We start from the raw sequence: 122,435 nt of genomic DNA on the forward strand, positions 1-122,435 counted from the left end.
CATGTCTTTGGGAGGAAACCCAGGCAGCCAGGAGGAGAACATGCAAACTCCACACAGACTGAGCAGGGATCAAACCCACATCCTCTGCTGTTACCCAGGCACTTTGAGACAGCAGTGCTACTTGCTGTGCCACCATGCCACCCCATGGTATGAAGAATATAGCCAACTTAATGTGTGCATCTAATTTGTTACATAGCAATTACCCCTACAGTACGTTTGGACCTGTACACCTTAAAGACAGCAATATGAACATGCATTTTCTTTTCAGGTTATGCTGCAAATAACAAAGCTCGAATTAATATCAAACATCCCATCATGGGTGTCTTGTTAACATGCCACCAGGTAGTGTTGCACCTTTAGCACAAACGGCATGTCACAAGTTCTAGCAAGTTCTCCACCCAGCTTTAGTGTCAACATTTGGAGTACCTGGGCAGTGCTTGACAACTTGTCGTGTTTCTTTATTTGATAAGTACACACCCTACAGGTGAAGGAGGCCATCGTTCCCTTAGGCACTCAGCCCTTGTTTCTATGGCCTGCGCTGTGTGCATAGATAGGTCAGGACTGATTTCACAGTCAGAAAACTATGGCACATCACTGCAATAATATTTTAAACTTCAGAAAAAAACTGAATGCATTCATTTGTAATGACAAAGTTATATGAATAAGGGGTAGGTGTGGTTTTATTTTTGATACTTGATTTTAAGATCTGTGTGAATTAAGAGCATTCGGAGATGATGACAAAGGCTTGAACAAATGTCTGCATACACCAGCAGCCAGAATGGGAGTTGAGCAGACCTGCCCAGGGGATTAGAAGCCCAAGGTAGAAGTCATAAGCAAGACTGAGATACTGCACCAGGTACTGTACATGTGAAGTATGGGCTATGTTCCTTGACCCCAGCCAGAAACATCAGCAGAAGAGGAACTTCCAGTAGGTCTGCTGCAGGCATACCTGGGATATTTAAAATAATCAAGGAATTAAAATCTCAGTATGGTTATTTAGAGGGGTGTGGTGGTGCAGTGGGTTTGACCGTCTCCTGCTCTTTGGTGGGTTTGGGGTTTGAGTCCTGCTTGGGGTACCTTCTGATGGACTAGCATCCTGTCCTGGGTGTGTTCCCTCCCCCTCCAGCCTTACACCCTGTGCTGCTGGGTTAGGCTCTGGCTCCCTGCAGCCCTGCATGGGTCAAGTTGTTTTAGATGGTGTGTGTGTATGCATGCATGGTCATTTACTATTATTTTCTACAGAAGTGAACAAAAGACATGGCTATAGCTTTATGACCAGATCTTAGTTGCAACTCAAGGCCATGAGTGTTAAAAGGTCTGTGGTTTTCATACTTTAATTCACAAGAAATTTCATGAGGAAACCGTTTTTTTCTGTTTGTGCAGCAGAAACACATTTACTGTTAATGTGAAGTATGTGAATTTTTTTGCATGTGTCTTGATAGGTGTTTACGGTCATTTCCTGTTTTGAAAAATTTATGCTTTCCTTTAACTGTGCACTCCAGCAGACCGTGTAGCCGGTAAACCTGGGTTCAAGTCATAATGTCTGTTGTAGTGCTTCAGATTAACTTACTTAACTGACCCTGAGTTGTTGCAGTAAAATATACCCTGCGATAAAAATGGTTAAATAATTGTAATAGCTCAATATGCAAGCCAAAAAATGGTATGCTGCTTGGGCAAAAAGCTCTGTTTTGAGAACAGTGGGTGCTAGGAGTTAGAGCCACTGCTTTGCAATTGAAAAACTGTCGTTTGAATTCCCCCTCCTTCTGTGGTACCCTTAAGCAAGGTAATTATTCTTCCAGTAAATATTGCCCAGGTGCATAAATGGGCGTATAACTGTCACTTTGAAAAAAGTGTCAGCTAAATGAATTAATAAAATCAATAGTCTATGAAATCTGCTTCGTGGAAACAATTTTACAGTTGCATATTGGACTGAAAATTATACTGGTGCACCTTTCCACCAAGAGTGGCCTTCTACGGTATGCAAGAGCAAGAGGTTTTTTTTGTCATGTAATGTTGTAGCTGATGTCAAACACACAAACTGCTGTACGTAAGTGAGTGTGTCAACAAGTTTGTGCCTGTCTTGCTGAAGTGAATTTACAAAAAAGTGTTTTTGCATGCCTGAGCACTAAACGCATTCCTTTTCCTCGGAACTATCACACCCCCATAGCGGCATCCAGCAGCCCTGCTGTTTCCTGCTGACAATTATTATGGTGTTGACAAGCACCTTTTAAGATGGGTCTAGATGGAGCAGGTGACTGGGTGAACTTTCCTCAGTTGATAACCCAGCCCTGGTCTCTTTCCAGCTCTTTGAATGTATGCAATGACTTAATATGAATGTTAAATAAATAAGACATCTGGAGGTAAAATTACGGTAATTCCGTTTGACCTAGTGTTTCCTTCGTATCAGCTGTATGAATGAAAGCCTTTGTGGGGATCATACGAAATTGAGCTTCTTGGGCATACAGCCTGTTGCAGTGTGGTCTAGAAGGATGAATACCATTTTCCCTCATATTTACAGTTTCAATCATTCGTTTGCTATGCTTAACCACCTGGCAAAGTCAGGGTCGCAGCAGTCCGGAGCCTATCCTGGAAGCAAATGATCTAAGGCTAAGTAGGATACACCCTGAACGGGATGACAGTCCATCGCCGGGTAACCGCACACACAGTCATTCACCCATTCACAGACCATAGGCAACTCAACAGCATCAGTCCACCTTAACTGTATATCTTTGGACTCTGGGAGAAACGGGAGGAACCGGAGGAAACCCACACAGATATGGAGAGAAAATTCAGAGATTAGTTTTTAAATAAATATTTATGTTGTTATGTTGCATGGTATGTATGATATATTTGAATAGCCCAAAACATCAAGGAGGTCAATGCTCTATATATTACCAAAAAGGCACATGAAGACTGCATACTGAAAGTAGAGGTTTGTATTATCCCTTTTTAGCCACTTCATGTACTGTAGATGTGCTCAGGTCTGTTCAGGTCTCAGGTATTTGTCATCACCTAACCAGACAGCATAAACAACGGTCTTCCAGGAAATACAGACATTTTTGAGAAATTAAGCGCAGGTCCCACAATGACGAGTTGTGTAGGAAGTAGTGTGAAAAGGACTAAATTAATTAAGTTAAATGAGTCACTATGAGGATTTAGCCTTTCCCATTAAAGTTATTTCTCAACACAACTGACCCTTTCTCACCATTATCTGTTTATGTTACTTTGCTCATTTATGGTAGTCAGCCAGCTTCCTTCCGCTTTTCCTTGTGAAGGTTGTAGTTATGTTCATTTATGTGTTTATTTATTTCATTTATGTTTCTCAGAATGCTTTATTTTTTAGGACTAGGCTAAAGGACAACACAGCCATACTCCTCTCAACGGTAAGACCCATGTACTGGCATTACGGGGTGAACCAATTGAGACCCTTCATGGACAAGACTCAGTGATGGGGGTGTAAGTGTATGGATACCTCCAGACCATTTATTGACAAGACAGCCTCATGGAGACTTCGGTGGCTGGACGCTAAAGGCTTGATATCAACTGACGGAGCCATTGTTGGATGCGAATAGATGACCCGATCTAAGCTTGAAGTGTAGGTCTTCCGGACCCCAATAAGTGAGAGTGAGGACAGTGGTAGTGGCAGATGCAGGACTCGATCATCATGACCGGATGTTGTATCAGATGGCCCAGCTGACAGCGAAAGGTCACCAGGATGGTGCTGGTACGGTGGGGGTGGCAGCAGCGCTGGTCTGAGCACAGACTGCAGTACCTGAGCCTGTAGGCTAACATGCTGCGGCAGCCCTGATGCTCTAGATGTACCGGTAGTGGTGCCATGTAGCTGGACTCACACCGACTGGTTCCCTGAAAGACACAATTGCACTCTCAATTTGTATGAAATCATATTTGTAACTTTCATTGTCTAGCTGCATTGCTTGATGCTTTAAAGATGTACCATTTTTTTCACTATTAGATAATCAGCATAAACCAAAAATAAACCAAGCATAAACCAAAAATAAATACATACGAAGGGATTTGCTTAGTGTGTGAAAAAAAGTTATTTTTTCTACACAAATACATTTACATATACATATACAGAACCAAACATTACAGCAATCATCATTTAGGGGGTAGGGCGTGGGGGTGCGGGGGTGCAGTGGTGCAGTGGGTTGGACCGCAGTCCTGCTCTCCGGTGGGTCTGGGGTTTGAGTCCTGCTTGGGGTGCCTTGCGGCAGACTGGCGTCCCATCCTGGGTGTGTGCCTTACGCCCTGTGTTACCGGGTAGGCTCCGGTTCCCTGCGACCCCGTATGGGACGAGCGGTTCTGAAGATGGATGGATCATTTAGGGGCATTTTAAAGAATTATACAATTTAAGTTGTACATTGTCATTGAAACTGTAATCAGGGATGTTTAAAAACATTTTAAGTGTTTCTCAAGGCAGGGGGTGTGACGGCGCAGTGGGTTGGACTGGGTCCTTCTCTCCGGTGGGTCTGCGGTTTGAGTCCCACTTGGGGTGCCTTGCGATAGACTGGCGTCCCATCCTGGGTGCGTCCTCTCCCCCTCCAGCCTTACACCCTGAGTTGCCGGGTTAGGCTCCGGTTCTCTGTGACCCCGTATGGGACAAGCGGTTCAGAAAATGTGTGTGTGTGTGTTTCTCAAGGCAAAGGTTGTAAATAAACCTCTTGGTTTCCATGAGGTGGTCTCTGGTCTTGTGTGCTTGATGTGATAGGTGACATGCGGGATGCAGCAAAGATGCTATTCACCATTGCAGGTCTGTATGGAGATGCCTGGCAGGGCCGGACCAGGCAGAGCCGCGTCTGCGTCTCCAGGCGACAGGCCCAGTTTGTGTTTGACATCCGTGCGGAGACACCTGGGCCACAGGTTCTGGAACAGGAGCTCCACTCAGTGCTTTGCTCCACGCAGTTAGAACTTGGGCTCTGTTTCAGAGCCAAGAGGTCCAAACGAACTGCATGAGGCCTGGGAACTGACACTAATCAGAAATGAGGGCACAGTTACAGAATGTCAGTGACAAAGTATGACTTTACCAGTCAATTTCCCAGACCAGAGTATTGTTACCTCAATGATTAAAGTAGATATTATCACTGCATAAGTAAATAGGTCACTGCCAGTCAAAGAACACATTAGGCATTCTGTCACCATACTTGTCTTCTTATACAGATACATAGAGATTTCACAGTTTCAACAGAAGTTTCCCATTTTTTTAAATGAAATCATCATCACATTTAACCTTAGCATAATATAAGTAAAGGCTTTTTGATCTGTCACTTCATGGGTCTTTGGTGTTGGTGACTGAGATGTGCTGACTAACAAATGTCTACAAAAGTATGTTGTTTGACTTAGTGTGGCAGAAATTAATTAGCATTATTACTTCATTCATTTAGCTCGCATTTTCCCAAAAGTGACTTTAAAAGTTTTTTCTATGGTCAACCATGCTATTTACAGTCACTCTATTATACAGCAGTTATTTAGTCAGTGGAGAAATTCATGTTAAGTACCTGGCTCAAAGATACTACATGAGGAGCAGTATTTAAATCAGGGTCTTTGGGTGTAAAGCAAAGGCTCTAGGCAGGTCTGGGGTTCGAGCCCCGCTTGGGGTGCTTTGTGGCAGACTGGTGTCCCGTCCAGGGTGTGTCCCCTCCCCCTCCAATCTTACGCCCTGTGTTGCTGGGTTAGGCTCCGGCTGCCGAAACCCCGCTGGAGACATTGTTGTGTGTGTGTGTGTGTGTGTGTGTGTGTGTGTGTGTGTGTGTGTGTGTATGCAAAGGCTCTAACAACTACGCTTCTTGCCTGCCACTGAAAGGAACTCTCAGGAGGAAACATGTCGGACAGGACTGTGGCCCACCCTACTGGTCAACAAGGACCATTACAAGGTTTTACCCCAGTAAAACGAGGTCCCTGTGGAAGTGCTCACCATAATGATGTAGCTGGTTTCTGTTCTAGGAAATCACGAAACAGTTCATGAATATGTCAGTCACTAAAAAATTAAAAAACAAAGCTGTAAAGTATTGCTTTCTGCACTGATCCCTGCTATTGCTGAAATTGTCAGATATTGATTTTGTTTATACCGTATCTTGCTCCTGTATTAGTCCTTTGTGTTTTGATCATGAATTATTTGAGGTACCAGCTCATTTTCATGATCAGTAATGACAAACAGTATTACATTGAACATAGCTGTTGTTTTGTCTTAAAAGAGCAAATTTTGATAGTAAGTTCAGGAGTAATCTATTCTCAGAGTGACAAATGTCTGGAGTCGAACTTGAGGAAAGCTTAATTGCTGTGAAATTAAATAAAGGCCTGTGAGACATTACTAATATGTAACACACACTTGGGTGCTTAAAACGTTCATATGAATTACAACATCAGGTTTTAAAATCAAATATGATAAGATGCACAACGCTATAAGAAATACATAACACCTTGTATTATTTACATTTACATTTATTCATTTAGCAGACGCTTTTGTCCAAAGCGACATACATCTCAGCAAAATTATATTATAAATATAATAGATAAATATATATATATATATTATATTTTATAATTACAAGTACTTATATATTAATTATTTATGCCTGGCAGCAGGATTGATTATATAAATTATTCTCTGCAGCACATCATAAAATAAACCCATACCACCTGATTTGTTCATGCAGTATTTCTTTCAGAATAAAAAGACAGAAACTACCAAATAATTAAACAACCATCAATTATATTTGGTTGTGCTTCTTGTTTTATTTCAAACAAATTCTGTCTCTTAGACGGAGGAACATTCTTTACAAAATATTCCCTTAATATTGCCATAATTGGACAAATTCTCCAACACAGCCACTGGCAAAACTGGCATCCTGGCTCTGCTGCCCTTTACATAAAATGTCATGTTGTACAAAGTACAAAACAATAATGGGACACAAAGTAGTATGTGAAATTATTATAATTATTTATATTTATTTGTGTGAAAAAAGGGAGGGAAGCGAGCAGTGTAAATTAATTTGCATTTGCCACACATTTCCAACACTACACTGTGTATTTTCATGGCACTAATAGATAATTCATTAGTGTAGCCTAGTCTACCATAAATAAGACTATGTGTTGTTCAGACCTTGTGACAGTCAAACAGAGATTAAAAAAGAGAAACAAACCTTTCACCTACACTCCACCCATTTTGCTGATCCCCCTCCCCATCAGTGTCACGATGCTGTACCTGTCAGTGCATCCAGGAAAACTGTGTTTTCCAAGGTTTCACAGAGCCATTCCCGGCAGCACCTTCCTGGCAGCTGAACAAGCTGGGGGTGCAGGCAGTCAGGCCCTGGCAGGCGCAGTTCCTCATTGCACAGGCGCAGGCACGTCACCCCCCCACCCTCACAGCGGCACCGCAAGTCGCAGGATGGCTGAAACACCTGGCCTTCCTGGTAAGCCACACCGTTGATCTCACAGCCCAGCTCTTCCTGATCTGAAGGGCAAGGGGGCAACAAGGTGAACCCCTGCCTGCTGTCTCTGGCAAAGTGAGTCTCAAATGTCTTAACTAATTTCTGAATTACTCATCAATACCTTAGCCATTCTACCTTTGTTTTTTTTTAAATTTCAAATTCATCTTCAGAATTTATGTGTCAAGCACAAGATCCTAAACTGGTACACCATCTGCTGGCCTTATGGTGCAATGTTTGCTTTTCTGAAGCAGTGCTACTCACTGACACACTCTCCTGGGCCCCCTGGGTAGCTGGCGCTGTAGTCGCACTGCAGCCCACGCTGGTTGTCACACATATACTTTTCATTGCAGGATTCCCCCATCTGCCGGGCGCACACCTGGCAACAGCGGCATCCATCCAGGATCAGGGGCACCCCGGTTGGGCAGAGGGGTGGAGGACTGGGGCAATGGCAGGATCCTCCACAAAGCTGGCAGTAAACCTGTGTTGGGGAAAATGTGATTGTGATCAAACCTCCTATGTTGTAATGTTCCAACAATATTAGTTCTGTTCTTGATGAAGGGGGGCACAGTGGTGCAGCAGGCTTTGCTGGGTCCTGTTCTCTGGTGGGTCTGGGGTTCGAGTCCTGCTTGGGGTGCCTTGTGGCGGACTGGTGTCCCATCCTGGGTGTGTCACCTCCCCCTCCAGCCTTGTGCCCTGCGTTGCCGGGTTAGGCTCCGGTTTGCTGCAACCCTGATTGGGATGAGTGGTTTCAGCCAGTGCGTGCGTGCGTGTGTGTGTGTGTGTGTGTGTGTGTGTGTGTGTGTGTGTGTGTGTGTTCTTGATTAATAGGCTAATAGCCTTTTTTTGATCCACTACACATGTTAGGAAATCAGTTTTTGTGAAAACTGGGTTCTTTCTAGGGTACATAATACAGTCCAGTGGACTGAATGTGGACAGCATCGAATGTCCAGATGTATATTGCAGCTCCTAACACATCTCAACATCAGAACATTTTCTTTCAGAAATTCAATTTTTCTTCATTATTGTTTTTGTGCTTGAAACTTCTCACGTGAACCTCAGGTACTGAAAATGTCAGTAAACTCTAGGCAATGCACACACACACATTTTCGGAACCGTTTGTCCCGTACAGGGTCGCGGGAAACCAGAGCCTACCCGGCAACACAGGGCGTAAGGCCAGAGGGGAGGGGACACACCCAGGACGGAACACCAGTCCATCGCAAGGCACCCCATGCGGGACTCAAACCCCAGACCCACTGGAGAGCAGGACCCGCTCCAACCCACTGCACTACCGCGCCCCCATGCAATGCACACAATAAACCACACACACACACACACACACATTTTCAGAACCGCTCATCCCATACGGGGTCACGGGGGAACCGGAGCCTACCCGGTAACAGAGGGCGTAAGGCCGGAGGGGCAGGGGACACACCCAGGACGGGACGCCAGTCCGTCGCAAGGCACCCCAAGCGGGACTCGAACCCCAGACCCACCGGAGAGCGGGACTGCGGTCCAACCCACTGCGCCACCGCACCCCTTCATAATAAACCAATATCTAAGAAAATACATATTAATTTCTCAAGAACAGAAAAAAAAATCATTCTTAAGGAAAATACATTTGACACTGAAATCAGTTAAATTATTGTCAAAATTCTTAATAACACCTACATCTCAAGTTCCTTACAACTTCATCACTATATTTTTAATTCCAACGGTACCATGAAAATGAATCATCTTTCAGTCTCTTGCAAGTTTTGTGCTGAATTTTTAAATGCTGAAACGTCAGAGCAGTTCAACAGTACTGAAGACATTCACGATTTGACAAAATTTGCAAACAGTTGTTTATCTTGCTGATAGACTAATTGCCAAGAAAAGAAGTAGTGGGACTTCACCTGTGTGAAGATACACATTAGCAGGAAGCAGGTGAAAGCACTGTCTCCAGTGTATCGTTCCATTGGGCTCGCTGACTGGATGGATGTCTGGCTGCAAGATCTCCCTTCTAGAACTTGGCTGTTCTCGGGGGATGTTCGCGCTGGTGTTCGTAAACTGCTTGGAAGGTCAATTCACTTATAAAGTCTGACTTCTGATGTCACTGACAGACTGCTGTGGAAACAGCAACTGGGCAGAGATCAGAGATGTTTCTAATACTATGGTTCTGCTGCCTGCCTCCACTGACTTTTTTCCTTTTTGTTATCCAGGCTTTCAGAAAATGTGTGTGTAAGGAATGTTTCATTTCAGTTCTGACACTGTGGTCCAAACTGGGAACTTTAAAAATGAGGGAAGGTTTTAAACACAAAACATAATGGCTTCAGGGTGACAGTGGGTATTTAATACAATAAATTAATAGATAATAACAATATAGTCAAAAGCATCATTTTACACAGTGTAATTTTCATCAGTTTGGCTGCTTTCCTGCATCCTAAAACAGGTGGGAAAACTGAAACAAACAGTGCACAGAAACAGGAAAACAAAAGTGAACAGTAATGCAGTGTTATTAGATAATTTATATATTTTCACTCAACACTGACTATGTCTTTCAAAACCAATTTTAAAAAACTGAACATGTGTATAATAAGATGGTATTTGTCTTAAACACTGTGCTATGATCCTTATTTTTTAAAAGCACCAAATGTATTTCTCAACTAATTAATAGAATTATGTTAACTAATTAAAGCATATCAACTACTGTTCATGCCAGGTGACTAAATAATTTAACCTGATGCTAACCCTATGCACAAAAATCTGAGAAAAACTATAAAGAGAACTGAAATGGCAAAATAGAAAGTGTGTGCAAATGTGTTAAAGTGAGGTTCCAGCCTTTACTGACTGAAGATTAGATACTTTTGCCTATAAATAAAGAGAAATCTGTGAAATAACACACAAAATATAAAGCTAAAAATGGGTCTGACAGAGGACATCAGAAGGCTGTGTAAACATGCACTTGTTAAACAGGTGGAGCCCATGTGCTGCATCTGGTAGAGTAAAGAACTGGGTGTGTTCTCTGTATTCTCTCATGCAAGTCTTATTTATTTATGGTTTTCATAGTCACAGCTATGGAATCTTAAAACAAAAGTATTATTGTTGAATATGTGCACTGGTTCATACTTGCAGGTCCATCTGTCCTCAATAAGCTTTATAACATTAAGCTTCTGGTCACTGTCGTGAGACATACACACAGTATTAGCATATAGTACATAAAGGACAGAACAATGGTCCATCAAATGCCATAGAATTACACAAACAGTAATATACTAAACACTGTTTAGAATTACCATTTTTCAGTTTTTACCATTTCATGTTTTGGGAACATGCAAAAAAAAAAAAAAACATACTAACCAGAGAAAACGTGTGGCAAACTAAGAAGATGCAAACCCCACACACCACTTTTTCTTTAAGTTCTTATATATTTTTTAAATATAAAAAACCGACAAATTTATGTTTTGAGGTATTGTCCATAAATGTTACAAACAAGCACCTTAAAGGATCTTGGTAGTCACCTCAAAAGAATAGAACTAGAGATTAAAATAATAAATAAGTTGATAAGAAAGAGCTGAAAATTTTTTATTTTCAACATTATTTTAAACGGTCACTCCAATCAAATGTAAAAGTGAATGGCTTCCTTTACAGCATGTTCAACATGCTTAAGGTTTTTCTGACTTTTGGCTTATAGAATAGTCTTGCTAGTTCGATCTGGGCAAGATATAAAAGTTAAAATCAAATACGGTACGTCTGAAGTACGCTCAATACAATTATTATTAATAGTAAAAACTAATCATAATATTATTGTACATATCTGATTGCTCATTGAGCAGCACAGTGGCACAGTGGATAACAATGGCTCCACACAGTTCCTGGGCTGTGCATTCGGACATGGTTTATATCTAGCACAGTCTGCGTAGAATCTGCATGTTCTCCATGTTCTCCATGTAAGCAAGGATTTCCTCTAGGTACTCCAGTTTCCTTGCCAAACAGTCCAAAGATAAGATTAGAATTTAGGATTTAAAATATAATCACATTTAACAACAATAACACTGGTTCTCTCCAGTAGACTGATGTAACATTTATTTTTGCTATTACCTATATTAATATAAAATTTCATGTCTGAGATGTGAAAGAATAAATTGCAACTAACAACTGACAGGAACAGTAAGTATGAGGACTGAGAACTGGATTGTTTCCTTGTGCTATGTATCGCACATTTTAAAAACATAATAAGTGATAAAGGGGGGGGGGGGGAGGAGTAGAGGATTTTCTGGGGAAAAAAAAAAAAGGGTTTTCACGGGTTTTACAACAGTGGTCAATGTTGTGGCCTTACAGCACCTTGGCTGTTCAGGTTTAGGATGGATTCCTGCTCAATCAGAGTTTGTACATTCTCCCCGTGTCTGTGTGGGTTTCCTCCCACATTCCAAAGACATGTGGTTCAGGTGAATTGGCAACCCTAAATTTCCAGTATTGTACGTGTGCGTGTGTGTTAATGGATGGGTGTACCCTCCAGAGTGTACGCCCTCGTCTTGTGCCCAGTGATTCTGGGATGAGCTCCAGAACTCAATGAATGGAACAAGCAGTTAGCAAAAATGAAACAATAAATGCTTTCCTTTGCACAAGACCATAATTATTTAAAGAAAAGCTAACATTTGACTCATGATTTCAGTAAGACACAACAAATTACAACACGTTATTCCGCATGCCATGGTTCGTCTGCCAGTTTTTAAACTGTCTAGGTCTTTGATATCACAGAGGCAGAAGGAATTTTGTGAAACGTGAAACAGAAGTGTTTCATTGAGGCTATACAGAAATTAAAGAAGTTGAGTGTTATTTCAGTTTTACCACATTCTTTCTGAGGAAGAGTTACTATACGTACCATTAATGAAAATTTTTTATAAGCTTCTGTTATACCATTGTGTTTGACCTATAGTAAAATAGGCATTAAATGCAGTGCCATACAAATTTGTTCCTACTTTATTGCCACTGTCAATAGGAAAGTACATCAAAGTAAGCATTAAAACTGGCATAAAACAGTATATTGTAATATTTATTGGTTTTGTCAAGTTGAAAACACAAATGTCTGCAGAAACATGACATTATTATGTACTGAAGAGAAAAAGTGTGAATCTTGGTTTAGTCTATGTTTTCACACTTAGCTGACCCATATTAATTTTTTCCACCCTGTTTCACCCTGAACTTTGTTTCTGCAAATAAAAAAAAACTGCTAGCATTCATAGTGAATTATTTGCATGAAAACCTTTCTTACTGATGTAAACTGAAAAGTAGAAAACCAGGAGGGACATTGTTAATAGAATTTTATGCTGTCAAGTAACATCTGAAAATTTTTGTTACTCCATCTTTAAACTAAAAGTCTTTCTTTTAACAAATTGTTTTATGCACGTGGCAAGAAAAAGGGGTGAATGATACGATTCAGTTTTCAGTCTTGTAAATACACTATATATTTACATCTCACATATCTAATATTCTTATACTGCCACTGTCAGGCTTGTACACTGTATTCTGAAGAAAGCGAATAACTAAACAGAGAGCAGTACATACAACATTTCATTCTTAATAGAAAGGGCATTTTTGTTCTTATGGCATGTGCTCGTTTCCCTGAATTCTTTTTATTTTTTTTATTCACATCTTTTGCCCAGATGTGTGGCGTCATGTAGGCTCCACCTTCAAGCATTACAAAATCCAACTGGCAAAATTACAGGCACAGAAGAACACACACACACACACACACACACACACACACACACACACACACACACACACATCGTCTGAAACTGCTTGTCCCTAGCAGGGTCGCGGCAAACCGGAGCCCAACCTGACAACACAGGGTGTACCTGGCGATACAGGCTGGAGGGGGAGGGGATGCACCCAGGACAGGATGCCAGTCCATTGCAAGGCACCCCAAGTGGGACTCAAACCCCAGACCCACCGGAAAGCAGGACCTGGTCAAACCCACTGTGCCACCACACCCCCTGGCAGAGAAGAAGTGACAATTAATTCCATTCATTCTGTCTGCGGGGGGCGTGGTGGCGCAGTGGGTTGGACCGGGTCCTGCTCTCCAGTGGGTCTGGGGTTCGAGTCCCGCTTGGGGTGCCTTGCGACGGACTGGCGTCCCGTCCTGGGTGTGTCCCCTCCCCCTCCGGCCTTACGCCCTGTGTTACTGGGTAGGCTCCGGTTCCCCGTGACCCTGTATGGGACAAGCGGTTCCGAAAATGTGTGTGTGTGCATTCTGTCTGCATGGGTGAAATTCCAGTGAACCTGTGCTGCAAAGCCAGGGCGCTGGGTAAAGACACTCCTGTAAAGATGATTACTTTTCATGATATGGGAAGGAGACACACTGTGCAAAAGCTTGCTGATGAATGATAAGCATTGCAAAGATAATAGTGAACAGTGATTGCATTTAATTCCATCAGTTTACTGGATGACCAAGAGGTGCAAGGACAGGGCCAGGACTACTGAGGTGTGCCATTACGGCCAGTGGCCATATTTTGATGGCTATAAAACAACGCAACAGCAGAATTCCATCAGTTGCTGTTCATACACGTACTAGTGTACCCATTTCATAAGCATTTTCTTCCACTTTTAAACTGCACAGGTCAAATAACTAATGTACCAAATCACTTCAGAGGACAGCATGAATTTCCAAAAGAAGTCAAATTAGGTTACCACCTTCATATTTCAGTAACTTAATGTAAGTCATCAGCTGTCCCCCTGCAGATTTCTCAAATCTGGCAAACTTCCTATTACAGGGGTTTCCTTTCAGTGGGAGTTCCCAATAGCATTAAGAGATTAATATTATTTTACATTTCCATAGTACTAAATTTCACCTAAACGGGATTATGTAATACATGACTGATTTCTTATTATGCCTCTATTGTAAATAACAATAAAACAGATTTCCATTCTGCATTATAGGGGCATATCATGGGAGCAAGGTTAATTTGATAAATAACCAGGTGGAAAGGGGGAAAGAGACTCCGGTAGAGCTTTGCCTGGTTTAATTTGAGGTTTAAATGCTTCCCTGTCCCGAAAAGATAACAACTCTGTTGTTCGTCGGACGCCTCAGTCACCTGCAACAATGACATGGCGGTGCCCCCACCCGGCCGGCGGGGGTCTCAATTCACATGCTAAACTTCGCACATTTTTACTTAATTAATGACGTAGAAAATCCTCCTGCTTTTTAAAAGCCAGGTGTGGTGAAAGAGCCGTGTGTTCTGTTTAGCGCTGCCACGTCTCCGCGTATGTTTGTGAGTCTGTGTGAGGTGTCCGAGGACGGCAACATGGCGTCGGCTGCGCTGCATACAGTTGGCGGGAAGACCTTGTTCACCATCGACAGGATACTGGGACTGGACCGCAAAGACACTAGCGCGTCACCGACAAACACACACCGATCGTGCACCGGTACTATGCACACAGTCGTTTACATTTCTTCCTTTATCTGACGCTTTTCGCCTAAGCGACTTGCACGTTAATTATTCCTGTTTATAGTTAGGTAATGTTAATGGAGCCATGGCATTATGGAAAGTAGCTTTCTCGAAGGTACCACAGCCAGAGGTGGGGATCGAACCTGCAACTTTTGGGTTTGAAGGCAGCAGCTCTAACCACTGTACTTTTTGGGTGGATACAATAAGAATAATCTGCTGTGTAATAATTAGGTATGTTCTTGGACCGTGTATTACCTACTGGCATTTTAAGTTACTTTGTAAAAAGGTGTGAACTAAATTTTTTTTAATGAATAGCATCACTGGGTCGCAGGAACACAAAGACTGAAGGAGGACATTTGGAAAGAGAAAATACACTTTGGTCATCCATGTACGGACTATATGGAATGAACTTGAGGACCAGGCCGTAACATAGGTGTCGTCTAAAGAAGGCTCCGTAGCAATTATACGTTTAACTATTGTTTGGTGATTGTTGGTGAATGTTTAATTTATACATCTTTACTTTAGGTTCAGTAAGGAAGCAGGAGTATGTGTGCAGCTCAGCTGAAACACAACACAAGAGTCCAGAAATGAAATCCAAGGAGGTGGAGATGAAGTTCAGCCCGGCTGCTACGGAGTCCTACAGGCAAGCGTTGAGCTGGTACGTGGGACGGAGGCCACGTACAGCCTTCACTGGAGCTCAGGTAAAAAAAAAATCATCACATCTACTCACTAAACGGTTTCCTAATCAAGATACAGACTGTCGACACAGTTGCTTACAGTTTGTAACTTGTGCTCTACTATACATTTCCCTGAACAGAGTGATTAAAAACCCACAAAATAATAGGAAATAATAATATAAGGGATTATTGGACTTTTAGACCTTTAATGCTCTTCTTTTTTTGCTTCATTTCCAACTGATTATTGCCAAGTACACTGGATACTGTTAGGGTTGGTTCACATTTCACTCCAAGCCTAACATTGTAAATTGCCTTGGAGAGAGGAGTTAGCTAAATAAATAAAAAAATAATAAAAATGTGTTTTTTTTTTTTTCCCCATCTGGTTTCCACCAAGATTGAGGTCCTCGAGAGCGTATTTCAGGTGAATTCTTACCCTGGGATTGATGTGAGAGAAGAGTTAGCCAAAAGGCTGGAACTGGAAGAAGACAGAATCCAGGTAAATGCGTACAAACCTGCACAAGTTCCTCTTGTTTATAAATTATATTTGCGTTTACATTGATTCATTTTTAAGCCACTTTTCTCCAAAGCAACATACAACTCAGCAGAGGCAAAATTACATTGCACCAGTGGACAAAGAGATATAGTTGTATTAGGTTACTGAGATTCAGATAAGATGGGTTTTTTTAAGACTCAGTACAGTGATGCTCCCCATTTTGTTTCTTTTTGTCCGAGGCATATACATGTCTGCGTTGCTGCAATAAACAGAACCATTATTTAGAGAAAGTAGTCAAGACTTTTCATATCCTTTGTTAATCTACTGCACTGAATGTTGAAAAATGTCTTCAGTCATTTGTAAAATTGCTCCTTATTTATATTTTCCTCTGTAGATCTGGTTCCAGAACCGCCGAGCGAAACTGAAGAGATCCCACAGGGAATCTCAGTTTCTCATAGTAAAAAAGGCCTTTTCTGATATGCACGGTGGAGCAGAGCCCTAATGTCAATGTGGTTTCATATGGACTTGTGCACTATATACACAGACACTTCAAAAGTCTCCGTTTGCTCTCCTTGTAAGTGTTCAGCTTTTTGTTCAATAACTTTTGTGTCCTCTTCTGTTACACCTGTCATTTTATGCCATTCATTATAAATGGTCATGTATATATCCATGTATTGATGGTTCCTTTTTTTGTCAAATTTTTTTCCCCACAGTATTGGGATTTTTGTAAAAAAAAGTTTAAAATTTTCATTAAATGACACTAAATGTGCTCTTGATCTACATTTGCCTCTGGTACTGTTAGTCTCCTGTGGAGGAGTGGCTGATGGGGAATTAGCATGTAAGTTCGGTAAATACAGACATGCAGGTAAAGCACCCTATTGTCATGCCTACAATGGGATTTAGTGGGGGAGCATCACTGCTTTGTATGGCTTCCACAAAGCCTTGAACACTGTGTTAAGCTCCCCTTCTGGCCCTGTTTACCCTAAGACTAAAGCTGATTTACGAAAGTAATTTGTCCCTCCTTAATAGGGTTGCTATTGTATTTGGTATGGTAAATTTTATAGGGCACTGGTAAATACTAAATTTTTTTTAGAAACATATTCAAGATTATCAGGTCATTAAAATTAATCCCATGCATATATAGTAGCTATCAGTGTATTTGCAAAAGAAAATGTCAGAAACAAATATAATAGTTGTATTTTTTACATACAATATGTAATGTAAATAGTTTTACATTTGTTTTTTACATTACATTAGTAAAAAATAGTTTTTAATGTATTTTTTACATAGGTAATGTAAATAGTTGGGTGGCACAGCAAGGAGTGCTGTTGTGCTGCGAGAGAACGTGGGTTTGATCCTTGCTCAGTCTGTGTGGAGTTTGCATGTTCTCCCTGTGTCTTTGTGGGTTTCCTCCCACAGTCAAAAGACATGCTGTTCAGGTTCCCCCCATAGTGTGTGAGTGACAGAGAGAGTGTCTTCCACTGATACATCCATGAGTGACCCAGTATAAGTAGTGTATCTAGCAGTGTAAGTCACCTTGATGAATAAGGTATGTGCTGGTAACAGTAGACAGAGTTTGTTGGAAGTCACTTTGGAGAAAAGTGTCTGCTAAATGTAACTATTTTGACATACATAATAAAATAGTTGCACCTTATACCTTGTGTAACCATCAATATATAGCTGATAGTGTAAGTTTCAGAAGGTTAAAGCAAAAGCTGGGGTTGTACTGGGAAAGCAGCTCCAGCCATCTGTTATGTTATAGGTTCAGCCATACATAATTTTAGCAAAAAATCTTTCAGTACTGCTGCAAAATTTCAGTAAATTAGAAACATTATAATTCACTTTGCTGGCATTACCTGGCTCAGTACATCTCAGTTTGAACATAGAGACAGTATCATCACTTCCATCAAAAAACTCCTGGCATAGATAGAATAACGTATGCATAAGTGTAGGCAAAAAGTATGAATACTGTTCATATAAGGTTTAATAAGGGGTGCTAAAGACAGCTGCATTTAGAGCCTGGCAGTGCAACTCTTCTCACTGCTTCCAGAGGCACTAGTGCCCTCTGCTGATTCACTGAAAATACCTTCAGTACAGTCGTGTGTCCATCAGCTCATACAATGCAGTATTCTACTGGACATGTATTAATTAGACACTAACGAATGTCCTCCATCCATATACGATATAATGTGTGCATTCAGCAGTGTAATGTGATTGTTGTTGGCTGGAAATGTCTGAAATGTTTTGAATTTATTTAAGATAAAAAAAATCTACTTTTTTCAGGTTTATATTGTAAGTGTGTTCTGTTTAGTCTCAGAGGGGAATTTATCCTAGTTAAAATGGTTAAACCTAATAACAAGTTATGCATTGTAATTCAGACCAAATTTATTAGAACAGTCTTCCAAAGAATTTACACAGTTACCATGGAAGTCCCTTATTTTAAAGCCAGAAAGCACTCTCTTCAGACTTCTGTTAGACTTCTATAAAAGCATGTATTTTTCCAAATTTCATTTGTTTAAAAATATAAATCGTGATGGAAGCATTTAATGGGGGCAGCATGGTGGCACAGCAAGTAGCACTGCCACCTCACAGTCCCAGGGTGGTGCGAGAGAACGTGGGTTTGATCCGCAGCCAGTCTGTACGAAGCTTGCATATTCTCCCCGTGTCTGTGCGGGTTTCCTCCCACGGTCCAAATATATGCAGTTCAGGTAAGGTGGTGACTCTAAATTGCCCTTACTGTGTGTATGAGTGAGTAACTGTGTGTGGTTACACTGTAATGGATTGTTCTCTTGTCCAGGGTGTACCCCTTTATCCTTTCGGCCAATGTTTTTGGAATAGGCTCCAGTTCCCCACCACCCAGCTCAGGATAAGTGTTAGTCGAAATTTGATTAATGAAAATTTAAAAAAAACTTGTATAGCTTTCTCGGTAGCATGTCATTCTGTTCACGGTTAGCTAACTGTTTAACTATTTGAAAGGACTTTTTGGAGGGACTGACCTGTTAGATAAACAAGAGCAACACAATGACATATGTAGATCAGTACAACATGGACTTTGATAACATACATTAAATTGCATAGAAAGACCTTCCCATAGATTTGTGTATTAATATAATTTTCCTTATTTTACAATGCATCACTTTCATAAAATACAATGAGAACACACACACTGACTGAAGCTGCTTGTCCCAAGCGGGGTCATGGTGAACCGGAGCCTAACCCGGCAACACAGGGCGCAAGGTTGGGGGGGGAGGGGACACACCCAGGACGGGATGCCGCTCCGTCAGAAGGCACCCCACGCAGGACTCAAACCCCGGACCTGCCAGAGAGCAGGACCCGGCCAAACCTGCTGCGCCACTGCACCCCCACGCCCCCCATATAAAATAGTAATAAAAGTAATAAAAAGCAATTCATTACCATCTTCCCCAGCAAGAGTTTTCCCATTTACTCCCAAATGAGCATGTGCCACACTGAAACAGGCAATATTTAAGGCCATTTAAAACCTTTAATTGGTCTATTGCCAGGCCTAAAAGTAACCTAACATGCACATAACTGCGGGAGTTGAGTGTTTTTGTGTGACATGAAAATACAGCCAACTCAGTGTGTGCACCCAACAAGTTAGTTTAACGACATGGAATGAACAAGTGAATTTCCAGCTGACCCTTAACTGGGATCAGCTTGCTCTGTCACACCTGTGTATGCAAAAGAGATTACTAATAATATCACCTCCTTAGAGTGTTTGTGACGTTCAGAGCATCTTTTTAGATTGCAAGGCCCAGTATATGTGGTGCATTTATATTTTGGGTGAGGACTGCATGATGCCATCCTCATTTCATGGTCTTTCCAGACAATGTATATGAACCTCAACAAGCATTCATGACTCCTAGAGCATCATTTCCCACCACCAGGACCGTGCTGATTGAGGAATGGTGCAGCAATCCAGGCGGTCACATGCATGTAAGTGTCGCCACATGGTTGATTCCTTTTGTTCGCCCTACCTGTGTGATACTCCTACTGTGGTTATTCACATCTTGCCATGCCCATACCACCAAGCCAATGCGGAACACCTGGGGCATGGTGCAGACTGGGGCATAAAAGGTAGTGTCAGAGCAGGAGTTGATGCAGAACCTTGTTCAGTCTTGTTGTTTGGGGCCTCCTAGTAGTTGCTCTACTCCTTCCCGTGCCCCTGATTCTTAGTTCTCGTGCCTCCTTATGATCATCGACCTTTTACCTGTTTACCGACCTTGCTTTTTGGATTGTCCTTGTAACATTTGCACCTTGAAGACCGATTGCCTGTCCTTTGACCACGTCTCTTGGGTTTCCTCGAATAAACCATGAATTCCATTCTGTGCTTAGGTCTGTCGCTTCCTTCCGGAACCAGCCCTGACACAGCTGGCCACTAAACACTAGTTCCTGTCATCTGGGTTTTGTACCCAACTTTCGGCTACCTGATCTGAGATCAGACCCATGAACGGCCTCATAACGAATGTAGTATATTGCCAATGTTGTAGTTGTCAGACACGTGCAGTGTCAGCCATTTAATTAAATGGAGATTGTCCACATCTTTGAAAACGTCCCCAGAAGTAAACAAGCAGTTCCTTTAGCACCTTTGATCACTTTTCTCATCCTTTCAGTTTTGTGTCATTAATTTGAAAGATCACATCCAGTTCAAAATACAGCTGTGGGTGAATGATAGTGAAGAGGTGTGCTTCAAAGGGCTTTTACGCAAGGAAAAGGACTGTAAAGAATTACTGAGAACCACCCATCCAGCCCGTAACCTCGGAGGCTGTTTTGTGTGCTGCGCTGGGAAAAATCCCTGGTTGGCTGGCCCTGAATCGGGGCCCAGCGAGTTGTCGTTTTATTCAATGCGGAGCCTCCAGCCTTTCAGACGCGCTGCCTTTGACTGACGGGCCGTCCCGTGGCTCGAGAATAAAACCTGTGCATCGCCGGTCAGCAAAGGTTTGTAAAAAGTGAATTAAAGTAGAGCCTGGCAGTCGACTTGAGATGCATGCAGAGACTATAAAACTACAAACTCTTTGGAAGTATTTAAGCCCCACAGGACTCAAGGACAGCTTCAAATGCCAAACGATAAGGCTACTCAACACTCTTCCACTGTGACAGCTGCAAAAAAAGACTTGACCTGATGTTTTTTTTTATATATTGCCTTGATGTTGTATATTAGCGAAATTATCACTTTATCCAAATTTCACATAATCTGCATAACTACAACTGCTAATAATTCACATTAAATGAGTATAGTGTCAAAAAAGTTGAGTTACTGCGAGATACAGATTTTCTGTAGAGGATAATTACTGTAAAACAAAGTATCGGTGTCATATTTGTCTGCTTATTAGCGTTGCATTTAATGCCTGTAGTTATCGTCTGGTTCGTCTTCTTTTACAGTCTGGGGGGAGACGGGCCACAAAGAATCTGATTGTACGATGGACACGTACTATGTACACATGAAAATAAACTTGAATTTTTAAATGATCATCCGGCAGTTTTTTACAAGAGCAGTGCTGTTTGCTTGAAGCTGTTGGGTAGTTTTGCAGAAGGGGACCCATCGGGCCCACGCATTTCCACCCTATGGCTCACATGTGAAATTTGTGTTTGTACGGGTCAGCCTGAAGCTGCAGACAATTCTAAATATTGCCTTCTTATTCTTATGAACGAATCAGCTGTTTACTAGGGGAAGTAACCATTTATTCTGATACATTTAGAATGAAATGTTTAGATTCAAAAACATACCCAGACTGGAAGAAAACACGCATGACCACATGGTATGGTGCACAAAAGTATAGATTATAGTTTATATAGAGAGAACAGATACGGTATATGCCACGACCCTGAATAAAAAAAGCTTATGTTTAGCTTTAAGCGATTTTCTTTATGTTGACCTCTCTGCATCCGCCATTCATCAGAAGTTCAGGTTATAAGGAATTGTCCTTCGCATCTGTTTCTTCTTCTGATGACACAGTATTCTTGGAATGGAAGTTAGGTTACTGCTGCCAAGGGGGACAGATGTGGAAATTCTGCTGCCAGCACAGTTTCTAATGACAGACTGCAGCTGTTCTATTGTGTTTGTGTGCACATGGTGGTGAATTCAGCTGGAGCCGAAGGTATTTTGATAGCGTATTTCCAAAAACAGTAGTGGTCATGCTGTTAATGTACCGTTTAGTGTGATGAATAATCAGCATTTTCTGGGAAACAATGCTGCTCAGTGTTTTTCAAGCAGAAGCAAGAGGGAATGTAATGATTAAAAGTGCAGAAGAGCTCACAGGAGGAGTCCTGAAGCTGCACCTAAAATATGCGCAATATGAATTGCTTACATGAAATTATCACTTCATCCAAATTTCACATAATCTGCATAACTTCAACTACTAATAATTCACGTTGAATGAGTAGTGTCAAAAAAAGATGAGTTAATTTGAGATACTTTTTTTTCTGTAGAGAATAATTACTGTAAAATGTAGTTTATGTCATTTTACATGTGAAATTCACCATCTGTTTGAATGTGTAAAAAAAAAAAAAAAAAAATAATGAGTGAATCAAAAAAAACTGTTGGATAGTTCAGTGCTGTGTCGTATTTTCACATAGAAATCCTTAAAAATTATTCTTTGCTCTCTGTCTCCAGTAATTTAATTTAATTAAGTCTGGGACAACTTAACATGCCTACAAGTAATGAAGACCCAACCTAACATTACAGCGAGTTATATGGGATGCAGCTGGTTTACATGCCGCACAACCCCACCCCATCCCACCCCTTCCAGCTTTTTATTTGAGTTGGTTCAAAGATCAGAACTGACCTGGGGCTAACAGAAACACTGAACTTGTGTTCCATAAAGAGTAACAAGTATTTCTCCAGCCAGAGTCTCATCAGCAGGATGAACATCTTTGTGGGACAAAGAGTAGTCGTCTCACAGGGCTGTGAAGGGAACGTCTTTATGGTGTTGCATGTGACAAGAGCTTGTTAAGAAGGTGTTGGCTTGAGCCCCCACTACTCACAGCAGAGGTGTGAGGCCATGGTTGGTGACAGGGTCCCCATGATGACTTTCAGGTGTGCAGTGGAACCCCCCTGCAGCTTTCTGTCTGCTTTGAGCAGCTGGGGGCTGCTGTGTGATCACACTTAAAATCCCCAAGATCTTTGTCCTGCACTTCAGACCCAAATTAGACAGCTGCCCCTTCCTGCTCATGGCAGTAAACTTCATCTTTAAACAACCTCAGGCCTGAAGCAAATTTTCAACATCAATATAAACCACAAGGTAAACAGTGTAATTTTTTCACTTAGGGTGGAATACCAGTGTATTAGGTTAAATGCGAGAAAAATCCCACTATAAGGGTGTCCAGCCTGGTTGTGATCGTCCAACTTTGTGCTTAGTTAGACGTGAATTTTGCACAGGGCAGGGGAAAGAAAAAGGTTTACAGAAGTTTGAGGTTTGGCGGTGTTGCTGGCAGCAAAAAATGTCAGGTGGATGCTTTTAGTTTTTGTCTTTTGTTAAATCTGAGTACTTGGTATGGCAGCTTTTCCATGCTTATTTGCAGACCAATGGAACATACAAGTTCATGACAAATTACATCAAAATGTAATTCCTCTCCAGTCAGGCATCCTGTGACTCTTTAGTGCCTTCTTCATAACCGATTTCATGAATAAACTTGGACAGAAAAATGTCTTTCAGTCTTCTAAAATCAGTTCTGAGTGGCGCAGGAAGCTTCTCCCTCATCGGATTACACCAGAAGTCAAATTTTCTCTGGACGCTAATCCTGATTTTCCCAGCAGTCAGTCCCCATTGTTTGAGATTGTCAGAGGGAGCTGATCTGCTCAATAGCCCTTAGTTTAGCATCACAAAAGCTGCCGTTCAGAACTGAGGGTCCACTATGTACCCGCTGGCTGCTCCTCATCATCAGTCTCTCCACACTTTGTGAAGAGACATATGAACGTGTCGCTGCGTAGGGAGGCGCACACACACACACACACATGTACCGGGATCTCTGTGTAGATGTGTACTGTGATAAAACCCTTGTGCTCCTCTCTCTCCGCTCCACCAGACTGTACACAGAACTGCTGGAGAAGCGTGATGTCCACAAAGTGAGCATCCGGCATTTGTTGCGTCATGCTTGATCCACGCCGTTGGACTCAATCTTGTTTTTTTAGCTCTGCCTGTACACTGCAGTGGTCCAGGAGACCACAGCCAGCTGTGTTATTATTTTTGTAATATCCACATTCGGGTGCAGTGCTTTACAAAGGAAAACATTATTGGCAAGTTACTACTTTTCATTAGTAACCAAGAATTATCACGCATTACTTCGGTAACAAAAGCGATCATTTCACAGTTTTCTATAAATTTTTAACATTATCTGCTTTGGATTATTTCACACTTCTTTTACGGGTGTGCCAGAAAAAGGCCAATTTTTTCTCTGTGCATATGCTAGGCTATACTATAAAATGACACGGCCGAATAATAGTGCATGTGTGCTGGTTTACAGCGCTCTGCTTGCACATGGGAAACGGTTATTATAACATGTACAGGCTGGGCAAGCTGGTTGATCGCTAAATACAACTTGCACATATCTGACATACTGGTCATGGAGAGACTGCTAATGAACTGACATTTCTTACGTTGTACTTTCAACTCTGGAAACTGTTTAAGTGCTTTCATTACCTTATTGTTTAAAATATACTGGTATAATGTATAACTAAGTCAAATAAAAATTCTACCTTGTGCCTTCTCTAGTTCTCTTGTAAAGTAAATTAATAAGCAATACAACACTTCTCATGCAAAGTAATTGCACTATTTTTAAAGAAAGAACTAATATGACAACATGATATTTTTTATGGATAGTGACACCTGAAGCAGAGCCCAGAAGGTACAGGATGTTTAATAAGCAAATCACAGAGGCTCTATTTTGAATTTTTTTAGAAGGTATTTAGTGATGTCACTTTGGGAAAAACCTTTCTTGGCAAAAGGAACACCCTTTCCATAAGATTATCTCAACGGTATTACAGGATTATTATTTTAAATTTCCATACTACCAAAATTCTCCTAATACTTCACTGATTTTTCATTATACTGGTACCAGCACTATAGAGAATGAAAGGATTTAAATCATGCACCAAATGGAAGGTGATCATTTTCTGCAAAGAAAGCATCTAAAGGAGGTGTATTCCATCCATTCATCCAGTTTCCATAACAGTCTGTCCTGAGCAGGGTTGCAGTGAACCGGAGCATATCCCAGAAATATTGGGTGCAATGCTGAGGAGGAGTATTCAAGCACTGATTTATTTTTGTTTCATTGTGAGGTCTTTAAACTATTCCCTCGTTTGCAGCGTTCAGTTTGGAGGCCTGATTTATCTTCAGCAAACCATTTGCACTGGCATTTATAGCTTTTCTACGCACTATTGTTAAATAAAGTGAGCCCATTAACAGCTACACAACCTACTTCCCGGAGAGAATATTATTAAGTATTATTATTACATACAAGACTTTCTTGTTTTGGAAAAGATTGCTTGGTAAACATTCAGGTAGATCTTTTTTCAGAGCTCTAGTCATGACAGGAAATGCTATTTACAGACTGAATGGAGAAGGATCAGATCTGGATACTGTACATTTTTTTTAAATGAATTTAATTTATTCTAATTATGAGATCTGAGATATTGAATTCCATGTTGGTGTGAAGATATGTAAGCAGAATACATTTCCAATACATTTAGTGTTCTTCTAAGAATTAAAAGGATTTTACACTTGTATGAACACATCGGGGATGGCTGAGGACACGGACACACACACACACACACACACACACACAAGCCGCTTGTCCCAAGCGGGGTTGCGGCAAGTCGGAGCCTAACTCAACAACACAGGGCACAAGGCTGGAGGGGGAGGGGACACACCCAGGACAGGATGTCAGTCCGTCACAAGGCACCCCAAGCGGGACTCGAACCCCGGACCCGCCAGAGAGTAGGACCTAGCCAAGGCTGCTGCACCACTGTGCCCCCCTGGCTGAGGATATATATCTATTAGACAATAATATGTCTGCAATCATATTGTCTCATGCAAAAGATTATGAGATAACCTATTATAAGAGGAAAACGTTAGAGACATGAATCATATTTATATATAGGTAGGATATTGGCATCATCAGCCAAGCAGGACTGGCTGCTTTGTGAAAATTAAAAGCGTGAACTTTCTAATTCTAGAAAGTTCTAGAATTCAAGAATTTCTAGAGTTTTACCTGCATGAACAAATTAGCTTGTCCTAATAACTGATGGAGGTGTATGTCAATTTAAAGTTAACTGCAAACAAGCTAATGTTCACTGTTTCAAAAAACGGGCCAATATCTGCGTGTTTTACTGCTCTCTTACCACTTCAGACCGCACGTGTGGTTCACATGTTTACCACAAGAGGGCGCTACAAATGTATCTCAATGTTTTCAATGCAGGGGCGCGGTGGCGCAGTGGGTTGGACCGCAGTCCTGCTCTCCGGTGGGTCTGGGGTTCAAGTCCCGCTGGGGGTGCCTTGCGACGGACTGGCGTCCCGTCCTGGGTGTGTCCCCTCCCTCTCTCCCGCCTTACGCCCTGTGTTGCCGGGTAGGCTCCGGTTCCCCGTGACCCCGTATGGGACAAGCGGTTCTGAAAGTGTGTGTGTGTGTGTGTGTGTGTGTGTGTGTGTGTGTGTGTGTGTGTGTGTGTGTGTGTGTGTGTGTGTGTGTGTGTGTGTGTGTGTGTGTGTGTGTGTGTGTGTGTGTGTGTGTGTGTGTGTGTGTGTGTGTGTGTGTGTGTGTGTGTGTGTGTGTGTGTGTGTGTGTGTGTGTTCAATGCTAAGGGGGTGCAGTGGCGCAGTGGGTTGGACCACAGTCCTGCTCTCCAGTGGGTCTGGGGTTCGAGTCCCGCTTGGGGTGCCTTGCGACGGACCGGCGTCCCGTCCTGGGTGTGTCCCCTCCCCCTCCGGCCTTACACCCTATGTTGCCGGGTTAGGCTCCGGCTCCCCGTGACCCCGTATGGGACAAGCGGTTCAGAAAGTGTGTGTGTGTGTGTTATTTTATAACTTTACCTTCAAAATTATAAACAGCTAGGGGTAGAAATCCTAGTGTAGTGTCTAATTTCATCTGTTGCTGTTCACTTACAACCTTCAACCTGGAAAGCACTAACCAGTTATTAAGCAATAACACTTCCTTTATTTCTTCTGCGTCGGGTATAATTATACACACTCGTGTCTTTGTTGCCAAGCCACTCAAGCATATTGCCTGTTAAAATAGATTTTTATTTAATTTTTTTTTCAAGTTGAAAACCATTCAAAAATTGCATTGCAAATACTTAAGTCATTTGTACATCCTGTCTAGGTAAATCGTGACAGAGGCAATCCTGACGGATTCCTCGTGACCAATGACTTCATTTGACATGGACAACCAGGTTTTGTTTCAGCTTTCCAAATTGGTTTTTCGGTGACACCAGAAGCTTGTAACTACTCTGTCTCAGAAACTTTTCCGATCAGGTTTCCCAAAACAGAGTCCCGGTCTGGCCTTTAAGACTTGATCCTTGCTTTCCCGTTTCTGTTTCTCTTGGACACCTGTTAGACGGTCACAGATTTATGTGCCATTGTTACACATCAGGGAAGGGGTGCGGTGGCGCAGTGGGTTGGACCGCAGTCCTGCTCTCCGGTGGGTCTGGGGTTCAAGTCCCGCTTGGGGTGCCTTGCGGCGGACTGGCGTCCCGTCCTGGGTGTGTTCCCTCCCCCTCCGGCCTTACGCCCTGTGTTGCCGGGTAGGCTCCGGTTCCCCGTGACCCCGTAAGGGACAAGCGGTTCTGAAAATGTGTGTGTGTGTGTGTGTGTTACACATCATTATGAGAACTCTTATTTAGAAAGCCATCACATTGAAGGGCCCAAGTCCATTCACTCTCTCTGTGTGTATGTGTGTGTGTGTGTGTGTGTGTGTGTGATTCTGAAACTTTTCGCACTGCATTTGTCTGCCACAATTAAGTTCAAATAGAATGTATCGCTCAGGATGCAAAAACATTCAAATTATTTACCATCAAATAATAGTTTTGAGGAAGAATGCCTGGCAAGAAAAGCAATGACGGAATGAAAGCAGGGACAACAAATGAAAGGAATGGTTTGTTCTAGGAAAAAAGTATTCACTAACAGGGGCTTTAGGTTATTTTTCTTATAAGAATGTCCTCAAAGTCCACAATCAAGATCCAATACCTGTGTCAGGACACAGAAGCTCTGATGTGGTTTGTGTCTGTGTAGGCCAGACAGTCCAAGTCTTTTATACTTCAGGAGGTGTGCAGTGGTCAGCTTTCAAATACCCAACAAAGACTGTCCCTTCTCATCCCAACCTCAGCTGTAACATAATAACCCCTGAAAGAGGCGAAGAGCCGCTGGGTGTTATTATAGAGCTCAGACACCAGCTCCAGATGCATCCCCCCCCACGGGTTAAAGTCTGTTTTAACTTTGATCTTTGCATCAAGTTGTTTAAGTGGTGCGTATTAGAGCCAAATGGCATTAGAAGAAAATCTTTTTTTTTTTTTTTTTTTTACTGGAAAACATGGGGACAGCCTGAGGCGTAAAGCCAGCCCAACCTCACTCATCCATCATTAGCAGCCATGCTGAGCCTTTATGGTTCAGCAGAACCCCGGTACACAGGTTCAGGAGGACGGAGCAGAAACGGAGCACTGAGACACCGCCGGCATCACACACAAACATGACTTTTTTTTTTTTTTTCTCCATATCTGGCTGTCGCCCCCGGATTTTAGCATAGCGGTTGTACGCTTTAGTATCAGCAAAAGTTTTTAGTGAGCTGTTTTTAGCGAATATGGGCTCATGTAGTTTTGCAGTTATACACCAGCGTACTTGCAATGCTTTCAGACAACGGTCATGTTTCAGTTGGTGCAGCAGTACCAAATGTTGGTTTCTTCCTGGGTGGGATTTCTTTACTGCCTTTCCCCCCCCCAAAAAAAAGGAGTTACAGAGTTACAGAAAACACAACCGGAAGCTGTCTTGAGTTTACTGACTTTAATTCCGTTTCATGGGGTTAAACCACGACATGCAGCCTTGGGTTTCACTTGGACACACTGACTGAACAGTCAAGTTTCTATTAACTACTTCACTTCGCATTTGAAAACACCTGTGTGCTGAACCATGTAACTCATTTTAATTGCGAAATGCCAGTAAGTGAGTACAAGTTTCTTCGTTTAAGGCCCAGTTAAACTATGAAATAGCCGAATAGGTAAATTAATAAAAGTAATAAAATGATCTCGTAGGTGAACATGATGAAGTGGCGGAACTAGTAGTTCTGGTGAGACGGTTGGTAAATATATAACGTCACACCGGAGAGTGAGAATAAATACATAAAAAAAGAGGGTACGGACTAAAAATTCGGTAACTACTAGTATAACAAAGAAGATGAAATAAAAATTATGAAATAAAACGTGAGCCCGAAAGAAGCAGGTCCTGTGTCTGTGCCTGAGCCTGAGGTAGATTTTCTCTGACTGAACGCGATTCGAATTTTATTTAAGTCCCTGAAGCACAGCATATGATGATTACAGTTTTTATTAAACCTAAATGCGTACTACAAGTCGTGTACGGTGTATGAACACTGAAAAGGAAGGACAGACGACGAAAAGCCTCGGTGTTTTTCGCTTTTTTTTTTTTTTGATGGGTAATTTTCGCTGTTAGGGGAGGAGAGTGTGTTCGGCGCCCCCTTGCGGACACCTTGAACACGCGCGCGCACACGCTGCCAGCTGATTGAAGTGTTGAAGGCGGCAGAGCCGTCAGTCGGGATCAGTGTGTGTCCGCGTGCGCTCGTGCGTCTTCATGGACTGACCTACGATGGCTGCGAGAGCGCGACTCCTCACGCTGTGTCCAGCTCTGCTTGTGCTCCTGAGCCTCAGCAAAGCGGCCGAGGCCACGGCCTCCAAGAAGGGCAACTCGGACAAATGCAGCTCCAAGGTAAAATATATGATTATGATATCCCCTTCTTCTTGTTTCTGTTTTCTCGCGACTTTCGGCGCGGGGAAAACTTTTTCGCCTGACGACCACTGTTGCACTGTTCTCCACTCCTCTCCTCCACGGACTGTGTGTGTATAACTTAACTGTACTTACGAACACGCGGCTGTCGGGTTGATAACACACAGAAACTGAAACAAAACAAACGCACTTAAGCATTTGCCTTTCGCGTTTGACGTGGAATTATTGTCAATATCGGACAACAGGAGGAGGTGAAGAACTTAGTCCTACTAGTCGTGCGTGGTAAACTCACTGCCGTCAGTTCAGACTCTCTTAGGGCTCTCTTGACTTGTGGATGTGCGCTTTTACGTTTAGTCTCCTAAATTCGCCCCTAGTGCAGGTGGTGGTGTGTGAGTGACTGTTTCTCCCGCTGTCCGCGTTGTGGACAGTGAGTAATCGCGTACTCCGGCGTGGCTGTGGCGGCGAGCGGCTCGGTCCCGGCGTTGAAAGTCGGCGGGCGGTGCGCTCGAGAGCGGCGTGTTTGCTTTGTGGGTCACAGGAGGGTCCCGCTCGCGCGGGCGCGTCCCTGATGGCCGATCTGCCCCTTTGTTCCGCGCGACCTCGAGGGGCCGGGAAGGACAATTTGTAGGATAATAGCGTTCATCTCAGTGACTTCACTCAGCGCGCGGTGCGTGTGCATGATGAACTTTAACTTTAAGCAGAACTTTAAGCAGGGTTCCGTAGGGTCAGCCGGCAGGCAGTGTAGGACTGCCGAGCATGGGTTTGAGTCCCAGTCCTGCTGTACTACAGTATCGATACGTTATACTAATTCAGAGAGCACTGTGACTGTGCCAGTTGGATAAAGATTAGTAATAACGGGGATAATGATAATGTACATACGAACTAACCTGATAATCCCTGATAAATCCTTGATACACATGTACATAAGATTTCTCCAAATCGACTTGCAAGTATTTATCATTTTTTGATTAAAAACACTTTCTAGTTTTCTGGTGTTGCGATTTTAATGAATATAATATTTCCCGTGGATGCCAGTTCCTTTACTTTTCATTTGTGAAATTGTTGCTTTTCTATTCAGTGTATAATGGCGTTATGGTTAAAACCCTTTTCCGGGGAAATCCCTGTGTGTGTGTGTGTGTGTGTGTGTGTTTGTGTTTGGGGGGGGGGGGGTTTGCCCTTGCTTGTTAATGTGAATGACTGGCTCTTTGGTGAATGATTGCCCCCTAATGCATTGTCTGTCCTGTTGAACAGGGCTGCCTTTGAAGTCATTTCCCATAGGAAGTGAGGGACTGTTTGCTCTATTAAAATTCTTTTGGCATTTCCTCCCCCCCACACAAAACCACAGGCCACTTCCCCCCACTGGCCACTTCAAACACTGTGGGTTTGCTGCTCTTTCAGCCAGCTAGCTGTTAGAAGAAACACTTCAGGGTTACAGGTGCCAGGTAGTTAGTTTAAACAGTGATTTTGAATCAAGTTCTTCAACTTCCTTATCATATGGAAGTTCATGCAATCACTGTTGCTCCATCTCCTCAGACAGTAGCTGCTTCTATTCGGTCATTTGTTATTTGAAAATAACTTCATATGAGCATTACTCTTTTTTTTTTCTTTTCAGGAATGTTACTTCATTGTCTGTATTCAGAGATTTTGCATGGCTAAAATATGACTTTCGCTATGGTAATCTCAATTTCACAGAACAGTTTGGTTTTTCATGTTGTAAGACCCTTATGCCTCAGGATAATTGCAAGAAATTTTTATGATATTTTAACATAAGTGCAGTTATATATCTGGTATTCAGCTCATTGTTGATTTGTTTGTTATAGCAGGATGCTGAAATATGTGTAACTTGCCCCAAAAGCCAGCATTGCCTTTAAACCATAAAAAAAAAAAAAAAAAAGCTAAATCAGTCCAAACATGCAGGTTAAGAAAGGCTTTCTGAGTTGCATCTACACAGTGAAGGTACATGAACAGTTATCAAATCAGTTAGTATTGTGAAGAGCAGTTTTTAGTGGATTTGTGCTGTAAAAGGTGTGAAGTTTCCATCCTGGGATTTCCCAGGATCTTTGGTGTGATTTGGTCCCTTTTACATTTGCCTGTAGGGCCAATTTGTAGACCGTGTGAAGTTTCCTGTTTTTTTTTTTTTTCCTCTTTCATTGTAACTTTTAGCCACATAAAAGAAGCTACCATATGGAAAGTACAGTATGTTGGAGCAGGGAAAGGTAGACTTGAGAAAACAGAATTTCTGCGACTTTTGATATCTATCCTGGACTATTGAATAGCCATACGTACTTTGATTTGTCTGAGTGACATTATAAACAGCTGTTTCTGTGACGGTTTTCTAATAATACAACAGTTTTACCTTGTTGCCACTGATATGACTAGTGCTCAATTACTTTTGAATGTTTTTGCAGGTCTGAGCATGCAGGTTAAAGTATGTGACAAAGATGTGTCACCATGTGCTACCTTGCTTTTCAGTTATTTTTGGCCAAACGTGGCATGTTTTTGTCATGAAAATATTGCATGGGAGACGTATGTGCCTTTAATGATATTATTTCCCCTGTGGAGATGTTGCATATGAATTAAAGACCCCACAACATGATGTTGTGCAGTGCAAAGCATTGTCTGTCACTGAAATGGCTTTTTCTAGAAAGGGAATGAAGCAATTTCTTGATAAGGGAATTATTTCAGCTTTTATGAGTTTCTAGCAGAGTTTGGGTTGAGGATAGCGCTGTGTTCATTGTTTTAGACTGAACGTTTCCCTGTCCACCTGACTGAACACCCTAGGGAACAGATGTAATCAAAACACAGACCCAGCAACTAATCACAGATTCCTAACTTGCTTCTGATTAGGTTTCCTCTTGGGCAGAACTCAAATGACCAAAAAAAGCCATGATTGCCTTGTTTTTTTTCTACGTAACGTTGCAGAGAAAATTAGAGAACGTAATTAAGGTTTTACTTTAATCCAAGCTTGGAAATATATCGCCAAACATAGTCACTGCATCAAAATAGCTTCAAGCCTGAGACCTTAATTCTGTTTCAGTCTCACTTGAAAGGCATAGTCAGATGGGTGTGAGAGAACTTTGAGTTATGGCCCTTTTTATCTTTTGATTTCCCCTTTTAAATATAAATATTGTAGACACAGGTAATGTGAATGCACTGCTGTTCCTATGCAAGAGTCTGGTAACCCTGGCAAGTATGAAAAAGCATTCAAGATCATTAGTGTTTTCTCACTGGTTGATCTGCAGTCATGTGGTGTCAACTAGGGGGAAAAAAGGAAAATGTTTTACAGTTTCTCCAGACACACACAAACACAGAGAGGTCCAAGTCTTTTGTCAAGGTGGAATTGGTACAAGATTTGGCTTGAGCTCACATGTGGGACACCTTTCTCAGCTTGTCCAATTTAAATCATTCATTTAAAAGAGCCCTTAGGTTTTTCACCCTCTTCTTTAATTTTTGCAACATCTGGCTGAAGATGAATGATATTGAGGAGGCTCATTTCATAGTATTCACAGTCCGGAAAGGGAAGAAAATGGGGGTTGTTGCCAAGTCATTTCTGCAGCGTCTTAAGGGAGCATTGAGAACCACCCAACCAGCCCGTAACCTCGGAGGCTGTTTTGTGTGCTGCGGTGGGAAAATCCCTGGTTGGCTGGCCCTGAATCGGGGCCCAGCGCTTTGCTGTTTTATTCAATGCGGAGCCTCTAGCCTTTCAGACATGCTGCCTGTGACTGACAGGGTGTCATGCGGCTTGTGAATAAAAGCCGAGCAATTGCTGGTCAGCGAAGGTATGTTAAAAGTGAATTAAAGTGCAGCCTGGTCCTCCAATTGAGCTGGGTGGGCTCTGATCACGGCAAGTGAGCTGCTTAAGTGGTGTATTAATTCGGGTTTCCAAGCTCTTAGCCATTTTTGAAAATATAGGTTTGTTGTATTGAGGGAATGCTCTTTTTAGTGAAACGTTTCTGGTTTTAAGTGAAGTGTGTATATGTATTAAACAATATTTGGATTCTGCAGTAAGCCCTTATTGTTTGGTTTAAACAAAAATATTTTTCCAGAAGCAAATAAATGAGTATTTAGAAAAGATCAGCTTTCTGTCTTGCCTTAATTGACCAACAGCAAATCTTTGAAGAGGATCATTTCCGCCCTGCATCCTTAAGCGTTGTGTTGATAACGCAAGGGCCAGACACCGGCCAGGCGAACTGATCCCTGAGGGAACTCCCTGCATCCCAACAGATTGAAGCCATTACAATCACTTAGGCACTCTTTCCTCCTTACTTAATTAAGGGTCCTGTTCTGAAGCTGCCCTCGGCAACATTTTACTCAAAGGATGAGATTACACAGCGACCCCCTGCTCAAAGTTTAGCCTGGAACCAACTCCAAAGTATTCCTTCCTTAATTTGGGGCTATTTGATGGCAGTCCTTTAAAACTGTTTCAGCCTACCTTCTCACGTCGTTACATCCTTCTGGGTTTTTCTACTTTCCCGTCTTGAACTGAGATATGGAAATATTTTGACTCCTGGGTTCCTAAGTCCCGGGCATGGGATGACAAAGGCCTGTGTGTGTCAGTCTCTCATCCCTTTCTGCCACCCAGGACAGCCCCGTGCCTCCCAGTCCACAGCTGTTCCTTCAGCTGGAGTGGGGATGTGGAGTTGGCCAGCTAGCCTTTGTTCATCCGGGGAAGCACTTTGTTAGCCCAGATTCTTTGTAGTTGTTGTTGAATCATGAAAGCCAGAGGATAATTAGAATGGCCCATGTCCAGGCACAGGACCAGAGCAAGTGAGTCAACATTTGTTCCCTTTTTTGTAGTTTGTATGTTTAAGCAAAGGACAGAGTACTGTAGTTGAATGCATGTCTGTCACAGAATAGGTAAGTGTGCGTTTGCAAAAGCAAGTCTAGGGTCTGAGAGTATGTATCGGTTGGTGAGTGTGTGACAGCCAACTTCATCTGGGGGGGAGAGGGATAGCTCACTGGGGTCTCGATTAACGGCCCTGTTCTACTTTCTGCAGCCTCTCAGAGGCTCTTGGCAGTAGCGCATTCTTACAGCATGAAATACAACACTTTAAATCCCAGAGGCCCCTTCCTCCTCATGAAGAAATGTATTGTTCTCTAATGTCATCTGGCGGATCCCTCCCTCAGTTAAACCTGGTTGGCAGAGAGTGGACAGGATGTCTAACAGCCCTCCAAAAACATCTGAATGTTGCATTCAGGGCCTGAGTGATACAGCAGATCTCTCAGTATATTTATTTCTGCTTTTGGAGAAGACATCAGATCTTACAGGGTTTACTCAGCCAGCAGAAAAAATGAGAAATGCAAATTTTAACTGTTGACATCAAAATATACAGTTTTATAGCCATTCAGTAAAAAATAAATTGGCCGGTGACAGTGCCTCTACAAATCTCAGCATTCCCTTTAGGTCGGTGTGAGTGAAGTGACAAAATGCAGTGATAGTGCGGTCATTTTACCATAGAAAACTTCTGTTTTGTGCAGCAGGTGAGCTTTGGTTGTAGATTCAGAAGTCCTGTAACTTGAAATATGCTTATCAGAAAAATGACTACCTGAGTATAAACAAATGATATTTAAGGGATTTCAGCATCATGCAGCATTGCACTTAATTCATTTGTCATTAATAAAATGTTCAAGTTGTTTTTGTCATTCCTCTATATAGCTTGTATACAGTAGTTACTGTGTTAAACAGTAGAAATAAGTCCAAGAAATAAAAAATTAAGCATTAAAATCCTTAAAAAAAACTAAACAGGGTTTGTGGTCCATTTTCTTTTGAAGAAACTTCCCATACATGAAGTTAAATGCTAGCCTAAGTATAGGCATTGATGTGACTAATAAATACCCACTGCATATTTTGGGAATGGATTTGCATACTTTCATCTGTGTTCTGAACAATTTCACTTTATAGAACTGAATTTTCACTTGTGTCTGTTACCCTGGATATTATAGGGAATATTTGTTTGGTGACTTGCTGATGTTGATCACAATTTCTGATGCAAGATGGGCCCACCTGTGAGCATTTTTGGAGACAGCATGCAGATTTCCTATACCCATGTGTTTTGGGACAGTGTGGGTCAAGGATGCAGAGGCTCTGAAATCTATTTTGAACAGCTTTTGTGGGAGGTGTGGGCGTGCAGTTGTGGTTCACTGATGTTTAGGATGTTGTAGAGATGGCACCAGGGTCTGAGGCTGGTAAAGCCATTACTTGCAGGGGTGTCCATTGTGGAAATCCATTTCTCATGAGTGGAGAACACTCCATCTGTTAAGTTCATGCTTTTGCGCTCAGCAGCGCCTCTCTAGAGTGCCGTTAGAGCATTCTTCAGCAATGTGGTGATTTGTGTCCTGCTGAAATTCAGCATAGTTCTGAGAGAAGAGAGGCAGTGCTCTGAAGGTCTGTGTTGTGTCTTTTCTGTACTACCAGTGAGCATATAGTCATGTTTCTGTGGGGGACATGTAGGACAGATGTTGATGGCAGGAAGATAGGAAAAGGGCAGATTTTTAAAAAAAAAAAAAAAAAAAAAGTAAAATGGTAGGTCTGATTTCCCTGAGAGTTTGGATTATGAACCGACTATGCATTTCCGTTGCATCAATTTGCATGCTTTGTACTTGTCGGTGGATCCTGTACCCATGTGTGTATGTAGTCCATAAGTGTTGTAGAGGATATCTTTAGAAAACAGGAAGGTTGGTAGATAGGGGTGATCGAGGAGTCTACAGTATGGCACATCTAACAGTCCACAGACCAAAAACAACTTGCTTTGCACATACTGTCAATTTAGAGCCTGTTAGGTATAGAGTTTTGCCGGACTTTCTTATTTGTTTCACTGTTCTTAAATTTACTTCCTTTTTATATTAATGACAGGGAACTGTCTTGGATGGTTTTCAGTGACATGATTTTACTTGATCCCAGAAAGATGTACTACTTGTGTTGGGGAATTTTTTTATTAAATGCCTAATGTGGTTTTTGGCATTTGTATGGAACTGTTGTTTTTAATCACCAGCAACTTAAAATGATTGTGTGTCAGAAGTACTGCAAACATGAGTTCTACATTAACAGCTATCTGACTGCCTTCTTGAAGTCATCAAAGTCTGTTTTAAGCATTCTTGTTTTAAATTACGTCTGAATATCAGGACATCTGGCATTGCCAGTGCATTAAAGATTGTACTTTTAGTCACAAGTAATTCCTTAGATTCCTGAGGCTTTTTATCTAAAAACCACTAAAATCTGTCATGTGAGGAAATTCAATGTAGTGTGTGTGTTTTTTTTTTTTTTTTTTGCTGTTTTGTCTACAAAGCATTTTTTTGTATAGACTTTGCCACCTGTCTGTGACATGGGAAATGGTGGGTTACATTTTGGTGACATTAAGCATAAGGTCTTTTTTGTAATCAGAAATTCTTGGTCCTTTTTATACAAAAAATTACAGGGGGGACTGAAGAGAGATTATACTGTCATCACAAGATATGCAAATTTGGCCTGCTGAGAAGTATATGTGGGAGGCAATGGCACACCAAACCCCCACTCTAAATAAATAATTAAAATAATAAACAAACAAACACACAGTGGAAAGCAGTGATTAATTAGCATGACTGAACCTTGACAAAAGATACAAAGCCGATTGTCCCAGAAAGTCTCCCTGCGGGGATGTGAAATGGGAGCCACATGTTGGGTAAGGAGAAACGCATGTGGGGTGACTCTGGAGCACAGTCAAGGTTTGACTGGCCTAGCCGCTTTCATAAAGGTGCTCATTTCCTCCAGCGTGGGCCAGACAGAGCCAATGACCGTGGGCGTTGACCTCAGCATATTGTCGTGAGTTCTGGGAAGCCTGTCCTCTCTTCCACTAAACGGGTCATGGAGAAAACGGGGAACTTCCTGACCTGCATGCTTCTTCAGGGTATACCGCATCTATGTTCAGAAGTAGGGCTGATGACCTTAGAGAAGGAAACAAACTCTTCCTAGGCTCTTGTTTTTGGATCTTAGATTTGCTGATATCGTGGATGCCCACTTTCTTGCTCTTGGCTGGGTATTGCTTGGTGGCAGTTTCTCCACTTGGTAAGATTCCCATCTGCATGCCTACGGACATGCCAAAGGTGCAGTGCATTTGGAAATGGAAGTTTAAACAGGGGCGCACACATAGATGACTGGATTAACAAAGAGTACAGATGTGGGAACTGCTTGCCCAGCTGAGGTTCTGTTTGCAAACTGTACGTGGTTACAGCCAAAGCATGGTGTCAGATGTCATAACTGCCCTGTGCTGGCAAGGGTACAGTTCCCAGCCCATTTAATCACAGAATGGTTTTTTTCTCCCCCAATTTTTATATATAATGCTGTTTGGCTTTTTCATACTTGGACCTTTTGACAATCTAACAATATGGTCTAATATGTCTGGAATGTCGGGAAGAATTATAATGGCAACCTGTTGGAGCAGTTGACTGGAAATGGAGAATAAACTCTTCTGCATAGTGATACCAAAGGAAAACTGCTATTGCACAGGTCCAGGTTGCAGACACACCCAGCTTAGCCAAACACCTGTCTATCAGCCCGTGTTCTAACCAGTAATCAGGCATCCCTTGGAAACTTTCCCATTTTGCCACTGCTGGAATACTGTCCAGGGTACACTGTCAAGCCAAGCATCCTGTGGTTCTGGGATAGGCTCTAGACTACCACTACCTTAGTTTGTTAGTATCATGGATATTGACCAAAAGGACATTCTGTTGAGTGTAGGTGTGGCAAAGATTAGTCATTAAATATGCTGAATAAGGTAGTGTAGTGGTTAGAGCTGTCGCCTTTGTACTTTAGAGGTCAAGGTTTTGAATCTCACCACCTGCTGTAGTACCCTTGAGCAAGGTACTTATCCTGAATTGCTTCAGTAAAAAAGATTAGCTGTGAAAATGGGTAATTGTAGGTTGTTTAACTGTAAGTCACTTTGGAGAAATTCATCAGCTAAATGGATAAATGTAAATGTATTTTTCTGTCCAACATGGCATACAATTTGAAAAAGATATTTATACAGCTGTTTTTCTTAATTTCAAGTTAAGTATCTCTCAAAAGTACAGTGGCAAAGTCCATCCCAGCTCTTGAATCAGTAACTCAAAAACCAGTCTCCTTAACCACTGGGCTTCCTGCTCTTTATATTTATAATGCTTTGTCAATGTTATTGTTGGTGTCTACAGGGAAATTGCACCATATTCTTGATTCACAATATAATTTATTTTGCTTCATTAAAAGTAAATCTTCATTTGTTTTCATTTTTTGAGCATGTATTTGAAAACTATTAAATCTATTGCATTAATTTCCCCTGAAGTGCTGAACAGGCCAAGTTGGTGGTGCTTAACTCAGTCTGCAGAATTTACCTTTTCATGTTGCATAGACACAAGTGCATAATGGATTGCAATCTTTTAAACCTTTTTCCTTGGCCTTCATGAAAATGTTCACTGTCATTTGTAACTTCCTCACAGTGTCTTCTTTTTAAATGAATTGTGTATTAAGTTTTGCGGTCCAAAAATGTGTAAGTCTTGAAATGTAGAGCTGAGGTGATGGTGTTTTATTACAAAGATTTTCTATATATTTATTTATGAGAGAGAGATGTTGCACTGTAGTATGTCTGAGGAAGTGGTGTGTGAATTTCTGCAAGTAGGGGTAAGGAAGGATGGTAAATTGGACTGCACATAAGCCCAACAAATGTTCCTGGCTAATTAAGCTGGTTTTACCCCTCAGGCACCCCCTCTTCCCCCAGATGGCCCCTTCCTACCCTCATCCTGCTCCTTCTCTCCCATGCTGCAAGCGACTATAATTGTGCTTCAGTTAATCAACGCTGCTAAACTATCCCAATAAGGTTAAAAAAATAAATGACGGCATGTACACGTATTTTCTTTTGTTAGACAAATTTCCGGAGTTTTTTCCTTCCCATTTCTTTCTGAGAGTTCAAGGGGCAGGGGGAGCAGGGTTTGGAGGGGTTGGAGATCAAACAAATAGTTTTTCTTTACCACCACCCCCCCCTGCCAGTTTGTTTAGAGTTGTCTCCATATGGGTTGCAGCTAATAAGGTATTTAAAGGCAACCATCTCCACTTGTAACATTGCTGGCAGTGCTCTCATTAAATGAATTTCATGTGTGGGTTTGGATGCCAGAAAGAGGGGGGGGGAGAGACTTGAATCCAAAATACCTTGGAATGCCTCTGGAAGGGTCTAGCCATAAGAAGTTTTCTTCCCTCTTTTGACTCTGTAACAAAGTACTGTACAGTGGTAGAATGGACAAGATATAGTGATGTTTTTGAGGAGGGAGCTAAATGCCCCTGTGCTAAAGGGCTGAATTATACTTTACTTTGCTAGACCAAGAAGCTGAAAGCCTGGGAGGTGCTCTGAGAGAAAGAAAGCCTCTGAAGCCATGCACTCCCCCTGTGATTCTCTAATTATTGTTATTATTATGGAACACCTGGTGGATGGCTGCTTTACTCTATTCTGAATGAAGAACAGTCAGATCCGCCCTCACCTGCTGTCGAACTTTGCTGGGACATGTCTGTTTTCGTTACGCTTCCTGGTTTTTCCATCTAGATACACTTCCCAAGTCTACCAGCTATTTCTGTTTGTCTCACGGGTGCAAGAGCCTGATATTCACTGTACTTAGTGGAAACAAACATGCAAGGCCAGCAGCTGGTTCTGAACATAAAAAGATATCATTAACTTCTTACCGGTCTTGCAGTAGCGACTGCACTGTGGCATTAGCCAGCACACCTTGGTTACACCTGAAGACATGCAAAGGATATTCCGTAGTATCTTGGGGGGGGGGGGGGCTGTTAACCTGTGAAGGTGAGCAGCGTGATTCCCCCCCCCTCCCCTCTGTAGTCGACCTGGAACTGACCTTCAGTTTTCTGTCCTAGGACAGCATTTCAGCCTATTTAGTATGGGACATAATGCTAGTTTTAAGTGTCCTACACTCCCTCTGTACTTTTAGCATTTTCTTTGAAATTGAAGGACCAATGTTCAAGAGAGGCTCTGACATATGCTGATATCACAAGTATTTCTCCAGCCAGAGTCTCATCAGCAGGATGAACACCTTTGTGGGAGAAAGAGTAGTTGTCTCACAGGGCTGTGAAGGGAACGTCTTTATGGTGTTGCATGTGACAAGAGCTTGTTAAGAAGGTGTTGGCTTGAGCCCCCACTACTCACAGCAGAGGTGTGAGGCCATGGTTGGTGACAGGGTCCCCATGATGACTTTCAGGTGTGCAGTGGAACCCCCCTGCAGCTTTCTGTCTGCTTTGAGCAGCTGGGGGCTGCTGTGTGATCACACTTAAAATCCCCAAGATCTTTGTCCTGCACTTCAGACCCAAATTAGACAGCTGCCCCTTCCTGCTCATGGCAGTAAACTTCATCTTTAAACAACCTCAGGCCTGAAGCAAATTTTCAACATCAATATAAACCCCAAGGTAAAATTAAATTTTGCTGGTGAAAAGGAATACAACTCCATACCTCTAGCAAATTTTGATTCTCTGTAAATGGCACAAAGTGAGTGTTTCTACCTAAAGATTTAGGTAGAAATGTTAATATATGCAGGGGTGCAGTGGCACAGCAGGTTTGGCTGGGGCCTGCTGTGTGGTGGGTCTGGGGTTCGAGTCCTGCTTGGGGTGCCTTGTGGCAGACTGACGTCCCATCCGGGGTGTTTCTTTCCCCCTCCAGCCTTGTGTCCTGCGTTGCCGGGTTAGGCTCTGGTTTGCTGCAGCCCCACTCGGGACAAGTTGGTGTGTGTGTGTGTGTGTGTGTGTGTGTGTGTGTGTGTGTGTGTGTATATGCTGTAAAATGTGTGAAAATGAAGGGCACCTCAAGTAAAAAATGTGAACAGACACACCTCCAGGTGTGGTGCTCTTCCCCTCTTGTCGTAGAACATCTGGCACAGGGCTGTGGGTGGAATGTATGTTTGTGTCAGGGCAGGCAGGTGTATAAGAGGTTTTATCAACAAACATTCTGAGAGAGAGAAGGTGCCTGTTCCTCTAAATGGCACCATGTTTTCTTTTAATAGATGAGCAAGACTGCCAGAACATTTCATGGATTTCCACTACAGTTATGTGATTTTTCAAGAAAAAAAAACACCCAGCAGTAGTATTTCTTCAGACAGAATACCCCACTGAGTCATTGTTTGTGTTTTGTTTGGCAGACCACATTTCCAGTGAAATGCAGCGTGCACAGTAGTAAATGCAGCTGAACAGAGACTACACAACGCTATACAAATATACATTGAGTGCTAACTTAATTCTGATAATATAATACTGCCTTTGCAGTTACAGCATAGCTGTCAATGTGAGTGATGTAGACAGAACTAGTAGGATTTTAAATGAATTTTTTTCTGTGATTATTCCATGTGCCTAAGGATTGCATTTTTATGTAGTTTATAGCCCTAGTAAAAATGCTTACAAGTGAGTGAACTTTTAGTTTGTTCATTTCAGACAGTGACTAGTAAGAACAGCCCTAATCTTATGCTCTTCATTCTTGTCCCCTCAGCTGCCTGTCTGAGATCACCTGTGTCAAACCACCCACCAACATTTACTTTGCTTTCAGTTTTGTGTAGAATGTGCTTGTTATGTTGAGTTCTAACAGTTGTAATGCATCCTTCCTTACCCCCGTTCATTCGCGTGTGGCTGTGTTTATGATGCTGATATGGAGTATTGAATGGGAATGTGTTGTTGGGAGTTTTCAGTCACCTCAATAGAGGATTTTATAACCTGTGACCACATTTAAATAGCAGCACTTCTGTGTTCATTATAAACATGTTAGCACTGAATTTTTCTCACAATTAGTTGTTCTGGAAAAGTAATGCACATCCTTCCTTTTTTTCCCCTCCCTCTTTCTCTTTAGGAACTCCTGTCAAATTCTGATGACAATGGGAGAAAGAATGGAGTCACGTTCCGAAATGACAGTAAGCCTTTCCTGGATTTTTGAGAAAGCAGTATGGTTAATGTCCCTTTTGTAGCAATTACTTGATGAATGGGCTTTGCCAGGCATGACAAAAATATATTGCCTTTTTTAGATACCGTTGAATAGCATATTACACTCCAGTGTATCCCCACCCTGTGGATTTCACCAGAAGTCAAATTTTCTCTGGACGCTAATCCTGATTTTCCCAGCAGTCAGTCCCCATTGTTTGAGATTGTCAGAGGGAGCTGATCTGCTCAATAGCCCTTAGTTTAGCATCACAAAAGCTGCCGTTCAGAACTGAGGGTCCACTATGTACCCACTGGCTGCTCCTCATCATCAGTCTCTCCACACATTTCAGCATTATGAACAGACAATGTGTAGTCGTGAGCAGGGTGAAACAACCTGCATACACCCAGACCTCTGCGTAGATGTGCACTGCAGTGAAGCTCATTTCCTCCTCTCTTCACCAGACTGCACGCTAAACTGGAACCAGATAGGAAAGCATGCCATCCATGAAGTCAGCAACATCACCTTCAGCCAGCTCTCCTGTGACCAGCAGGCTGCTGTGGTGGTACACTGGCTGCCTAGCCCACTCGGTATGTAGTCCACACACCCATTCCTCACCTGTCACAAAAGGCCACATGCAAACAGGCAGATGTCATCCAGATGTGTGGTGCATTTTCAACAAGGGCAAAAGCCTCCCTGGGGCCATATACGTTGGAGTAAGCCATAGTTCTTGTTAGTAACTTAAAAAAACATTAAAAAGACTTTGCTTTGTGCATTTGTTATGCATGAGTGCTTAGTGAAGCGCTTTCAGTATTTCAAAACTGTACTGCACTGGGGGGATAAGAAGCGGGGGGGAGTTTAAAAAGACAGAGGAACAAACAAAGGCAGCTGGTCTTCAAAGGCACACCAGAGCCTGGCGTGATGAAAGACACAGCCCCTGTACGCTCTGTTAGGTTACTCCTCTCTGCTCTGCTCCACTGGAGGAGGCAAGCAGGTTCCGCGTCACAGCACTGTGATGCGGTGCGCCTGTAGAGGAATGTGTCGGGATGAGGGAGAAAGAAGAGCGTAACGCCCCCCTCTTGCTCACCAGCTTCCGTTGGACTGGGGCTCTATTGAGCTCAGTAATCCAAAGCCGCCGCTTGAGCGGCGGGACAATGAACCCTGTTGTTTGTGGGAGCTGGGGGTTAATCCTTTTTACTGGGGCAGGACTCAACACAGCTCAGGTAAAAGGGTTATATATAAAGAATGTTTTCCCCCCTCAAGAATAGAAGGAAGAGAGGTTCTATCCATGCAAGTGATGCAGTGGTTATGGCTGCAGAAGAGACAGAAAAACGACATGGAAGCACAACCAGTCAGGCAGCTTTTTTTTTTTTTTTTCCCCCCTTTTGCCTCTGTGAAGGGGTGGCTTGATGGTATCTCCAGAGAAGTGGAGGTGTGGAGTTACACCCACCACAAAGAAGCAGTTCTTTCAGGACTGTGTCCCACCTTGGTAACAGGAACCCAGGTGGAATGTGTTTTCTTGTGCCGCAGGGACTGATAAGGCTGAAATGTAATTAAATCTGGGGGTGGGTTGGCACTTTGTGAAGGGCAGGGGAATGCTCTCTTGGCACCAGTGTTTGGCTCCTGTCCTCTGGTGTAAACTGGCTTCTCTTATAGGTGTAATGGTTAGTGATAGTGCAGAGATTTGGACCGGAAGAATATGGAAGTGTTTTAGGACATCTTTGCTTTGATCTGGGATATTTGCTGCAAAATGCCTTTGGGTAATTCCGTTTTGGGCTCGAAGAACAGTGGTGACATAAAAACAAACAAAGCCACAAACTGCCAGCCCAAACAAAGTTTGAGAAATATGATGCAGTAAATTGGAATTACTTTTACACCAAAACATAATGTACAGCACTTGATGTGAGTCATGCTGCTTAACATATAAACTCACCACTGAACCACAGCACTGTGTTCCAACACAACATATTTGATTGATTTAGGACACAAGTCATGTTTACCAGATAGCTAAAGGAGAGGATGAGTTGTAACAGGGCTGCATTTTTCTGTGTAGGGATTGAACATGTAAAAGGATTCCGAGTTTACCTAGAAGACAAGAACCCAGAAGGGAAGCAGTGCCAACACATGGTCCTCAAGGATCCTCGGCAGCTCAACTTCTCCTTCAAGAATGTCGTAAGTCCTACTACCCCTTCCAAGCCAGCCATAATTAACCCATTACAAATACTATCCATTTCATCGAATGCTATTTTAGTTTCATTGCTTTTAGTCAACTTGGTTTATTCCATTAGTTGTCAACACCACTGAAAATTGGCTCCAATGTGTTCCTCCCCAGTTCTCTTTAAACCATTGAATCTTAGTACAGACAGGTAACGTGGAATTAGTTCAATTGGGGTAGTAATTAGGTCAGTAAAAGGTCATTTTTGGCACTCAGGTGAAGACTTTTCCCAGTAAAACAGCATTGTGTCAGGACCATGGTAGCAACTTCTAGATTCCCGATTTAACAATTTTTTCAAGGATAACCGCATGACAGCAGCTAATTCAAGGAGGTAATGGTTGAAAGCTTTGCTTAACACCACACACAAGCAAACCATTATTTGTTTTTCTTCTACTTGTATGTTACTGTGTTTTCGTACACCTGCTCTGACAATGTCTCCCTGATTTCAACAGAGGATGAGTTCGCTGCCGTTCTCTGGTCTGGCCTTTGAGACAGACTACATGGTCAGGATTGTGCCTTTCCCCACCTTCATGAACGAAAGCTATTTCCCTCCATCATTCCTGCGCACTAACAGTAAGCAATTTTCCATTTTGATGTATTTTCAATAAAAGTATTTCGCTTGATTGTCAACTGCTGTTGAAAATGGATGGATGCATGTCAGTGTGTGGCATGTTTTTAGGGTGCACTGGATTGAGGGGAGGGTAGACCTATTTTTGGAATGGTGTTCACATTTGCAAGACAGAAACTATGGTTCCTGCAGTCCATGTGCACCTGCATCAGTTTGCTGTAATAATTTTGTATAAATAGATGACAAATTTTAGTGGAACAATTTCCATAGCTTCTCTGGTACATGAACAGGGCTACCAGCCGACCACAGTATATTTAACTGTTAGCCGCGGCTGTTTGTTGTGCGTAGCGGAAGAGAAGAATATGACTGTCTTTATTTTCACAGCTTGCGAAGTGCTTTTAGGGTCTGACAATCTGGTCTGCAAACCATGTAAGTAGTGCTGTGAGATGCAACCTCATTTTGTCTATATGTGTAGGAGAGCTGTTGTGTTAAGTTGAACAGCTCAAGTTTGCAGTACTTATAGGTATGTCTGCAGTGTATTGGTGTTAAGGTGTTGTGAAGTTCTGGTGAACTTAATTGAATTGCTCTATTTTCATGTTTTCTTCATGAGTACATGTCCGAGTACATGCCTTTGTCCTTCACCCCTGATCACTGAACATCTCTGTGGACAGATTGGAAACCTGGAAGTCTGAGTGTTTCTCAGCTGGGCACCAGCTTACACGTAGTATTTGACCATGCACCCGCCACCTTTGGGTTCAGCACCTACTACCTGTACTACAAGTTGAGACAGGAGGGATCCTTCCGGCTCAAGCGCTGCAAACCGGTGAGGGCAGCAGCAGGCATGCAGCACAAGGCGTCTATTTCAGATCCTGCATGGCACAAGTGTTGGCCTGTTTCCTGTGTCTCACACATGATTTAAAATTCTCACCTGCCTTTGCATCATTGAGACTGTCCTATGAGACATGACATGGTCTTTGGGCAGTCATTCAGGTCCAGCTTGGCAGCAGTACAGTGATGTGCTTCCCAGAAGTTCAGTAAAGTAGGTGTTCACTAGTTTTGGCCAGCAGAGCTGTGGTCCACCAGATCTCTCTGGCTACATATGCCATATGGGAGATTTGCTGTCCAACTCTCTTCCTCATCAGGGTCCTGTCCGCAGGACCAAACTTGAGTACTTTCCCAGCGACAGCTTGGCTCTAAAGACGTTGCTGGAAACTCTGCTGTATCATCTTAAAGGAAGTTATTCCAGGCACAAGTTCAGTTCTTTCAACTCTGGAAATATCAGTTGTAGTTATGCAGTTCATTTTTGGCTTTCTTGCCAGGTGTGTGTTTCCTCCCCACTCGCACTATAACTGACATTATGAAGGTGCGTTTAAGAGAAAAGTGGACCAAAGCCTAAAAGCCCATGATTTGACAAAAAGATATATCATTTGATCAAGTCTGTTGTATTGTCACAGCAGTGCCTTCACATCAGATTTCCAGACATACAACATTTTGGTTAGTGGTCCTACTGTTTGGAATGCCTCACTGATTTCTTATTTGAAAATGGCAGAGACTATTCCCCCCCCATTTTGAGATTGGTTTTATTGGACATGACCTTTCCTGTTCTGTTTCCCCCCCAAAATTTTTGGTTTTAAGGTTCAAGTTTCACAACTTTGTCATGGGACAAGATGTATGGAAAAATAAGTTTTTATTCCTCCATGCCATAACTGAGTTAAAGTAGCAGATCTATTCTCTACAGGATTCCAGTTCAGACAGAACCACTTGTGTCCTTCAGGATGTGTCCCCAGGCACTTACACAATTGAGGTAACCCTTCCTTCTGGTCCAAGTACTTTATTAGTAATTTTTTTGTAAGAATGGCAAAACTGCATGTAGTATACATGGAATATTAACACAGTTGAGATATATTTCAATAATATAGTCCTGGAAGTTAGTTGAAGTATTGGGAAGATTAATAAGAATGAATGAGAATTCCTGACAGTCAGGCAATAGAGTATTTGTAATGAGTGCTTTTTGGGCCACTACAGTTTTCTGAAAGGTGATAAGCATCAGGGAAGCTTCTGCTCAATTTCCTGTGGTGCCCCCCCTCCCCTTCCCCCTTCCCCCCCATGCTTCAGCTACGTGATGACAACAACTCCACCAGGAGACAAACACAGTACCACGTAAGCCAAGGTAACACAGCCTGTTTGAATAACAGTACAATTGATCATGCTACTTTTGTCACATTTAAACCTAAAATTGCTTATGATAAAAGTATGGAATGTAGCTGTCATTCAGTAAATTGTTAGACTGGGAATATTGAATTTGAAAGTGCACTCTGTGCCTATTGTCTTTTTTTCAGTGTTTCTGCTTTGACCTTTACAGTGCACTCCCCCTGGGCTGGTCCCATCCGTGCCATGGCCATCACCGTGCCGCTGGTCATACTGTCTGCCTTTGCCACGCTCTTCACCGTGATGTGCCGCAAAAAACAGCAAGGTGAGACTTGCCGCCCCCTCCTCCAGCACAGGGTTCTTATTTCATTACCTCTGTAGTTGAACAAAGGCAGTAAAAGGATACAACTAATGTCTCTGTACAGGTCTGCGATTCCCACAATGTTAGGTGCTTCAAAAGAGCATATTTAATAAGAGCCATGTGAAACTTGATGATAAATACATGTGTTCTTTGATTTAGTCCTTTGAAGTTATTTTTCTTTTTGGACTCATTGTCTCTGTCTATATCACACATGCACTAAAACAGTCCTAGAAGTGTTAAAAATGAATGAGTCCAACTTTTTGGTCTTCTGTGGTTTGTTGCACAGAGAACATATATTCTCACCTGGATGAGGAGAGCTCCGAGTCATCTGGCCACACCACTGCCCTCCACACAGAGAGACCGTGGCCCCGGCCCAAGGTGTTCCTCTGCTATTCCAGCAAGGACTGCCCCAAACACCTTGCAGTCATTCAGAGCTTTGCCTTCTTTTTGCAAGACTTCTGCGGGTGTGAGGTATGAACAGAGCCATTAGCAGAAAACAAACATCGCTTAAAGCTAATGCTGACCTCTGCTGGTGTGTGGAATAAATAATGTTCTTACTAATAAATAAATGTTCCTACTGTGACATAAAGGTTCCAGTGCATGTCTTTGGAAATGGGCAAATGAATGACATGTTTATTAATCCCAGAAGAAAATTCACTTTGTATTGTTCGATTGACTGAGGATCTTTTTCATTTTGTTACAAAAACCAGAAATCATATACACAAAAATGAGTACATGAAACAATAATGGTAAAGCATGAACATAAGCATTCACCTTTAGTATTATTTTAGCGGACACTATTCCTAAATTACTTGCGTTAGACTAACTTCATAATGATTTAGCCATTTGTACATTAGTGTATTCTTACTGTGTCAAACTTAGGGTGAATACCTTCATCAAGGGTTCTGCAGCAAGAACCTTCAGATTAAAAGCCAGCAGCCCTAAGCATTACACTGCCTGCTGTAATTAGATATTTCTGTGAGTGCTCTAATCAGTAGTGTGAGAAGACACTTATGCTGTAGCACTGTTCTGTGGTAGGAATGAATGGGTGTGAAGAGATTTGTCAACACCTGATCGTCTTCCTTATGTTCTTTGCTCTAGGTGTCTTTAGATCTGTGGGAGCACCTGAAGATCTGCAAAGAGGGGCAAATGGCCTGGTTAAGCAGGAGGCTGGAGGAAGCACACTTCATCATTGTAGTCTGCTCCAAAGGCATGAAGTACTATGTAGAAAAAAAGAATCGCAAGAGTAGAGGTGTGCCTGGTCGGGGGGCCGGGAGCGGGGAGCTGTTTGTAGTAGCCGTGGCCATGATCGCAGAGAAGCTGCGGCAGACACGGCAGAACTCTGCTGACCTATCACGTTTCATGGCTGTGTACTTTGACTATTCGCGTGAGAGTGATGTGCCAGCACTGCTGGACCTTGCACCCAAGTTCAAGTTGATGGAGCAGCTGCCCCAGTTGTTTGCCCGGTTGCACTCCCGCCAGCTCCACTTGCCCGAGCGGGAGCCACAGCCATCCAGCGTCAGCAAGCGCAATTACTTCCGCAGTAAGTCAGGCCGATCACTCTACGTGGCCATCAGCAACATGCACCAGCATATCGCCCAGGAGCCTGACTGGTTTGAGAAACAGCTGGCGTCGGCACAGGGGCCTTCCTCCCAGGAGCAACTGTCCCGTGTGGAGAAGTTTGACTCCGGCCTTGTGCTAAACGAGGTGGCGCTCAAGTCACCCCCTGATGGTGACTGTCCCCTCAAGAACAGCCTGCTCCTCCTGCCACCAGCTACAGCAACGAGGCACACCTCTGTGTCAGGTCTGTGCTCCAGCTTGTCACGGGGGGATATGGAGGGCTCTGTCTCCCAGGAGGGTGGTGCTCAGCTCAGACCCCTGCTACATGCGGATGGTTCCGCTAGCCCCCCCGAAATGCCCAGGGACTCTGGCATCTATGACTCATCAGTGCCTTCCTCTGAGCTCTCCATTCCCTTGATGGAAGGCCTGTCCCCAGACCAGGCGGACTCCTCCTCCTTGGCCGACAGCGTGTCCTCCTCATCCGGACTGGGTTAGTGTGTCACGCCTCCTGCAAATAGACATAAAATCAAACTACTTCAGTATTTGTTGAAATAAATCTTGCCAAATATTTTACATATATATTAAAAGTATATGCTGCTTTTCTAGGTGTCACCCTTGTCTTCATTTACATTTGGAGCATTTAATTTTGTTGCAAGTACTGTCAGTATCACAAAGTCCAAATTTTATTTAGCGGTCTGCTGTTTTTGTTCTGAATATTGTTGTGATGATGTTTGATACTGAAGAACCAATGATTAACAAATGATAAAGTGCAGAAATGCCTTGGTGTACTGTTCATTGTAAGTAAAGTGGAACCTTCTCTGTTTACAGGAGACGAGGAACCCCCTGCTGTCAACTCTCTGCACTGCGCTGTGCCCACAGTCTGTAAAGCAGAGCTGCACCACAGCTTTGAGCAGAGTGATGGACTTAGAGCCGCGGCACCTTTATAGTGCCCATAGACTGGACGTGCATTGCCACTTTACTGCCTCGTTTTCTCACATATGTGCACAATCGTGACTCGTCATGTGCCACGTGGTCATATTTTTTGGGGTGAAAAATGACTGTCCTTCTGCAGCACAGACTTTTCTCACCGATAAGGGAATTGCACCACAGTTTTTCAATGTAATTTAGGGGCCACCATCTGTTGGATTGTGTGAAAAGCTGACGCTATATGACCAAAGAGGTTACAGTTTTATAAAACCAGGTTCCTTGTAGATTTTGTGATAAAAATATTTTATATATGTACTAAATCACCTGTATACAATCTTTCTGGTTGCCATTACATCAGCTTGTTGACTAGTGTTTTTTTAAAAACATTTTAAATGCTCTATATTGGGTGAAAACCTACACCAGTGACATTTACCAAGATGCGTTAGTGGCTGAGTGAACTGTCTATATCAATTTAATTTATTTTTTCAAGTCACTCTTTACGATGAACAATGAGATTGTCACCTCGTGCAAAGGTACTCCATTGGCATTACTTGCTGATGCTAGACACAGTTTGTGTAAAAGCACTTTTGTACAATTTTTGTGCTTAGAATATTTGTGCCTAGTATTTATTTATTTTTTTTAATTTGACATCTTGTTTACCGTTTTGAGATCTGCTCCCTGGAATATAGAATTTAACAGTTCAAAGTGTATCCATACAATTTGTTTTTCAGTTGTTAAATATAAAGTGCTGGTTTTGTGGTAAAAGACACAAATCTGTCTGCATGAAAGTGGCATTAGTTCAGAATGACAGTTCAAGTGCTGTTTTATGCCCCCATTAATGGCTTCTTGTTGAAAAGCTACATCATCACCTCTGTGACGACACTGGACACACATGGCTGTCCGTAACTGGTGTTGCTAGGAAATCATCCATCTGTTTAACCTGATGCTTTGACTGTTCCCCATGAAATTAATTTTGCAGCTTGCTTAAGGAACACTTCATGCTGGTTTAGAATGTTTGATTCCTAATTATCTTCCTAATTTTACATTAATGGCTGCAATGTTATAAAATTGCTATTTTTAGTTTTTAGACCTCAAGATGAATTAGGTATATTCTTTATACTCCATACATTTACCCTCCTGTAATGATTTTGCCTTTGAGTTAGAAGAAAAAAGTGACTGGGTCCACCTTGGTGTTTTTTTTTTTTTTTTTTTTTTTTTTTTTTTTTTTTAAAACCACACTTGGTTCATTTTTCCGTAGGTTTAGGATATTAGCAGTTATTTCTACATTACATACTCTGTACTGATTTATAGTACTTTAATGTAGGAAACGAGCATCAAATAAAGCTCATGTTTTAAGGAGGGTCGGTTTCGAAGCAGTTGTCATTTCTCCCAAAAATGTCATTAGGTGTCATTCCAAAGGGATCCATGAGGGGGCAGCAGAAGTACTTCCAGTCATGAAGCGGCCACCTTGCTCTTCCTCCGTGACTGTCTTTCGATATAGAATCCTAAAGGTTACCAAAGTCACTTAGTCTGCAGCGGGATCAATTTAAATCTCACACTAGAAAGTTATGCAGAGGACCAAGTATCTTATTCGAAAATTGCCTAACCAAAAGGCGTTTAAGAAAACAGTCTATAAACTAGCAACGAGCCCTGAATTTAAAGTGACAGTACACCCTAATACGTACATTACAAACGCATTTATTGCTCCCCATGAATAAGGCACTGTTCTATTTATCTTACGAATAGTCATTATATAAAGTAAGTTCTCAAAACGAGAATGGTTCGATGAGAAAGATTGGCCAAAGATAAAATGTAGCTGATGCTTGTTCTCAGGGCATCCCCACCAAAGAAAGTCCCCCAGAAAAAGATAAAAAGCAGAATAATAAATGAATTTACGCATCGCTCCACATATCTAACGGGAAGAAATGTCCTACTGTTCCTTATACGCATTGTTTCTTAGTCTGTATTTACAGTCTCATACGCCCGCCGTATAACTCATCATGTGATCATGGGAAACCAGAAGTTTGGTAAAGTCCCGTAAAATCAAGTAAAAGTCCCGAAAAGTCCCACCTTTTAAAATGTGTGACACCTGTTCCGGAGAAAGTTACATTGTGCCCATACAGAAAAAAAAAAGACTATTCAGTGTAATCGTGTACAGTGGTTACATGTATAAAGTGTATGTGAAGGTTAACTCGCATATTGTTGGAATGAACAGAATTATTTCACATCAGCTGGACTGTTTTTTAGGGAAATAACGTTCCATCGGGTTATGCATTCTAACATTAAAGACATACCGCTTGAATTAATATTTTCAGATGGAATTTGGAATTTTTTTTTTTTTTTTTGCTGAAATGTTTAGAGAGCGGAACATAGTTCGACAGCCCTATAGGATTTTAGATGTTGCAAAGCAACTGACAGAAAATGGCTTTGGATATAATTATTAAAAATATAGTTTCTGCCTTAAACAACATCAGGGCTACAGGTCAATCCATCACAAGCATGCCAAGCATTGTGATTTTGTATGATTGTACTCTAATATTACTATTATTCATAGTGTTCTAACTTCCATGTTATACATTATTAAGTATGAAGACTTGTCCCCATCAGGACTGCAACATTTGTCTCTGGCTGTTTTTGGGTCCTCATTTGGTTTTTGACATCAAATGAGACTTGACAGCAATGTATACTTTTGAAACATACATGTTGCATTCTGAAATTTTGTCATGGTAGTTCACTCATTTAGTTTATATTCAATGAGCATATGTTACAGTAGTCATTTTTAAATCTTGTACAATATACCCTTATAAGACTCAAAAAATGTTCATGACTTCAGCCTCTCATTTGAATAACTTTGCAAAGAAGCAACCTTTTCCTTTAATGTAGGATGTAGGGTGCAGAATATTTACACTTTTTTACTTGACAAAAAGTTTTATCCAACGACAGCTGAACTGGGTTAGTACTGCTCTCTTTGGACCCTAAGGTCACAGGTTCAAATCTCAGTCTTTAGCTATAATACACTTGAGCAAGGTACTTACCCTAAAACTGCTCCATAAAAAAGTTACCCACCTATATAAATGGGCAAATAATTGTAAATTGCTTAACACTGTAAGTTACTTTGGAAAAAAGTATTGGATGTATCCTTCTGCTCCCACTCATGAACTCTTTCAAAATAAGGTTTTAATTTTATTTGAACTCTTTGGGTATGGGAAGCACAAAGAAATGTGACAATGATCAAAATGTACTATTAGCTGATGCCTGTGCAATATGCATGTATAGGGGTTTATTTACATTTATTTTAACTGATCTTTCTAAAATCTTATGGTATTCAGTAGTGCAACACCTTTGGAGTGTCCACAAATAGTAGCAACAGTTGTCAGGGAAGTTGTTCACAGGTACTGGGGGCCACACCCAAGTTTGTTATGCTTATGATGGCATGGTAGTTATGAGAAACTCAAATAGTACATTATCTTAGCTATGCTCTCATTCAACAATGGGTACTGTACATTTTACAGTGGATACTCATTTGAGGAGTCTTGGCACAAACTGACTTTTCCAGTCACCTGTGTCACTGAGGTACATGACAAATGTATGACTGCTTAACCTAAAAGCACTAAACAAAATAATTGAATCAAACATGGTACATTGCTTTGGAGAAAAGCATCAGCTAAATTAATAAAATCGAATTTAAACTTTTGAGACATTAGGCCCAAATGATTTCGTTATTTTCTAAATGAATGCATTTTAATGTCTGCCTTTATAAACTATTGTATTACTTCTCTTGGTATATTTAACCAATTTCTTTAGTTTTTACTCCTGATAGACTCCAATCAGACGTAGACCGACCATAGCCAAGACTGCTGTGATTACTGCAGTTGACCAGCAGGTGGCGCGACAGCTGGAGTTGAATTTTTACAACCCTGCTGTTCATATTTCGAATCCCACCTCTTTGTAGCACCTTCTGTCCATCTGGTTCTTACCCTGAACTAATACTGTTAGAATGCAGTGTTGTTCTATAAATGGCTAAATCATTGTAAAGCTGATCCTCTCACATTGCAAGTAACCTTGAACAAAGGCGTCATCTTAATAATACTAGAAAAATCGAACGGAATGTATTATTTATCAGTCATCTCCACAGCGGGCACAGCAACTTGAACTTCCTGCTCCGCGAGAGGCCCAGCAGCGTTGGGGTTTATGCCAGTATTTTAAATTATACGATTCATTTGCAGTTACGGTGCCAAGACGAGCGGGCGACTCAGCGTAGCCGCACCGTACAGAGTAGAGAAGTTTAAGAAACAGAACTGTGTCTGTGTGGGCGGCGCTGAGCGAGCGCGCAGAAACGGAGTGAAACACGGTAAAAATACACGGAGACACAGCGTTGTCGGTGGGTCGGAGGCTGGAACCGCGGAGAATGCGAGAAGAGAACGGTAGATAATCGATGATCCGTACGTCATTATTATATTACATATACTGTGTACAAACTAGTGTGTAAGAGCGGGAAGAGCTCGCATCGGCGAGCGAGAGGAATGTGCTGGACGGATGGAGCGGGATACCACGCTCTCGTCTCGTGCAGCCGCGTGACCGCGTGAAGACCGTGGAGCGAACGCGGATCGTGAGCCCGAGTGTTTCCTCGCGCAGCGCCGCTCACACATGCAGAGAGGAGCGGAGAGCCGCGGGCTTTCGGGGTAAGACCGGCGTCTGCTGTCCCGTCCACCGACACACACAGGGACGCGGGCGGCTCCGTGCGTGAATCGCACGATGATACGCATGATTAAATTATTCAATGATATGATATGATATAATAAATTCTGACGAGACTGAGGAGAGAAACCTTCGGCTTTGATTTACTAACTAAATGCACGAACTAAGCCGGCACGGCGTTTGTTTCCAAACTAAGCCTTAGGCTAAGCGGACCAGTTCTGCTGTACGGCTGAACGCCGCGGCAGTTTTTGTCACCAAGTGTCCGTAGTGTCTGGAATATTACACTGACTTTCTCGAGTTGTTGTGCCGAGGGAGGGGCCCTGCGGCACACCTGGCTGAACCGGCGGCATCGCATCGGTGAGAATACACACACACACACACAAACACACTCTGTGTTACACAGCAGGGACGGAAAAGCGCCGCATGTCATTTTCGAAGCAAACGAAACTGCCGGGCACCTCTCTTAAGTTAGGGGGTGTCTTTACGCACGTTTCACTACCTCGGCTGCGGAACGTGCGCTCGAACGCAAACACATTAATCATGTTTCTCGCGCGAATATTATTTGCCCCCCCGTCTGTCTCTCGAGGAAGTCCTCGCTCGCGAGCTGCTGTGACGAAGCGGAAGGTACGAGGAAACCACCTATCATTTTACAGGGCTGGGAGCCGCAATTTGGAAACGTGCGTTTCTTCCCCCACCCCCCGTTGAACAAGGGAACCCCATTTCTTCATTGTTTGAAATAATACGTCGGAAGTGAAGTTAATGCGGCAGATATTACGCGGTCGAGCGGGTAGCGCTGGTGCCTCACGCACACACACGAACGAAGCGCCCAGGCTGGGCGACTGGGGTTCGAGTTACGTGTTCTCGGGTCTCATGATGATGATTACTACAATCCAAAGTAATGTAAAACTTGCCAAGTATATTTGTGTGGTTCATTTCTATAACGAAGGTTTTTCATGGCGGCTGTCCCGTTCGGACGGTTCGCCTCAGCCCAGGACCCAGGCAGGTCTGAGAGAGACTCGTACTTGATAAAACAGGAGAGGCGAAGAAGAGTAACTTTAGACAGTTCACTTCAGAAGGGAAGAATTAATTTATTAAAAGTGCTGACAGGACATGAGTGAAAAGCAGTGAAGTCCACAGGCTGCTCTTCTTCAGCTGCTTCGGCCGAGGGGAGGACAGCTGTCGGGCCGCCCGAGGGTCCCCAGGGCCACGCCGCGGAGGTCCCGCCACAAATATACTCTCTCTTCTCTCATCTCTTCAAGTTCTCCTTCCACGACTTCGCATGTCCTAACGTGGCACTCTTGTAGATTTCTTCTTGGCAGGAGGAGGAACTCTTTGGGTCCCGCCGATAGGTCCCTTGCAAGGTTTTCAGGGACCTAACTTGTCCGTCTGGTTCAGCAAACTGGACACGTGGCTTCCTTTTCATAGATATTTGTTAATTTTCCAAACAAATTCAAGCTCATGCATATCTCAGACATAGAGCTTCTTTTGCATTAGGCAAGTCCTCTTGTCAGCATGGTCGACACATCAGGAGCAGTGTATACCGGGAAGGGTTCCCCGACTTTCCGAAGGACATCGAGCTTTGAATGTAACGGACACTGTATAGTAATCCTTTGCCTCCTTTCTACAGTAGGTAACTTATTTGAGATCCGCAGCAAAAGGATAAGTTTCCATGCAAAGCATGTTAACGAGTTGTAAAACCATTCCCAGCATTGTTGTTTATAAAATTACTTGAAAGGAAGCAAGAGAGAAACTGAGCCCATGTTTGTGGCTTCTTTGTAGTGTCAGTTGTGAAAGAACCGCATGTGGGAAATGTAGCGTTTGGGAAACTGCTATGTGAACCGTTGCATGTAAATGTCTCCACAAAGGCCGGCTCTACGTAAAGCTACAACATCCAAAAACTAGTTGAATGTTCTAGGCAACCCGAGCATTACGCTGTGGGGTGGGCTGTTTATGCGAAAAACGGCAAAATTTGAGCAGAGGATGCTCCGGGTGGCATCTTCATAGATTGTAGCTTCCGTTGTACTCAACAAATTGACCAATTAAAAATTTTTATGATTAATTCTGGTACCGTGCTTGTTGGGTAGTTGACAGGTAGACACACTGCTGGCTACAAAATGCAATTTCTGAGACGACATCTTCGTGTTTTCTGGAGCCACTTCCTATCTGAAACGGCAGATAATACTCGGTCATTTTGCAGATTATTGCAAACCACGGCGACACCTTGGGTGACGTAGAAAGCTATGTGGTCTGACCTGTTAAGGTTTTTTGACTGGCATCACACTGTCTTCATATACAAAGACTAGAACTTCGCGTAGAACGTCATTTCCGTGTTTTGTTATCTGATCAACAGGTGTTGCTGTGCTCTGGAAACCTTGGGGAACTTGCCCTCTGGCTGTATCACAGGCCAATACACACCGGGATTTGTCTGGTATTCAGGAGCTGCAAGGTTCTGGGTTGTGGGTGTTGGGAAGGGGCTGTTCTAGTGCGGGGCAGAGGGGCATCAAAGCATGCATGGCCATAATCCCCTAGCTAATCTTCTCTTGCTATGTCAGAAATAATCCTCTCCCATGGCCTGACTGCAGTTCTGCCTCTCCGTGCTGTTTGTCGGCATCTCCGCGTTTTGGTTCTCGGTGGTGTTGGCTGCATCTCTCTGGCCGTGTCATTAAGTGATCATCTTTTCCATTTATTTTGCAGATACTTTTCTCCAAAGTGTAGAAAAACGTCAGCATTAATTAATGGAAACGAGTGAATTTCTCAAAAGAAGAGTTATACGTAGAGCCACACAATCGCTGAAGAGTAATCATGTTCCCCAAGTCCACTGTTTTGTCAGAACTCATTGCATATGTAGCTGCCTATAGAGTTGATAGGACATACGGTGGCAACTTATGAGCTTTAGAGTAACAAACTTCTTGCTGTTATAAACGTTTGGAGAAGCATTTATAATTTTCTCATAAATAGAGCTTGCATGCAAATTCATATTGTAAAGCTTCATATGACCCACCAACAGATAGTGACCATGAATAGTCAGCCTTCTCTAGCTTTCTGGCCAGTGTTCTTTACTGTGCTTTGTTGTTTACAATGGCTCATAAATACCCTCACCAGGGGACTGAGAATGTACAGGCACATGCACTTGCGTCCTGCCACACCAGAGGAAGAGGTGCTCTACCACCCTGGTGTCCACGAGCTGGTTAGCGTGAGACGGAGAGAGACGGATTCCGCAGCGCAGCTCTGTTACTGTTCGAAAAGCAGCACCGATGCCTCCCAGCCCGCAGAGCTCTCGTTTTGCCAACATTTACATTTACTGATTTAGCAGATGCTTTTCTCCTAAGAGAATTACAGCAGAGAGCAAACACGAGTGCATTTCACAACAGAAAGGTTGAGTTACAGGTTCAGACACGTGATTCTTGTGGTAGTTCTTTCTGGTGCACATCAAGCCCATAGTTGCATATAGAACTGATGACAAGCCCCCGGCTCGCTTCTTGTTGCATTCGCCCAACGAACCCGCCTCTCGGCCCTAATTCAGGTAATAAGTAGAGGACCCGCTGTATAAATGTGATGGTGGTGGTGGTGCCAATTTTTGGAGCTTTTAGGAGATCAGGAGAGAAGTGGGTCCAGAAGAGGTGCATTTTGAAACCACTCTTGAATGTTGGATTGATGAAGATCCTAGATATTTAGTGCCTGTCATGGTCTCGCTCCTTCTGTCTCCCATCCATTGTTCTGCACCCAATAGGCTGGGCTCGAAAAAAAAGGCTATGGCAGGTTTTGGCTAAACTTGCCGGCTTGATCGCGAGGCGCTTGAGGGCAGGTATCGTTGGAAACGTGCCGTTGAACGTGTTTGAGTTCTGCATGTGTGCGCAATCGTCTTAGTCACTGCCACGGGGGGAGGGGCAGACATCTGAGTGTTTTGGGGGACTGTGGGAACTTCTCTGTCCCTTTGCAGTCTCAGCACGTCACTTACTTACATTGTAGCTGTGTTTTTCCTTATATTGTGTCTCTTGTTCCACAACAGCGCGGATGTCCAGACTTGTTTTCATAGCGTTAGCGAGAACGCTGTCAGAGACCGATGTGACGTAACCATTTTTCATGCCAGTCTTGCTGTCTATTTAAGGTGATCTGAGGCCACTCAGCGTAGGTGCCCAGCCTGTCCCAGCCCTAGTTCAGTTCAGTTTGATGTTTATGTTCAGCTGTATTTAGCAATGCCTTTGGGCTTGGTTATGAAGTTAGGCGTGTCCGGATCCTCTCTATGCCTCTTCCATTACACATCGGACTAGAACTGTAAGCTGGCAGGCAGCCAGATAAATCAAATGCATTTCAAAGAAGCCTGGCGAGTGTTACTGTCTTGTTGGTACCAATAACCTGTGATTGTGTGTACGTGACAAGGGGGACGTGAGACTTGAGTCAAGATCCTCCGCAGGCGCAGCAGCTGAGGTATTCGCATTCTGGGCTCTCGGATTATTCTCTGCATTTGACAGTGACGAATGCGGGATGTGTACTGAGATTATTCTCCTTTTTTGGATGTTGATAGTGTTCATCGGACATTTGACTTATTTTCTGGTCATTATTGATTTTTTTCACGGTGCGGAGATTGGTTCCTTTTTCTTTTTTTTCTGCTGTTGAGGTGCCATTGGGAGCTCAGTCAAGGCAGAAGTAAGGCATGCAGGACAGAATGAGCTCGGATCTCAGATACGCGATCATTGTATTGGTTCACTTCAGCTACGAACCAGGGGGCATCGTTGTCCTGTCCAGCCTTTCCCAGGCCTTTTGCCGAGGTAGTTGGTGAAACTAAGCAGCACTCAAACCTGTATTTTCATTATACTGTTCTATGTGATTATTTTACTTGTACAGATTTGAATAAATAAATACATTTAAGTAAAGTGTGGAATGGACTATACGGAATATGTAAATTGTGCCAAAGCTTAGAACGGTCCAAATCCTTGCATTTTCTATAGGCCAGATATTTTTGTTGCTTTTTTTCCCCCCCATTTCATTTGATTTTAATTTCTTTACCTCTGTAATAAAGAAATTTAAATGCATAAATGGTCTTTAATGCAGTAAAATAATTAAATGCATCCTGTGTTCCACTTTAGCGCTCACATAGTTATTGGACATCAGAAGTGACTCCTTTCTAAAATGAAATGGTTGCTTCTCAACCAACTTTTAAAGCTGTTTCCGTATGCGTGCATGTGCGTGAGACAGCGTGTATATACGTGTGAAACAGAGCAACAGACTCAACAGGAGGCCTTTTTATAGAGTAATAGCTGTAGTTCACGTGTAGCCAAGAGCTACAGTAGAGAAGGATCTCCTACTGTGGCCTAAAACCCAGAATTCTCCTGAAGAGCTATTTGATCCAGTGCAGGAAAGCTGCATATACACACACAGGAACTGTTAAACCCATATCAACTCATGCCTCAAGACTACAATAATTTTCTAGTCAAACATTCCCCTCCATTCTCCAGTGACAATTTGACTACTAGCTTTTGTTTAACATTTTAAAGCAAATTCATGCAAATCATATTAACAGTCATACCAGCGTTACATCTGCTTTGTGCTTCTTGCTGCCGTTTTTTGTACTTTGGTATATTCATGGTCATATTCCTTTCAACGCCACTTGTGACCGTGGTCAACACGTTACATAGCCAGGGAAGACTGGAAGTCTGGTCAGGCACACTAGTTTGTGACCATGCTGGTCTCCTTTACATGTGGGGTATCATATGACCATGAGTTCTATCTGCTGGCGACTGCCCTGACAAATCGGGAACCCAGAGCTGCTGGGGGTTACCATGGTTACCCACATGACACATGCTGTTACGCTGTGAGGAAGAATTCACAGCAGCATAGTGGTGGTTTCCCTGATGGGAGAAGGAAAAGTCCACTATGATGCCAATCCAGTCGTGGTCCAGCAAGACAAATGTGCGAGGCTTTGCTTGCTTCAGACCACCTGTTTGGGCAGAACTGGTGCCATGGGCTTTTGGTACATTAATGTCAGCCAAAATCAACAACTGAAACAGGCGAACATTTGTTCACTTGCACCTGGTTGTAGCCCTGCATCAGCAAGATCTCCTGCATCTGTCATTATATCAGTCGCTTATGTGAAAGTACATTGCTGTTGAAAGTAAGGGGTTCTTCCGTGACACGGAAAGTGCCTTCAAATAATGAACTTGGATTGTGAAGCAGTTCTGCAACCGTGAGTACAATATAAGCACGCTTAAGCAACATTTGCTCTTCCACGATTGCAGTTAATACAGGCTTTTAACCTTTTGTGGTAAGTGGTGGTGGACACGATTTATCTGAACCATGACATCTGGTTTATTAGTATTTATTTTTAAACCTTTTTTTTAAGCATTGTAGAGCTGCACAGTCATGTTACACTATGTACAGACATGAATACTGCGTTGGAGCTCGTAGCTGCTGCCCGTAACTATACAGCTATGCAAAACAGTTGCTGTGGGGAGTGTTGCAAATTATTTTTAGGCTTTTGGCACCTGTTTACTGAATAGTTTTGGTTAAATTGCTAAATATATCTAATATGGCTTATGGATTGCCCCTGGTAGATATTGGGTTGAGCCGGCCATCTGAAGGTTGTTTGATTAACTTTTCATTTGTTAGTTACTTTTAGGATACTGTTACTTTTTGTCTGTCATCTTGTTGTGGCCCAGTCACTAACATGTAACTTAGGGATGATGAATTGTAACCGAAATGTTTTCTGTTCGAATCCCAGTCCTCTCACTGCTTTATTGTGTTTGAGAAAGGCATCTATCCTGAACTTGTCTAGTAGAAATACCTTGCTGTTGAAATTGGGAGGGGGTGTGGTGGTTCAGCAGGTTTGGCCAGGTCCTACTCTCTGGTGGGTCTGGGGTTCGAGTCCCGCTTGGGGTGCCTTGTGATGGACTGGCATCCTGTCCTGGGTGTGTCTCCTCTCCCCTCCAGCCTCATGCCCTGTGTTGCTGGGTTAGGCTCCGGTTTTCCGTGACCACGCTTGGGACAAGCGACTTCAGCAAATGTTTGTGTATGTGTTGAAATTTGTAAGTAACTTTGGTTAAATGTGTCAGCTAAATAACAAATGAATGATATAACTTCTTCCAAGGCAGCTGGTAGCGTAATGGTAGAGCTGTCTCCTTGCAATGGAAGGACACATGTTTGAATCCCCGGTCAACTGTACAATCCCAAAATTATAAGTCGGTGTGGACAAAGGGGTTGGATAAATCATGGTTAATAATAGTACCAAGCAGACTGCATTCATTTATTTGCTTTGCGTTTATCTGATTAGTCTAATGGATAGTATCTTATTTTATTGGCACAGCAGATTTCCTTTATTGTAAATATTATTTGAAAGTGCGTATTGTAGATGTTAACATTGCTTGCTGCTTCATAATATGAAGAAAAAAAAACTTAATTTGAATCAAAGTAACTTTAGTACTTGTGGTTTTTTGTCTCGATGCTCTTTACTTTTACTGAACTATATTTTTGGATGAGAATCCGAAACTTTTACTTAAGTAATTGTTGTTTGAAAGTACAAGTCGTTTTACTTGAGTACTGTGTTTGACTGACTCTGTTGATTTCATATGGCAGACTTGTTGTTTGAAACCATGAGAATGAAATCTTTTTATTAGGAGTTTTGGTGGCTTTTGCATTAGATTATACAAAATAAGAGATTCCATCGAAACTGGGATGGTCCGGATGTCGAAGTTTTCCGACAACTCCTCTTTGTATTTCCGTTTTAGGTCAGACACATAGTCCGTGTATGAAAGATTTGTATCGCTGGAAAGTTTGAGAGAGACTCCCTGAGGTCTGGGCAGGAGGGAAGATGATTCACTGGCATACAATTCCCTGTGTGTGTGTGCGTGCATGCGCATTCTGAAGTATTTAATTGGTATTACTGATTCTAAAAAAATATTCTATTTAGACTTTTAAGAAGAGGAACAACGGCATCGCCTTTTCCTAAATTATGGTGCAGAGGAGTATTAAGCTTCAGCTGTGATGTGACGTTGGATTGGAAGCATGTAGTCATTTTGCGATCTTCAGTTGCTTCTGTTGGTCTTCTCCTCCTAAACCAGCTTTCTATAAGCGGTGATATTTCCTTTTCCTGGCGAGAACGAGACTGTTCCAGTGGCTCTCAAATTCCTCTAATGGAAAAAGCAGCGGAAACTGGTGAAATCAGCTTTTTGTGTCATTTTATTTTACAAACCACCAACCATCTTGAGATCTCCGTCTCTTGAGGCTGTAATTTGTGGAGAAATCTAACTTTAAATATGGTGACGATCGCCTCTCGCACATTTTTTTCAGCCTGGTACGAAATCTTACCCTCCTTGCAGATATAATCAACGGAATTGAGATGTACAACAACTAAAGGTCTGAAAACACTTGATTTTTATGTTTACCTTTTTATTTGACTGATGCTCGGTTTTCACCGTAAATGCAAAGCACATATTTATGGACTTGCTTTCTGGATAAAAAAAATTCTATAGAGCGGTTGCAAATTTCTGCGATAGACTGACATGCCGTTCAGGGTGTTCCCCACTTGGCCTTGTGCCTTGTGCTTCAGGGATTGTCTCCAGATCAATGCTGCCCTGACTTGGACAAGCGGTTAAGGATAGTGAGTGAGTGAGTTGTCAGTTTCTTTAGAATGATTGTGTAACTTAAAAAATGTCCAAGATCAGGTGCACCACGGTGCTCAGTTCTTGGGGCGGTAACGTATGTGGTAATGTTTTAGATGGCTAGTAGTGTACATTTATATGGTAATAAGTCACGGTTCAGCTCCAGTTGTAAAGGAGGACCGGTTCTTACAAAAGGCACATTCTATTAAAAGGTTATGCAGGTTATGATTTCCTGGTTTCAAGTATACTGCAGATTTTTAACACTGAATGTTTTCATATCTTTAACCAAAACCTAATATTAGATAAAGGGCACCTGGGTGAATAAATTACACTTTTTACTTCTTTCATTTATCTAATGAACAAAGTTATCCAACACCAACTGGCGCTGTAAGAAAATGTTGCTTTACGCTGTAATCGGTTGTGCCAGTATTGCAGTGACCGGGTCCAGTGCACCTTAAGACGTCCTTTAGTTCAATACCAGTGTAATATTGTCACTGTAGAGGTATTTGAGCCCACTCTTCAGAATTCAGAAACCTTAAGCCCACTGGGACAAGCAGTTGCTGATGATGGATGGGCGGATGGATGGATGGATGGATGGACGGATGGATGGTATGTTTTCAGTCATTACCTGCAGAAGCTGGTAGCATAGTGGTTAGAGCTGTTGCCTTTGGACCCAAAGGTCACAGGTTTAAGTTTTGCATTTGGTTGTAGTACCCTTAAGCAAGGTACTTAACCAGAATTGCTCCAGTGAAATTACCCAGCAGTGTAAATGGATATATCATTTTGAATAGATTAACATTATAAATTGCTTTGGAGAAAAGCATCAGCTAAATGAATAAATGTAAAGGGCTCATTTCAGGTCCTGCCCCAGCATCTCTGTTGGATTTAAACCTGAACTTAAACTTTTAGGGAGACCCCGTTAAATTGAGCTTCTTTTCAGCCATTCTGATGTGGACTTGCTTTTGTCTTTTGGATCATTACCTTGTCGCATGACCCAGCTGTGATTCTGCTTTGGTTCGCAGACAGAAGAGCGGACATTCTCCTTAAGAATTTTCTGATACGGAGAAGAATTCCCGCTTCCCTCAGTTATGGCGTGGCACCCTGGATTGCTGGTGGGCTGGGCAGGTGGACATTGGGGGGGGGGCATGCAGAGTTCAGAGTCATCAGCTGCCTCGTGGCTTATATGCCCTGTTTCTCTGCTGCACGTGTATCTGTGAGTCCACAAGTGTGTGTGTGTGTGTGTGTGCGTGTGTGTGTGTGCGCGCGCGTGCGCGCACCCCTTGGTACAGACCCAGCCGGCTTGCTGTAAACACAGCCAATGACGAGTCACAAATTCACCTCGGCGGTCTCTTTGGCAAGGGCCCGTAATCCTGCAGCTCCCCGAGATGAGGACGCTGCCGTTTCCTGACGCACCGGCTGGAAAACATGTACTGGGCTCCCCTGCCGCTTTACGAGTCTTTCTGAAGCGCTATCCGATTTCTTGGTTTTCCACGGTAATCCTTGAAGGCTTCGTTTGAGAGGCGCCTCGCAGAGATGGCGCGAAAAGAGCCGAGCTGGAGACGGGGCCGCTAGAGGGCGGTCGCCGCCGCTCTTCCCTTTGCGTTTCACGTGAGAAACCGTTGTTTTGTCGAAAGCTCCGTACAAGGGTTCACTTACTGACGTGCTTTCCACCCAGCCGATGTGGTTAAAATCATTGCCTCGGAGGATGGACCAATATGAGAATGGGGTAGTTTTTTCAGAAACTTTTCGGCTGCGCGTGTGTGTGTGTGTGTGTGTGTGAGACGGAGGGAGACAGACGGACACACGCGACCGTCGCTGTTGACTTTCTCTGGTTGATCCTTCAGGTTCAGATGCTTCGGTGCCGACAGTCAGCTGTTGGGGAAAATAAAGGATTAACAAATTTGTCATGTGGAAAAAGGAAGTGCCAAAGAAAAACGAGGACCAAGCCTGTGTCGTCTTGCGCTGGAAGCCGTTGACGTGCAGCGTCGGTGAAGATCGACTTCCATTTCCAGCTTGGAACCGAGCTTTTTTTTTTTTTCTCCTCCTCCTTATTTGCGAATCAGTTTACTGTTATGCTCAGAAGGCGATCGCGGACAATTGTGGTAATTGGGCCTGGCCGACGCGGATAAGAGATGGGGTGCAATTACGGCTCGGTTTCCCGACGACAGCTGTGTCCCAGCGACAAAGCAATGACGGTCTGAAGCGATGTCCTTGATGCGTTCCAAGGCCGGAGATACGTAAACGAGCCCGGCGGCCGCTTCGGTGGAAGGGAGCCTTTCCTCCCGGCTTTACTGCCGCCGACGGCAGGTGCCCGTCGGATCCCGGCTGTCGATCTCGCGCGTCCAGGTTTTCCCGTGGCGCTTTTTCGCGATCCTGCCGACCGCCGTGTCCTTAAGCTGCGGAAGCATGATCCGGATGGAAGCCTGAGCCTCGGAAAGGCCCCGCGCCCCCATGCTGCTCTCACATGTGGCAGTGTTTACAGTGCGTTTATAGGCCGCGCCTTTTTTTGATGGAGAGCCTGTATAATTAAAGGGAAAAAGCCACTAACCAGTTTTTTGCTGTTCTCACTGAACTTAAACTTAAGTGCAGCACTGAGCACCGCCCCCACGCACGCAAGGGGTATGTTCCTTTCTCTCACATTCTTCTCCTCTGCCGGTGGTTTTTCCGGCCTCCGTTAGAGCCGTCGTTAGGCCTTTTCTGCCGGCTGTGTCTCGCGGCCTTGTAAGATTCTCGACTGGCACCGCCGCGATGTCCGCTCTGGTCACGGATAATGTACCAGTGTGGCAGTTCAGATTTAGTGCCCAGTTTGTACTGCTCTTAGCGTCAGACATCCTCCGTATTAAAGTCGCTCTCAGATATTGGTGTTTTTTATTCCATGGAATCAGGTGAGGCTGTAAAGGCTTCCTCTGTAACTGTATGAAAAGTAAAATGTGGGGGGTCACCAGTTCAAATAGGCCTCCTGATGATTAGTATCTGCTGCAAAAAAGCTGCTCGGATGGTTGGAGTCAACAGCCAACTGTTATTATAGTCATACCTCAACTGAGGAGCGCAGCTGGCAACGGAAGTCGGTTTGTAACTCAGATTTGTTCGTAAGTGCTTAGTAATATAACTGAATCCCTTGATTAATTCACAGGTTAGGTTCTGTTAAAAACATCACATAAAGCTAAAAGCAACTTTAAAGGCTCACTCTTGCGTTCTGTTCTCATCGACATCTCATGCAATGCAGGGCCTCGGTGGAAGTACAGGGTATGAGACGGGATGTAACATGTACGGGGTGCCAGTTCATTACCTTTTGTTAACATGAAGCAACATTAAAGTTAAGTCTACTTTAAAATAGATGAAAATAAAACGAATACTTAATGGTGACCATTTCCCATTCACTGTGGTGTGCTTGAGGGAGGCACAGTGGGTTTGACCTATGCCTGCTCTCTGGTTGGTCTGGGGTTCGAGTCCTGCTTGCAGTGCCCTGTGATGGACTGGTATCCTGTCCTGGGTGCGTCCCCTCCTCCTCCAGCCCTCTGTCCTGTGTTGCCGGGTTGGGCTCTGGCTCGCCGCGAACCCACTTGGGACGAGCGATTTCGGTCTGTCGGTGCGCGTTGTGCTTTACGCAGCAAGATGGTGGTGTGTGAGGCTCCGCAGGACAATGAAACTTTGGGACGGACAAAGTGAGGAGACTTGTGGAGTACTGCAATGAATTATTGTGTGGGGAGAACATATTACAAAGTGTTTGACCTTAAAATCCTGACTGTGTTTTATTGGCCAGGAGGAAGCAACCAGTTCACCACAGAAACATGTTTGTCAGAACCTGGTCCCCTCACCCTAACCATTAAAAAACACAATAGTCTCAGGTGTAATGAATAAAATAGATGTGATGGATGAAATCACCCCTGTACAGCTCTGAGACACTGACCTCTCCCCACCCCCCCCCACCAGCACCATTTCAGTTTTGCTACCCGCAAATAGCAGAAAATTAAGGCTATTTTCACAGCAACACAGACATTTTTGAAAATAGAAGGGCAAAGAAATTTCAGGCAAAAATAAATGTACTCTGTAATGGCAGCATCTTCAAATATGTAACATGAGGTACAAATGCACTATGTAGGTACTTTGTTTTTGCAAAACTACCTGCTGTTCCTCGCCCGGCCACTAGATGGCACTAGGAACTGAAAATATTCTCAAAGTGCCCACAATGTCTTCACTGCTCCCTCCTTCAGCTGGACTTGCAAAATCCTGTTGCTGTTGTTCTCCCTGGAGGTTTTTTCTTTTTTTTTTTTTTTTTTTTTCTCCTGTATTCTTCACACCTTACCTTTTTAGCATTGTATATTAAATCCACTAAAGACAAAAGATGGTAAATCGGAACCGCCGTCCGTAATTCTCCAAATACGTACGATTTAGAAAGAGCAGCCTGTAGAAGGGAGCCGCGGGACGTGAATAAACGGCACGGGCCATTTCAATAACAACCGGTCAAGATGAATTAAGACTGGACAATGTGGTGCATGAGCACTGTAGAAGTGTCCCAAGGGTCTGAGTCATCGTGGCCGTGCAGAAAGCTCATTAGGGCCCACCCATATATGGCTGTTTCCTGCACGATGGCCTCCTGGGACTCCGCTGGCTGCGTCACGTAGGTCCGATCCCCGCTGCGGGATCCCGTTGGTCTCGGCTCCACCCGATTATTAAGATGCTTCTCTCGAGCGTTATCCCAAGAGCATTGTCCAGCTGGGCTTTTTAAAAGGCAGTCCCCAATTAAGATGTCACAGAAACCTTCCAGATTGTGGCCATCTTTTATCCTTGAGCGAAGCTACATGACAGCGGAGGGAAGGAGACGGCCACCTCGAGCTTGTTAAAAGGCAGGAAACGGAACGGGGAGATCGATCACAAAGCGAGGCTCCTCCAAAAAAAACGTAGTGACGACAGTTAAGATTGTCCAAGACGGCTCCGGTCGTCGTCGTCTTCCACCTGTTGGGCGGCTCCGACGTTTGCCGGAAGTTCTCTTTGGTTATCAACATGAGCGAGGGATTTCACTGTGTGAAACACTCTCTAGTGCTTTGGATATTACTCATACCCAGGGTCTGCCTTCGACTCTTCGCGTTGGTGTGTAAAACGTGGTCATTTTCAATGCCGTCGCTGTGATGTCACCTTGTCTTTCTGGTGAGTGGTTTTTTTCCCCCCCCCACGTGACCTTTGTGTGTCGTCACCCCGGGAGCAGACGATCCTCTGGGTGTTGCTCTTCATCTCCTTGTTGGTTCAGAGCAAAGTCCCCTTGAACCCCGACCTCCTGTCGCTTCCCCAGCTGCTGGGTGGGATGGGTACTTTTAGCTGCACGGTGCAGTGCGGTGAAACGCGGTACAGTGTGGCACGATCCTCCACACGGTCAGCTGGTGGCATAGTGGTCAGAGCTGCTGCTTTTGCACCCAAAGGTTGCAGGTTTGAGCCTCACCTCCAGCTGTAGTACCCTTGGGCAAATAATTGTAAGCTTAACAAGCTAAATAAGTAAATGTAAATATAACGTCTCCAGCTTTGTCTGTGTCTGGTCATTGTTCAGACCCCACCAACAGAAGTGGGAGCTGACAGAACGGTCCAGCAAACCCAGAGGAGGTGAATTTGTTTGAGGTACAACGTTAACAGGGTTCTGACCTTCAGTTCTGTGAAGTTGCAGTCGGGGAAGGGGGTGCCAACTAAGGGCTTCGGCGACAAGCAGGGTGTTTGGGATCAATATTTCAGGTTTAGGGTCGCGGGTTGGTTGGGCGGTGCGATGGTGCACGGGATGAAAGCGGATTACTGTGCATGTCGAAAGCGATAATGTTGTGACTGTTGTATTTTTCGTGTCTCCTCCGAGGGTTCGCTTCTGACCCTTTGTGCTGGGATGGAACGTGAATTGAAGGGCACGCGCGGCGTAACGGAACCGAAACCCTGCATATAGCGGAGGATTTCTCATCTCATCTACCGTGCTTTTATTATACAGCTGGGTATTCCGGTAGAGCTTCTCAGCTTGGGTACGTACTCAGGGGTACAACAGCAGGCCCCCTCCTGTGATTCACAGCAGCAGACCCCAGGTTACAGTCCAAGCGCTTATGCGGTTTGCTGCCTGCTCCGTATTGGTGCAGGGAGTGTTCGGCGACGGCATTCCAACCCTCCTTTGTGTGTGGCCTAGGTGATGCAGCAGTACAAAATGCAAAGCTCGCACCGGGGATTTAAAATATGCGGAATCGATCGTTTAATTGTAGACGCGGGCAATTAAATGATGTATTTGGAGCTGCTTCTGACTTTGACTGAATAACCCCTAAGGTGTTCCGTGTAAGTGAACGCCTTTGGTCCGTGCTGCGCGCGCTGTACATTCCTGCAGGTTCGCAGGCCCACGGAAAGATGGGCTGGAATGTAAAAGATGCAAAGCGCTCAGAAACGACGTGCATTTTCTTCTCGGTGTCCTCCCGATGAGAACGTTGACTCAAATAAGCCGGGCGTGTCAAATACCCGACTTAACAAGTCATCTTCCGTACCGCAGCACCAAGACCAAATATCTTGAAATCGAGTATTACTTTTTTTTAATTTCACCATGATAGTCATATCTGACTTCCAGTTACATTTAGGACATGTGACTATTCCAGCTGGTATCTGAAGACCATATCGATCGAGGGTCTTTGAATATCTGATGTCTCGGTTTCTGAGATTCTCCTTCCTTCGGGACAGCTTTTCCTCAGCAATTCCTGATGGCTGCGACTCCGGGCTGGATAAATACGCCGAGCGTTTCCTCATCAGCAGACCACGACGACGTGTAATTATGCGGCTACTCTTCTCCAGCATCCAAGGGGCAGATACGCGTCGAGATTGTTGGTGTCGCCCTTCGAACCAATGCAGGAAGGAGTCCTGCTCACGGTGGACGTATCTTTTTAGCGAGGGCACGGTTTCACGCGGCAACATTTTAAGCGCTTCTCTCCTCTCCTCCTTTCCTTCTAGGCCGGAGCTGCAAAAAAAAAGTTCCTTCTCCCTCTTCCCGCTGACAAATGGCTGGCCTTTGCAGGGGGTAAGTTTTTAAACATTTGGCCATTTCTGATAATTGATGGTGACACTTTTTATTCCTTTGATGGCTTATACACATTTGTTTAAGTTCAAGTACACATTTTGCAGTAAAATAATGGGCTGGAATATAATGTTTAGTTTCCCTACTGTTTTCTGTTTTTTTTTTTTTTTTTTTTTTAAGTTTCTCATCAGGAATAACCCTTAATCACCACAGAGAGTATCGTGCGGTTGTTTTACTTGGCTGATTTCTTTCTAAACCTGCGAACGCATTGATTTCATTTTTTTTTTTTTTTTTTTTTTAAAATTCACAACAGGTGTTCAATAGAACCGACTAGAGATGCGTGGAACGGAAATTAAATTAGACGGAAACAAACAAAGGAGAAGCTGATCCGAAAGGACGCAGCATTCCGAGATGCGGGCAGGGCTCCAAATTGGCATTGTCGCAGCATATTTGTCATCGAACGAACGTGAGGCGCTGGCGCTCGGTCGGCTCCCTCTGCCGTCTCTCCAGCACGGAGGCGGAAGGGCATCTGCGCATCGTCAAACCGGGCTCGGCACCGACCCGGGATGCTGCCGGAGCGCCGGAGTCAGGTTCCTGCTGGGTTACCACGCCAACAGGCCCCCGCTGGCTTGGGCGTAATTAGGTTGCAGGGTCCTAGGAGGGAGTAGTATTTACTGTAAACAGAGTCCTCCTGCTGTGCTTCATTTCTGCCACCCGTTCCTCATTAATTTCATTCGGAGAGCCGGCTCGGTTCGGATGTGCTCGTGGGCTCTCCGCATTCCTTGCTTGCATGCGGCCCTCTTTAATAGTCTCTGAAGGCTATTAAGGCTGCATTACAGTAGAAGGTCCCCTTTTCATTTTTTGTCCTTTACGTCTTGTAGCTTTTTCAGAAATAACACCCGTTCAAAGGTTAAAAATAGCAAGCGCTTCATTCGGCTCATTACCGCGAACGACAGAATTTTGTTTCTGCGACTAGTTTCCCCGGCGACACCCGAGCAGGTACTCCGATTCTCGGCTCCCGGTTTGGAACGTGTCGCCCCGTTACCCGGGAGAGGCGCCGCGCGCCGTCCCGTTCCGCTTCCCGTACGTCGGACGCGGTTATTCTGTAAGTCGGCTTGACGTCGGTGCGGTTTTGTTCAAAAACGGCTTCGCTGCTTTCATTTTTCTGCGGAGGGGTGCGAACTAAGAAGGATGACGTGAGCAGAGCAAGTAGCTCTCGTTGGATCCCGGGGAAACGAGTGTTGGCTTGACTGAGGGAGTCACTACTACCGCTGTGTGGACTGGACGTCTGACGTGTCCCCTAACTTCCTCGTCTCCGGGGTACCGTAGCCAATACCGCTCCGTGAGAGACGGGACTCGGCTGTTTTCGTGTCCTCTACCTGAGACCTTGTGACATACCAGCGCAGGGCGCTTCGCATTTCTGTCCCGTCTCAGCCTTTGTGTTGAGTGCATGCCACTTTGTTGTTGTTTTTCTTGTTTTTAAAATGTAAGGAATGTATCGCCATTGTTCGTACTCCAGATGTCCCCGTCTGGACTGGCGAGGGAAGTACGATAACATCCTCTGTGCGCGTGTTTTGATTTTGCGTGAGGTGACTACAATGAGCGGTCAACAGAGGCCATTAGAACGTGAACTGAAGTGTTTCGAGGGCCTCGTCGCCAGAGCGTCCCGGGGAAAAGGGCCGAAGCGCCGAGTAACGCTGCCGTTTTGTCCGTGCCGTTGCTCGTCCCGGACGGCTTGCGTCGCGCCTCCCGCGTGGCGCGTGGAAGCACCTTGGGGAGCAGTGCCACATGTAGCTCAAAAATCTTTTCTTACCGCAGAAATTTAATGCGCCTAAAGCTTCAAAATTACATTCAAGAATAAAATTCTAGCATTTCTAGGCATTTCCTAAGAACGTTTCTTTCTTCAGCTTCTTCATCAATCACAAAGTTCAGCGTTAGAGTAGTTTAAAGTGCATCGCGTCAATCGGCCCTCGTAATTCAGTTGGCGTAGACGCCGTTTTCGGGGCCCGCGAACACCTAAATCTGGCCCAGCTTGTGGAGATGGTCACGCGGAACAGAGGACGTGGGGACGGCCGGACCCAACCGCAGGGTCGTTCGGCAGGAACCGAAGGGCCAGGCGAGTTCTCGTCGTAGGGGACGGGCGAAGAGTCGGTCGATTGGCGGTCGGAGTGGGAACGGGGATCCGTGGACGCTGTCGGGAGACGAGGCGAACGGTCCGAAACTGGGGAACGAAGGAGATCGGGACACGAGCACAAAGGGGGACGGGAGCGAAGGGGCTGAGGGGGATCTCGTAAAGGCGAGCGCTCCGATTGTTGTCCGGTGCACGATCGGCGTTGTCTGGTGCCGTTGATTGCGGTGCGAGCGCGGACGTGACAGAGGCACGACGGCACGACGAAGGACTTCAGCCGGGCAGATGGGTCCGTAGGCCTTCGCCTTCGGCTCGTTCTCGCTAAATCTGCCGGAGGAAACGGCCGACGAAGGCGAGTAGAGCAGAGCATCCCGCACGAGGAGGGCCAGCGAAGAGCTGCCGGACAGCATGTTGAACAAGTCTGCGAAGACAGCTAGACAGACAGGAAATGGAGCCTTCCTGCTCTGCTCTTAAAAGCTCGCTGCCTCTCAGTGTTTATTAACGAAAGAACTTTACTTAAACATCTGCATTTACTTTAGGCAATCTGGTGTCCTTATGGCTGTATATTAATAACTCTTAAAAAAGAAGGGAACTTCTTTTATAGTGTTGCATTCCCTGCAAATATGTAATGTTTTGGTAAATTATGATGAAATATCTCCAGGGATGTAACAACTGTTCTGGAATCCTTGTGTAATAATCTTGCCATTTTGCAGCATGCTTTTGTTCTCTGTATTTGTCCTTGCTTGAGTAACACACACACACACACACACACACACACCACCCGAAACCACTTATCCCAGGCAGGGTCGCGGGGAGCCAGAGCCTAACCCAGCAGCACAGGGCACAAGGCCGGAGGGGGAGGGGATGCACCCAGGATGGGACGCCAGTCCATCGCAAGGCACCCCAAGCGGGACTCGAACCCTAGACCCACTGGAGAGCAGGACCTGGTCAAACCTATTGCACCACTGCGCCCCCTCTGTTTAAGTAACACGCAAGTTCAATATATAGTGTCCGCCCTGAAGGATTTGACAAAGAGAATGTTAAGCAGTTAATTCGAATCCTTCTTGACCTGCTCTCGTTTTTTGCACTTTGCGTTGAAGTAATAGTAAGTAGCCTACTTCAGTACTCTGCTGGGCCCAAGATGCGTAGATGCTGAGCTGAAAAGTTCTTGTTACCTGTGACATAGTGACAGCTGTCACGTGTTTGTTTCTAACAGTGAGCCCTGAAATCGGTAAAGGCCCGGCCTGTCCCTCCTACCTATAATCAAATTGGGTTCATTACGGTACGTTTCCTTACAATATTCCCCAGAGTAATCTTGAGTCATACCGCATTTAAATACTGTAAACCCTGGGAAAAGCCTTGTGTTGTGAGTAATTTGTTTTGTGGGCTGATTTTGAAATGAACATGATAGCGAAGAGTGTGGAGTGTAATTTTTTGTTGTTTTTTTTAAATTGCTATTTAATTGTTACTTTTCCCGGGGGGGGTTCGGTGGCATGGTGGTGCAGTGGGTTGGACCGGGTCCTGCTCTCCGGTGTGTCTGAGGTTTGAGTCCCACTTGGGGTGCCTTGTGATGGACTGGTGTCCCGTCCCGGGTATGTCCCCTCCCCCTTCAGCCTCATGCCCTGAGTTGCTGGGTTAGGCTGTGGTTCCCTGCGACCCTGTATGGGACAAGTGGTTTGGAAAGTGTGTGTGTGTGTGTTTTCAAATTTGTACTCAAGGGTGTAATAGCAGTGTCACTTTAAAGAGATTTGAAAGTTTTTGAAATATGCGTCCCTCGTGTTTCGGAGCACCGCATCTCGGGTCTCCGTTCTGACGTGGATAGGATGGCCTCCTTTAACCTTCCCGGCAGCTTATCCGCGATCGCAAGCCGAGCCGCCTCGGCCAGGAACAGGCGCGCGGCGTTTCCGCCAGCTGACTGCTGGGTGGGCAGGCTGGAGGTTCCCCACTGGTGCGACCCACAGCAGAGGGCACAGCGCTGCACAGCCACCAGCGACATTTCTGGCTTTTTTTTTTTTTTTAAATCCAGGCTGCTGATTGATTGCGTGTTCTGTGTTATTGTTGTGTGGTTTTTTTTTTTTATTATTATTTTGCTTTGCTTGATTTAGATCGTTGCGGGGACTTTGTTTGGTGCTGGTTTACGTTGGCAGCAGAAGCCGATGATATCGGGGCCTATTGTACGCGGATCTTGGACCGAGTTCAGTGACTGGCAACTCTGCTCGCGGTGTCCGCACCTGGTAATCTAATAAATTTACTTATGACCCCTTGGAAAACAAATCATTCAATTATTGTATGCAGTCCCTGCCCTTCATTGTTTTTAAATAAACGAAGCTGACGCGCGAAAGCTCTCCGCGAGTGGCTTTTCACCTGCGGTATTTGTCCGTCCCGAGTTGTTTCTAAGTGGACAGGAAAGAGAAGCAAAGATTTAATATGAATATGTTCTCAGAAGAACACGTCAGGTAGAAACTGTGAAATGCGTTCCATGTGGATTATGAATATTTTTAAACGTTGTCCCGTTTTGAAAATGTGGTAAGATGCCCTGGATTTTCAACGTTACGACATGAAGTTCTTTTATTTTAAGAAATCGTGCTGTTTAAACATATCACAGAGGTTTCCTTTATCTGTGTAAAATGTAATTACACTTAAGCAGACAAAAAAGCTTAAGCATTTGGCAGCCATCGAAGACCATCGCAGGGTCTCATGTTGCTTCTTCCACATTTAGGTTGACCAACAACAGGCCGCGTGACCCATACTTGTGACCGACTTCCCATCGTGTTCTTTGTTTAATCGAGCTGTAGACCACTTTCTGCTTGTTTAAGTCATTCTGTAAAGAAAAAAAAAAAAGGCACCCATATTGGTGTGGAAAGAAAAGCGACGAGTCTCCGTGAAGGTGACCGTATGTTTGCCAAGTCGCTAAACTGCTAAACCCTCAGAGCATGTAATCATCGAAACGACGAAAGCAGAAAGGCCCTCCTGACTTGACATTAACATAATGAAATAAGGTAAAAAGAAAATGTATTTTGGAGCAAGTCTTCTAAATTTTCTCTCTTAGCAGGAAAGTAAAATAAAACGATGAAATATTGTGTAGTTTGAAAACCCTTCTTTAATTCACGGTGTAAAAAGAATTGGTACTGTATAACATCTATAAAATTTTAGCTGCGGCAGTCTAAAAATAATTTTGTTACAACTTGTTATACAATCAAGAGATGTGAATAAATAAATTGTGATAGGTCTCTGTATAATCCATTTATCAACTTACACCCTGGTAATGAAATGTAAATGTAAAGAATTTGACAGTGAAATAAATCACAGCACCTTTAAACAAGGTGGTTGCTTGAACCATCTGGCAGAAATTGTCAAATTATATAATGAGCATCTGTATTTATTGGTTACATCTCCTGCTACGCAAATGTTATCTCAGAAAACTTAAAGCATATAGAACTAATACACCATAGTACATGGACTGCTTCAAAGTTTAGACTGGTTTTCTAGATTTTCTCGATTTTATTGGCTGTTTGAAAGCTAAACATGAGACAAGAGGAAAGCCTTTTTTTAAACCCACTCTTGCGTTTCTCGCCTGTTATTGATTGAGCCAACATGAGCAATTATGTTTTCATCTGATTTATGTTCTAAAGGAAACAAACGCTGGTTTATAAGTAGTCATTTCCCTAGATACCATAGTGAGAAATATGAGTTTTTTCCAGTAACCACATCACAACATTGGCTCCATCGACTGTTCTCTTTCAAGGGGTGCGGTCCCATCCGATCCTTACATTGTTCTCTGCATGCAGCTGTGAAAGGAAGGTCTTCTTTAAAGCTTGACTTTAACTAGTCATGTTGTACTGGAAGTGAAATCAGTGATCAAAATAGTATGTTATTATTACATTACTAACGGTGTAATTCCATTAGAAGATTCCACGGAAGCTCCTAACGTGATTATCTAACCATGTGACAGGCGAGACCAAAGTCATCTTTTTTCCCCCTCGCTTAATTATCAATAAAGTGTTAGTCAAGCAAGTATAATAGCAACACACCTATGGGTGCTGTATTTTTGTTTTTAGACAGAAATCACATTTACATTCCACCAAGCTTAGCAAGACGTCTTAAAATGCTTTTCACAGACTCGCGGCGCTCTGCTTCGTTTTCTTGGAAACGGTAAGTTTAGGAGGGCCATCGTTTGTTTCCCCCCCAGTGTGTGTGTGTGTGTGTGTGTGTGTGTGTGTGTGTGTGTGTGTGTGTGTGTGTGCGCGCGCTCGCACTTTCTTCTGAGTGCCACAGAGAGGCACCAGTGGAAGCTGTTTACTTCAGCATGTGGAGACACTTCCGATACCTTAACTGTAAAGGACTGTAACGGATACAGAACAACTGCAGGTTTTTACCGTGGCTGTTATTACAGTGGGTCGGCTCGAGACGTCATGGTTGGAGCGGCTGCTTTTGGCTCCGGAGGTTGCCGGTTCGATCCCCGCCTCTGGCTATAGTGCCCTGGAGCGATGTGCCGGCCCTGCAATTGCTCCAGTACCTTCGGCCGGCTGCGTGCCTGGGTACCTAGTTGCGGCCTTGCAATGGACTGGCGTCCTATCCAGGGTGTGCCCCCCACCCCTTCAGCCTTGCGCCCAGTGTCTCCGGGATAGGATCCGGCTCAACGCGACCCCTGGCGGCGTTATTGCACTGGTTTACAAATGTCTGAGTTACGAATTTTTAAAGAAACAAAACGTTTTCCGATATATTTTTGATGACATTTTCTTAGCCGTTCCGTTCTGTTGTGAAACAAACGTGAGCCGCATTTCTGCAATCAGCCATTAGTTGTCAGTGGAAACGGAGCCAAACAAATGAGAAGCGTAGGGTCGACTCGATTTAAACGGCTACCTCGGCGTTTACGGATCACGTGTGCGTTCGTGAGCAATAAAAAGACGAGGAATGTTTTTTGGAATGAATAGTCAAGAATCAGCATTGAATAGGAGTTTGTGGAGGCGAGGTATTTTTTCATTTTCAGTTGTTTTAAATCAGTGCCTTTCAAAGTGGAAGGTATAATAAAGAGGTCATTATAAGACCTCCTATAGCTCTTTTTATTTGTTGGCGCTATATCCGAGATTTTACCGAACGTAACCCGTAAATAAAATGATTTACCCGTATTATTAAGCTTTTATTGATTGTTTTGGTAATAAAGCAAGTTAAATGTTGTCAGACGCTGATGAATATTGCACAAGCTTATTGGAAGAATAGAAGGACATGGAAATTATGTGCTTTTTTGTTTCCGGTAACCGCGGAACGGTTTCGTTTTCTGACGTCGTTTGAAGTTAATCAAAGAATAAAAAGTGTTACATTTCCACTGTGCCCGTAGGACGGGCCTCTGGACCACCACAACCCTTAAGCGTCATGAATGGATGGATGGGTGGAGGTGTGACAGAGTATTTTACACTCCTCATTGCTTTTTCAGAGGTTTTTACTGAACCTAATCTCTGAACCATTGGAGAGGTTTTGCTTCATCTGGCAGTGTTAAACTTTTGGAGGTAATGGCAGTCAGAGATTATAATTTAATGCCTGCATTTTTATTACGCAGACGTTCTTCTGCAGCTACAGGCCTGACTTTGATTACGTTTAAAAATTATGACACTGGGAAGTAGATGCACAGCTGGACTACAGAGTAGACTTGAAAGTAATATAAATTCTATGGATCTTTAAACGGGATGTGTCATTTTGTGCCGAGTGAGTCATGATTCACAAAGTGCAGCGGATTATTAGTCAAACAGCAAAAAGAAGAGGCAGAAAATAAAGAAAGGCCTAAAAGTTGAAATGGCTCTTAACCGTGGAGCCGTTTTTACGCTCTTCCATCGAGTGTTACTTACCGCGTGGTGTGTTACTTCCAGAGCCAAAAAAAATCTCGGTTAATGTCAGTGGCGTCTGTTACATAACATCCTGCGTTGTACTGTTTGTTTAGGGAAAGTGTCTCATCGGTGTCATGAGGAACAATGGCCAAACTGCGCAAGGACCCTCCGAACACCTTCAAAAATACCCCACAGCCTTTCTTTGAAGGGTTTCATTCGGTGAAACATATAGACAGATGCCAGCTTTATTAATCCCGACGGAAATTGCACGAGGTGACATCGTACCGCAGATGTACGGTGAGAGGGACACTAGAACGTGAGAAATAAAGTAGCACAGGCAGCTTGGTACCACTTATATGTCCTGGTACTGGCTCATTTCTTATTGTTTACTAGAGTCTCTCTCACACACACATACCTCATTGTTAAAAGATTACACATTGACCTGTGTTGTGTCTCCTGCTACATTCTTGTGAGGAGTTGTGATTTTTCGGGGACATCGGTGCTTCTGTAGGTCACCGAGGAAGTTTTCGATTTGGAGAAACGGTCTGTTAACGGCCCGCGTTCGCGACTTTTCCCTGGCTTGGGTTTACGCTCAGTTGGAAAGAAGGTGTTCTGCGGGGCAGATTTGCATTTGACTCGTATCCAGGAAATATCTCACGGATGTCCCTTGGTTTCCAGGAAGCGTGATTCGGTGGGGCTTCCTTGCCTCCAGCCTTCTGATGTTAAAAAAATATATATATATCTTTCTGGTAGTTACACAGCTAACAAAGAAAGAAAGTAGTCCCAATGCTTTATGCACATCTATTCTCTGGTAAATAATGGACTGCTTCATTTGTACAGAAAGTATTGTAATTTCTGTAGGTTTTTTTTTATGTCTTTGGCATCGAATGGCCTTCACACACTTGACCGAATTTTTTAACAGGATACAAAGACACACTTTCCTTGTTTTGAAATAACAAATATGTTGTTCCAAGAACCCGGCAAAATGTCTCGTCTCCGAAATATGAAATGTGTCCATCAGCTGTGCCAGCCGCAAAGAATCGTATTTTATGCGAGCTTGCGCTCGGCGATAAACGCTCCGATCGCTTGTAAATCGAATTGCGTAAACGTTTTCTCGTGGAGCTGAGCGTTTGGAAAAGCCTGCCAGGTGATGTCGAAGCAGACGTCACGCGCGGGCCAGGCCGCGCGCTGGGGAGTCTCTTGTGACCGACGTGCGATGTGCAGTCGCGGTGTCTTGGCTCCCTGCGAAGGGGAACGCCTCCGGCGCGAGCGACAAAGCAGCGAGCGGCGGACGGCGAGAAGCACGGCTGTTTGAGAGCGGTGGCCCCTCGACCTGCAGCGCAGCCACCGCGCAGCTTCCCCCCCCCTCCACATCCTGTTGTGGACGCAGGACGGCAGCACGCCGGCCTCCCCGCGCCGCCCGCCCCCTCGTCCTCCCGCGCGGCTCCGCTCGAACCGGGCTGGCTCGTACCTTCTCCGTCCAGGGCGTACCGGGTGTCGGACGGACTCCGCACGTAGCCGATCTGCCCCCGCTGTCCCGATGGTGGGCTGCTGTCTCTTCGTTCAGCACAGGGTGAGTGAGGCGCGGTCCCGGCTCACCGAAGCGGAGGGGTTAAAAAAAAAAAAAAAGGATGCGTGTGCAGCGGCTCTGTCACGCTATGCTTGTCTCTTACGGGAGACGAGAACTTTTGGTTTCCCGGGTAACTGATCGATGTCTTCATCCGAGACATTACATGTGAACGGTAGCATTAACTGTATCCGGCGAGTCTTCTGCGTTTGGCAATGCTCGTTTTTTAACCCTCGGAATTGGTCTTGCGAAGCTGAGGAAGGAGAAGATGCATTTTGATACTAATGCGCTGGTTACTGAAGTTGCGCTGAAGTTTTGTGCACGTTTAAGTAGCTATCTCATATTCCCTGAATGCAGTCATCATATTGACATGTGGTTTTTTTTTTTTGTGCCATCATAACATTTCTGGATTAGTAGAAGGAAGGGAACCATGTGCAGACCATCTCTGCATAAAGGCTGTGAAAACTGTGTGTTTCAAACAGACAGGGCTGTTGTGGCAATACACATTTTCCAGCTGTATTGTTATACAGGAGTAAACATGGTATTTTGGTTGGAGGAGAACACGTGCTTTGAAATATTTTGGCAAATTTCGAAATGCTAATGTCTATGTAAAGTTCAGTGTGTGTTTTTATATATATATATATATATATATATATGTGTGTGTGTGTGTGTGTGTGTGTGTGTGTGTAGGAATATGAATCACTATATATATAATATATATACTGATACCCATAGCCCCATGGTGCAGTTTGAGAATGATCGTATCATGACATCGAGTAGATGAAGCGGTGGCCGATGAAGTCACGTGGGAAACTCAGCAGAGCGGTCTGTGATCTTCCTGCAACCACCGCCACTGAATACAGCTGGAAGAGGTTGCATTTCTGTAAAAGGAGCTCGATTGTTATACTTGGTGTTTGAGCTCTTGCGTGCCGTAAACACCTGCCCTGGTTAGAGCGAGCGACATCCGTCGGTTAGAGCCCAGAACGCATTCCGGACATCTTACCGTGTCGGGTCGGAGCGTTGGCGATATCGTCCTGTGGTATTCGAACGAGGAGGGGCAAACGATAAGGAGTCTCGCTGTCGCCTTCTGGGTTTCGGTGGATGTCTCAAAGGGTCGCGCACTAGTTCACCTGCGCTCTGATGTGGTGGGCCGAGAAGACTTAAGAGCCACTTTCACTGCAACAAGTTGCAGATTTCTCCGAAACGGCCTGCGTGTGAGAGCGACCTTTCTCCGAATTAACGGCGCCAACCGAAATGTGCCTGATGAGTCAGCCCTGTACCTGTGCGCGGTTTCGCTTTGAATGGATCGCCGTTACTTTCCGCGTGCTTAAAATAGGGAAGGCATAAACTGCAGGATGCGCAAGTGTGCGGCGTGGTGTCGTAAACACTCGGACGGCAAAACAAGGAGCGAAAAATAACTTTACAGAAAAGCCACAGGAGCTGTGAGCAAATACACGACACCTTTTAAAGGAAACAACAGGTTAAACGCAGTTGAGCCTCTACTGTATGTCTCTGTGCCGTTTTAACCCTGTGCTGTGAAACCAATAAAATAAATAAAACTAGTTCAGATTTACACATAATTAATAAATAAGGGGTATCGAGCGGCAGTTTTTACCGATATGTCCGACGTTCATCGATCAAGTTAGGTGCGCAAAACGCAGGATAGATGAATCCTGATGACCTCCTACCAATTTTTTTCTTTGTTTTTTTAAGAATAAGGTACACAAACAAACAATGACATACAATGCCGGAGCAGCGGCTGCGTAAAGGCCTATCTGGGGAAGATCATGGAGTTACGGTGCGTGAACTTTTACCCCACGCATGAGCTGGGGAGATCTTGGGCAAAGTGAGTCTGGAAAAGGTGAGTTTTCAGACCCTCCTTGAAAGTAGACAGAGTTTCAGCAGTTCTGAGTGAGAAGGGGAGGTCGTTCCATCGCAACGGAGCCAGAACCGAGAACCTCCGTGTTTTTCCTAAACCCTTTCGCTGTACATAAAAAAAAATCGATTTCGATGTAGATTCGACGTATGATGGATAATGTGTGACGATGGGCAGCCGGTAGCATGATGGTTACAGCCACCGCCGAAGGACTCGGAGGTTGCACGCGTACATCCCACCTCCTGCCGTAATAGCCTTGAACAAGGTACTTACCCTGAATTGCTCTAGTAAAAATGACTAAGCCATATAAATGGGTAAAGCATAGCGAGTGCTTTAACAATCCAAGTCACTTTAGGGGAGAGCGTCTCACAGTGTAAACGTACACGATGCACTACTTGTCAGTTGTGGCCAGAGGCCCTCTTGTGGTCGAGCGCTTGTTCCCTTGTGCCGCTGATCTGCCGAGGGAGAAGCGTAACTGGCCGGGGGGCTTTCGGGCAGTTGCATGACTGTGTCTGAAGTGCTCACGAGTGACTGTTTTCCCCCTCCAATCAGTGCTGGCTTCAGCTCTACGTCAGCAACGTGCACAGAAATCTGAGCTTTTACAGAGTCACGGATTGCAGGAGAGCGCGGTCTCTTCTGTTTTCCAGCATAGATCAGTCATGGTGAACAGCTCGCTGTGGTTCTGTCAGAAGGTAAAGATTGTTAAGGCAATTTTCTGTGTCTCAACTATAACTGTCAAAGTTTTGCTATGGTTAATTTTGGGAGAATAATTATCTGGACACACACACACACACACACACACACGCACGCACACCATCTGAAACCGCTTGTCCCATACGGGGTCGCGGGGAGCCGGAGCCTAACCCGGCAACACAGGGCGTGAGGCTGGAGGGGGAGGGGACACACCCAGGACGGGACGCCAGTCCGTCGCAAGGCACCCCAAGCGGGATTCGAACCCCAGACCCACCGGAGAGCAGGACCCGGTCAAACCCACTGCGCCACCGCCCCCTCTCATAATTATCTGCAGTTAGTGTAAAATACTAAAACCCAGAAATCTGCAGCAGCCAAGTATGTGCTGCTGAAAGATCCTAAATACAGGATCAAATGAATGAATATATAAGTGCATATCGTTCCATAAAATGCAGGCAGCGCTTTCTAACAAAGGACATAAAAACTGCATTTGGGCAAAACCTCTCTTTGTTGTGGTTCCAGCAAGTTTTTCGGAAATCATGATACTTGTTGACCACCCAGCAGCAGAAACACGTGTTTCCATTTAAATTTCTTTTTTGAATTAGGTACAAATGAGCAAATGGAGCTATTCTTCGCCTCTTTATTGTACAGATTTTCTTTTGTCTTCGTGTCTTAATTATTGTACTTCATTTGCAACTTGAACAGCCTTCTGAAATCGCAATGATGGCTTTTATTCAATGACAGAATAAAACAAAACAAATTTTGCGTCTGTAGCTCGGCACCCCATTTGTAGTCCATCTGTAATAATGGCGCGGAATATGGATAAATGGAGAATCGCTTCAGTGCTGCACAGGGGTTGTGATTTTCAGGCCCCGTGGAGGGACATGTCCGTTGACTCTTCTAGAGGAAACTTCAGTCTTGAGCTAAATGCAAGTGTGCGGTGCATTGCAAAAGGCGCGCCGCTGTCACGCCCCCGGGAACGAGCGGAGCGGCAACACCCGTGACTTCTTGATGACACCCGGGATAAAAGGAGCTCCGTGTCGGCGAGATAACGCGGATTCTTGCAAACGCCCTCGCGGTTTCAGCGGGTTCCCTATCCTGAGCCTACGACTTCTCCTCCTGATCCCTGGCCTTTGCCTGTTTCCTGACTATCGAGTTTGTCTTGCCCTCGTCGTGAAGTTCGCGCCTCGAAGACCTTTTGCCTGTCATTGACCTTGATCCCGTCTTGCCCCTCGAACCTGGAAAAAGAATAAAACCAACCCGCGCTCGGGTTCGCAACCTAGCTGTCCGTCTCCAGGTCGCCCGTTGCCATGACGACCACATTATTACAGTGTAAATCTTACTAGAGTGAGTACACCCCTCACATGCAGCGTCCCACCAGACATGAAGAAGCAGTCAAAAACACCTTTTTAAATTTTTTTTTTTGCTTTTTTTTTCATAATCAGCATGTCAGAATATGACACCCATACCTTTAAAGGCTGTGATAATCGTAACCTTAACATTTTAAGCCGCTTTGGAAAAAAGGCGTCAGCCAAATGAATAAATGCGATGAATAAACGTAAATGTAATCTTTCAAGATCATTCCCATCACCGAGTTCGGCATTTTTATAATTGCCTTCTCAAAGGTTTTTCCTCGACCGAGGCGTTGCATTGTTCGCGGACGGCATCACTGGAGACAAATCTCTAAGGTGACGTCATCGGTGGCGATTAGCTTTGTGTCTCTGGGTGTCTTTGCAAACAGCCCTTGTGCGTTTAGCTGTCTTTTGTTAGATAAAGCAATTGAAAATGTTGACATTGCTTGGCTCAGAGTTCCAGGAGGAGGGCAACAAATTACTAAGAGCGAGGCGAGCCGAGGTGGACCCAGCGCCTCGGACTCAGTGTTTAGTTATGTCTGTGTTTTGTCTTTGCAGAAGAAGCGGAAGCAGAGGAAGAGAGATGCAGACTCGCTCAGCCTGTGCAGTCTGGACATCAATGTGAGTATAAACTTTTAAAGACCCACTTTTTTTCTTTTTTTTTCTTTTTTTTGCTGATTCTAGCTGGAAAGCAGCCGGGCTGCGTCATCATGCCGTCTGCTCCTAGAGTACATCTTCCATACCTCCTTCGTGTACGGAAGATCTCGTCAGTTCCCGTTTATTGAACACCAAGCGTTGGGTTTAAAGATCTATCATGTCTTTTACGATGGCCCGAAGCGTTATCCCCAGGCACGCAACAAAGGGCTTGCTTAAAAAGCCATTTTATTTTGTGTAATCTGTGGAGAGAACCGGGAAGTTCAGAAAAAGAGCAGTCGATTTTATCTTCCCTAAAGAGCCTGACAGTTTGATAACTGTCGCAAAGTCCTTAGTATTTCCACACACTTCTTCAGCGCGGCTCGAAATATATAAAGTGACCTTAATGAACTGTGTGTATTCGGCAGGAGTGCCCTGTCGCTCCGTGTTGCGTAACGCTGCAAATGTGTTGCTCTCGGTAAAGTTTTTCAGTTTTTTTTTTTTTTTTTTTTTTTTGTCTCCGAGGAATGTATCGATAAGCTTCGTTTATGGGTTTAGTGGGATTTCGAACTAGATGAGCGGAATATTAATCGTTTTTCCGTATCTTGGTTTGCTTAATGGACAAAGATTCGTCTCTGTGTAGACATCGTACGCTGTGGGCCCGTGTGATTTCCAGACTGCACACGCTGCGCCTTTGGCGGTGTCTGTAGGGCTGTATCCGGCGTGTCCGAACAGAAACGCCCTGGAATCCGCTTCGTGGAAACATCATCCCATTTTTCAGCAAAATTCCGAAATGTCCAGTAGGTTCATTACAAAGCACCAATTACGTTTACGTTACTTCATTTAGCAGACGCTTTTTCTCCAAAGCGACTTCCGATGAACACTATGTAGTGTTACCAGCCCACCAGGTCACTCATCGATACATCAGTGGAACACACTCTCTCTGTCACTCACACGCTATGGGGGAACCTGAACCATGTGTCTTTGGACTGTGGGAGGAAACCAGAGCACCCGGAGGAAACCCACACGGACACGGGGAGAACATGCAAACTCCGCACAGACTGAGTGGGGATCGATACCCGCTACTTGCGGTATCACCGTGCCTAATTAGATGCGTTTGTGACAGCCTAGCAAGGACACAACTTGGGGAAACTGTTGCACTGAATTTACTTCACTGAAACTTGATTGCCTTCACGCAGAATTGTCTCATCGATAGCAATAGCATAGCAATATTTTTCTGTTATTTTATTTTTGATTTTATCTGAGACAGTGGGTAAACTAGCAGCTGTCTCGGGACTCGGGATCGAACCCCACCTGCTGTTGTACCCTTGAGCAAAGTACTTACCCTGAATTGCTACAGTAAGAATTACCCAGCTCAGTGAATGGGTGAATAATTCTTGGTAGCTTAACATTGTAAGTTAGTTTGGATAAAGCATTGGCAAAATGAATACATATAAAGTACTTTATCATAAACTGCTCCAGTAAAATCAAGGTAATCCGAAGCTGCTTTGGAGAAAAACATCAGGTAAATGTAACCGTTGTTTGGTTATATAGTGGTATTTTGAAAACAAGCCTGTTCTTGACAGACCCCCCCCCCCCCCCCCAAAGCCCATAGATATGGACCCCAGGTCGAGAACTTCTGCAACAGTGTACACTGATGTCTCTGCCTGGTGTCTTCCAGTCCCCCGTCTCCTCCTCCTAGTTAAGAGCTAAAATTTGCTAAGATGAAAACGCACATCATCATGTCTATTGATCTAATAAACATAAAACCGTAGAATGATGTCCACTTACTGTATAACTGGCACTGCCACGGACGGGGATGCGACGGCGGACACTTTTGGTTTTATATATTGGGGTTTGTCTTAAATTTGTCATTTACCGTTGTGTTTAAAATAAAGTGCCGTGAGAACGGTCATCACTGTAGCATCAGCCTACTGTTTGTGTATTCCGTTGGCATGACAAAAGCTGAAACTGATTTATTGTCCCCCAGTGTCCCTCAGAACGAAATCTTTACGTCGTTGAAATAATATGCTCCCATTTGCGTGCCACAGATCCGTACATGTTCACGTATGTCAAATCCCACCTGCTGGGGCCACATTAGCACGATTGCCTACTGTATGCGGTGGTCCATAGTTTGAAGCCTGAGGGTGTGAGTGAACTGCAGGGACGCGCAGATGAGGCCACGTGTCAGCTCAGTGCGTGTCCCTCCAGCTCGGCGACTCGCCGGTCCATGTGCCTCTCTAAGTGGTATCGACAGAGCCAGCTGGGGTCGTTGTCCGGAGTCCGGGCCGTTCAACCACGTCCAACCCACGCTGCGACTGTTGCCTGGGATGAGAAGAAATTCTTATTGATTGCTGTCAAGGACCTATATAAAACACATCTTCATTGAACTGCACTATACACACTTCCCAAGGCATAGCGTGAAAAAACTGTCTTTACTGCAATTGCGGTAAAGAACAAGCGGCGGCAATAATAGCCAGTACAGCAAACTAGAGCTTGACCTCACTGACCACAGAGTGCGGCTGTACTTGTATAAGAAAATAAAACCGCCTGCTCAGAATGTGAAAGGAGAACGGGTAACGTTGCCGCCCGAGGTGCTCGCGCGCTACGGTTAAAAAAAAGCGTACACTTTGCCATTGAAGGGAGACCTGTTGAATACACGATGAACCATAAAGCGGCGAATGTCAGCACGCTGAGTAATGCGCTGTCTTAACAGTAGTTTTGAACGCTGCCCACAATCAGAGGTATGGCACTTAAAAAGTCAGGTTACCCCTCACTTTCCATATGAAATATAATTACAGTATTAACCTCAAAATAGCACGCTTACTCGCGACCTCATCCGATCCACTATTGTTGTTCCAAAATTTCCAATTTTCCCATTAATATATTCTCCAAAATGTTTGCCCAGCTGAGAGTTGTTGTAAAATTTAATTTAGTAAACAGCGGAGCGCTCGAATACGATGTGTCGATATTATTAGGTACCTGTACTTCGGGAAGCGGGGGGTGCGATGGCGCAGCGGGTTTCGCTGGGTCCCGCTCTCTGGCGGGTCTGGGGGTTCGAGTCCTGCTCGGGGCGCCTTGTGATGGACTGGTGTCCCGTCCGGGGTGTGCCCTGGCGTGACCCTGCTTGAGAGAAGCTGTTTCAAAATGTGTGTGTGTGTGTGTGTGTGTGTGTGTGTGTGTGTGTATTTAGGGAAGAGTTTTTTTAATAAAAAAAAAAAAGAAAAAACCTAAATTTAAGTAGTTAGGCCGCCAGGTCCTAGGAAAATGTTGATGCAAGTGGAAACCGCTAATGTGGGTTTTCGCCCAAAATGCTCAGTGGGCGTCAACATGCGGCGTTAAGGTGTGGTGATTAGTACGACCATGGAACACGGCGACCCGTCAGCTTTCCGTCGTCCCTGTAGACGACGGCCTCGACGGCAGCGAAGAGCTACTGAATCACGGGATGCAGACGAAGCGGCTGGCGTGTCATCGTGTTTTTGCCGAGTTCCTCGGGCTGTCGTCCCGCCTTCGCGTGGCCGTTTGTTAAGGATGCGGCGCGGCAAACGTTTCATCTCCACTCGGGAATTAGACGCGCGTCTCCTCTTCCGTGCCGGATTTGCACACGGGTGCGGAAGGGTGTTACGTGCAAGCTCCGTAAGATCCTAAGATGTTCCGACTGCCTCTCACAATGACCAGGTAAAGGAAACTGAATGCATTATAAGGCCGCGAAAACAGCACGTTAGCGGCCGGTCGGCTGAGCGCGTCGCTAAACAAAAGCACGGCGTTGCAGTCTAAATAAAGTTAAGATTACACGGAAATCCTTTGTTTTTCCTGAGATATCTGGATGTTTTCCATGTGAATATTTGATCTCAAAATATTTTTGTACTATTTTTGCGCAGGAAAGTGGCGGGACGCGTACCAAATAACGTTGCGCCTAAGGCTGTATGTACAAGGTGTTGTCTGCTCACAAAGTGATATAATCATTTTGTCAATAGATGGCTTATGATTCAAAACTGATTTATGCTGATACGGTCATTCACATGAAATCATCTTGAAAGATAAACTTGCTGCCAGGGCTGTCCTGATTTACATATCCGTTAAAAAGGTTACTTTACATAAAGAAGGCATAAAAGCAAAGAGCATTTCATTTATTCACTATTTACATGAACGTTCTCTTATCTGGATATATAAAAAGGGTGCATCTTTTTATATGTGATATTCAATTTGTTTTGACTCATTAAGGCATGTGAGAATAAGTTACTAGAAGAGAGAAGAAAAAGGCATGGAAAATGTCATTCTCACTGACAGAGATTTGTATCTTACAGATCTTTTAAGCGCGGGGGTACGGTGGTGCAGTGGTGCAGTGGGTTGGACCAGGTCCTGCTTTCCAGTGGGTCTGGGGTTCGAGTCCCGCTTGGGGTGCCTTGTGATGGACTGGCGTCCTGTCCGGGGTGTGTCCCCTCCCCCTCCGGCCTTACGCCCTGTGTTGCCGGATTAGGCTCCGGCTCCCCTGCAACCCCATATGGGACAAGCGGTTCAGAAAGTGTGTGTGTGTGTGTGTGTGTGAGAGAGAGAGAGTGAGATCTTTAAGTGTGTATTCTCTCTCTCTCACACACGGATGCACAGAGCGAGAAGCTATAGAAATACAACAGCTGTTCCTGACAGCTGGTCAAACAGAAAGTACAACGAAGGAAAAGCAAAAATGAACACAGAGCTATGGAATCATAGGTGGAATGAACAGAAATTCACTATTTCTCTGCACATGTCAAATTGAATTTTTTTACATTGTGACATAATACGGAATTTTACAGGGCAGGTTATGCAAGGTACTTTTTCCTGCCTCTTTTGTGGCTTTCAACTAGGAGACGCAGGGCACCTCTCAAATTCTGCAAATGCGTGCAATATTTCAGATGTATTTTTGAATAAACCTTGAAATGGATTGCGAGAACATCCGTGTCAGAGCTTGATTCCGCACTTGACACGTGTTCTTTTTGTTTTCATTGTAGTTGGTGGGCCACATTTGGCTAGCAATAAAGCGGAGCAGTGTCTTTGTTTCCGTCTGTATGTTTATAAATATAGTGGTGCCTTCATACTCTTGCTGTAGTCACATGTGTCTGTGCTGAGAAGATAAAGCACGAATAATCTTCCGCGCCACCGGGAAAGTGTCGAGTGCGGACGGTGGGAGACTCCCACAGCTGTTTTTTTTTTCTTCACCGCACCTTTTGTTCTCCTGTTGTTTAGTTTCTCACATCCCAGGCGTATGGCCTTGCATGGTAAAACGGGAGTGAAGCCACCAGTGGCGCGTTGAGCGGTGATACGCGAGGCCGTCGCTACGGTCCCCCAGTTACAAGAGAGGAACCTGAAAAGGCTTTTTATTAAGCATTATTTATCTGACACTTTTGTGTAAAGCAACTTATAATGTTAGGTTTGTATAATAATCCGTTATCCAGGTGCGTAATTTATACTGGAGCATTTCAGGGCATGAACTTTGCTCAAGGGTACTAGAGCACAAGCAGGGATGGATGTGAACCAAGGCTTTTCAGATACAGTACAAAGGCCCCAACCACTATACCCACTGCATGTTATACTGCCATCTCATTGATATAATTTTGCATCACTGCATTATTTTATAGAAGAAATTATGGATGGATGTGCCATCGAATGGAGCCCAGCCCACGGAGACCACTCGCGTGGATTCCAAGGGAAGGGAGGAACGGGACCGGTTTTCCAGTGACGCCTTCCGTGTGCGTCTGGGAGGGCGCAAACACGGGGAGAAACATGGAAATTGCACACTCCCTGGGCTGGGCTCGAATCCCACACCCAGCAAGCATCTCAAGAGTGGTGATTCACCATCTTTATCCCCTGTAGAAATAATTATACTTTGAGTCAATGTATGTCACAATCAAAATGTGAATTTTTTCTATGATATGGACTTATATAAATACACACACACACTTTCTAAACCACTTGTCCCATACGGGGTCGCGGGGAGCCGGAGCCTAACCCGGCAACTCAGGGCATAAGGCTGGAGGGGGAAGGGACACACCTAGGACGGGACGCCAGTCCATCTCAAGGCACCCCAAGCGGGACTCGAACCCCAGACCCACCGGAGAGCAGGACCCAGTCCAACCCACTGCGCCACCACGCCCCCCTATTTATATAAATATTGCAAAGTATATTTCTTTTCATGTCTGTAAATGGGAAACCAGTATGTACTGTATACTTCAATGTGCACCAGTCTTTTGCTGTAAGGCTGACACAAAGAATCTAAGACCTAACCTCACTGGTACTATGAATTGAGTTAGCCGTTTTGCATAACATGGTGTTAGGGATTACGAAGGGTTCTTAATGATTCTCAGATTTGCAGTGCAATAAATTCGCAAATCATTTATACTTGCAGTTCTGCGTGCAGCGTGATCGTGCCTTACCGCCAAAACCCTGCAAGACGTTTAGCAGCGTATAAAATTCCTTAAGTTGTACTCATGGGGACATCTTTTATTTATTTAGCTGATGGTTTTCTCCAAAGCGACTTACACTGTTAAGCTACCTGCAACAGTTTATCCATTTATACAGCTGGGTTTTTTTTTTTTTTAATTGGAGCAACTCAGGGTAAGTAACTTGCTCAAGGGTACTACAGCAGCAGCTGAGATTTAAACTTGCAACCTCTTAGTCCAAAGGCCACAGCTTTACCCACTAGACTACCTGCTGCCTCACCTTTTATACCCGCTTTGCATAATAAAGAAAAGAGGCCTGGGCGAAAGTAAGTTCTCCCACGGTCCTTTCACCATCTCCTGCCACGTGTCATGTAGATGAGCGGCTGGGATGTCAACCTCCATCAAAGCTCTGCGTTGTTCCGCCACACACTTTGCTGTACTGTCTGTTTTCCAAAAAAGAACAAACCGTTTGCCTGTCGTGTGAGCTGCGAGGGAGGGGCCCGCAAACCCCCGAAGCGGCGCTCAGGTTTCCTGCTGTTTTGTCTCCGTGCGGACCGCGTGCCAGACGGGAAGCCAAGGGCGAGTCCCCTCCCTCCTCAGCCTAGGGAGACACGTGTCATTCTTGTTCTCCTCATTACAGGCAGTACTTGGCCAGGCGTGCGCTCTCGGGTCGTGGCAGGACCGACTCCGAAAAGCCACCGGAGATGGAAATGTCGGCCGCTCTGCGGTCGGCGGACATCGCGCCGCCGAACGACACGTGGCTGCGCATCGGTAGCGTGTTTCCGAAACTCAGCAGCGCAGCTTAGGTTAGGACCTCACAGACAGCAGGAATGGTGTATTCTTGTAGTCCTGTCTTTTTAGCCAACAGACTAATCTCCATTAAACCCAAAAATGTTGAAATAGAAACAGATGAGACATTTCAAGAAGAATTTATACTGACAGCCTGGAGGGCAGCCATCGTACCACTTATGCTAAAATCAACAGAACTATGTCGCACTTTTTGTAAAAACTCCCTACATGTTACCCTGGAAGTACACAAGGAAGCTAAGCTCATCAGGTTATGATTAAGCAGCTTCTTAAATACAGTATATGGCATGACTTCTAAAAATTGATTCCCATGCTTCGCCAAACAGAAAAGCATTCCATGAAAGGTAACATACCGAGTTTCACTATTGCATAACCCAATTTAAATTTTTATGTAACGGCAACAACCGGTGCATATTTTAAATTAAAGGAATAAGCGAACATCTGAAACAGTTCTAGGGTAAGTCCTTCGGCACTTTCCCTTTCAGGCAGATTCTCATTTGTTAAAAATAAGAGGTTCGTTATAGGCTGGATGTAAAGATTTTTTTCTTTTGGGAACAAAAATTCATACTTTATACAGATCTATTATTAGAATGTATTTTTATTGCTTTTAGAACCAGTGGAGTGCATTGTAATAGTAGGTGGTTCACAGAATATTTAGAACAGCCAATTTGTCTGCTGACCAAAAAACTGAGAAATGCTGATCTAACCCGACTCATCTCTATTTTTAGAACGTATTTTCGGGCAGTGTGGGTTACATACTTTTCAGCACTTGCATTTCTACGCAGGTGGGTCGCCGTTTTTTTTGTTCCGATGCTGAATGCGTGCTATCCTGTCCAAGCGGAAGCCTAAAATTAGACGCAAGATGGCATTATATAAATACATTTGGCAAAAGCGTCACTGTTCGGGCAAGATAGAATTCCCAGGTGGCGTGAGCGTTTGTCCAGATTTTACAAATACGGAACGTATTGATGCGAAGACCAAACGGATCAACTGTCTAAATGAGGCTGTTGGCTTAGTTGTATTTGCAACGGTGAGTCCCGGTCGGCGTGGATATGGGAGCCCCGAGGCGGAAGAGACCCATGCTGTGGCAGGCCTTCCCGAGAGAGAGCGGGCCGGGCTTTCGCTGGGACTCGGTAGATGGGCCTGTCGGCGACGTTGTGCGAGTTGGCGGCCAGGTGTGCGGGTCAGACCCAGGTAAGGAGAAAGCCATCTGCACCACCTCTCCTCACGGGTCTTTTAACGAAGGGAAATTGCATGTTATCGTGGTCGCCGTCAGTCAGCACCGGGACAGCATTCCCGGGGCTAGCGTGCGAGGACGATTCCCGGCCGCCTTGCTCATCGCGCCCCCAAGGGGGAATGGCTCACTCCCCTTCGCATAAACAGTGCGGGGCTTGTTGCAGCAGGATGAGAAGGAGAAATCGCTTGTGTTTGCGGTCGAGTGTCTGCTGAGCTGTCGGAATCCTCCTCCTCTACGCTGACTGCTCCAGCAGCCACTCTCAAACCCAGCGGACGGAGATAGAGGCTGACATCACCATCGGCACGGCCCGACTCTCCCGCGTGACACATTTTACCGGTCATCGTTCAAAAATAATCTTTTATAAGTACATTGTGTGCGTCTGAAGTCACTGGCCATCGGTTATGCGCTAAAGAGGGAGAGGTACTTGAGCACTGAGGAAGTTCAAATACTGGACCAAGAAAAATAATATGAAGTGCTGAGTGTTGTCATAAACTCATCTTTCCTCTGTAACACACACACACACACACACTGTCTGAAACCGCTTGTCCCGAGGGGGGTCGCTGCGAACCGGAGCCTAACCCGGCAACACGGGGCGCAAGGCCGGAGGGGGAGGGGACGCACCCCGGACGGGACGCCAGTCCATCGCAAGGCACCCCAAGCGGGACTCGAACCCCAGACCCGCCAAACAGCAGGACCCGGCCAAACCCGCTGCGCCCCCCTCCTTTATAACAAAAGATGGGATATCACCGGTAGAAGCACCTACTCCTTTGTGAATTTGTGTAATCGGAATTCTTGCATTAAACTTGTCAGCCTGGACAGAAACGGTTTCGATCTGGGGACAATGACTGACATGGATCACTTTCAGCCTTTACTGTAAATTTTGTAGGAATGTCTTGTTCCTCACTCTGGTGTAGAACAGCACAAGCTTCTTTCATAGCATAGTATATTTTGAAAGGTGTTCTTAACAGGAATTGGGGAGAATGAGAGGTTTAAGCAGACAGCAGAAGAGGGCAAAGGGGGCCTTCGGTGTAGCCTGTGACCTGACCCACTTGCTCTGTCGCCACTGTTTGATACTGCGCTGCGGCAAACTAGGCACTGTTGTTTAATGTTTTGCTTTGAATGCCATTTTGAAAGGACAACTACATCAGCACTGACCCCCCCCCCCCCCCCCCCTGCAGTGTGCCCCCCAGTAACTGCACCCCCTGCCCCATTGTGGGGGGGGGGGGGATAGGCCTTTTTCATTCATGCCTATTTCAAACCAGATCATTGTTTCTCAAACAGACCGGGGCAAAACCGCTCTCATGTTTCACCACTAAAATTCATTTTAGCAGATGTAATGAAAGTTTTAAAAAAAAAAAAAAATGGAAAGTCTTAAATTCCTACCCAAAGGAGAAATTTAATTCATACAGACACGTTTTATATGTGTATTTGTTCTCATTTTACTTCTTAACTTGTCAATGTCTCAACCCGAAAGTGGTCATAAACATTAATAGCATGAATTGGAATTTAATTTCAGTTGCGATGTTTAGCATTTTTGTCCAATTACTGAACATGGTTGTCTTTTAAGTTTTGATTTTTACTTTTTTCCTCTCGAACCAGGCTGTTGTTAGAGCTCCCAGATGTCAGAGAAAACCTTTTCAAACTCAGTAACGAAATTACAAAGTAATGCTATTAGTTGTATTTTGCTGTCTGAAGAAGATAAACCTGTTTTCTGATGCTTGTCTAGTTGTTAAAGTCCCTAATTACTTGGTGTATTAAGGCCTTGAGCATACCGCTAGTATATCTGTCACCTTTAGGAAATGTAAAGCTGAAGAGAACATTGTGCACTTACATAATGCTCCAAAGTTTCCAACCTCAGCCCGTGTGTGTGTGTGTGTGTGTGTGTGTGTGTGTGTGTGTGTGTGTGCGCGCGCGCACCTCTGTGCTCTGAGAGGCAGAATGAGCGACAGGGTTTTATTTCCAACATCAAAGCGCCCCGTCCCCCTTTTAAAGAAACGCAATACCCTCGTCATCTGGCACGCTGTGCTCTCCGCTTACTAAAGGTTAGCGCTCTCCCAGGTCGAGCTCTAATAAATGGGCCCTCCGTCTCGTGTCACCGAATGTCTCCTCCTTTTTGATAGGTGCCTTCAGAAGTCAGCAGCCTTGCAAGTGCAAGATCGCAGTGCTCTGTAGTTCCCTTCCTTACAAATATATTCATTTTCATGGAATGTTTAAGTGTATGTATTGATACATCATAATATTTAGATTCCATCATTTTTATGATTATACGAGGTTAAGTTCTGCACGCCGTAGCTTTTCTGAAGGTGAAAATAATTTCTGAATGACAATTCTGGGCACAACTGTGGCACAGCGAGCAGGAGTGCTGTCTCACAATGCCTGGGTGGTGTGAGAGGAGTGGGTGCCATGGCCGCTCAGCCTGTGTGAAGTTTGCACGTTCTTCCCGTGTCGGTGTGGGTGCTCTGGTTTCCCCCCACAGTCCAAAGACATGCTGTTCAGGTGGACTGGTGACTCTAAGTCATCCATGCTGTGTGAGTGACAGAGAGAGTGTAAGTGAGAGTGTAGTGGTGCAGGGGGTAGGCTTGCTTCCTCACAGTGCTTAGGCTGGGCGTAGGTTTGAGTCCAGCTCAGTCCGTGTAGAGTTTACATGTTCTCTCTGTGTTTTGTGTGGGTTTTCTCCAAAGACCATGTGTTCAGGTCAATTAGTGACTCTGGATTGGACATAGCATATGTCTGTTTGGCTACTCTGCGATGGACTGGTGTCCCATCTAGGGTGCACCCTTTCTGGATTGACCCAGTGGTTCCAGGCTAGACTCTGGACTGCCATAAGGACAAGGACAAGCAGTTAACATGCAGGACCATTTATATCCAGATGTGTCACGTTAGTTTTTTCATGCAAAACTGGATTTTTGTTGGAATTCTTGCGGTTTCAGTGGGAGGCCCATGAGGTCCATCAAGGTAATTACATGTTTAGTAGTGGGACCTGGGGTGGCTTTCTTCCCATATGTGCAAAAAAATGAGAACACCGACTGTTAAATGTTAACAAACCCAAACTTTTATACAACCTAGCTTTCGGTGCAGCTCCCATGTGCAAAAGTGCACCGATTGCCATACATGTAACATTGTGCATCGTTTCTCACCTCTTCCAACACAAGTTGTGTATAGTGGGCTGGAGCTGGGTGGTCCTGTCCAAACCATTATTGTAAAGTAAGGTTTAATTTCAGTTGACTTGTTTTCTTTATGTCACCAATTGATAGGTCTCTGACTTATCTCTTTGGAAAAAGCAGTTATTGAATTCTTATGTTTTCTATTTTTAGGCAGTTTGTATTCACATTTTCATCACCTGTTTGTTCTATGCATGCCATGGTGACCCGGAACTATACGGCGTTAGACCGGGAACACTCTTAATAGGATTCCACTCATTCACAGAGTAATCGTGGAGACGCTTTCACTCACAAGCGCACCCAATATGGGCAATGTAGAGTCACCAGTTCATCTGAAATGCATATCTTTAAAATATGCCAGGAAATCAGAGACAGATTCAAATGCTTAGCACAGGCACTGTGATGCACTAGGAGTTCCCACCATGCCACCCCAGCTCCATGTCACTAATTAATTTCCATACAATAGAAGAAATGCTAGTCTTGTGTTCATTCATTGACATATTTTGTATTAACTTTCGGTTACAGTCTTTCGTTATCCGTTTACTTGCTTGGTTTTCTTGTGTAAGAAGTATTCAGAAATCTAGAAATGCAGCAAATGACAAAACATTTTCTAACTAGTGGTCATTTCCTTTATAAACAGGAATGTTTAACGTGTACAGAGAACACAACCAGCGCTTTCATCACAGCCATATAAATAAATAGTGCAGATAAATGTGCAACCCGATAGGCCGACTGTTGTTTTGGACTGCATCATGGGCACCTTAAAGCGATTTGTTCCGCTTGGCCTGACCCTAAACACACACAAGATACACTAACAATACCCAGCAGCATCAGTCACTCAAACGCACCTCCACTCCTGACCCACCCAGACATTACCCATCCACTGAGATCTGTTCCAAAATCCAGTCAGTCTGCTTCATTAAGCATGTGTATCTGATTGCATCACCTTGTTCTTCCCACATAGTTTTAGCATAATCTGACCTGAGGATCTAGTGTTCTGGAATTTATAAGAATCTCTATCTGTACACTAATTACATCAGAAGATGGTGGGTTAACAAATTGTGCAACAGCAGAAGTTAGTGCAGGTATGGACAGATAAATAATTATGAAAGAGCTCTGTGGATTCGATTAAGATGCCGCTTAATTCTCATTAACTCACGAAACGCCCTCGCTCATTACAGAAATCTTTTTCTAAGCTGTTTAGAAAAATGTATAATTTTCCATTTATCCGATTAGACACGCACAAAAGAAATCATTTTGCACAATCATTTGCAGTTGAATAAATCTTATGAAGCATATAAAGGATTTCTTGATCTTCCGCTTTTAACGTCTCCGAATGCACATTGCTCATTCCACCTGTTGCTGCCTTTCATGTGAAGCAACATCATAGTTGCTGTAATGTGTTACCTCACAACATTTCTGGTACTTGAACCCAAACCTCATGCTTTTCCATCAGCTGTTCTTTGCTGGGTGTCAACTTCTGTTCTAGAGGAAACAGGATGCAATTGCTGAATCACTGACATGGTTTTATTTCTAGGGGTTCATACAGAATTTCCTGTTGCCTACGTCTGAAAATAAATGCTGTATATGTGTTCATCTAACCACATATGTGACAGTGACAGAAATTCCCAGAATCATAGTCTGTCGTACAGAAATCTGCACACGGGCTTTCATGAAATTATTTCTAACTTAGTCAGATGAGCTACCCAAAGGAAGTACCACTTTTGGATTTTCAATAAATGAGCTTTCTTGATTCCTGATGTGACCACTATGACCCCTTATAAAGGCAGGTTGTTTTTCCACATACTGTAATAAAGAGAACTAACTAATTGCAGTAGTGTACGTACTAATTTGAGCCACCATATACTGTTCAAATTTTCACTGCTGCTGGAGTACCTGCGAGGATATGTTTTAGCTTTTGGGGTGGCAAATACCCATGACCGAAAAATGTTTACTACCGAACAGGAGGCTCGTAAAGTTTAGCGTGGAAGCAGATTTGTTCTGGGAATGATCCAGGGGCCAGTGAAAAGTAACGGTTTTTGCGGTAAGTTAATTTCCGTCTCTTGGTCTTTTTGTTGGTATGAGGGAAAGCCTCGGGCCTTTATAAAGGATTAGTTTGGTTCGCAGGACACCTCTGCGAACGGGAGAACCAGTGCTTTCTTGTTTATTGCCAAAACGAAGCTAAAGTATGAGGCCTACATCCCCGCCCTCCCCACCACCACCGCACTTCCCCGGTCCGACAGGGATACAATAGCAGGAACTGCTCGTGCTCCTAGAACAAAGCCCGTGAAAACGGGGACCAGTTTCCTGAAGTCTAAAACAGGAGCCGCGCGCACAGGGAGTGTCACCTTTTTTTCTGTTAATATCCGAGCGTTCGTACAAAGAAACACCCGAGTCGGCCCAAATGGCATCCCATAATCCTCTGCTTTAAGAACACTCGACGCTTTGTAGGCTGTGGGTCGGGTATGAAAAGGCCCCCTAACCCCAGCGCACGCCGAAGAACTGAGAGGTCCTTTTTAAACGCTCTCAAGTGTCTCAGGCACTAAAACGACACTACGCAGCTAGGGCTGACAGGAGGATACTTCCCCTCCTGACAGTCAGTCACAATGAATGTAGCTTGAAACCTGTGATGTCAAAGTTCATACATGATTTAAAGCAGCTTCAATCGGTGCGCAGTCCGCAGCACACCACCACCACCTTCCCTCTGGTGCCACAAGCCACTTGGGCTTTCTTTGCCATGAAATTGTTTTCCTGATGCAACTATATATTAATGTGAAGTTTCCCAACCTTTCCATGTAATATTTTACTCTAGCAGTAAACCGACGACGTGTTTGCTGTGGGCTATTAGCAATGACAGCGGTGCATCATGAACGGAATTGTTGTGTCAGCGCAAACAAGTTGCTGCATATTGTGCGTTTCTCCTGTGTATATGTTTCAAAGTCACACTCCTTGAAGTTGCTGGACATTGTAATTTTTCATTCATATTACTGCTGGCCGGTTGTACTGAGTGAATACTTTGTACTGCACTGACTTATTTACATTTAGCAGACGCTTTTTTTCTCCAAAGCGACGTACAATTTTCAATCAAATCAGTGTGTGCATTACATTAGATTAGCAGAAAGAGAGACTTAGATGCAGACGCGTGATACTTAAGTCACTTAAGTGCAGTTAGTTTCTTTCTACCATTAGTTTCAAGGTTAAATATTTATTAAGTATAAGATAACGCTGCAGAGTGATGACGGTCCTTCGTTTCCTTGATCAAGGTGAAGGTACGTGGCTGGTATCGTTGTTGTGCAAATGAGTAACAGTGACTGTAGTAGGTTCATTTATCTCAAAGGTACCATGGTGTTAGCTAAGTAAAGGGAAGAAATAACAATATAATGACTTAATTGCGGTATTATTGATACCGGTATCAGCTGTCTGTAAGCTTTCTTAAACTGTAACCCACTGACAGAAATAGTGACGCTGCTCGCGTTCGCAGGAACTGAACTTTGCGGCGGAACGTTATCGAACGTTCCTTCGGAAACGGAAATTCACTTCGAACGGTGCGTGGCTCGCATCTCGCCTCCGCGCGTCCCCGTGACGGCGCTCCTCGCGCTCCGCAGGGGGAGGGTCCTCAGCTCGGCAGACTCCGCCTCCGCAGCGCGGCTCGAGCGACGCGAGCCGGCGTTCACGGACTGGCTGGTGCTGGCGACGCTGGTAGGCGCTCTGTTGGGCTCGCTGTGATTCGCAGCGCTGGCGGGCACCGCGGCCGCGCGGCTTTCTTTCGACCACCCCGCTGCCGTTGCTTCGGCCGTAGCCGCGGGAAGCGCGAGCATGGTGGCCAAGGACTACCACCACCACCACCACCCGCTCTACCTGGTGGTGAAACGGGCCAACTGCGCCCTGGATTCGCGGACGAGCCGGAGCACCCCGGGGAAAGAGCCGGAGGTGAGCGAGCGTTATCACCGCCGATGATGTTGTACTCTGTTGCAGACTTTTTTTTGGCACCTTTTGTCCAGCGTGACTTACACTTTGGATAATCCACTTTGCGACGTTAGCCGTTTCTGCACTGAAGGGGGTAAAATAAATAAATTCTGTGTTACTTACTTCAGTCAGAGTTACTTGGACTTGGCGTTTGGAAGTTCTTGTAAAAAATGCTCGTTGCTCGAATTGACTCCCGCCGTGGAGAGTCCTACCAGAGTGAATGTGACCCCCCTCCCGGTCTTCTGAACCAATTTTATTTTTTGTTTTAATTCGCAAACTTCAGCCTCGAAACGCGTAACATCCGTGGCGGCGGTTCCGTTCGAGAGACGCACGCGCTTCGCTTCGAAACCCAGCAAATTCTTTCATATATAGCAGGAAGCCAATGAAATTTTAAATCTTTTAAATTTTAATAAAAGCCTCCCCTTTTTGTCCTCGTGAATTATAAAACAGTATCAATTAAGTTGCTTTTTTTTAACTGCATTTTACACCCGTATATTCCCCCCCCTCCCCCCGTGAATGTTATAACTTATATAGACGTTGTAAATTAACGAAAAGAACCAGCTGCCTCAGCAGCTCCAAAATCATGTGTATTCTTGTTGTAGCTTGTGTCTGCTGTGTTTTGGAATGGACTTAAATCTGTTTTGACTAAATATATATTGATAGACTGCATTGGATACACTGTTCTGGAGTGCTGTTCCTGGACTGAAACTTAAGTAATTGTTTGAGAAGCGAAGAGCCCCGTTCAGGTGTGCAGGCGCCTCTGGCGTGTAAAGCGATGCGGAGAGCGATGCGGAGAGGACAAAGAGCGGCTCGCCAGCTCTGAACGCTGGCTGTCCGACCGTTTTTGGAGGGCCAGCATTGCGGACCTGCGGGGAGAGAAGATGGTAACAGAAACCAGAGCAAAACACAAAGCATGTGTTGGCGAGGAGGACGAGCAGGGAAGGTGATACTGTTGACACTGAAGTGAAAGGCAGGAAAAACAATGGGATAAAGAAGAGGCTTTCAAATATGACTCTTTCAAGAGTTTGATCATCAGTGCAGTGGATAGGTTTTTGCAGGCACACATGATGTGAGGTAAGGGAAGGGAGACACATCCCTTCAACTCACACACACACACACACACACACGTATTGTGTTTGCTTTTAGTCAGTTATGTGTCCCTAATTTTATGGCAGAGATTGCAGAGAGTGGGCTGGGCAGAGGAGCAGGTCATAGCAGATCCATGCCTGTTTGGCCATGTGAGGATCACATTAAATCCTTTTAAGTTTTGCAGCGAGACTGCTCTTTTTGCTGGGTGTTTAGAACACTGCTTCTTATGTAAGGCATATCATATGTTAAGGACAAAAAGTTTTGTGCTTTGTTTAAAAAAAAAAAAAACCCTAAATATTGCGTTTGTATGTTCATTATGTGCTCTAAAGTTTTAAGATTGCTGGAGGTTTCCGTCTCCTCCCGGCTCAGTTTTCTCGTGGAGTTTTGAGCTTCGGTTAAGTGCTTCACCTAGGATAGTTCAAATATCCAGTCTGTTTTTGAGGAGGTCCAGCTCAGTTTGACTGATGTGCCCCAGAAAGCAATACAAGCAAGGTCAGAAATTCCCAGACGATTTATTGTTGGGTGAGACAGAAGTGATACCCTGAGCCAGAGCTGATCAGGGGTGCTTACTGTCTGAGGACAGGGGATTGTCAGGTATTCCAGGCTATGCTCTTGGAAGGTCCTCAGTGATCACGTGGCTGCAGGCCAGCTGCTCAGACTGGTTCCGTAGAGGAAAAAAACAACCCTGCTGCATTTGGTTGCTTATCCTGCAAACCCATTGCAAAGATGTAAATGACACAAGTACAGAATGTTCTAGTTAATACCATATTAACATTCCAAAAAACAAGCCTTTCTAATGGATTCTGTTGCTGTGATTATCTCAGCCAAACCTTGACAGTCTTAAGTTGTCTTGTATGCACTGGCAGGTCAGGGTTACAGCCAAATATGTTATGTCTTGGGATTTGCAGAGAATAGTCATACACCTCCAGGGCAGAGAAATGCAGAACTTTCTATACTGATTCTAACTTGGCTAAGAATAGATTTAGGCATTGATGATTCCTGCTTTTCTCATTCACTCAGATGGTATTATTTGTAGTGCCGGCAGTATTTGACTCATGCGTAACCTTAGCAACTCGGAGCACGCTGGAATACACTGTCAAGATATGAAACCGTTGGACAGTAAAGCATAAGTGATGATGACAACTAGCAGTAAAGATTGACACCGTTTAAAACTTGTAAAAATATTGCAAACTTTGTCCCACTTCTAGACAATCACGGATACTAGCCACTGCCAACTCAAACTTGTTCTTCAGCAAAAGTTACATTTCCTGTGTTGATCCTGTCTTTTGTGTTTATCAGTCTGTCTTTTAGAACCACACACTAAGAACTGTTCCCTTTGTTTAAGCAGTTTCATTCCTGCAGGAGCTCAGTTGGCCTCTGACTTGTGTGCTAAAACCGATAGGCAACAAATTTTCCTGAATATTCTCTACGCAGCTTCACTATCTTTATATAGAGCACAATTGTTTGCTTCTGTAACACATTAAAATTATTATGAGTGAGAGACTTAGCTTGGCTGTAACAATGGAGGATTAGTATATTACGATGGGATCTCATCCAGCCAGCCCATTACTCAGAGTGCAGCAAAGGTGTTACATGGGCTCAGTGAAGTGAGTGTCTTCAGATGTTTCCTTGCTTGGTTGGAACAAAACATTGTGGTCTGTCATCCAGGACCATGAATTGATTTGCCCTGCAGCAGAGACATCTGTGTCTTAACATTGGAGAGACACTGAATGGCGTTTCAGCTGGTTGACAGTATTCAGTGGTGAACGGTGGTGACTCACTTGGGTTAATCGCACATTAACCATGGGTGGCCTGGCCTCTGCAAGTTATGCAAGCTCTGTTTTGGGATTTTCTCGGCCGTCTTCCTACGGTAGAATTGTTTGATAATGACATCAGGAGTCCTGACTTCCAGATGATGTTGAGGTGCCACGGACAAAAATTGTGCTCCCCCCCAATGAGTCAGTGGCTTTTTCCTGTTCGTGCTTGATAATGTACACTATTTGGTTGACCTGTGTTCCTATACTCTGTCAGACAAAGGTCACGTAAACGTGTTAAGTATTGACAAAATCAAAATTCTTTGCTCAATGAAACATGTTGAAAAACTGGAGTTTTGGGAAGAGTGCTGGGAATAACCGCCTCTTCGATGGCCAGGTTTTTGCTGTTCAGTTTTCTCTGCTCTTTTTCATTGCTTATTATACATCTACCAGATATACAGTTAATAAACATGTGTTAACTAACATACATAGTTATGCACTTGGGAATTTCTGGAGCTTTTTTACCACTAGAGGTTCATGTGATCCAGGCATATTTTAAGTATGCCTGAGCCTGAATGGTGTCCCTTTCACAAATATTAAACAATCAAAATTTGCTGTTTAGGAGTGAAATGGAAGGGCCCCAGTTCAAAATCAGTTAAAGGGACATTTAGGGCCAGCAGCGTGAATACTATAATAAAACATTTGACTGGTTTGTTTCTTGTTATACATTTAAAAAGTCATTGACTGATAATCTAATCACACAAAATGTACAGATACATCATGCTCTTCAGATGTGTTTCTGGGAAGAAATAAAAGCTCACTGATGGCGCTTGCTTGGGAACAGGTCAAACTGCTGAAGATCTGGGGCACCAACCATTGATAGTCAGAGACTTAGTGCTGCTGTTTCACAGTCATAAAACTTGTCATTTGTCAGTAGTATCTAAGATCATTTGAGGTTATTTCAATGTGGGATAAGTAGCTTGCTTAAGGACGTGGGATTAAAGCCTGGAACCTCCAAGTCCACAGCCAGCCACTCTAACCACTATGCTTTCTGCTGAGGAGGAGAGTGATACCCTGGTCTGCCAAGCATAGGCTGACCATACAGGTATTCATAGTGGCAATTTTAAATTATTTGAACATTGACTGTTCACTTGTCTTTGACTTGGCTCAATTTGTGAAGTTAGTACACCAGTTGGTTTGTTTCCGTGCAGTTGTGCAGAAAGGTTATTCTTTCATTTAATTTTCATAAGTAGCATTGATGGACTAAATGTTAGTTTTTCAAGATTAAGAATTTGTAGGAAAAATGCATATAAAAAGCACCCGATAAAGGGTTTTAAATATCAGTAAACATCGCAGTTAATCTTTTTTTCTTAGTGGAGAGAGAAAACCACAGTTAATTTTCACTTTACATTATGAACAAGGACGTCAGACCACCATGCACTGTGCACACAGTAACACATTAGACTTGTTCACCTGGGTGTTTGTGGGATGTTGGAGCAGCAGCAGGCTGAAACTCAATTCTTGGTAGAACGGCTGATTCTGACCCTTTCCCCTACTGAAACCAGACATAGAGGAAGCTTGAAATGGAACATATTTGGGGAAAGTACTGAGTCTTTTGAAGTTGCTATCTCAAGAAGTTGTTGAACCATCCAGGTAGTCTCAAGGAATCCCAGAACAATTTTAAGGGGTCGGTCTCTCACCTTCACTATAGTCAGGATTTAAACTCCATTGTCAAAAAAGCACTGGATAAAAATGGAATGGCAACAGAGAATAACAGATTTTTCACTCAAGACAAATGCTCATCTCATATTTGTTAGAATGGAGCGGATTATTGTAAAGGAATACTCTCATATACGAGTCAAACTTTTAGGCCCAATTGGTGTTCTTGGGTATGGATGTAATTGAATGCTTCAGATGCTAAGTGTAGTGGTTGTGTCATGAGTTGAGGAAGCATTACTCCCTCAGAGCATCTATGACCTGCCACCAATTAAGGAAGTGTAAACTCTGCTTTATCGGAGAATTGTTTCGGAAGAGTATATTGTCATCTCAAATGTGGTGGGATTATGCAGTGAGACAATGGTCACAACATGCAACTCAATGAATAGATGGAAGTTTTGAACTAGCTAAGTCAAATTCATGACCACACCTTGCAGAAATGCTGTGGCAGAACTTGAAAAAGTGCAGACTAGGAAATTCTAAAAATATTACTTATTTGAAGCAGTTCTGCATGCAGGGATAAGCAAGAATTCCTACACTATGATGTAACAAGCTAATTACTAGTTACTTGAAGCACTGGTTGCAATTACTGCAAAGGTTGTGCCACCAGGTAATGAGGGAGCTTTAACTGTTCCACAGTGACATTGGATGTAACTGATGCTAATGTACATAATAAAGCTTCTCTGGGTTCTGGTTATTTAAGTATCGGCAAACTTATCCTGAAAAATTAGAGGGGGACAGAATTGGTAGCTCATTGGCTATCTGATAAGCTAACTGTAGCAAGAATTTAAGTCCGTTCGGTTAATTTTTATAGAGCACTCTTCTCAGCAAGGTAATTTCTTCAGTTGCATTAAAGATGCTGTAACAATCAGATACAAAGGATAGATCACTACATTCATAAATGCAAACCCTTAATTATCTGAATCCTTCACCTGGCTAGTTGAATATATGCTGGTCATTGACTGCATGGTACATACACTTTTAGGCAGGATGAGATTTTAACGCTACCCTCTGAAATTGAACACCTTTATTGAATTAATAATTAAGCTCTTGTTGATAGGTTAGCCTTCCCAAAGAAAATTGACTGAGCAATTGGTGATCTGAACTTAATTTGACACCTTTGAGTTTTTTTTGTTGTTCCCAGACAATACACTTGTCTGTTGATGTTGTTATAGCCTAACAAATAACATATTCCCTCACTAAGATTTGATTTTTTTTTGTTCTTATTGGTAATGTATAGAACAAATCAGATGGTTTTTAAATTCAGCAGTAATGTTCTGAGTAAATTCCACAAGACCAGCATACAGTGTGATGATTAAAAATGTTGACACGCATGGGCATTGATTGAGTGCTAATTTGTGAGAGCAGGCTTGGAGGCATGTTTTTGTCCAAAGCAGGACATATTGAGCTGCAGAAGGCCTTGGTTTTGTTTGTGTGTGCCTATCCTTCCATGCATATGTGCCTGTGTCCTTCCATGTTTTTGTCTGTGTGGGGGATTGTTTGTGTTAGCACTAGGTTGAGACTGATGTAGGGTGTTAGGGGTGAAACTGTACTTATGCACAAAATAATGCAGTGAGCTGTAATGACCCATTTAAAAGAGATGGAGACTTTGCAGTGTTGCAGGCAATCTGTCTTTTGCACTGAATAAGAATGTTCCGCATGAGACCAATGTCTTTCGGCATCTGTTGGGAAGTTACACTTCTCAGGACTCCCTGCAGTGTCGCTGATACACTGAGGAATATTTTTGGATTGTGAAATCAGACTAGCTTAATTTTTCTAATCAAACACAATAGGTGTGCCAGTTTATTTTACCAGATAAGACAGAAAACAATATTTTTTGATTTTAGTAGTAATTTTATGTAGCACCTTTAAAAAAAAAAAAAGCTTCTCAAAGCAATTTATAGGAAGAAGATGTATAGGGTGCAGGGTGAGAAAATAGTGCTGGAACAAATAAGAGAGAATAAAGGAACAAAAATGATTTGAAATCGGTTCTAAATTGAGGTAGGTTTTCAACCTGGGTATTAAGGTGCAGAGTTGGAGGATCCCAAATATTCTTCAGGAGGGAAGTTCAGTGTTTAAATGCTTGTCTTAGGAGAAATCTATCTCCTGTGCAGTGTATGCGAGCTTGAAGGACCCAATGTAGAGCTTGAAGTGCCACTCATTGTAGAGCTTAACAGGTAAGCTTGAGGTTTTTAAGTCAGCTGGAAACCAGTTATGTATCCTAACAGTTTTGATGTGGTTACTTGCACAGGACTAGATCAGGACTCTGTACAACGAGACATTTATTTTGCCACCAAGTTCTAGGCCACTGAGTTGTTCTCTAAATAGGAAAGAATGCTTTCTAATGTCCTGAGAAAGGTACACTAATAAGCAATCATTACATCAGTTACATTATACCAGAAAACCTGATTCGATCATGGGCTGCAACAGTCATATTTAGGCACCTTTCCTTTAAATGCTATAATGGAAGCATTTCTTAGGAACTTGTCTTAGTTTTGCTGATGTGTAGGGTTTTTTTCACTTGTGGGAGACCAAAATATGGACACGTTGAAAGAGGCTTGCTCTATCACAGCACTGATATAGAGAAGCAGCTGCAGTGATGTCATCCGGAGGCTACCCGCAAAGTCGCCCACAGAGAGACAAAGCTGGAGACAGCTACGAGAGGAAGCGAGAGAGAGGTGTAGGTGGTGTGAAGACTCCTGCATACCCAGCTGTCAACCCCTTAGCTCAACACGTTTCTAACATTATGTGAAGGGTGGTGTGCACTCAGGTAATGTTGAAAACAAGAAAGAAAAATGCCCTTTAGGTTTAAGGGGTGGTAGAGCTTTCACGTCTGCCATGTGTGGCAATGTAAGCTTTGAGGACAGTGTTCATGTTTCCTTGCTCAATGTTTTCTGCTCTGGTACAAAGGTCCTGATGAGATCAAGACCCAGGTGGAACAGTTATACTGTCCCAGTATAAGTATTGTGCATAGTGTTTCTTTATGCTTAAAGTTTTTCCCTCCCCCCTCTCTCCTTCCTCCTTTCCCTTCTCTCCTCTAGGAGCCCAGCAACAAGCGGGCAAAGCCCCTTTCGCGAGTCACATCATTGGCCAACCTGATCCCTCCTGTGAAGTCGGCACCACTGAAACGCATTGGACAGACACTGCAGGTACTAAGTTTACTTTTTGTTTCTGCCTTTCAAATGGTTGATTAATGTTGCTGGATATGTCTGCTTTTCTTTATGTATGCTTCTCAGCTGAATAGTTAATGTGTTCCACTGTCACTGAATTTTCAAAGGAGTTTTACCGTGGTGTATTAATGTGACAGAAGTGGAGTACATGTTCATGTAACTTACAAATTGATTTTTGTCCCTTTAAGTAAATTAAATTATTCCCTGTTATCTGAGTTCAGTGATAAATTTATCTGGTATATCACTCTTTGTGCTTGTTAGCATTGTTCCTCTGACTCACTCAGCCAGTTACTTATTGACTTAATTCTGATTTACAGAAGTTGTATTTTTAAAAACAGATGCATATAAAGGGTACTCTGCAGACACAGGAAGTCAGTGATATGACTTAGATTTGAGTTTGGTCATATCACCAGTGTCTTAACCAGTACACCAATGGCCATCCACTGCTCTCGACTATACATGCATCAGTACATTGTAGTGAAGTCAAGAAAAGCTTTATTGTCATTTCAACCATATACAGCTGCAGTACAGTACAGTGAAATGAAACAACATTCCTCCAGAGCTGTGGTGCTACATAAAACAGAATACCGATACAGACTATATAAAGTGCACGTGTCCAAGACTTGTGCAAACAGTGCTAGACATTACAATTGCTAGAACAGGACAGTAGTTCTAGTGTCAGTCCAGTCCATGAGTATTGAGGAGTCTGATTGTAGTTGTCACATTAAATATTAATTTGTCTGAGTCATGGGGTTCTATTAGAGATGAAGTCTCACTGATTTTTGACACCTGGCTTCTCTACTAGTTCTGTCCACTGTGTAGGGAGCAACAATCTGATTCACTCCAGTGTCCTCTGGTTGCTTTAGTTTCACATGTTGAGGCATAGACGATGCCTCCTGTTTGCAGCCCTTTGTTTCTCCCCACTGCTGTTAACCTATGACTGTGTCTGTCTCCATGTTTTATCTCAGACCACCCTGCCTCTACGTACAGCTAAATGTGTTTTCCCAAGTTCTCTCTGTTCCAGTTCTTGTCTTTTTCATTGTCTGTAGTTGTCAAAGTTAAGACAACAAAACTTCTGGACAGTCTGTTAATTTGAGTCTTGCTCTCTTTTGTATATCCAGTTCATTTCAAATGATCAAAAAGGGTTGGAAATGCATTATCGTAGTTTCTTGAGGTTGTCCGCAAATTGTTTTTTTCCAAGGTCATTTTAACTGTACGGAGTGTCTGCCAAGTATGAGCAATTTTGACTGAGAAAAAACTGGTGAAGTACCATTTGGTGTCTTTAATTCTGGCCTAGCCCCAGCACCTCCTATCATTGTCACATGGCACAAGCAAAGCTTTGAGCTTCACATGTTCCATTTCACAGCTGTCCTCTCTCCACATCTCCTGCAGCGCTCCATCAGTTTCCGCAGTGAAAGCCGCACTGATATTCTGCCACCTAGGCCATGGAGCCGGCCTGCACCTCCTGCTGTTGCCAAGCGCCGCGACAGCAAGCTGTGGAGCGAGACCTTCGATGTACGCTTGGGCCACATGCTGTCCTCCAAGGAGATCAAACGGCAGGAGGTAGGAGCCTATTGCTCCCCTCACTTTCATGTTTTATTTACATTTGCAGGATGGTGGAGATTGCCATACTGGGACACTACCTAATATGCAGGCAATCCCGTGCTGCACATATTGCTGTTTGTTACTGAAGAGGCAGCTGATATGACATATAGTATATGATAGACTTACAGTGAAAATTTTGAGAGGAGGAATAAAGCCAGAAACTTAATGCAGTTTCTGTTATGTTTGGTGGCCAGTGTATAAATGTAGCAGTACTTGCTTTACTCAACCCAGGATATATGAACTGCATTGTCTCAAAGCCCAGCCTGTGACATAGATGGCAATCCAGTGGTTTGCAGACCAGCTGCACAATGTAAATGTTGATGGAAGAACCGTTGTTGACTTGAGAGAAGCAAAGAAGACGGCGGCGAGAGGGCTTCCGACACATTAAAGTTCTCTCTTTGCTGGGAGACTTGGCGTGTTGTCCCAAGCCCAGGGGGTAGCCAGGAGTGAAGTAGATAAATGTATATGTTGTCACTGTGCAGTAAAAAAAAAAAAATGAGTGCGGCCTGTTTGAAACATCCTTCCTCCCCCTTGCTGAAGTTAAGTTTCCTCCCAGGGCTGACTTCAAAGTGTCCGGGGATACAGTGTAGACAACGTAGCCCAGCTGTTTACAGGGAATTACTGAGTTTGTAGAGGTCAAAGGGTTCTGCATTTGGACACACATCTGCCACAGTTTGTTTCAGATGAGTAAGCTTCTTTTTTGTAAAGGGCTTCTTCTACAGATTGTTTGGTCTTAGATTAAAACTTATTGAAATAGTGAGCAGTAATAAGTCAGGGTGATCATGGTGATATTTTCAGTGTTGCATTCCAGTTTAGATCACTTACATGTCTGATAAATTAAAAATTGATTTTAGTATTGGAGAAGAGAAGTTCTGGAATTTTTTGAGACAAACTTTCAAAGTTCCAAAATCTGGTCCATACAGAGGGGTGGAGTTGATCTCCTCAGGTAGTAAGGAATAAAGAGCCTACCTTTACCGGCTGTGTCTTTCCCGCAGGCCATCTTCGAGCTTTCTCAAGGGGAACAGGACCTAATCGAGGACCTGAAGTTGGCAAAGAAGGTGAAGCCTGCTTTTCAAATCAGTACCACTTTTGCTTTACGTGCTGCGTGAGAAGACAAATGTTAATTGCATGAAAATCCTGGCCCTGGTTTTCTCCAGTGGTTTGGCAGCTATACACAGGTGATGAGGGGCATGGGGAAGTGTGGGGCCAAGCAGTGTCAACATAAGGCAGTGCTTAGCAGAATTACCCCCATGAGGTTTTATGTGATCCATAGCAGTCTTACTGGCCTTTAAATTAGCTGCTGAGCTGGAGAAAAAAAACACATTAAATGTTTAGTTTGTATTGTCTGTTGGGTTGTGTTCTGAGAGAAAATACTACATCTGCTGACACTGTTTTAGTTGCACTTCGTTGCCTTTTTTAGTTTTACTAGCTGAGTTTAATATTGGCCAGAAAGAAACTGAAGTGGTCTGTTTTAATCTTGGCTCTTCTGTATAAACAATCCGTATTGGCTCATTTATGAAAACCTATTAAACAGGTCAGATGTTCCATGTTGCCCCAAAAGCAAACAATCTGTCAAGTGTGTGTGCGCGTGCATGTGTGGTGTGTGTGTGTTTTTTTTTTTTTTTTTTTTTAATGGGTGTATAAAATTAGAGTGGGCATGTGGAATTGTGACTTTGTCACTTCAGAGGGTTGTGACTCTTTTCCCCGGACTTTTGTTGACTAAAGCTCCCTGATGGAAGTAGTGTGTGTCAAGCATTCCAGGGGATTTGTGAAAGTATTTGCAACATGATGTGTTAACTACAGTTTTGAGGCGATCTCAGTAGTTTCGTCCCCCGGCAGGCCTACCATGACCCCATGCTGAAGCTATCAATCATGTCGGAGCAGGAACTCAACCAGATCTTTGGCACACTGGACTCTCTCATCCCATTGCATGAAGGTAATAATTAAAACCTGCAGCCTTGAACCATGTACACTCATGCACATGTAAACACACGCAAGGAGGTTTTGAAGGCTACATGGTTTGAAAGACACAGCAATATGTAAAGTGCACATTTACCTATAATGTTATGCATGCTGTCCTCTTTGTTGGACTGTGAAGCACACAGAGGGTAATGTGCTGCTTGTGGTTGAGTTTTGGCAGCCATTTATGCTGTGTGTCTCATTGGAAAAACCTCCCTTTCCAGACCTACTGAGTCGACTACGAGAGGCCCGGAAACCGGATGGTTCCACAGAGCATGTGGGGCACATCCTAGTGAACTGGGTAAGAGACTTGTTTTGTTGCCTTGAAGTGCCTTTTAAGAGTTCTGATGCTCCAGTGCATCATCTCAGGTGGCTCACATGTAGATCTGGTGTGTTCCTTGGTGGTTGGCTTGTTTTCAGGAGGCTGTCTTCATAGCTGTAAAGTTTGGTGCTAAATAGTAGCACTAGCTTTTGCTGACATGCCTCATCAGTAACCATTTGTATGAATGTGTAGTTGAATCAAACTTCCTATAACATAGTAAAGCTGATCATAATGAAAAATGCAATGTTGAAAAAATACACCTGCCATGATAACCTAGAAGTAATGTATGTAGCAGGAACAGGAGGCAGCATTGTGGTTAGGGCTACTGGCTTTGTACTCAGTGGACCCAGGTTTGAGTTCCACCTCTTTCTCTAGTACACTTGAGTAAGGTCCTTACCCTACATTGCTCTAATAAAAAAAAATAAATGGGTAAGTCATTGTAATGATCTGTTCTGTGTGCCTGGTATTCAACATTCTTATTTCCTTTGGCTGGACAAAAGGAACTGGGATTCTCTTGGCACAGCTATAACATAACTGCTTTGGGAGGAAGATCCCATGGCTGGGAATTGTCTAAGGGATGCTGGGTGCTTCAGAAGTGCAGTGGTGCTCAACGGTGGCCTATGAACTACCAGGCTAACATAAGGTTTGTTTTGGGTATCCAGAGTGTGCATTTGTGAAGGGGAACATTCACCTAAAGCAAGTGCTAAAAGGAATGTGGTGAGCATTAAAAAAATTCATATATAAACAAGCCCTCTCTGCTGGGGGAGTTGTATCTGCTCCTGTTGTCAGTGGGGGGGTTGGGACCCTTAGAGAGGTCCACCGTATTAATCACTACTGACAGGACCGTCGAATGTTCCCTTGTGGAACAGGGGGCTTGTTTGCATTGGTCCGCGCTGTAGCCCGAAAGCATCAGCGTTCGGTCTTTCATACAGCGCTTTTGAGGCGAATCAAACATGACACAGTGAACTTTGTGGTCTTAGTAGGGCTCGACTTTTCCCTTCTGCCTGTTCTCTGGCTCCGCGCTGTTTTTTTTAATCCCCCCCCTCGTATCACTGGGTTTCTGTATTATAGAAGTGCTCTGATGAAAGAGGCCCCCCCCCCCAACCTTTTCACCAGTAATACTGAAATCGAATAAAAGCATTTCGGGAATCAACTCAAGAAGCATGTTCCTTAGAGAAAAGCTTTTTTTTCTGCTTTTTAATGATTCATGTGTTTACTTGGCGTTTCATCTTCATGGAACTGGGTTCATGGTGGGTGTATAAACTGTTGCAAAAGAGTGTGGTTCAACAGTGGTGCTTACCAGTTCAGGCAAGAAGCAGTAATAACAGGTTTTCTTTCTGGCTTTTTTTTTTTTTTTTTTAAAATCTCTGCATTATGTGAGTCCCACTTTCCAGGCATATAGGAAATGAGGACTTGAGTGAAATGGCGGGGGGGGGGGGGGAATCTGTCCTTATCAGCAGCATTTTTGTTTACATGGTAACGTGAAGATTCCAGTGGAAAGTGTTGAATACAGTTTGTTGAGGTCACTTGTGCCGCGCTCACAAAATCGCTATCTCTATATAGTGTCGGTGCTTCCATAACTTATTCAACATAAAATAGTTTTATAATTCATCAGTTAATTAATATTTATGAGTTCCACTAGAGATGTGAAGATTTTAATCAGCGGTGGGACCTTTATCAGTCACAGGCGTGAAGTCTCTGCAGTGGTCTCTTTGTGGAAACTTTCTGTTGGGACATAGCAGGTAGGAGTTACTGGGTATGATAACTGGCGCATGCAGGCTTGGACAAAGAGGCGGTTTCTGGAGGCAGTAACATGCTAAGGAAAGAGGCATGGAGATGAGATAAGCGATAGCACCGGAGCTGAAAGAACCCCACAAAGCATTTGCTTCAGCATGTTGTGACCTAAGAAGGCTTTCAGCCATCTGCCATCCTGAACAGTTCATCTGCAAAGGTGTTGCAGACTTTTAGAAGCAGCGGTACTTTTAAAGTTAAAGCTCTCCTCTGATGGCCATCTTTCATCGCTCTGGGCTCAAGTTTCACAGCCCTGCGTGCCGAGGACCACGGTTCGAGAGCACTCCGGTACGGTTCCTTCGAGCTTCCCTTGCCCGATTCCACGAACCGACTGTTCTACAGCGGTCGGCTTGTGTGGAACAGTCCTCATTGTGTAACAGGCTTTCGTCAAAATGCACGGTTGACACTGACAGTTGTATTTGGTGCCATCATCTTGTAAACTTGTAGCAGGGGAGGGTATTTCAGAGTATCCAGAACAAGTTGATTTCTCATTGCAGTGTTTATGAAAAAACATGCTTTTTCATATAACTGGCTTATTTATTACAGTAGCTATTTTGTCTGGCTAGTCACTTTACTTCTACGACAGATATTGTATTCACTGCTTGCTATATGTATTTTGTTCAGCAAATTGATTAGATTGTGCCTTTCCATAATGAAACAAAGTGCTGTTTAACTTCCTTCATTCCATCAAATGGACAGTTCCAACTAAACATAATGCTATTTATGTAAGCATATCACAACAGAAATGACACACTGAATACTATAATATCATTAATTTAGCTGACATCCAAATTAACCTGCAGCGTTAAGCTACTTATGATTTACCTATTCCTATAGCTGGGTAATATCCCCCTCCTCCCTTCCCCCTCGTTGGAGCAAATCAGTTAGTTCCTTGATCAAGGGTAGTACAGCAAGTGCTGGGTTTCTGATGTTTCCTGTTAATGCTCCACATGTCCTCCTCTAACAGCGTTGTGTCCATGTACTTTGCAGAGTGAAAGATTTAGCAGGTAGTGGTTTTGTGAACTTCATTTCTTTATATCATAAACACCTGTGAGCCAAATTATCATTGTCTTCACCCAAGGTACCCTGCCTCATGCCATATGCTGCCTGGATAGAATAAAGATTGCTGCAACCCTATAATGCACTAACAGTTATGGATGGATGAAAAATATTACACAAGCCAGTTGGTCCAGCATTGTCATGCATAAAACATCTTTTATTTTGGTGTGTTAATTCATTTTAGGAGATGTATTTTTCAACTGAAAATCTAGATTTTTTTTCCGATGGAACTATGCTAGTTTACACCAATTTCTGTTGTGAAAGGGTCAATGGGGTGATTTTATTAAATTAACCCCTTTGCTTGAGCAATGAGTATATTGCAAAATATTTCATGAGCAGGATCATGTTGGCAAAAGTGATGATAGGATGAGGCTTGGCTTTTAAATGCCAGTGAGTTTGCCAGTGGATGTGAGCTTGCAAAAGGATTCAGACTTGACCTTAACAGGCCCCTTTTTCCATACAAGCAGTTACCAGAGGTAAAGCAGCATTTCTGGTTGTCGGTGTGGTCATCAGATCAAACCATCTCCTATGTAACATATAATATGAATTAAATTGTTCTTGATCCTTTTTGCAGAATATATATTCTGGCTAAACTTAACACTGGTATTGCATAACTGCGTAAATATTTTAAAACAAGTCAGTGAAAAATTATGATTATCTGCAATATATTACTCATGAAGGAGTCCGGCAGCACTCATGTCTATATTATGCAATAAGAAGTACAAAAAAGGCATTCTAATAAGATGTGTATTGCCTTACCAATTCAGAGGAGAAGCTCTAATTAGTTTTATGAATATATGTACTATTTCCTCTCTCCCATCCTCACTGCTTTTAATTCCACTGTATAAAAGGAAGATGGATGATGAAAATGTTCATGTAGATTTTTTTTTTAATTCCGCTCCAACTAAGTGATTAATGCATGATCTCTGCACCGTGGAACTGAAAGTATGAAGGGAGGCTCCATCTGCTAAAAATAGCACTGTTACAGATTAACTGTAATTAGAATTACCATCTCAGCCTAAAGGAAAACCTCATTTTAATTATTAAAACAGCTGAGAAACATGTCTGTTCTCAACATGAGAACCAGGATGACTTTGCTTGTGCAGAAGTAGTTGAACTTTTAGTCTATGTTGACCACAGACCACACAGCTGTACATTTGTGCATTAATCACAATCCCTGGAAATGTGACACAGACAGATCAATCTATGTCAAAGCTGCATATTTTTAGCAGGCATTCTTTGTTGAATTTATTAATCTAACTCCTAAATTTGTGTTTTTCTGCAAAATTTATTCAGTACTCACCATTGGTAATGCATTTTCTTAATGAATGTCAGTTTCTCATACACTCACAGTATGAAAAGTATAAAGCAGGTGTTGAGGTGTTTCAGCCTTCATTTTTCTACTTGCGCTAGTTCTTGTAATTGAACACACACTGAATGCTACGTCTTTTACAAATAAAATTGATTTCGTCCTGTAGATCGTGTAAAGCAAAAGCCATGTTTAAACTGCAACCCAACCCTTTTCTGAGTAAATTGTCAGAGCCTGAAGACCAAAATTTTTCCTCCATATTTGTCCTCCAGCTGCCCTGCTTGGATTCATACAACAGCTACTGTAGTAATCAGGTGGCAGCAAAGGCACTGCTGGACCACAAAAAGCAGGACCATCGTGTCCACGACTTCCTGCAACGCTGCCTCGAATCACCCTTCAGCCGCAAGCTGGACCTGTGGAATTTCTTGGACATTCCGCGCAGCCGACTGGTCAAGTACCCCCTACTATTGCGAGAGATCCTGAAGCATACCCCCAATGACCACCCTGACCGGCAGCACCTGGAAGAAGCAGTGAGTGTCACCCAGTAGCCCCTGTGACTTCAGTTGCTGGCTACAACTACATTGAGCTTGAAAGACTGTGGGGTCATGGTGACATGCTGAGCGCCCAGCCCTGCCCTTGAGCACTCACTTCCCCTGACATGTTCCCCTCTGCTGGAGCACTTGAACCTTGTCTTTGTGTTTGACATGCTTGTGGGTTGGTTCAACATGAGTAAAAACAGTGCTCCTGTGGCAGGGTGAATATAAGGGAGGGGGACTCCATTTAAAGAGACTTAATTATAGGTTTTTGAGAAATTTGGTCTTTTTGTTCTCCATTGTGTATTTTGTGGAGGGGGCCTTTCCTACATTCCCGCGCTTTCCTGACTTTTGGGCCCATTTCCTTCAGATCAACATGATCCAGGGAATCGTGGCAGAGATCAACATGCAGACAGGCGAGTCAGAGTGCCGCTACTACAAGGAGCGCCTCCTCTACCTTGAGGAGAGCCAGAGAGACCTGCTGATAGAGAGCTCTCGCGTGTTGAGCTGCCATGGGGAGCTGAAGAACAACCGAGGGGCGGTGAGTGTCAGCTCATCGACAGCATACGCGCACAATACACGTACCATACCTCTTAAAGTTACAGCAAAACATACGTTTACTGCACAACTAGAACAACTTTGTTGATACTTTGAGCGTGATGGTTTACAGTGATGTCGCTCTGTGCAAAGTTTTACCTCTGTTGCTAATTAAACATTGGTTAGGGACATACTCCATGTTGTATCTTAAACTATGCGCACAAAATGACCTCACAGTAAAACCACCCTGCACACTAGAAACCACTTTGTTCAGAGGAGAAATTTAGATGGCTCCCACTTCAGTGCATTTGGAAATGACCTGACTGAAGAAACGTCTCGAACTTTGAATGTGGCTCATAACTCAAATCGGGGGTTAAGTGCAGGAGGTTTACAAGGTCAAATACAAAATAAGAATTCTCATAAACTGTGCAGATGTCATTCCTGTTGTTCCATAAAAGAAGAGGTCAAAGCAGAGGTGTGACCTCCAGCCAGGAGTCAAAGGCTTTAAAAAGAGTGCGCTACAGTGCTGGAGAGCTTGTACTGCGCCAGCCCTCCAGCCTCATGTAGAACCTTGTCGGCTAGACCAAGATGTCATCTGTAGAGCAATGAATCTTTCAAGTGCCAGTAACATAGATAATATTGACTATAGTGAGTAATACTACAAAAGAGTCATACTGTTAAATGTGTTTGGTGGAACTACTAATTCTTATTGCCTTCAATGTAAGAACACAAAACACCTGGTTGTCCTTTGAGATTGATGTGGACTTGCTGTAATCGGTCCTTTTCCTGGTCGAAGAAGCAGCTGTCATCGCTGCAGCATAGCTCAACAATGTTTCATAATGACAAGGCAGTCCTCCATCAAAGTACAATTTAATTACAGGAATACAAGTCAGAGAATGTCTTTAATTACATAACATTACAGTGGGATAACCAAGGGAAATGAACTGCAGTTAATTGTGGCATTTTAAAAAGGCTTTAAAAGTGCATCTTAAACAATAACAAATTACTGGACAATTTCAAGGAACTACAGCCAACTGCAGTTAAATGATTCAATAGTCCCCCCCCATGGGAAAGGTGGAAGTCCGAATAAGGATGCACGTCCTCGTTGGGTCATATTGTGTTTGATGCTGAAAAACCACCCCTATTTCTGGGAGCTGAAGATTAAAGGAAGAAAAGCGAGGTGGAGAAGCTTTACTTTGATTGCAACTCTCTGTAGCTTCACCAAACTGTCTGCCTCCAAGAACTCCCACATATACACACACGCAGGCGTGCACGTACAACACAGAGAGATTCACTCATTCCAAGCTAACTGTGGGCTACTCTGCTCTCAAGTCATGATTTCAGAGGTCTTGGAATAGTCCATAAGTGTCCAGAGCTTTACTTATCCCAGCTAAAATGTTTACAGTGTACAAATCTCTTGTCTCAAGTAGCAGTGGAACAGTTGGTGTCCTGCGTCAGTGTTAAGAGAAACCTTAAATAATACTTTTGAATCACTCAATTTCCTAGCTATCCAACTCCACCTCACAGTTTACTAAATGGTATTCCATTTAGGTCATATGGCTTTAGCTTCATATAGAGTTCTATATCAGGGTTAAAAATATTAACATTTGATTTGCTGTTTTACAGAAACATCTATAAAAATTCTGACTGCATGGTGAACTTTTTTTTTTCCAAAAAAAAACTTGCTTATCTGTATCACCTGAGATTTTTAGAACGTTCTGAAGTTCTGGTACATATCTAGCTAATGTTTCTGAAATTTCTGTAGACTCAGGCTGCTATGAAGGCACTTTGTGAAGTGGCTGTGACCATGTGAGTGTCAGGCACTAACAGTGTTCCCACTTCTGTCCCCTATCCACAGAAGCTCCACGTGTTCCTCTTCCAGGATGTCCTGGTGATCACTCGTACTGTCTCGCACAATGAGCAGCTCTGCTACCAGCTCTACCGGCAGCCCATCCCTGTGCGCGACCTTGAGTGGGAGGACCTGCCAGATGGAGAGATCCGACTTGGGGGCTCCATCCGTGGCGCCTTCAGCAATAACGAGAGGAGTGAGTATCACTTGCCTGGCCATTTCCAGGCAGACCACCGCATAGTACTGACCTCCGTCTTCTCCGTCCCTTTCCAGCCAAGAACTTCTTCCGGGTGACGTTCCGCAGCAGCGGGCAGCTGCATTCCCACTGCTTCCAAGCAAGTGATGCCTTCAACAAGCAACAGTGGCTCAACTGTATCCGACAGGCCAAGTTAGCAGCAGGAGGCGGAAGCAGCAGCAGTGACCCAGGTCCACCCCACACTCCCCTGCCTTTCTCCAGCGAGGCGACTCCCAGGTTGGAGCGCATGGACCGGAGTGACAGCGAAACCTCAGACTATAGCATGGACACAAGCGAGGCCAGCACTGACTTCCCACAGATGGAGCACACAGAATCAAGCAACAGGCCTCCAGAGCTGTGACCTAAGGCCTCCCCATGGCAAAACCCATGCAGTATTGAACCATGGAAATCCAACCCCAGGATGGACTGCAGTACATGAGAAGCACTTCATTTTTTTTTTTTTTTAAATACCCTTCCCTTATTCTTTCTCACAGTACTCTGTGGTGTTTCTTTCAGAAAGGTATTGTGTGTGTTCAGTAGTTAGCTCTTGGTCCCCTCATGAGGAGATGTGGCAATGGGGTGTTCAGGAAAGTGCAGTGGAGGCAGTGTTTCTCATTTCCCACGGTGACCTGAATGGGGTCTGCTCCAGAGGTTGGCTCTGGGTTTGGTGGGATAAGCGGCAGGAGTGGAGATACAGTCTCCGCCTCATGTTTTGACCACTGAGATAAGGGATCACTGTTTCCACTGCGCCATTACTGTGACTTGCAAAGAAAGATGACGTGCAGATATTGTTTGAATATATGTATATTTATGTAGGGAATAGATTAACTAGCGTTTACAGCAACTATGCCATTAAAATGACCAGCAGAATGTTCAAGACAATCAGGAAGGAGTTGAAAATGTTATGACTGATACTGGTTAAAGTGTAACACCTTGTATTGAGCTAAATTCGGGCCTTCAGTCTTTTCCCAAAGTATAGCCTACCCTATTAAAGGGACAGCTACACATCAAACTGAATATGACTTTTCTGAGAACGCAACACACTTCACACATGCACACACTACAGAGTGGAATGAAGACAATGGAGAGGTAATTGTATTTTGGTGGTGGTCGCAATTCACATGAGAAGCATTCAGGGAGAATCCCTTCACGATGTTTGTCACCTTGGCAGGAAGTAGTTTTGTCCTATCCAGACCCTTCTATTGAGTAGGCACTGCAGCACATTCAGTGACGTTTGAGTCATGTCACACTGTAGGGATACAACGGTCTTTCCCTGAACGTCAACTGTTTACTAAGTAATCAAAATTTCTTCATTACGGGGTGATATTGCTGGAGTTAAATGGTCTACAAGGCTGTGCCTTCCTGTTGCAATGGTGATGAGTCACTTTTCACATGTGTAACAAGTGGAGGTGGGTTCTGTTAGCAAAGAGCAGAATGATTTTTTTTTTTTTTTTTTAAATGTATTCAGAATGGAGTTCTCACTGTGGGGGCTGACCAGGCTAGTCTCATTGTGAAATTTATTTCCCTATTTAGTTCGATTGTAGAATTGCCATAATTCTAACTAGCTAGTGCTTTGTAGCCCTGCTGACCAGCCTTTAGTTTTTGGATGTTCTCTGTACTGATTTGATGGCCACAGTTCAGGTAATGACTGTTCCATCATTGCCAAAGTTTCTTGTTCCATGTTGTGCAGGTTTATCTGTTTGGTTTTGCTGGTATTATTTTGAATCATTGTGTAAGTACAACAAAAATTTATTCAATATTTGCCTTTTATCATATTTTTTTAAGAAGTGTATTAAATTGTATCCTTTAGGTCTTTTATTTAAGGTTTTCCTCAAGTCAGTTATTTTGTTCCGCTTTTGTTTGGTTAAGTTCAGGACTGAATGAGGTATGATTGCATAGGAAATGAGAAAATTAAAGGGAAAAGCAAGTGACAAGAAATAATTCAGTAATGTAAAGCATGATAGTATATAAATAAATGCATAAATTAAAGGGTTTTCCATCAGTGATTGCTTGAAAATGGTGTGTGTGAAAGTCTCTACTGCCTGAGATGTTATAGTGACACTGAAACATAACTAAATAAAGGATGTGAACTATGATCTTTGGAGTATTTTATGGGAAACAGGGATGTCTGCCAAAATCATTGTTTCTCTCAAGTATTCACTTAGTTTTTGCTCTGCACCGAACCAGAGCTTTGACCCTTCTATCCTTTTTTGCTAACTGATTACTTGTATGTAGAATTATAAAAACAAACACATGTGGTGGTGTACTAAGAACATTTGTTTGAAAACATTCTCACAATTATATTGTTAAATGTTCGAGTTACACATTCAGATACATTTGTCCTGTGTACATGGAATTGTATTTCCCTTTCTATTTTCTAAAATTTCTGTCTTGCAAAATGAAAGCATCCTTAATTAATGTCTAGGCATGAGTTGGCATTAAAACTCCCAGATGAGACTAACTGCCCAGGTGTCAGTTTACAGCTCATGTCTGGTGTCTGTTAGTGAAGAAAAAAATAATGTTGCATATGCTGTTGGGATGAATCGGTTATCAATTGGCATCAAATAGGATTTCATGAACATGATGTACAGTATTTTCAAAGTAAATTTCAATGTAGCTTGAAGTTAGAATGGTTTTCCAAAGTATTTATTATAGTCAAAGCTTTTTAAGATTTTCTATAATGTAACACAAATCAAGGGACATCTGTTAAAATTTTACTGAATGTATAGATGCAAGTTGAAAGTGATCAAAAAGCTGACAATTACTGGACATGATTAATTGATGAATTGGTCAGCGGTCTAGACTGAACGGGAAGCGATGCAGGTAACGCATTTTTGTAGTTTATATTTTCTTCT

The 122,435-nt window shown here is 43.7% G+C and overlaps 4 protein-coding genes across 8 annotated transcripts; 3 read left to right on the forward strand and 1 right to left on the reverse strand.

Annotated features, from left to right (window-relative positions):
* Window positions 1–3,582: 3,582 nt before the first annotated feature.
* On the reverse strand, window positions 3,583–9,403 carry LOC108918309 (WNT1-inducible-signaling pathway protein 2-like). The gene is made up of 5 exons (XM_029247963.1): window positions 9,341–9,403; window positions 7,710–7,926; window positions 7,223–7,471; window positions 4,764–4,984; window positions 3,583–3,864 (listed from the first exon to the last, which is right to left on the reverse strand). The coding sequence occupies exons 1-5, from the start codon at window positions 9,401–9,403 to the stop codon at window positions 3,583–3,585; spliced, it is 1,032 nt and encodes a 343-aa protein (XP_029103796.1).
* Window positions 9,404–14,533: 5,130 nt separating this feature from the next.
* On the forward strand, window positions 14,534–16,665 carry hesx1 (HESX homeobox 1). The gene is made up of 4 exons (XM_018725554.2): window positions 14,534–14,852; window positions 15,401–15,576; window positions 15,947–16,048; window positions 16,440–16,665. Exons 1-4 carry the CDS (start codon window positions 14,693–14,695, stop codon window positions 16,545–16,547), a joined length of 546 nt encoding a protein of 181 aa, XP_018581070.2. The 5' UTR covers window positions 14,534–14,692; the 3' UTR covers window positions 16,548–16,665.
* A 13,147-nt stretch (window positions 16,666–29,812) lies between these two features.
* Window positions 29,813–51,821, forward strand: il17rd (interleukin 17 receptor D). Its single transcript, XM_018725450.2, has 13 exons — window positions 29,813–29,988; window positions 42,843–42,903; window positions 43,373–43,498; window positions 44,962–45,080; window positions 45,576–45,696; window positions 46,076–46,120; window positions 46,363–46,514; window positions 47,430–47,495; window positions 47,807–47,861; window positions 48,054–48,164; window positions 48,487–48,671; window positions 49,302–50,250; window positions 50,589–51,821. The coding sequence occupies exons 1-13, from the start codon at window positions 29,869–29,871 to the stop codon at window positions 50,705–50,707; spliced, it is 2,229 nt and encodes a 742-aa protein (XP_018580966.1). The 5' UTR covers window positions 29,813–29,868; the 3' UTR covers window positions 50,708–51,821.
* Window positions 51,822–54,827: 3,006 nt separating this feature from the next.
* arhgef3 (Rho guanine nucleotide exchange factor (GEF) 3) lies at window positions 54,828–121,676 on the forward strand. Of its 5 annotated transcripts, none has more exons than XM_018725847.2 (13): window positions 54,828–55,111; window positions 55,258–55,369; window positions 70,934–71,000; window positions 84,991–85,053; window positions 108,253–108,360; window positions 109,774–109,944; window positions 110,982–111,044; window positions 111,826–111,922; window positions 112,170–112,246; window positions 116,699–116,956; window positions 117,330–117,500; window positions 119,355–119,541; window positions 119,619–121,676. In XM_018725847.2, exons 2-13 carry the CDS (start codon window positions 55,335–55,337, stop codon window positions 119,939–119,941), a joined length of 1,620 nt encoding a protein of 539 aa, XP_018581363.1. In that variant the 5' UTR covers window positions 54,828–55,111; window positions 55,258–55,334; the 3' UTR covers window positions 119,942–121,676. The 5 variants fall into 5 exon arrangements, with proteins under 5 accessions (XP_018581363.1, XP_018581362.1, XP_018581361.1 ...); XM_018725845.2 differs by lacking the exons at window positions 54,828–55,111; window positions 55,258–55,369 and adding exons at window positions 69,905–69,972; window positions 70,667–70,751; XM_018725846.2 differs by having other exon boundaries at window positions 54,828–55,369.
* Window positions 121,677–122,435: the final 759 nt, after the last annotated feature.

Source organism: Scleropages formosus, chromosome 22 (assembly GCF_900964775.1).
Source record: "Scleropages formosus chromosome 22, fSclFor1.1, whole genome shotgun sequence".
Taxonomy (NCBI): Eukaryota; Metazoa; Chordata; class Actinopteri; order Osteoglossiformes; family Osteoglossidae; genus Scleropages; species Scleropages formosus.

Coding starts and splice junctions, on each gene's coding strand:
- LOC108918309 (XM_029247963.1), bottom strand. CDS start 9,403: ATGGAACGATACACTGGAGACAGTGCTTTCACCTGCTTCCTGCTAATG. Junction 7,927..9,340: donor TAATGTGTATCTTCACACAG/GTGAAGTCCCAC, acceptor TCCCCAACACAG/GTTTACTGCCAGCTTTGTGG. Junction 7,472..7,709: donor GGGCCCAGGAGAGTGTGTCA/GTGAGTAGCACT, acceptor CTTGCCCTTCAG/ATCAGGAAGAGCTGGGCTGT.
- hesx1 (XM_018725554.2), top strand. CDS start 14,693: ATGTTTGTGAGTCTGTGTGAGGTGTCCGAGGACGGCAACATGGCGTCG. Junction 15,577..15,946: donor CAGCCTTCACTGGAGCTCAG/GTAAAAAAAAAA, acceptor GTTTCCACCAAG/ATTGAGGTCCTCGAGAGCGT. Junction 16,049..16,439: donor TGGAAGAAGACAGAATCCAG/GTAAATGCGTAC, acceptor TTTCCTCTGTAG/ATCTGGTTCCAGAACCGCCG.
- il17rd (XM_018725450.2), top strand. CDS start 29,869: ATGGCTGCGAGAGCGCGACTCCTCACGCTGTGTCCAGCTCTGCTTGTG. Junction 45,697..46,075: donor ATCATTCCTGCGCACTAACA/GTAAGCAATTTT, acceptor TTATTTTCACAG/CTTGCGAAGTGCTTTTAGGG. Junction 46,121..46,362: donor CAATCTGGTCTGCAAACCAT/GTAAGTAGTGCT, acceptor CTCTGTGGACAG/ATTGGAAACCTGGAAGTCTG.
- arhgef3 (XM_018725845.2), top strand. CDS start 70,687: ATGGCTGCGACTCCGGGCTGGATAAATACGCCGAGCGTTTCCTCATCA. Junction 70,752..70,933: donor TCAGCAGACCACGACGACGT/GTAATTATGCGG, acceptor CTTTCCTTCTAG/GCCGGAGCTGCAAAAAAAAA. Junction 111,923..112,169: donor TCTCATCCCATTGCATGAAG/GTAATAATTAAA, acceptor CTCCCTTTCCAG/ACCTACTGAGTCGACTACGA.